The 144179-nt window shown below is 31.8% G+C and overlaps 5 protein-coding genes and 1 long non-coding RNA gene across 9 annotated transcripts; 3 read left to right on the forward strand and 3 right to left on the reverse strand.

Annotated features, from left to right (window-relative positions):
• Positions 1–11246: 11246 nt before the first annotated feature.
• On the reverse strand, positions 11247–28622 carry LOC139524858 (uncharacterized). The gene is made up of 14 exons (XM_071319969.1): positions 28440–28622; positions 27633–27782; positions 27089–27221; positions 25473–25624; positions 23900–23961; positions 22733–23002; positions 21276–21566; positions 20406–20521; positions 19311–19399; positions 18658–18840; positions 15660–15836; positions 14955–15125; positions 12923–13171; positions 11247–11429 (listed from the first exon to the last, which is right to left on the reverse strand). The coding sequence occupies exons 1-14, from the start codon at positions 28600–28602 to the stop codon at positions 11374–11376; spliced, it is 2262 nt and encodes a 753-aa protein (XP_071176070.1). The 5' UTR covers positions 28603–28622; the 3' UTR covers positions 11247–11373.
• A 376-nt stretch (positions 28623–28998) lies between these two features.
• On the reverse strand, positions 28999–55554 carry LOC139525322 (uncharacterized). Its single transcript, XM_071320526.1, has 15 exons — positions 55316–55554; positions 54776–54900; positions 54262–54474; positions 50888–51132; positions 49030–49196; positions 38922–39097; positions 38424–38553; positions 37793–37899; positions 35474–35689; positions 33921–34050; positions 33049–33248; positions 31973–32088; positions 30605–30807; positions 29874–30112; positions 28999–29046 (listed from the first exon to the last, which is right to left on the reverse strand). The coding sequence occupies exons 2-15, from the start codon at positions 54893–54895 to the stop codon at positions 28999–29001; spliced, it is 2310 nt and encodes a 769-aa protein (XP_071176627.1). The 5' UTR covers positions 54896–54900; positions 55316–55554.
• Positions 55263–72052, reverse strand: LOC139525323 (uncharacterized). The gene is made up of 13 exons (XM_071320527.1): positions 72034–72052; positions 69547–69578; positions 67122–69045; positions 66754–66855; positions 62631–62786; positions 61334–61671; positions 60335–60539; positions 59830–59965; positions 59053–59191; positions 58419–58584; positions 56502–56628; positions 56186–56263; positions 55263–55494 (listed from the first exon to the last, which is right to left on the reverse strand). The coding sequence occupies exons 1-13, from the start codon at positions 72050–72052 to the stop codon at positions 55263–55265; spliced, it is 3654 nt and encodes a 1217-aa protein (XP_071176628.1).
• Positions 72053–80218: 8166 nt separating this feature from the next.
• LOC139524859 (lipid scramblase CLPTM1L-like) lies at positions 80219–103883 on the forward strand. 4 transcript variants are annotated; one of them, XM_071319971.1, is made up of 19 exons: positions 80239–80364; positions 82622–82810; positions 83798–83898; positions 84262–84445; positions 85425–85546; positions 86165–86237; positions 87346–87463; positions 91570–91664; positions 92279–92325; positions 92436–92473; positions 93115–93218; positions 94143–94208; positions 94594–94644; positions 95093–95175; positions 95931–95965; positions 98607–98662; positions 99108–99152; positions 99554–99669; positions 100553–103883. In XM_071319971.1, the coding sequence occupies exons 1-19, from the start codon at positions 80356–80358 to the stop codon at positions 100635–100637; spliced, it is 1617 nt and encodes a 538-aa protein (XP_071176072.1). In that variant the 5' UTR covers positions 80239–80355; the 3' UTR covers positions 100638–103883. The 4 variants fall into 4 exon arrangements, with proteins under 4 accessions (XP_071176073.1, XP_071176071.1, XP_071176074.1 ...); XM_071319972.1 differs by lacking the exon at positions 92436–92473 and having other exon boundaries at positions 80219–80341; positions 92279–92363; XM_071319970.1 differs by lacking the exon at positions 92436–92473 and having other exon boundaries at positions 80222–80364; positions 92279–92363.
• Positions 103884–119345: 15462 nt separating this feature from the next.
• Positions 119346–123134, forward strand: LOC139524860 (uncharacterized). The gene is made up of 3 exons (XR_011664873.1): positions 119346–120158; positions 122235–122249; positions 123064–123134. It is a non-coding gene; the product is annotated as an uncharacterized lncRNA (long non-coding RNA).
• Positions 123135–123564: 430 nt separating this feature from the next.
• Positions 123565–137922, forward strand: LOC139525324 (uncharacterized). The gene is made up of 17 exons (XM_071320529.1): positions 123565–123649; positions 124107–124115; positions 124531–124563; positions 125609–125626; positions 127215–127292; positions 128359–128406; positions 128791–128814; positions 129431–129526; positions 129964–129981; positions 130601–130660; positions 131347–131631; positions 132364–132390; positions 133007–133033; positions 133634–133666; positions 136166–136207; positions 137361–137386; positions 137822–137922. Exons 1-17 carry the CDS (start codon positions 123565–123567, stop codon positions 137840–137842), a joined length of 930 nt encoding a protein of 309 aa, XP_071176630.1. The 3' UTR covers positions 137843–137922.
• The last annotated feature ends 6257 nt before the right edge of the window (positions 137923–144179 follow it).

Consider the following 144179-nt stretch of genomic DNA (forward strand, 5'->3'; position numbering starts at 1 on the left):
TTTTACTTTCGGGTAAAAAGATAGTACTCTGTACAGAAAGTTTGTACAATGTACTATCTTTTTGTTTTACTTCCGGCTAAAAGATAGTACTCTGTACAGACAAGTTTGTACAGTGTACTATCTTTTTATGGGATCAGGAAATAATAGGTACGGCAATTAGTTGGTGCAGTTCCTTCACCGGAAATCTGTGACATGTTCGAAATAATGAATCAAATTATTTAATATGCATTTCAATATAGAGAAAAAAATATTCTATCATGACAGATATAGAGGTGATGGATTTATGATATATAATGGAACATATCAGGGAACAATAGATTTTTTCGTCTAGCAAATAATTAAAACCCCTAATAAAAATCAAAAACGATAAAATGTCGTTCTTAGATGTTGATGTAATTAAAGGTCAAAGATTTACAACATATAGCATTCTTGACCTTGAAATTCAGTCATTTTTAAGACACAAATTCTTATCTGTTTCTGCACAGAAATGGCTGTCACTCACAGCATGTATTCAGAGGATTTATAAAGGTAAAGCAATACGGCAAACTATAAACACAAGTGACCATAACAAATTAATAACAAATCTTAACTAATTTCAAAGTGAAATTATTAGATAGGGGTTATGATAAGGGGACGACCATTTGATATTCCTTGCAATAGGATTTGTTTTTGATCGGTTATTCATTTTTGTAAACGTTCATTTTTTTTTTACATAAATAAGGCCGTTAGTTTTCTCGTTTGAATTGTTTTACATTGTCTTATCGGGGCCTTTTATAGCTCACTATGCGGTATGGGCTTTGCTCATTGTTGAAGGCCGTACGGTGACCTATAGTTGTTAATGTCTGTGTTATTTTGGTCTTTTGTGCATAGTTGTCTCATTGGCAATCATTCCACATCTTTTTTATAAGAGGACAGATTATTCATTTTCTGCACTATTGAAGCAAGATTTTTCATTTTCATTAAGCAAGGGACTGATTATTTATTTTCACAACTATATTTATGATATTTTTTTTTTTAAAGACTTTTTGAGCCACCAAAGGCCCAAGAAGCTATAGAATAAAAATGATACAAAATCATGCTTTCTGGGAGTTCCGAGTTCAATTAGACCTGCTGAGTTATTTATTTTCAATACATTGCAAGTCAGGTAATATATTTTCAGACTACCACAGAACAAACCATTTATTTTTGTGATTATCAAGGCTGAGTTATTTAATTTCAAAATCCTCCTACCCCCCATCCCCAGAATATCAAATGGTCGTCCCCTAACGTGGAGATAGATGATAGTATCACTGATGCTTTATCAATTGACCGTACTGATTTATTACAACAAAAGAAATCAGAAGAAAACAATATATTCTGTTAGTTTTTATAACTAAATATAATCCATATATACGTACAGTTTGACGAAGATCGTGTACAAGTATTCAATACAGCACCAATAGTTGCGTATAGCAAACATAAAAGTATTGGAGATATGCTTAGTAGATCAAAGTTAAAGACTTTATTATCAAATTGATAGTTGGACCCCTGATGATGGCAGATCTGCCATAACTTGTCTGTACAGAGTACCATCTTTTACCCGGAAGTAAAAAACAAGATAGTACATTGTACAAACTTTCTGTACAGAGTACTATCTTTTTACCCGGAAGTAAAAACCAAGATAGTACATTGTACAAACTTTCTGTACAGAGTACTATCTTCTTACCCGGAAGAAAAACAACAAGATAGTACATTGTACAAACTTTCTGTACAGAGTACTATCTTTCAATCAGGAAGTAAAACAACAAGAAAGTATTATGTACAAACTTTCTGTACAGTACTATACAAAGTTTAAATAGTATTTTTGTCGGCTCACTTCGGCCATCGTATGATTCGAACAAGATACCATGTCTTTTTGGCCAGGCAATATCCTTTTTCAGACTTTTGGTGAACAATTACCATTATGTTTTTTTGTGATTCCCTTTCCCTTTTAACCTTGTGGAATTGCTATGAGAATATAACACCAAAATGCCAGCTTCATCTAAAATTTTGTTCTAATTGTCAATTCTTGGTTTTTCTATATTTTTAGATGAATAATTTTAAGTTCCCTCTGTTTTAATTAATTGTTCATTTGAACAAAAACAAAAAACAGATGTTCCATAATCTTCTTCATCATGTACCACGAATAACATGCTCTGTGGATTTACAAATAAGAACATGAAGATCCATTTGACGCTGGCTTTTAACAAACAATACATGTAAAGGGAATCTTGATATTATTAATTTTAAAGTCTTCAACTTTATCTCGAAACACTGTGTTGGTTATATCTTTAAGATCATCCTCTGTGTTTTAAAGCAAAATTATTCATCTGGCAAGGAATATGAAAGAAAAAATGACGTCTATATTTTTTTTATCAAACAAAGTTATTAAAATATTCATAATCCCTGCAATTATATTAGGGAATTTGTAGAATAATTATTATAATGTTCAGTGATTATGTAAAATCACTGGTCATTTTCAGGGATTGTATATAATCACTAATGATTTTAGTGATTCTACATATTCCCTGAAAAATCAGGGATTCTACATAATCCCTGATTATACAAATGCACTGTAACATATATAAACAGAAATCAACGATTATTCACATATTGAATGTTGTTAAACTTTTATCAGTTTTAATTTACTTTTTGTATTTGATAAGACGCTGATTATTACTTTTGTAGAAACATTATGTAAAAATTGTCGTATTTGTATGCTGATTTTGTAAATGAATGCGATTTAATCTTCAACGGGGCTTGGTTATCACTACCTTTAAAGACATTGCTGTATATTTTTAGAAGAAATTCTATCCTATTCTGAACAATAAGTCTCATGGACTAAATGTTTTTAACTTTATAGTATATATGGGAATATATTAAACCTTTGATGAAATTAAGACTTCCAAACGATCTTCATGGAGATAATTGCAGAGGGTATCCGTCACTATCTTAATTTGGCACACGAAATTCCGATTGGAAGTGACCAATAGAACCTGGTTTTACGGTGCGCCAACCACACCCTTTGAAAGACAGTTAATTCCATTTCCTATTTACCTATTAATCTTATTGCCATAAAATAACAGAAAAAAGGACTAAAAAAGACCAGTTGTGAATTTGTATCCCATAGGCGGGTCCAGGGTGGAAAAGGGGGTGGGCGGGGGGGGGGGGGGTCCGGCCTCTATTCGTAGGAATAATTTGGTTGATTATATAGGGAATCACAGAAGCATGGATGGAGCCCCCCTTTTTATGAAAAGTTCTGGATCCGTCACTGCATGATCCCACAAAGATGAACGGACGTGCACGTGTAGTAAAAAGTAAAATACTGAACTCCGAGGAAAATTCAAAAAGGAAAGTCCAAAATCAAAAGGCAAAATCAAAAGTCCAAACACATCAAACGAATGGATAACAACTATCATATTCCTGACTTGGTACAGGCATTCTCTAATGTAGAAAATGGTAGATTGAACCTGGTTTTATAGCTAGCTAAACCTCTCACTTGTATGACAGTCGCATCAATTTCCATTACATTGTCAACGATGCGTGAACAAAACAAACATACTCAAAGAGTAAAAATGTCAAAAATAAGGGTACAGCAGTCAACATAGTGTTATCATCTTAATCACTATAAGAACACAAATGTAACGAAGAAGCACAGAAAGGCATACATCAAATTAAACATCCTCATTTTGCTTATCTTATACGATTTTATTTATCTATGTAAAGTCTACCAATAAAGGATGGAAGGTTTTCATTACTGGTGTAAATACATCACGCCAAGTCGACTCGATAGCCAAGAAATCTCAAATTAATTTATTGCATTCTTAAAATTTTAACGTCAATAAAATTGTTAGTATGATCTCCAATGAAATAGTTTCTAAATACCACCAATACACATCGAAGTAGTCAAATCAATACACAATATTTCAAATTCAGATTTTTTTCTGTCTGTTTACATTTTTTCTACTAAGTGTGTTCCTTTAAATTAAGAATTCCTCTACTGAGTAAAAATGAAATGAGATGTAATGTATAGGTGGATAACATTACACAAATATTCATCGATAGACGTGTTTATCTTCCTATACATGCATGAACTATTTGCCACTGGACGTTTAGAAACTAACAATCAATCAATCAATCAATAGACATGTTTCTAACATTAGACAACCATTGACACCAGGGCGATTAAACTATTTCTTTTAATTAAAACCATTTTAATCTAAATCGATCATACGTAAACTACTTGTTTCAGATCAATAAACATAACGTATTTTGAGTTTTTTTGGATTACCGCGATTTTTTGAAAAGATACAAAGCAAAACCGTATATAGCAAATTGATCGTTCGCAATTGTTACATGAAAATGTTGATTGATAACTTAATTTGACCATTCACATTATGGATATCATAATTCTATAGCACTGGCTAGATCCAAGAAAACAAAATGAAAATCGAGAAAACATTATTGGGTCGAATGACCAAAGGTAGAATAAAATATTCTAAATTTAGGATGTAATTGTAGATAATTTATTTTTTCTTTCAAAATTAATGGCATACATCATGCTTTAATCTCGTACATTTTTTGTAAGAGTATCAGTATAATTGTTACTGATAATTGGTCATTAGTCATTTTACCTGTTATAAAATGTTTTGATAGTTGTCACCCCATTTGTTTTTACGATTGAATGATCCACTTGTAAAGTAGTACCAAATACTACAGTGATACAATTTGAAGGATTATACAATTTAGAATGCTTCTATGTCACCATCTTTTATAAATAGTTCATATCAATTTCATCTGAACTAAGAGACTATTGCACTCGTCACTCATGTTTAACACCGAGACCGTTGATCTTATTTAAAAGGAGTCAGCCACCGACTTGCTTGTTCCAAACATCTATCCACTTCATTTCGATGATGAAATAAATGTGTCGATTATATACATTGTGCATTTAGATAGTGAACACAAAACGTATAATGTTGTAAAATAAGTGCATAAGACACCTGTTTCTAGAAGAACTTTCATCAGGTTAGGAAAGGAAAGACAACAATATGAAATATTTAAAAAGCATTAAATGGAAGGAACCTAATTAGAACACTAGTAACCGTCTAAGAACAAAGCAAAACCGATTTCCAACTTAGTTTTGGTTAACTTGCATAAAATTGAGAGATTCTATAAAACTATGGTAGTGTCGAAATATTCGCTGTTTTACAAATGATCGTCCAACAGCTGAGGTACTGACACAGTGGTAATAGAAAAATGTCAGTTCTGATTTCGTTTGTTTATAACAATTTTGGACCCTTAGTTTCAAAATAGAAGAGTATTGAAGTGTGAAACATCAAAACATCACTTTCCACTTAGAAAATAACTTAAAAAATAACATAAGATGTCTTTTTTGATATCATTGTGTCGTTGGATCGTTGTTTCTTTCACGCCATCTTGCATTCATATTATATCGACACGTATATTATTGCGACTTATTTTGCTAAAAAAAGAAATTTTCCACTTTTGATACTATGTCTCTTAATAATTAGTCTTGTCCAATTTTTTGAAAGATTATTAATTGATATTTCAGAAATACATAATTTAAGACTTGTTAGCGACCTCTCACTGACCAATCGAGATACTAATCAGCCATGTTAAGAACCCTCGAACACCTGTTTACGTCTGAGAAAATTAATTACCTGTCTTATGGTGCTAGCGTAGCACTGGTCAACGTATAAAATATCACACCAGAACAAATAATTGTTATCTTTAAACACCTGAGCTCTCGACACTTATCAGGTTAAAACTATCCGTTTCGGGCATCTCATTCGGTCATTTGCGTGTTCATGTTATATGCATATATTGTCTATCTTTGCACAAAATAACTAAAATTGAGAATGGAAATGGGGAATGTGTCAAAGAGATAACATTTATGAATCAGTACGCAGATTTTTATTATTATAAGCTAGTGTTAATTGTTTTTGCGTAGGAATTTGATAGAATTTACTTTATTTTTGGTGTATTTATTTAGAAACGACAACTTTAAACTTTTAATAAAAAAAAATGTTTTGAGTCTAGATTTACAGAAAAAAAAAACGTTTTTGATACAATCGAAACATGAGTGTTAGTATTGGAAACTAGTAAATAAAATAATAACAGCATTGATTTGTCCATGAAAGTATCATATTGCCAATATAATAACTCCATGATTTAACAATAGTCTTGAACATGTATGTTAAAGTTAAAAACAAAATTTGTCTCTAGAAAAACATAAATACTTGATATTAAATATGAGGGCCCACCACAACTTTGTTAAATTTATTCTAAGAAGTTCTATTATCTGTCAGACTAATGTCATGAGCCCAGAATCATACATTTTGCTTTTCGAATCCAAAATTCGCCAAGACGACGGGTATCACATGTAGAACAGGATCTGCTTACCCTTCTGGACACGAGATCACCCCTGGTCTTTACTGGACATCGTGTTGTGCGATCTTTAGTTTTTTATTTTGTGTTTTGTTCACGTTTGTTTTGTCGGTTTTGATTTTTTACCGTGACTGTTAGTTTGTTATCGTCTTGGATATCTTGGTCCGTTTCTGTGTGTGTTAGTTACATTGTAGTGTTGTGTCGTTGTTCTCCTCTTATATTTATGCGTTTCCCTCAGTTTTAGTTTGTTACCCCGATTTTGTTTTTTGTCCATGGATTTATGAGTTTGAACAGCGGTATACTACTGTTGCCTTTATTTATATCCCTTTGGTATCTTAAAACAGCTTCTGATCACAATGATCCATTGGATCTTTATCTATTTTCTTGAATTTCCAACTTAAACTCGTGTCTTCTGTTTTGTTATTCCTATATCAGCTTCATCAAGAAGTTGCATAAGCATACCCTCATTCGTAATTCAAGTCAAGGAAAACAGGACTAATCAGGAAATCTGTCGCATGTTACAGTTGATCACTGCCAAGCTGCTGATTAAAATATGAAGTCATTCTGACGAAATTATTGCATAATTGTCAAAAAATTTAAACATCACGTCAAACAGAAAATAGGTGTCTGACATTTACGAAAAGTGTTCACACATTATACAACTCATCATTGTCAAACTGCTGAACCCCCTATTTAGTTGTTCTTCAACACTTTTAAGTAGTTTCTTAGTAATTTCCAGGATAAACCCTAATCAGGTTCAAGATATCTCATTTGCTTGGTACCTTTTTTTGTGTGATTTCTTAATAAGTTTTCGAGATATCTTAAACGTTGGATAAGTATAAATACGATTTGCCATATCAGTTCCATATTACTCTTTTTCACTTTAGTATCAAGTGCATCTATTTATCAGAAAAAAAAAGTAATTAACTTTTGATACTCGGTATAAACCAAGACGGTATCAACAGGTTATCATACACATCAACTGATGAAAGGAAATTGAATAAATTTAAGAAGGTATCAGTGAAAATTATTACATCTACATTATCTTAAATTTATATGCAATGAGATTTTTGTTAATTAGATTTCTGTAAACATGACAGTTTAATGGTATAGTTATGTGCTGTTTATTAGATGTAAGCGAACGGTAGACAGGCAAGGGAGTCTGGTTTTCTCTAATTGATACCAATTCTGACCCGAGACCAATTAGCAGCGCACTTGTTACAAAATTGAACTATTTAGTTGTGATTTATGGACAGAAGAAAGGAATTTACATTAGTGATATGAATCGTGTCTTGATAATTACACACCCGGTATATTTTATGGTATTTAACCAGCACCCTCTACTTGTAAATGTTTTTTTCTTTCAAAAGTTTAGAATTATTATAGAAATGTGATAACGTGGTAAATTTAAAATACGATTTTCAAAATTCTGAAATTGAAACATCTATAATCTCAAATCAAGCTACCTCCTCCTTCAATATGAAATAAACAGTATGTATAGTAACTGTCAATAGTAACTGTCAATATATATAAAATCCTCTATTTTTGTAAATGTCTGCAGATATGAATAAGAAAATGTGCCTACACAATATGATGATTTGCGTGATAACGGTAGGAAATGTCAAGTTCTATAATACATCTGATTGAAAGTATTCATGTGATTACTTTCAGATGACATTTTGCTGGACGAGGAACTTTGAGATAGAAGGCCTCACTTTGGCGCTATCCTTAGAAGACAACATCGACTTGCATTGATTAGATTATGCATTTGTTTATTTCTCTGTCCTGAATATTCTTGCATTAATTTGTACTGTATTCATGTCATGAAATGTTGTCATTTTAGTGTTTTATTTAGCCTATTGCCATAAAAGTGCAATGTTTGGCTAGCCACAAAATTAGGTTCAACAATCATTATAGTTCGTTTCTGTATGTGTTGCATTGTGTTTTGTTTTTTGTTCATTTCAGTGTTTCGCTATTTTCCTCTTATAGTTGATGTGTTTCCCTCAGTTTTAGTTTGTAACCCGGATTTGTTTTCCCTCAATCGATTTTTGACTTTCGAACAGCGGTATACTACTGTTGCCTTTATTTAGAGGTTAATCCAGATGCAAGCTTAAAAGTTGACCGACATCATGTTGACAAACGATTGTTAGAAAAGTGTGGGACTGACCTGATATTTAAATCTTCCAAGATTTATCACTACCTTTTTGATACACAAAATATAGTGCATTGATCATAACATTCTGTACATCTTATCCATGAACATTAGCAGAAATTTATCGTTGTAATTTATGCTCAGATATTCAAGGCACAAAATGATGTTACACTTGTCAAGAAAGTTACATAACTTTTGCAAGGTGCAGGAATCTGATATATGTTCTAAAAATATAAATAATGTCATTGTTAAAGCCATCTTAAACAATTGGAGTTATCTTCCTTTGTCTAGAATTGCTGTTAAATCAACTATAACCAATGCAATATTAAATTTTATTTCCCACTGATAAATTGAAGCAATTTTAACCGTTCAGTGCTTACAAGCACTTTGATTAATAACAGTGTTGTCTTGTACACTTTTTTAGACATGTATTAACATCTGCATGCTTAGCATTTATGTACAGTATAACTACATCCTGACCTGAAAAAAGCTGCTATTTTTGTTTAACACTCAATAGACATACAGTGAAAGGTTACCAGGTGTGTCATTTTGTCTCCATTTAGCCTATTGGTATTTTCAAAGGAGTATTATAGTTTGACATTACACTTTGTCAGTTACAAAATGCAGCTTCTTTAAGTATAAAATTGGTCTTTAGTATCACAATGATAAGACGCCGTGTGTGTTTTCTAACATTTATATACGTAACAGAAGATAAAACAGTAACTATCTTAATTGCTAACAATTGGATTTACTACAGAGGTTGCTAAATACTACTTCAGAAGACATATGTATCAATTGTCATCAGTAGCAACACATGTTAATAGCATTAATGCTCCTTAAACTATGCAATTTAACTCAATTGCTTAATGCGAACCGTTTATAGAGGAATCGTTTTGTTAAATGATCGTCTTCTTAATGTTCGGGAAATTATATATAGGAACTTTACTAGGTAATATGTATTAAACATTCTATTATAAAACAAAACTTTCTAATGTTTAATAATTAAGGTTAGTAGTTTACCGATGATCGAATCTCAAAGTACACAAAAACTGAGTGATTAACTCGCGAGACTTGATGCTTCGAAATTGCACACATTTTCTGCTACGCATGTATCATCCGCCATTCTAGTTCATACTTAGCCAGAATGTCTAAATCGTCCAAACCTACCTAGAAAAATCCAATTGCGAGAGTTCACTTTCTATTTCTTTATGTTTTTATCGCTTATATGACCTTCGGAGTTTAACTCGATAGTCAATTAGATGGCGTCTAGGCTAAAATGCACACGAAACAATTATACATATTATCGAGCCCATACCTTGTAAATGGTTAATTTTGGACTTTTTATAATTCAATATACGTTTTTAATATGTCATAAATCAAATATGAGAATTTGAGTCAAATCGATGAAGATAAATTTGTCAGCCAAGACACCCCTTTAAATTTTTTATCTAAGCAGTCAAAGAGTAATTCCAACCATTAGAATATGCTTTGCTCAACGTACTAACACGGTTTTGTGACGCACCAATGACGTCAAATAACGTCACACAAAATCAAATACTATGTTGGAAAGATAACGAGTGGTGTCAAACGTATTTATGGTTCATTTACTGCCTTTGAACTAAATTAAAAAAAAGTCTAATCAATAATTTGATAAACACCTATTGAAAAATGTTAATAAAGTCAAAACAGATAAAACAACAGTATTTAATTTGTTAACTGTAAAGAAAACACATCTAATGTTAACAAGGGGATGATGATTAAAACTTACTGATGCGTTTAATCATTCTCCGAGGTTCAGCACAGGTTTAAACGAGCTTGTTCTTTTTCAAAAATATAATCTTGTAAACTTTTTCTGGCAATCCTATAGACGAATATATATGATGGTAGAGATGTGATGAATTAACTATGACGCTTTAGCCTAAAGTGTATGCATGGGAAAACTATTCTCGTGTGTAGTTTAGCTCTTTTTGCAGGACTTCCAAATGACATTTGCTGTATACCAACTTATTTTTTCTGATACTTTATTTCTAGCCCACTTGCAGGGATTTTTCTACACAATTTTATAACTGACTGGATGCAGAAAGATTAGAAAAGATCCAATTTTAAATTGTTGCGACAATTTATTTTGCGTTATATTTCAACTCGTGGAAGTCTCGAAAATGAGAAACGTATTTTAATGTTGATTAATCAAAGACTACTACTTAATTTTCCGAGAGGCGCTCTCAATAAAAATCAATTTAGTTTAACCATCTAATAGTGTAACATGAATACAACACATAACTTCAACTTCTTTTCGCTCTCCTGAAGACGACAAGTATAAAGTTAGTCTCATACAAACTAAAGAACAAATTAGAGAGAATCGTACACAGTTATTGCATGAATAACGTTTGAGTTGAATAAATATACTAACTTATCTATGAAATCACAGACAAAGTTGACAGAGACACGAATACACTGTGTTTTGCACCATTTTTATCTTAAAATGCCCTGTACCAAGTTAGGGAAATGGCCATTGTTATCTGTTGTGTCGTAGTTCTCTTATATTTGATGCGTTTCCCTCAGTTTTAGTTTGTAACTCGGATTTGTTTTTTCTCTATCAATTTATGAATTTCGAACAGCGGTATACTACTGTTGCCTTTATTTGTCAACAGGAAAGAACATGTTCTTTTCTGATAGAAGTTATATTTAATCTTTAAAATATTATATGGAGTCATCTAGACAAAATATAATAGTAGCTTTGATGTTGTCTAACGGTAATTCAAAGCCTCAATTCATAGCAGCTGATATGCCTACTAGCCTGTAATTGGAGGTAAATAGTTAGGCGGACCTGGTATGGAGGACGCCGAACCTGAAATTTATAAAAAGAAACTATTAACTGATTAGTAAAACATATTTGTACAACATGATTATTATTTATAAATATCCGCGTGCGGTACCATTATTTTTTGCACCAAATTTATTGCTCGTGTTCTCCTTGTCAATGTTTTTCAAGTGTTACATTTCTGCCTCTTATGACGTGGTGTAATTGCTTTTTATTTTGACGTTTCCTTGCATTGCACGTTATTGTTTTTAATAAAAGTCAATTATGTAAGATTTGTTTGATAAAAACAACTGACGTTTTAACGAAAGAAATCTCTGTATTACAGAAAAATATAACATCAGGGTTTTCGATCTCAAAAAGTTGTCTAAACATTTACCAAATATTATCATCGGTACAAGGACATCATTCGTAAATTCAAATCAATTTGAAGACATCTTATAAGTTCAGGAATTTCACATCCTATCTTTAGTGGTAATATTCTTCTCGTATAATGTATGATGCATGATACTAAACCCGAACAAAAGGCATTGTGCTTGATTTTCATGCGATGAAGAAATAATATATCTATCAATTTAGTTGAAGTCTGGAGCTGACATGTCATTAACTGAGAGAAGTCCTTTGTTGATTTATACTGACCGTTGTCATTTTGCTTAGTTTATATCTCAGTGTCTTTATATAGAGAGAAGAGTAGAGATCTCTCAAAACTTGTTTGATCCCGACACATTGTTGCCTTTTGGTCTTTATTAGTCTTATGTGTTTTTAAATTTTGGTAATTCATATAATTTAGAGTTAAGTGTGGCGTTCATTTCGCTAGACTTGAATACATTATTGATAAGTTGCCAGCCTTCTTGAACGCCCAAGACCCATTAGTTGCTTGGCATATGTTCTGCTCTTTGGTTGGGTTATTGTCTTTGTGACACATTATCCGTTTCCTTACTCAATGTTCTAAATGTGGTCCAATATAACAATTATCAGGGACATATATTGTCCACAAGGTTTAGTGGTGTTCTTTTTGCTCTCTTATAAGCGTTTTGTAGACAGTTGTTTGTTTTTCGTTGTTGGTAATGTGGTCATGTTAGTGTACGTCCTTAAATGTGTAATGTTCAATTTCCTCTTTGATATTTTGAAACTGTTAACAATGTCGCCAATATTTTATGGTGCACATAGCTTAATAGTTATCAAAGGTACCAGGATTAAAATTAAGTAAGCCAGACGTGCGCTTCGTCTACATATGACTCAAAATATGTCCCAATTTAAAAAAACATTGATAAATACTAAACAACTTACAAATACAGTCTTTTAAAAAAAGTTATAGCACAAACATATTGAACGCCGAGGAAAAGTTTCTAATTAAATGGCAATATCAAAAGCTCAAATACAACAAACGAATGAATAACAACTGTCATACTTCTGACTTGGTAGAGGTATTTTCTTATGTAGAAAATTGTGGATTAAACCTGGTTTTATAGCAAGTTAAAACAATCTTTTGGAACCATTGCCAGTTGTTACAAATATCGTACCTGGTCTACTGTTTGGTCGAATCTCTATTTCCGTCCACTTTTCTCCTGGTTGACCATACACTGCACATTGTATCCCAGCACCTTTTTCTATTGCAACAATATCCACATCTTTCATTGCAGATCCATGACCAGTGTCATACATTTTACCACATCCGTGCTTATCATTACTTTGTTTTATCTTTGAATTGGTCCGTTCTTGGACCAGAAGTTTCTTGCTTCCACTACTAACTGGCCTTGGAACATCAACACCTTTATAAACCAAAGGAGAATATGACATATTTTTCGCAATATTACAAAAACAGCTAATTTCAATCGGAAATATTATTGCTCTTATTTATCAGCGCTGTCAGCAAACGGCTTATATTGAAACTTTTTTTCTGAGACAAGTGCATCTTGCCACAATGGCACAACTGTACTGATAAAAAAAAATGCACCTTTAACCTTTCATTTTCCATACACAAAAAAAGTAATCTCCCCTTAATGAACTCTTGTGAAAAAAGTGTCCCTTTCCCCCTGCCAGTAATAAAAGATGTCCCTGTATTTATAATTTTCTACATAAGGAAATGGTGAACCAAGAATTTTAAAATTTTCATTTAATGTGTTCATGTTTTAGATTTTTCTTGTGCCATTTAGTAAATACATTTATGTGATTTATAAGTACATGTAGTCATTTCTAATCTCCTACTTTATGGTGACTTATCATTGGTTATGACTAATTAACGAATAAACAGATACAACACGTTTCGTTTCACTAGTGAGCAAGGAACACAACTGACCCTTCCGAAGCACTTACGCGCAGCCAAAGACTTTTGACGAGGATATAGTTGCTATATATTCAGAAGAATGACAACACTATGTCAAAAAAGACAGTTAAAAAAACACTACTGAGAGAACTAAACACTGAACTTATTGAACCTGACAATAATCGGCTGAACTCAGATGTAGTGGAGTGGTGAGCAGTTTCGGTTTAGATGATGTTCACAGTTCAGCAATAAAGAAAAAGTCCGTTGATAGTTTGTATTCGGTTATGAAATGATTGAAGACGGAATTGTGGCTATGGCAAATGAAAATATCCATCGTCATTCGTGTACCTGATTTTTAATTGTGGTCCACGAAATTATGATAGCATACGTAAATCATTCTACGATTCGACTAATTGTATTGAATCAGAAGCGCATTTTGACAATTAGTGTATATTCAGTGGTGCTCGAGGCTGATATGATTCACCGTTACGCAGCCTTGGTGCAAACATTTTTTTATACCCTTGGCTTAAAAAGATGTATATAGTAATTTCAGAAAAATTGAAATGCTTACATACGAAATGTTAAACGAAAGATAACAAAGTTATGAGAAGAAAAAAAAACCATTTAAAAGAAAAGCTAATAACGAGTGTTTTTTAAATATATTTCTGATATGAAATTAAAATAAACGATGAAACTACCAGTACCTTCAAATGAATTGAGAAAGTAGCAGTATTTATGGCAAACTAATTTTCTTAGATATAAAACGTAGGTACATTTGTAATCATCAACCTTTTTAAATTTTTGGGTAACCTTTGAGAATATGTATTGTAACACATACAACAGATTTTTTTTTACGACTTTAACAAGATAGTATACATTTTGTAGTCATTGATATCAACTGTATTCTGTGTAGTGAACATCAAACGTTTGATTTATCAAATGATAATTGCCCTTGTTATCACTGCGGTATATTAATATAAGCTTGAGTATTACACAAATGATTTATGTAAAAATGTTTAATATTGGTTTTTTTTATCATTTTAGTGAAAAACAAAATGTCGGAATAATTTCTATGCAACTGTATAATTTTGTTATTTTTTTATATCTGTGTCAAGAGTTTCAAACCATAAAAGATGAAGACAAGTTTATCTATAATCAGATGTTTATTAACGTGCAACAAGATCCTGATTCCGATATGTATGTAATTAATAACACTTTAAACAGGGCTATATGGACATGCTTGTTTAAGGAAAAACCAGCCTCTAGAAATTCTCATGTCAATTACTGACCATGCATCTGGGGACCATAAGGTGGTGGTGGTGAAGTGGACACCGCAGTGTGGTCTTTTTTCATCTTGTGAAGCAGTATAGCAATAACGACTACAGCGATGACCAGTAATGCTCCAACGCAACCGAGTATAATGTACAGAGTTGAAGGATTTTCTTCTTCTGGAACTGGGTCTAAAACAAAAATATAAATCAAATTATTTGTTATTCGCAAAACACCTAAAATGTCCTACACCAAATAGATAAAGTATGCGTATGAACATCGTCTCTGTTTCCCAAAGCACGTTTCCAATATGTGTCAAAGGCATTATTGAGAAAGTTTTCGAAAGCAAGTTTAAACTAAGATACTAAATTTTGCACTAAGTTACCATATTGATGGTTTTCTTCTACAAACTGTGACTTGAACGGAGAGTTGTGTCATTGACACTCATATCACATCTTCTAATATCTATGTTTCGTTGTCCCTGTCGCCTATGCAGGTCAACTATGTTTATGTCAAACGGTAACGTGTATTTACATATAATCAAATTGAATGTATAAATTTGTAATAAACATAAGAGGAGCTTCATTGATATGATGGTCGGTGGTTTTCTCCTTGTATTCCCGCTTCATCCACCAATAAAAACTGGCTGCTACGAAAAAGCCCAAAAGCGGTTCTTAAAAGTGGCCTTAATACATAAAAAAAATCTAATCATTGATATGACACACCTTTATCTACCACTTCATAAGTAAAGGAAGCTTTGATAATTTTCAGAGGTCCACCGTGATGATTTGTGATGGCCAAACTGTTAGACATGATTGCAGCCAGTAGTTTTTCAACGGCTACCTGGATAGTTGTCTCTGAAATGCTTCCATGTTCAACCTTAAACGTCACAATAATACTTCCTGAAAAAAAAAAAATATTCAACAAGGTTTTACAAATATGAGATAATGTCACATGTTGAATAAAAAACAGTACATAGTATATTTATACATTACTATTGCATTACAATTGAACTAAGCAATGTAAATTTAAGAAAATATTGCAAGGTTTCAAGCATTACGGATGATGTGAAAGTGTGAGTATGTCAATAATAAGAACTGGCGATTCAATATCAGACACACACATCTGTATTCGCGTTTTCTTGGAATCGTAATAAATAATCTCGCATTTAGTTGATTCTTGCAATAGTAAAGGACCAAAATGTCCTAATAGTTTTGCCAAATACAGTCTAAGGTAATCTATTACTGAAGTAGAAAAACCTTAGTAATTAAAACGATTATATATATATATGTTTATCATATTAATTTTCATTAAAGAGGGTCAAAAGATACAAGAGGGAGAGTCAATCTCATAGATACTAAATCTGTGATGCAAAATTAGGGACCGTTCAATATTTATCAGATGGATGGGCCGGTGCAAAATGGGGCGAGGCAAGCACTTTTTTTGTGGAAATATTTGGATGGGCGAGAACTTTTTTTAAAATATTTAGTGGATGGGCCAGAACATATTTTATAGGAATTTTTTTTATCCATTTTATCGTTGTGTAAGAAATTTCTTTTGGGGGCACTCAAAAACTGGTAGCTTGGTTCATTTCTGTCAACTTTAAGGATTTAAAAAGCTAAAATTTTCTGTTCATACTATCTTATAAATTATTTTGACCTTATGGAATACCAAGTTGTTTAATAGTTTGGTGTATTGCTGTTAAATTTATGGATTTAATTAATAGGTAAGAAAAAAAGCTCAAATTTTTAGTTAGGGATAAATTCAGATAGTCAACTTTTAGTTTTTTTGTAAATTTTTCAAATCAACATGGATTTTCAAAAACCTATACAGCTTATTCATTAATATATTGATCTTATAGGAAACCAGGTTGTTTGGTAGTTTTCAACTTTAATTTTTTTTATAGCTTTTTCAAATCAACTTGGATTTTCATAAAACTCAAGAGCTATCTCAATTATATATTGATCTTACAGAAAGCCAGTTTGTTTGGTACTTTGGTGTATTGCTGTCATTTTTATGGATTTTATAAATAGGTAAAAAAATCTAGAATTTTAAGTTTAGCCGGAATCTAGATAGTCATCTTTAATGTTTTTTTATAACTTTTTTAAATCAACCTAGATTTTCATAAAACTATACAGCCTTTTCATTTATATATTGAACTTACAGATTGCCACGTTGATTGGTAGTTTGGTGTATGTGTGTCATTCTTACGGATTTAATAACAAGGTTTAAGAAAAAGTTCAAATTTTCAGTTTATGCTAAATCCAGATAGTCATCTTTAATTTTTTTTATAACTTTTTCAAATCAACATGGATTTACATAAAACTTTACAGCTATTTCATTTATATATTGATCTAAAAGAATGCCAAGTTGTTTGGTAGTTTGGTGTGCTGCTGTCATTCTTGTGGATTTAAGAAAAAGCTTAATTTTCTGTTTTACGTTATTTCAAGATAGTCATCTTTAAATTTGTTCATAACTTTTTCAAATCAACTTGCATTTTCATAAAACTCTACTGCTAAATCATTTTTATATTGATCTTACTGAATACCAGGCTGTATAGTACTTTGTTTTTTTTGCTGTCATTTTTATGGATTTAGTTAATAGCTTAAAAAAAGCTGCAATTTTAAGTTTGGACCAAATTTGGATGGTGACTGGTCACCTTTAATTTTTTTTTTAACTTTTTCAAATCAACTTAGATTTTCGTATAACTGTACAGCTTTCTCATTTATATACCAATCTTACAGAATGCTAGGTTTTTTGATAGTTTGGTGTTTAGTTGTCAAATTTAGGGAATTAATTAATAGGCGAAAAAGGCTGCATCAAATTCAAAAACATGCCTGCCTATATTTGCTTAAAAGGACCATAATTTCTTTTTCCAAAAGTAGAACAGATAAAGGAATATTCATATTTGAACTAAATGTATACATATATATGGAATTAACTAGCACATTTTAAATTTTGTATTAACACCAAAGTTTATTCTTTGATTTCAAGACATAAAATTTTAAAAACCTTAAAATAGAAAAAGAAACTTAATCATTTTTGATTGTCTTATAGTTTTAGAGGGGCAAGGACTTTTTTTATAGATTTTTTTAGATGGGCAAGGACTTTTTTTTCAGAATTTAAAAGGATGGGCGTTAGCTTTTTTAATGAAACAATATTAAGAATGCACCGGCCCATCCATCTGATAAATATTGAACGGTCCCTTATGGTTTTCGTTCCACATATGCTGAAGTAAAATCCTCACCAGTTTTATGATGCATAGTAGTGTCAACCGGGTACCAGTTTTATGATGCATAGTAGTGTTAACCGGGTACCAGTTTTATGATGCATAGTAGTGTCAACCGGGTACCAGTTTTATGATGCAGAGTAGTGTTAACCGGGTACCAGTTTTATGATGCATAGTAGTGTTAACCGGGTACCAGTTTTATGATGCATAGTAGTGTTAACCGGGTACCAGTTGTATGATGCATAGTAGTGTTAACCGGGTACCAGTTTTATGATGCATAGTAGTGTTAACCGGGTACCAGTTGTATGATGCATAGTAGTGTTAACCGGGTACCAGTTTTATGATGCATAGTAGTGTTAACCGGGGTTTTCCTCGGAGTACAGTATTTTTATGATTTTTTGTTTTAAAGTCTTTCGAGTACGTGAGATATCAATCTTTGGTACTCAATATTCACACAGATAAAAGAAATGTAGCCAAACTAGTATAAAGAGTACCTGATTCTACACTTAGATATGTGATCCGTTTAACCTTTACGTGCATGGTGTCAGCAAGTTTTTGCTTGATTTCATTTCTAAATTGCACGTGATCAACAATAATGGCATAGTCTGTATCAATGGTGAAAGACACTTGAACTGCTTCTGCTGACGATGGAATCGATATAATCGTTTCTGTTGTTTCTGAAAGATATAATGAAAATAGAAACGGGTAATTGTTTTTCATATAACATATTTTTAACAATATAATTATTGAGAACATCAGTTCAACGTTAATAATAGTATATCTGTTAAATGTTAATTTTGTGTTTCTTGTCACGTTGTTAAACATTCAAAAAATTAAATAACAAAAATACTGAACTCTGAAGAAAATTAAAAACGGGAAGTTCTTATACAAACGCCAAAATCAAAGCTCAAAAACATCAAACAAATAGATAACAACTGTTATACTCCTGACTTAATACAGATATTTTCTTATGTAGAAAAATGGTGGATTAAACCTAGTTTTATAACTAGCAAAACCTCTCACTTGTTTGAAAACCTGGGATTTCTATACAATATATAATAGTACCAGCTTAAACAAATATATTTCAATAGACATTTTGAAAAAAACTGTAATCTAATGTTTAAACTCAAACATTTTGTTTCCGTACCTTCGTGCACAGGAACTGTCTCTGTTTCCAAAGAACTTTCAGTTGAGGTGGAGATGATGGTTTCAATTATGGGTGGTCCTTCAAATATACTGTAAAAAATCATCAAAAAGAACAATTTAACTTTATTATCTAGAAAATAATAAAATATACCAGAAGAAATGCAAACCATTCAAATATCATAAGTAATCATTAGAACTCATTAAAAAGATACAATTTTATTTCCACATCTACAAAATTTGCAATAGTATTCTCTGGTATTAGTTTACGAAACGTCAAATTGTTCGAAATACTTGTTATTTTCAACCACAGGAATAAATTATCTCAGCTGTATAAGCCTGGTATTTTTGACGAATTTATTTTAACAACCACCAGGTCGAGGCCGACGAATTTGGAATTTTTGGCCTTCAACACTCTTCAAATTCGAACTTTGTCATTCGCTTTTTTTGTTGAGAAATACTGATGAGTATTTTGTAAAAACGCGAGTCCAAAATGTAAGCCTGGTATCTTTATCGGGATTTCTGTACTGGATTTGCTGAGAGATGTCATTTTTTTTATCATAACAATTTCAAAGTCAGGGAAAATTGTTTGAAGTAGACATTTAAGGAATTTAGGAATGTTTCTCCTTAATGCTTAGCTTTGATTTTTTTTCTGTGGGCAATACTTTTGGTACTTTTCACCCGGATTAACTTGTTAGCGTTAGAGTTTACAATTTCAAACATGTTGGCCTCCAGTTTTACTGAGAAGACAATAATTGTCTAAATAAACATCTGTTATAATTATAAGTACCGCTTATATATTTTAAAGACTGAGATCATCATTTCTTTATCCAATATTACTTTATTCTGAATTCCAGAAATATTTGCTTGAAAGTAGAAAATATATATCTCTTAACATGACAAAAGAATAATTGTTTTTTTGTTGTTGTTTATAGTGAGGCAGTGCAGAAAGTAAAACCACAAAAATAATAATCTCCCTGGAATATTCAAATCCCTGATCAAATGGCAAAATCAAAAGTGAAGTTTATGTTGTTGTTGTTTGATTGGATTATTTATACTTTTAAATTGACTTTATTTAGTTGAATAGAAATGTTCTTACGCAATATAGCCCATAGTATCACATGAGCAGGTGACGGCTGTCATTAAATCTATCATTTGTGGAGAACTTGCTGTACAGGTATTGTTTGTCCAGCTATAATGGTTCCAAAATAAACACTAAAACGGCAAAAGAGTTTTACTTTAAATGTATAAAATACATATAATGCACATATAACTATCCCCCTTTCTATGACTTAACCAATTTTACCGTGGATTCAATATAATTCGTTTGATTCCAATTCCTGGTTTTGATTGGTGAACGAAGACCAAGAATTGATTGTTCAACGAACTATATATTTACGTTAGAATGTATGCATATTTCCGAAATATAAAAATTCAAAGATCAACAAAAGTAGAGACTACAAAAATGTGAATCTACAAAAATAAAAGAATTCACAGTAAGTGGGTTGTCGTATTAGAAAATGGAATTTACAACACAAAATGTTAACATGCAATTTACATTAACCGAATCAAAATCAAATTACACATCACTGCAAGCTCAAGACGGCTATCATTTTTTTTTAGTTTGAGCAGAACAGATTGTAAGATGTCTATCATGATCCATTTCTACTTATAAAAACACAGATTGGTAATACAATAATTTACAAACAATTGTTTGAAAGTGCATAGATGGTTTAAGAAGTTAACATACGATTAAGCAAATGCCAATCGTAGTGCCAAATACGGTAGAAAATTATCAATCATACATTATCGATTTCATTTTTAAATGCCTAAGGACAATATAAATTATTGACAACAAATTATATGAAAAAGTACGACAAACTGTACTATAGATCGAAGACAATGCAGTTTTTCAATGCAATACACACATTTTCGTCCTATCAACAAAACTCTATAGAAACTAGAATACCTGTAAACTATAAGCTGTAGTGTTTACATCACCGTCCACTCTGATAGTTATTGTTATCGGCGTTTCAAGGTTACCAACAGTCAATATAGAATTTTCAACTGGATTTATAACTTTTAGAATTATAATGTCGCTTCGGCGAACTCGATTGGTTAAACTCATTTCAGACGGGGATGTTGGTGTCACTAAATCCTTTGTTAATTGTGCAGAGACGAAGCATGCTCCATAACAACTCAAATAAGGGGAACAATCCCAGCTCGCGTATTTATTCTGAATTGATATCCCATATGTCACCTGCATAAAAATGAAATAACATTTGCATATCAAATTATAGACAGATTTTTCAAGTCTTCAAACAGTTTGAAATAAAATGAAGCATTTTGAAGGCACCATTAAGTTTTGTATATATATTTTCCATGACTCACATGTGTTCTTTTATATAGTTGACATAACTGTATTTATTGTGCATGTTTGAATAATTCATTATCTGAGGCGGGTTTATAACGCACAAATTTACTCCTACACAGGGTTATGAGAAAGATGGACTAAAATTCTTTATAATGAATTATTTCTATAACAACCATCACGAATTGTTTGATTCTATTTAATAGCATGTATAAAAATAAGAAATATGACATACAGATAATAATGTAAGATGAAAATTTCAATAGTAACTTCAGAAGAAGCTGAGACAAAAGAACGATCAACCAATTTATGATTGCTGCCATTAAGTCTGAAAGCAATATTTCAAATTTTCTTCCTGATAATGCATGTCAGTTTGTGAATTGAGAAATCTGTAATTCTGTATGAAAGTAAAATACTTGAAAGTAACAAAAACAGATATGAGGTCGCTCTTAAGTTTCCACTACAATTGTCTAAAGTGAATTTGTAAAATCTTTTGGCCATACCGTATTTCAAATGAACATCTCCTTGAATTGATCAAGCCCACGTGTACCCTAAAACAAATACAACAGAGGAGCTTCAGATGGCTGGGGCATGATTTCAGGATGCCTGTATCCAATATAACCAGGACAGCTCTTAGATGGACACCTCAAGGGAAGAGACCTAGAGGAAGACCCATAACCACCTGACGTCGAACAATTGAGGCAGAACTGAAGGAGCTTGTCATGACCTGGGGAGCAGCAGGAACAAAGGATAAAAACAGATCTGGATGGCGAAACCTTGTGGCGACCTTATGCTCCACCAGAAGCGAAGAAGATAGTTAGGTAGGCAGGTTTGTGAATTAATAAGCCTATTCGTGGTAATAAAATGTTATATGTATTTGTGTTTTTTCACAAATATGCTGTGTGTGAGAGTTTTTGCCTAGCTTTCCAAATAACCCAACAGCACAGCTAATAACACTATTACGTTTAAAGAAGTTTATCTAAGAACCTGCATCGATTCGTGCCCACGAAGATTGGTATCATACGAGTTAATAATACAAAAATAATAAGTCTCACGTGAGCAGGATGTGTAATAAAAGATGTGCAGTTCTTGCATGTAACATCATAAACTAAAGATTCAGTATTCTCTGTCACTCGTTTGTCGATATTGATAGTCGTTAATGTTGATGATATAACTACGGGGTCCTCGGCATATGACACCGTTGCACACAATCCTATGAAAATATTGTCTAAAGATTGATGATAATCTGTGGCAGAATTGGTCGATATACTGTCTTCTGACTGTTGTGCAAATGTGGCACTATACGTTGTTAATAGCACTGCAGCCTATAATACACGAAGGTAATAAAATTTACAATTTGGGTATGCGTGAATGTAATACATTCATTATGCTTAAAAAAAAACCTTCGATATCGTACATGTATGATTTCAGCATTGATGTTTTTTTTCTCAATATGCTAAAGTAAAGATCAATTTGTTGGGTTTTTTGGCTATCTTAAGAAGAAATTTTATAATTTGAGAGATAACTGACATCACCAAGGCAAATATGAGTTTATTTACTATCATAATGGACATATATCAAAACAACGAGTACAATTTAGATTTACATTGATTTTTGAGATTGATATTTGGTGATTTATGTTCGAACAAAACATGGTTGTTGCAGAAACAAATATTCTCTTATAGTTATTAAGATGATAACACAATGTTGACTGCTGTACCCCTATTTTTTGACATTTTTACCTATTGTGTCTGTTTGTTTTGTTCACGCATCGGTGACAGTATAATGGAATTTGATGCGACTGTCATACAAGTGAGATGTTTAGCTAGCTATAAAACCAGGTTCAATCCACTATTTTCTACATTTGAAAATGCCTGTACCAAGTCAGGAATAAGACAATTCTTGTCCATTTGTTTTTGATGCGTTTTGTTATTTGATTTTGCCATGTGATTATGGACTTTCCGAATTGATCTTTCTCTGAGTTCAGTATTTTTGTGATTTTACGTTTTATTGATTGATACTGACATTTTGTCAGCGTTCATGTATTCAGCTATAAAACCAGTTTCAATCTATCAAAATTTACATAAGAAAAATGCCTGTCCCAAGTCAAGAATATGACAGTTATTATCCATTCGTTTGAAGTGTTTGAGCTTTTGGTTAGGGACTTTCCTCGGAGTTTTACATTTTTGTTCTTTCACTTTTGTTTTGGTATAGTAACTTACATTATTTATTGGTAACGGAGTAATGTCCACCGTAGTGGTCCTTTTCTTTCGTCTTCTAGATTCTAAAAAAGATAAAAATATAAGCACACTTAAATGAGTCCTTAGCTTACTTTGGATGGCTTCGTTTCTGTGTGTGTAACATTTTTACGTTGTGTTTCTGTTGTGTCGTTTGTTTTCTCCTATATTTGAGTGTGAATTCACATTACTATAAGACATGTCACGGTACTTTTCTATCCCAAATTCATGTATTTGGTTTTCATGTTGTATTGGTTATTCTCATCGGATTTTGTCTAATGCTTAGTCTGTTGCTGTGTGTGTTACATTTTAATGTTGTGTCGTTGTTCTCCTCTAATATTTAATGCGTTTCCCTCAGTTTTAGTTTGTTACCCCGACTTTGTTTTTTGTCCATAGATTTATGAGTTTTGAACAGCGGTATACTACTGTTGCCTTTATTTTGCTCTTGATTGGTTGTTGGTTTATAAATTTAATGCATACGCTTTTCAGGAGAAAAAATAGTACTAAAGCAGCAAAATGGCTTCATACAAATTTATTTCCTAAGTTATTCATCCTAAATATTAATTTCCACAATATTTGATGTTAAATAATAGTCCTGCTGTCTAGTTATCATTTGCTTCTCCTTCAACTAACCTGGCCACTTAACAAGTTGTTGTCAAGTTTAGTCATACAGAGTATCCGAACAATATTGCAGCTGTTTGTCATAATAACCAACAATAACATATTTTGACATAAAGAAATATTTATCAACTAAATTGTCTGCTTATAGATCTACTAGTCAAGAAAAAAAAAAACGATACACATGTTTGAACTCCAATGTATCATAAAATATAATAGATATGAAAAACTGTTCAATTACCTAATAAAAAAACATTCATTTACAAAGCAAATGCATATGATTAAAAGAATGTGACCAAATTGCAAATAGTTATCGAAGGTACCAGGATTATAATTTAGTACGCCAGACGTGCGTTTCGTCTACATAAGACTCATCAGTGACGTTCATATATTTAGAAAATACCGAGTTATTGAACACAGGGGTCAAATTCATTTTGCGTAAAATGATGACAAAAGTCGGCACTTAATTTCGAAGATGAGAATTAAGTATTCAAACATCTGCAAAGGCATTCAAAATTTTAAGTAAATCATGTTTAAAATTTTAATTTTAAGTAAACCATGTTTAAAATATTCTAATTTTAAGTAAACCATGTTTAAATTTTAATTGAATTGTTTGGCAAAAAGTATGATTTTTCAAATAATAAAAAATAAAAAATAAAACAAATCCCGTTTTTACTTTCAATCAAAGGTTTTGATGAGAAAATAACACTCTGTAAAAATTTGATTAATTGGGCAATTACTTACTTTGGTCCAGTGTATCCAATTTCATTATGTATGAAAAATGCATTGACTTGTATCGTTTCGTTTGTTGACTAGTATATATTGGTAGTAATGGAATTTTTCCTTGTTTGCATCATATAATCAATTATAAAAAATAACATTTATTCTAATGTAGGTTATTTTGAAACATGTTTTTGAGAATTAGTATCGAAATACTTACGACCTGTTCCTGTTGTGACATATGAAGCTAAATCAGAAGCTAATGACTGACTCTCGGTGATCACTGTCTGTGCCAACCCACCACTATCAGCCAAACGCTGTAGCATGTTATTAGCAGAATCTAAAACGGATGTAGCGTCAGCTGGATCAACGCTGAAAAGTACAGGTATGCCATAATGATCTCATTTTCAGAAAATACTAGAACACACCCGTGATATCACGGGTCCGTGACTGAATTAAAGTATACAACTATGCGCAGGCCTTATTTTAGTATTAGTATTGTCATCTGATAAAGTCATGTCGATTATAAGATACACAGTTTTTCTCTTCTTTCAAGTCTTTCTGTTTGAACCCGTTGAACTGGAACTTATAAGTTATTGGTAATATTAATTATTTTGAAAACAAAAGGTCCTGGAATGGAGTATTTTTTAATCAACAGCATTGTCCTATATAAGTTATAAATTAAGTTGAATTCTTTGCTTTGCTGTTTTACGTCATGCCCACTAACAAATTGAAAACTGTACCTATACCGGCTATACGCCTTATTTTTAGTCAAGATTTTTAGTATTCGTATTGTTATCTTAGAAAGTCTTACTGATTAAAATACTACAATAGGTAACAATTTGACAATTTAGTAATGTCAACCCTGTGGTTATGACCCGTGTATATAGCATATTAGTCCTGAATACAACGTTTGGTGGTGCGCCTGTCAGATGCGGAACGTACAGATAAGGTAATAGGTAACAGGAGAATATACTTTTGGTATCGATAGCGGACTCGACCCGGAACTTCTTAATTATTGGCAATATTAATTACGTTGAAAACAAAAGGGCCTGGAGTGGTGTAATTTTTAATCTACACCTTTGTACTATATTAGTTATATATAAAGTTGAATTCTGTGATTCGTCGTTTTTACGTGATGACGGCTGACAAATTGGACTTCGTAATTTTAGTATTATAGATATGTTTATGAAAGAGAAAAAGAAATGGTTGCCAGCCAGACACAAACTAATCTCAAATTGGAGTTTCTAATCATAGAACCCCTCAAAATTATAACTTTTCAATGCACTATGAAATAATTAAAAACTGTGACCTAAGAATGAACTAAAAGAATGAATGTGCTTTTCCGCTAGTTGTGTTTTGTTGCAGTAAGCCATTGCGTGTAAAATAAAAAAGATGTGTTATGATTGCCAATGAGACAACTATCCACAAAAGACCAAAATGACCAAAATGACACAGACATTAACAACTATAGGTCTCCGTACGGCCTTCACCAATGAACAGAACCCATACCTAATGCATTCTTTTCATTTGCGTATTAAAGTAATATGAAAGTATAAGATAATCTGCAATTTCCTTAAATGGAATTGTCCTGCTAGGTAAATGAGACTGATCTAATTAGGTTCTTTAAGTTTCAATGCTCTTTAACTTAAGTTTTTCGCTTTCCAAATGTTAGCCTCGATCGTACTCGATGATAGTAATGTGTCATGTTTAGTGAAACAAGTTTTTTGCATGCATTATACTGTTATATATCTGTTCCCAATTCCCTTAATTTGTTTTAAATGTAAAAGTTCACTAGACCTACATGCGCATTATTACGCCATTTATTATACGTACGCTGCAACAACAGAAATCAAAAGACTGGTAGCTACTTCGTTGATGACAAGAGAAACAGAATCAGTGCTGTTCTGGTTATCAGTTACAAGGAGACTGGACATTGTCATAGCCATTCCAATAGCTGCATTCATATCTGTAAAGTTTGCATTTTTTTTTTACTTACAGGAATACACATGTTTTTTGTTTTCTTAGTAATAAAAATATAGACTATTTCTTAGCCTTTGACATACAAGGACGACATTAGACAGATAGTATCGATGATACAGAATCAGTCAAATAGAACATTTAAGTCTTACAAGAAAAATCATCTTGTTGATGGTTTTATGGAATCCTTGATAGAATCATTCATGAATATTCTTTCATTTATATTTTAGACCCGGTAAATATCTCAACAATAGAACAATGCGGAAACTTTTTTGAGAAGCGTTATTTTTATTGATGAATCTAAGCAAATAATTTAATAATACATATCTATTTTTCTAGGAAACAGAGAAGAATATAAGTCTTCTCTTATTTATCTTTTCATGTTTTAAATTGGTTTTACCTGTTTTAAGAGTTGCTGTTATTGACGCAGCAGCTTGATCAAGTTCTGCTTCAGTAAAAGTCTTGCCCAACACAGTAATAGCGGCCTTCAAATTCACATTTGAACAAGCTCCATATGTATCACATAGTTCAACTATGACGTCATAAACACCTAGAAAATAACTCAACCTAATAGTTGCCGATTTTAACCACTAACAAACACAAAGAAACCCATTTATGTAATTATATAAGGGAGAAAACTCTGATTTTTAAAGTTCCTAATCAGATGCTTTTTTTGTTTGTTATAAGATATAAAAAAAAATATACCTTTATATACTGTTTTGTTATGTCCTTTTTTAATGTTCTCAATAAGAGGTGTGTGATTTCATTAACAGAGTCATATATGATCTACGCATTATGGTTATATGCTGTTTTACATTATTGTTGTAAAACAAAAGATAAGTCATTTGTCTTGTTCTCTTTCAAAGTGTACTTGAACGTCTTTGCAATGACGTCTCTGTTATCAACAAAAGCCCTTATATTTTAAAATACTAATGGATTTTCATCCATAATCTCTATCAAGTTGGGTACAATATGTTTGTATTTCCAATTTCAGTCAGAGTCTAACTATTTTTCTAAAAGATTCGCAAATAAACCAGACGGAGACTTCAAATATTAAAATTAATATATATGTAAAAGCTACATAAATAGCACGGTTTCCTCAGCAATCCAGTATTAAATTATTCTAATTTTGGTTTCTATTTACTAAACTGAACTAAGAAATAAAAGAACAACTTTAATAACTGTAGTCCTATACGAATAAAAGTACCTTCTGTCAGTTTAAACATGTAGCTGTAAACATCAGATAGACCCCTTGCATTCAGACGTATTCTGTCTAGGTAAGCTTCCTTTACAGAAAAAAAGAACAAGGTACTATCTCCGTCAATATCTGTCCAACCATCGCCTATATCTATAGTGAAATCTGTGGTCATTGATGTTCCATTTGACGGGCTTATCTGCCAATATTAAAGAAAACAACTGAAACTTTTCCAAAAGGTATGATGTGCTTCGTGGGAATATCCGTTGCCATAAGTTAAACAGATATATTTTAACGGTCAACCAATTGTGATGGTGCCCATAAAATAATTGGAGGGATGATTTTACTTTCACCTTTTAGAAAGGAGGTGGACATCTAAGTTTGATACATTAACTTCCAACAACTTCGTAGCAGTAACATATATGTGATATACATTTCCAAATTAATTTGGTATTCAAGAGTTTACAGCTGCCACTCAAGGCTCTCTTATTTAATTGCATCATGTATTATCTGTTAAGTTGATAAAATATATTAACGTTGTCTTGATACCTTCTGTTGATTTTTTTTTATTTTAAAAAGGACAAGACGTTCTTTGACATAGTCCTGGTTCGTCATCTATCTGTTGAGACAGTTGTGACGTTTTAAAAAAGTCTTGAGTGGTTTAAGTAGCAGCAGCAAAAAGTAAAATAACAAAAAATACTGAACTCAGAGGAAAATCCAATCGGAATGTCCATAATCACATGTTAAAATCAAATGACAAAACAAATCAAAAGCGAATGGACAAGAACTGTCATATTCCTGACTTGGTACAGGCATTTTCAAATGTAGAAAATGGTGGATTAAACCTTGTTAAGCCCTTGCATGCCGAATTAATTTGGAAATGTATATCCCTTATGTGTTACAACCATGAAGTTATGTATTAAATCCTAGAGACTGGAGTTAATTATCTTCCTTATTACATGAAACAGTATAGTGTTATTTTCCTTTGTATATTTTCAACCTTTACTTATTAGTCCATTGTTGATGATATCTTCATTGCGTGGCTCAGTTTTTATACATCCCGTAATTGTGTCATTGTGCTATCGACATGTTTATATTCCTGTCTTTCATTTGTCTTAATTGCTTTGTAGAGTTTTTGCATGTCATTTTTTCTTTGTTGACATAGTTGTTTTATAGTGATTAAGATTATAACACATTGTTGACTACTGTACCCCAATTTTTGACATATTTACCTATCATGTCTATTTGTTTTGCACACACAATGTTGCCAATTTAATTGAATTGTACGCAACTTTCATACAAGTGAGAGGTTAAGCTGGTTTAAAACCAGGTTTAACCTATCATATCTACATACAGATGTAAATATATGTGTCTAGGTTAGTTCCCTTGTATTTTAAATCTCGTGTGTATACTTTTGATCTAAATATTACAAAACATTCAACTTACCTGGACATCGCCAGTTGTTGGTGGGGAATTAACTGTCACATGAACCCTCTTTTCACTACTCTGCTCATTATCTAGAGCGAATGCTGTCACAACAAATACAAATGAAGCTCCTGCTGGTAGCGTGGCAATGCCAGACAAGTCAAGGAACAAGGAAAAATCCTTGTTTGTCACCGATACTGTTGATTCTTGAAGTATTGACTCAGAGGGAAGTATGGTTGAAAGATCGATTGAATCAAAACCTTAAAAAATGACACACAACGTATTATTCCAGTGACATTGTTTACATACTGAGTGAATTTAATTGTGCACTAATTGTTGTAATTGAAAAACCTTTATTAAGTAGTCTTTTTGTGTTTTATAATAATTGGGGTAGCGGTGCCTTTGTGTAGCAACCTTTAGGTTAAGAAAGTTAATTTAAAATCTTTCGAAATTGTTAACCTCTCTCTCTTTTTTTTCAGTATGAAACATAAAATTGCAGAAAAAAATAAGAATTGTAGCGTGCCAAATATTATACAATACTGTTGTTATATTAAACATAAAAAGAAAAACATACATAAAATAATTGTATACATAAAGGCAAACAAATCTACTGTTTCAATAAGTGGTAACGAAAATAGTCTGACACAAGAACTGGAAAAGTCGATACTAGTGAAAATCCTAAATAATACACACTTAAAACTTAGCACTTTGAAGCTCTTGGAATATGGGGAAAATAAGGGAAATTGTCTTACCATTATCGGACGAGGAAGACCACATCATCATAACTGGACCATGAGACGTAACTGTACATGGAATTCTAAGTTTATCTCCAGGGTTTACTATAATATTTGTGAGTTGTAAAACTAGAAATGGCGGCAAGACATTGACAATTTCTACAGTTGTCGTGTAATTACCCGTACGTTGACCGACCGTCATCGTTGCTGTCCACATCATCCTGAAAAGATTTAAATAAAGGAATCATTACTATACAGCTGTTCAAATGTTATAAATCGACTGAGAGAAAACAAATCCAGGTTACAAACTTAAACTGAGGAAAACGCATCAAATATAAGAGGAAAACAACTGAACAACAGAACACTGAAGTGTATAAACGTTCGTATTTTTCCATTCTTGTGTTTATTCTTAAAGCATCATGAGCTGTCAAATTCATGTTCATCGATTTGACCTAAGTTTTCACATTAACAAAAACCTAAAAAAAACCAAATTTTTTTTATAATGCACAGGTTCCATATAATGTATCAGCAATCCGGACTTGTTTTAAGCCATATGTTGTCTTAAAATCCATGATATGACCTCCGAAGATCAGACGGTCATATTACCCGATATAAATAAAAATATGAATATTAATAGATAATGAACACATGCGATCGCTTTTTGTTTTCATGTCTGTTTGATTTGATTTTATACGTTGAAAATAAATATAAATCATCTTTCAACTTTAATTAATTATGTTTTCTGTTTAGTCAATGAAATGTGTATTCAGCATTGCTGCCTTGTTTAGTTCATTATATGTATGTAGGCGTTAGGTTTTGTAGCAGTCAAGTGTTTCTTTTTACCCCTTGTTTCCTCTCATAATTGATTGTTTTCTCTTGGTTTTGGTTTGTTATGCGTTGTTTTTTTCTCTCGTTTAATTGATGTGGGAATTTTTAAAAACGGGATACTTTTATTGCCTTTATGTACATTCAAATTTTTTGAATAAATGAACCAGACGATGAAGATATGCTCATTCATCTCTTCTTCATGTCTAATAGAAAAAATTTGCTTAAATACGTATCCAAATGAGTTAAATTAAAAACTTTCAAGTCAACAATAATTATGGGATTATCTTATTTAGCTTATTTCACGAAACTGAACCAAACAGAATCCTAAAAACAAAGTAATATTTTTTTCATATTTTCCCGCTTTAATAACAGTTTGAAAAAAAAATCAAATTTAATTATGTTTTCGTATTCGGACCTAATGTGAAGAAAAAGAAATTAAAGTATTAATCATCGGTTCGTTTTCTCCCGATATCTTATAATTTATAATACCATTTTATTTCTTACAACAGTTTTGATATTTTACTGACAATTTCATAATAAACAGTTATATTCGCTTACTTGTCACCAACAGCTAAGGTATTGACTGGGATAACAATCCTCTCATTGAAGGTAAATACTGAGGACAAATGAACAGTATCATTTCCATGTGCTATTAAACATGGAAAGCCATTTTCCTACAATTACCAAATTGACAATAACAAATGTTCTTAAGGTCATATGAAACCTCAAATTAAAAAAAAAAATGTGTTTTTATAACAAAATGGATAGTTTTCATCATTTAACTTATGAACATATACTTTTTTCTGAAGAAAATTCTTTAATTTTTCCACATTTAGAAAAAGATCACTTTTTTTAATTGCTTGCTTCCAGGAAGCAATTCGCCGACATATTTTCCGTATGCAAAGTGACCTTAGCGTAACCCTCCTCGTAACAATCCGGTTATCGCAATACGCATGGATCTGTCACTGAAATAATTTATTATCTTTTTGTACATGTTATACACGTGCTCAATATCCATGTTTATTTTGTTAATTGTTTACTATAAGGTGACAATAGGTAAACTACGGCTTCAAAACACGACAATTAATGAGCCGCCATATTTTCACTTCATAACAGAACAAAAATTGACGATTACACGATATGTTTGCGTTAAAAAGTGATAAAATCTTGCACAGAAGACTAAAGTTTATGATATATACATGCATAGGTTCTAGGATTGGATAAACATTATTTTTCACCCGTCACTAGTTTCATATGACTTTAATATATGACAAAACTAATTCGCTAAAATTTACTTCGTTAAATTGTAACTTTTTCTTTTGTTATTTTGATTTGTAGCTTCTTGATTAATTCATGACATTATAACATCGGTGCACACCTGTTGCATAAAATATACACAATTGACACATAAATTATTTTTATTTCATAAAACTATTATGGACATCTGACACATGGTATTTCGTATATTAATATGATACTCTTTAGTTTCGAATTTTTGAAATAAAAAAGCATCGTTGTCATATTTTTTTTCTTTGTATTTATTTGTATTTAGCAAACAAAGATGTTTATTCAATGTCTCTTTAATAATATTAGATTAATAAATATAGATATGGTATTTAATAAGCTAAACTTGCATATTTGCATGTCCAAGAAAAGAACTTGGGTAAGTTCTGTCTATCAGGATCCTGTGAAACACCAGCATCAAGTACAACTTCTTGGTGAGGTGCGAATACCATGAAATCACCGCCATCGATGATAACATCCAATGGTTTACTTATTGTATGGAACGTTACTAAATCAACAGCTTCCGCTGCAGGAACGTCTTCAAAGAATGCTGAAGGAGCAAAATGTTATTATTTTGTTAATATCCCTCTGATGTTCCAGTTGTTTTGGTCTTGGAATATGTGAAAATGGTTTCTTAACGTCCTTTTGGATAACTTGAAGGAGAGTGAATTGTTGCAAAAATGTATATTTTTAAAATCCTTTTATAATGGCCAGAAAGATATTTGGATTGGGTTTTTTTCGAATTAATTACTTATAGAACTTGTTTTCCTACAATGAAAAGTCTCATTGAACTTTATAGATAATACAATCTTATATTATATCTGGTTACTAGATAGATTTATGCATTGTACTGATGTTCTTGTCATTTGACATCTATAACAATCAAATTTACTTTATCTTATCTCGGTTGAAAGTTAATATTTCAAAAAGAAATTTAAATTACGGCGTCAAAACCGTGGATGCTAAATGATATATATTTTGATGCATTTTTATCTGAAGTATTTGCACTATCTCTCAAAACCTGTATATAAATATCAGGATGAAAACAAGTCATGAATATGTTGTGTCCTGGCTTACGATTTTGCCATCTAATAAAGGTCTTTCCGTATAAAATTTTCCATGGAGTTCGTTATTTTTGTTATTTTACTTTATATATAAAAAATATAACAGTCTATAAAAGTTAATAAATGATCAATTGTTTATTAAAGTGATAAAACTCTACCAATAATTGTAACTGTATACATGCTGCCACCTCGCAATGTGTTCGGTCTGACGGCTGCTATTGGCTTGTCATTAAATACTGACAAACTAAAATCTGAGGTTCCACTTTGCCAACTCAATTTAACGATTTCCTTCAAATAAATAAAATGGTATAAGAGCAACAGTGGGAATACGCACTGCATTTATGAGTGGATATCTTCCTAATTTTCATAATAAAAACAAGGCATTCGTTTTTCAGAAGGTTACAGCCGATTATATAGTATATATACGAGGTATAGTTAATATATTTGGTTAGCTTGCTTGCTAGCTGAACCTTAAAGTCGTTATTAGGTAAGGTAAACAATCTTTCTTTCGAAGGAGTTTAGTCCTACAGACCGATAAATTGGTTATCTGTCAGACTAGTCTACTCTTAAAGGAGGGAAGTTAAACTTACCTTATAATGACTTAACAGTTCAGCTAGCAAACAAGCTAACCAAATATGTTATCTTTCCCTACACACTCATTGGAATCGGCAGTAATTAATTAAATGATCTGGGATTGGTTAATTATTTGAGTTTGTTTAACGTCCAGTATCAAATAATATGTGGATATGCAGGTACTCACAAATAAAACAATTAAATTCGGACGAAAAACAAGGACTATCACTGAAAATAAGCGGATATGTAGTGCAATTAACGAAATTCTTCTTTGCATTTGATTTACTATTTCTTACTGTACGTTTTGCTGTGTGTTTGGTTTTTTCTACATTGGCTAGCGGTATAGAGGAAGTGTTGAGATATCACAAAACGTTTTTTTTGCGTCTGTCTTGAGTCAGGAGCCTTTGACCTTTGTAAGTCTTGTATGAATTTTAATTTTAGTTTATTTATATATTTTAAAGTTCATTATGACGTCCAGTATCACTGAACTAGTGTAAAGTTTTGTTAAAACGTCAGCTGAAGCATGCCTTCGGATGAGGGATATTTTTGCTGTGTCAAAGACCAATTGGTGACCTTCGGCTGTTTTCTGCTCTTTGGTCTGGTTGTTGTCTCTTTGACACATTCACTATGTTTTTCTCAACTTAATTTAGTTTATACATCCGGCAATATCAAGAGGACGATACATTAGCACGAATCTAACTGAAGAACAAAATATCGTAGTTAAGTTAAGTGATAAGAATGTTCACCAATTTTTGATTAACTACGTATAAAATCCTAGATCTACTTTACACGACATTTGGAATCAAAAGATTGAATTAAAACTTATCCATGTGACTTATTTTATTTCTTTACATCAGTTTCAAATGTAAATAAATTATCATAAAATAGCCGTAATTGTTATTAAAAAATGAATACAACACGTTATATATTTCCTGCAGCTTTTTTTATTTACCTTCATCAGGATCTTTGAACCAAATCAGTTGAAGAGCTTTTTGACGAAAATGGACCTAAAAATATCAAATCATCTACGACCAACAGCCAACGGAGTTGAAACCTTAGTTTCTTTATAATTTTAATGTTTATATACGGATAATCATGTTGTGACCGAAGTATTGACGTGATGATCATTTATATTTACCTCTGTCAAGTTATAACATTCTGGTACTTTGGCTGTGGCATAGAAACGTATTATATTGGCTGGATCAACATGCGCTGTATCGCCTAGTAACATTAAAGATACAGATAGAGGATTCATGGTCATTTCTCGGGAAACATTGTGCCTTGCAACGTATGATAACCCATTTAAATCATCCTGAACAGTTACACTGAATTCAACATGTTCCCCAGGTTGTATCTGCAAATGCACAACATGTATACATTTTAATATATAACAATACATTGAGGTTCATTCGATAATTATATTTCGACAACAAATACAATGCTCAAAATTAAATATTGTAATACCATATATTATATATTATATATTGTAATAACATATTTCATATATCATAATCATGGTACCTTTGATAAAAATTTAAATCACTGGGTCGATGCCACTGTTGGTGGACGTTTCGTCCCCGTCGTTATCACCAGACCAGTAATCAGCACTCCGCTGTTGGCATGACTATCAATTATATGGTCATTTTTATAAATTTCCTCGAAATTTATCGAAAAACTAAGGATTTTGTTATCCCAGGAATAGATTACCTTAACCGTTTTTGGCACAACTTTTTGTAATTTTGGGTCCTCAATGCTCTTCAACTTTGTATTTGCTTGGCTTTATAATTGTTTGATCTGAGCGTCACTGATGAGTCTTCCGAAGACGAAACGCGCGTCTGGTGTACTAAATTATAATTCTGGTACCTTTGATAACTAGTTAAGACATGTAACAGCTATAGAGAAAAGTCAACAACAAAATGACACTAAATTATTCGTATAAAAAATCCACGTTTCGGTGTCATGGCAATAGAGTTTTAAAAAAATTATGAAGATGCCACGCTTTTAACTATGCATGCGTAAACTTCCAACACAGATGCAAAATTCATGTAGTTAAGACTTGTTTGTGATTATAAGCATTGTGTACAAGATGCATACAATTTGTTTGAAGCACACTAAAGTTAAAGAACGGACACGACAGATTCAACAAGTTGTCCATTCATGACGGAGCATAACTTAAGAACGGTAAAAGTGACGCTTTGAAATTGATCTGTGTGTTGTCGTAAGAAGCAATTCGTATAAGTTTAATGATATTTGGTTAAAGCAAACTAAAGTTAGAGAAAGGAAACGAAAAATTCAACATTTTTTTTATATTTTTAGAGGTGCATATTTTGTAAAGAGATTAAAGTGACGTCACGCAATTTCGAACTTGATTTGTGTTGTGTGACTTGTATATCAGCTTTATAATATTTGGTTGAGCCAAACTAAAGTACGAGATCGAAATTATTTTTGGGGACGCTCAGGTCAGACGGGACGGACAGATATGGGTAACACTTAGCACTTAAGGTATAGCAAATTTTATAACATTTCTTAAGTACATTTATCAGTTACAATAATATTATGCCAATACATAATACTGACAAACATGATATTAATACTCTCGTGTGTTTTTCTAGTAGTCAAGACCGACTATTCGTTATATAAGAATGAAAGATACTCGTTTGATACGCATACTTATTTGATACTGACTATACCAAGTCAGGAATATGACACTAGTTATCCGTTCATTTGGTGCTTGTGTTTGAGCTCTTGATTTTTCCATTTGATTAGGAACTTTCCGTTTTGAATTTTTTTGTAGTTTAGTATTTTTGTGACTTTACTTTTTTCATTAAATAAACCATAGAAGCATAGCACATTGAATGTTCAGAAAACATTACCATGTTGCGAATAAATAACCCAATTTGATTCAGGGATTTAAGGATACGAGATAATAGTTATGATGTTAGATGGAATAAGTTTACTCATAACAATCATAGATGATTCTGAATATTGTGTTTTATAGAAACGTTATGTGATGAACAGAATTCATTTGGGATAAGGTAACTTTCGTTTAAAAAAAGAAGGATTCGAGGTCCATTTGAAAATATGTATACATGGATATGTATTAACGGTTCACAAATATGTGTGAGAAAGTATATGTTGTTAATTTTGTTCTATAACTTTTTATGAGCGACTGCATATTTATTTTCTATGGTCATATCGTCAAACAGTCCATTCGTAATTCAGTTATATAATACATCAAATATCATACATTAACATAATTTCCAGATAGGTATATTCCCTATCATTAGCTTTCTATTTTGATGTTAGTATCTTATTTTCGTTTGACAAGTTCATATTCTTACATCAATTATATCAGTTTTTTATTGATTGATTGTGAATTCAATCAACAAACCTCGGTCGATTCCGCTACCATACATTGATAGATCGATCAGCAGAATAGTTGCAAGATGAAATTTACCTCATCATGGTATACGGCTAACATCCTAGGACTATTTTTCATATCATGAATTTTGTTCATAAAGGAGGTAAACGAGGTAGAGTTGACCCAAGATGTATTACCAGATGCTAAAAATGAAACAAGACGTTCAAATTAATAATTATCATTTGACATACACAATTTCAGTCTTTTGAAAATATTTGAGACTCATCGGATTGAAATCGACCTTTTGCAAATGAATATTAATCGATAGATTTGCATTTTTTTTTAGTTGTAATCTCTGTCCTGCCTTTTTATTTTTCACTCTATTCGGTCCTTCCTTTCTTTTATTAGTTTATCCTGACTTTTTTTTACCTAAATTGTCATCCTGCCTTTTTTTTTTGCAAAGTGTCTCATCCTGCCCTTTTTTTTACTCAAAACTCCTGTCCTGCCTATTTTTTTCAAATTTCATCCTAGCCCACCTTCCACCCCCCCCCCCCCCCCCCATAAAAATCAAATGATAGCTCCTTTACTTATTTTGAGTTGACAAATTTTGATAACTTAGTTTCTTTAAAACAAAAAGATCCAAGTACATATGTTTATTATCCCTTAGCGATATAAAATGTGATTTGAAACTCTATTTGCTAGGTAAAGTATCACTTCAGTTTCCTACCTGGATTTGCCTGTATGGACCAATGAGATCTGAATTTTATACAGCCACTGTTTGTCTGTTTGAGTACCACATTAAATGCATCGCAACTTCCAACTACTGATGGTCCGGTCAGGGAAAACTGCGGCTGCATCTTAATAATTTATTTTTAAACTTAAATAACTATGCATTTCACTTTTTCTATAATTCTATTATATACATTTAGTGACAAACGAACGTTTTTTTCGATGAAATACAGGAAAAAACGAATTATACTTTGAGCTCTGATTTATTTAAAATTATACTTCAAGAAGATGTAAGTAGTGTTATCAAAATTTTTTAGAGCAACAATTGATTTCTGTTTGAAAATGTAGTAGCACTTTTAAAAACTCACTTTATTCTCAAAACATGTATATGATCATCGCCATTTCCAATTCGTTGTTTAAAATTGTAATACTTTTCTAAAAAAGAATCAAAGGTAACAAGGAACTATTTCTAAATCTTTTATTTTTAATCATTTACCGCATTAACTGGTATGCTTATGTTTGTACTTCCTGTAGCGAACTCTGCATACTGTTGCATGGCTCCAATGCGGTATATTGCTGATGATTTAAGTGTTATGGTATGACCTGGTTGTAGAGTATTATCTCTGCCAAGATCTACAAGTACTCTCTTACCAACAGTTATACAATATGGATCTGTAGAGAAAGGGAAAGAGTTAAATTCACGTGAGAAAATATACAAACAAAACAAAAACAAAAACACGATACAAAGGTATAAAGTTATCGTATTATATATACTAGTCAACAAAAGAAACGATACACGACTTTGAAATAAAATTTATCAAAAAGTATTAAATATAAAACAAAATGAGATATACTATTTTAAAAAGCTTTCATTTGCAATGTATGCACATGTGATAATGAAATCAAAACTTGTCGGAAAGTATCTAAATTCCGTGTAAACGAGCATAGGGTGCGAATTAGTTTTGCGGAAAGTTTAATAAAAAATCGACAGATAATTTTCTAAGTACTAAATAAAATTTCAAGTTTGTTTAAAAATATTCAATATGCTTTTATTAATGGGTTGAAATATTGTTTTTTTCAAATTTTTGGGAAAAAAGTGTTTTTTGAAATCTCAAAAAATGCAAAAAAATGTTTTTTTTATTTTCTTCTCAAATCAATGCTTTAGATATGAAAACAACACACAGTAAATTTGGAACCTTTTCGGATAAGTTTTAAGATTTTTACCGCTTTTTGAATATTACTTTACACATACTGTCTATGATAAATCAGTTGATAATGTATGCATTTTAACGATTTCTCGTGGGGCCGAACTTTGCTTAACAAATAAACAAAGAAACTGTATGATTTTTAAAAACAAATTGATGGCAAACATTGTCTTTACTTTTAAATGAGAGGTTGACATCATTAATTGGAACTTCTGTTTTTAAAATTGTCGTTTTATGTAAATTTTGTAAAAAAAAAAATCGCGAAAAAATGTCACGAAAGCAAAAAAATATTTTTTTTAAATGGATTTAAATTTCCATAATGATTATAAGTATTACTATGTTCAATATTGGTCCAATGAACGGAAAACTTTATCTTTAATTTGAAAAAAAGTCTTGTATCGTTTCTTTTGTTGACTAGTATATATTGAGGAGATATTTCCCATCATACTATAACTGAAAACGTCTTACACACATCATTTTTTACTTCTGCATTGCTACTTCAAAAACATTTCAGCAGTTACTTTAAATAGCAAATGGACTACCATTGTGAAAATAATTGTAATTATTTGATATTTGATGAGTTTCCCTTAGTTTTAGTTTGTAAATCGAATTTTCTTTTCTCTCAATCGATTTATGAATTTCGAACAGCGGTATACTACTGTTGCCTTTATTGAATCTCGTTTCATTTACTTGTATGAATTTCAAGATTATATATAAGTAAAAAAAAACAAGTTTGGGGTTTGCTGTGCTGTTGTTAATGAAAGATGTCCTTGGTTATTCTGCATTTTACATGTTAAAAAATCTGCTTTGACATTATTTATTTATGCGTTTCGTTGTGTTGAGTGTTCTTTTGTTTTTCGGTGTTGTATGCCTGTATTATCATATTAGCGATATCTTTTGACTTTGAACTATAAGTAAGTTTAGCTATCCATAAATCCAGGTTCAGCCAACATCTTTTTCTTAAAATGTCCTGTACCAAGTCAGGAAAATGGCAGTTGTTAACAAAAAGTAAGTTGCTATGTATGTTGGCTTTTGTTTGTTATTGCCCATCAGTGTTTCTGTTGTTCCGTTGTTTTCCTCTTATAGTTGATGTGTCCCTCGATTTTTGTTTGTAACTCGGATTTGATGCGCCACGAGCGTATGATACGCCCGTCGTCTTGTGAAAATACCCATATTAATCGTTTTTAGTATAACACGGGGGTTGTACTAGAAGTCATGCTAGGTAATCTGAAGCATTCCTTATTACTGCTCAACAGGAAGTTTATATAAGAGACAGACAAAAAATGCACACAACATATTTTTTACAAAAAAAAAAAAAACATCACAAAAAAGAATACAGATCTTCATATAAATAAAACTAAGAAGTGTGTGAAGTTTTATGCAATAATTATAAATCGTTTCTGAGATACATGTAGCGCGACATGAGTATGAAAGGCCGTTCATGTCAAAAATCCGATAAAGTAACGCGTTAACATTTAATGCGATAACATCACGTGTAACGCGATAAATACTGTTTTAACTATACTGTTTAAATAATTTTTAACGCGTTATTTAATTATTTAACGCGTTAATCACAAAACTACAAAAAATGACCGAAAATACTTTTTTCTTCACTATAACAACGATTTAAGGTGTCAGATTTTACTCGAAACTTACTAAATGAAATGGCCACATGTGTCATAACTTTTTTTAATATCATCGTCATTATTACTTATCGCGTTAAAATAAGAATTAACGCGTTAAATGCAAGTTCAACACGTAAAATGCAACTTTAATTGCGGTAAAAGCAACTCAAACGCGTTAAATGCAACTTTAACGCGTAAAATGCCATTTTAATGCGTTAAATGCAACTTTAACACGTAAAATGCAACTTTAATTGCGGTAAAAGCAACCCAAACGCGTTAAATGCAACTTTAACGCGTAAAATGCCCTTTTAATGCGTTAAATGCAACTTTAACGCGTAAAATGCAACTTTAATGCATTAAATGCATTTTTAACGCGTTAAATGCACTTTTAACATGTTAAATGCTACATTAACGCGTTAAATGTTATTTTAACGCGTTTAAAACAATGTTGACGCGTGAAATGCAACTTTAAAGCGTAAAATGCACTTTTAAGGCGTTAACTGCAACTTTAACACCTTAAATGCACTTTTAAGGCGTTAAATGCAACTGTAACGCGTTAAATGGATCTTTTACGCGTTAAATGAATCTTTTACGCGTTAAATGAATCTTTAACACGTTAACTACAATTGTTACTGTAACGTGTTTAAAGTAATGTTTAATTTAATTTAAGCTTACTTTTCATATATATATATATATATATATATGTTACAATTACACGTAATTACTAAACATTTCAGTAAATACCTGTAATTACTAGCCAATTTAGTAATTACATGTATTTACTAGTTGTTTCAGTGATTACTGGTATTCACTGATTTTCTTTGTCATTTTTACAGCTATTTACTAACTTTATATTTTTGTTTTAAAATTAAAGATATAATGCAAGATACAAAATAAGAAAGTAAAAGGGTATGTATTTTATGGATTAATGAATACAAGGCACACTTTTAGTGGTTGTGAATTGAAACTGAAAAATGGTTGTTTTAAAAGTATTGAAACTCCCTTAGTATTAAAGTTTTTTTTAAACATTTATTAGATTTCATAAACCATTCTGGATTTTAATCAAATTTGGACAGAAGCTTCTACAGCACTAGTCAAAAGATTTGATATTTTTCCCCCATTTTTGTTGAGCCTGCGACTAACAGCTAAAGTAGGCGAGATACTGGGTTCTGCGAAACCCTTACAATTTTAAATCTGAATACATCGGTAACCTATCTCCAGCTAGGTGTTAAATTGAAGGTCACATGAATACGTATTCAATGAGGTCAAATTATTCACTTGCAAGTGCAAAAATCATCAACCATGTTTCTCTGCTTATTTTAGTAAAATAGAACCAGATTGACTGCTAAAAGTGAATTATAATTTCACTATATAATTTTCATTAATAATTTAACAAACAAAAAATTCAAATTTAATTAATTTAATATCTCGTAGCTAATGCTCTTATAACAAAAAAGGTACATTTTAGGCTGTTCACTTTTTAAGAGTACTCACTGATCTTCTATAGCTTGAATTACCATAACTTTTGATCAGCTTACCATATTACAACATTGTTTTAACAGTTAGTAAATAGGTGTAAAAATTCATTTTAAAATTAGTAATTACTGGTAATAACTGGGCCGTTTCAGGAATTACTTGTATTTACTAAGTACATCGGGGATTACATGTTATTCCTAATTTCACCTATTTACTGTAACATTTATATATATAAAATGGACTGATCATCATGTTAATTAAAAGGCCATCTAAATTTACATTTGTCAACCTGTCTTTACGCTTCGTCTTGAATAAGTTTGGTGTATACTTACACAAGTCTCTATAGGCGAGTGTAATATTTGAAAAAGACGTCTAGTTAAGGACTTTAATGCACCCACCTAACACACGGCTAATTTTTTTTTTAAATGAAAGAATAATGATTAAACTTTGATTTTTGCCCGGTCGTCACAAAATCGTACGGTGCAGTTTTTGTAAAATTGACGTTTATTTCAGAAATTAGTTGAAAATTATATAATTACGACATGTTTTTCAAGCAAAGGAAATTAGTCGTATCTCTTCTTTTAGACAGAATAATTACGTGAATTAGATTCTTAAAATAATGAAAAACAATATTTACAACTGTAAGTCCGCATGCTTTTGCATTCCTTCTAAATATTTGACATTTTGTACGAAAATTTTCATAATCCCGACCTTTTCGGATCTACAATTAAATTTTTATTAAATGTTTTTGCAATCTACCCGTTTTAGATCACACCAAATTACTCATCAGTTATCGTTTTTTCATTCAAGATCAAGACTTAATCTCAACATTTCTTAAAATCACGAATTTCTGTAATTTTATGATGTTGGGTAAAATCACTATAATTTCCGGAATCCCTTATCTATTTCGTTATCGTTTTTTACTGAATATATTAGTCGATTTCCGTGTACTTAATAGTGCTATTAGAGTACGATAAATCATATTTAAACAGTTATATTTCTATCTTTAACTTCAGTGTAGCTTAAATAGATATAAAATCGTCCAAAATAAAGATCAAATCAAAGTAAAACAAAGTTTTTGAGTTCTGTAGAATTCACCCCTTTCTAAATAAGGAATCGTATCGGAAAATTGTAGAAAATCTTCCGAGTCGTGTCAAATTTTCAGTCCAGTTCACAATGAAACCCTTCCTTTGCTAAAAAGCAAAAAAACTATCCATTTATTGACACAGATGCATAGTCTGTCATATATTTATTACATAGAAACTATGTAGTAAACACTTAAATGAAGATACAGTTGTATTGCCGCAGTGGGAAAACGAAAAGATGAAGTTTACAGAAGACTGGTCGATGAATATGAAAAAAATGAAAACATCCCATTTGAAAATACAAAATATCATAAGAGTTGCTATAAATATTTCAAAAGTAAGCACAACCTATCAACTTCTGTTTTGTCTGTACAAAGACTTTGTACTACATGTACCAATTCTACCGACCAGTAGATCTTCTCATATATCAACGAGGACAGTAGATCTACAACTCATTCTGATTTGTCTGTTTGTATATTTTGCAAATGTATAAAGCCTATAAGCAAGTTACACAACTTCATAAGGTATCCTCTGAGGAGCAAACGCAAGCTGTATTGAGTGTTACTACATATATCTCCTACAATGATCTGATTTACAAAATAACTCATGATAATTTTACTATTAAATCTTTATACCATCGAGCTTGCATCGCTAAATATTTGCTACAAAATTTGAAATCAGAAATTAAAGAGCTATTTAGTTCTTAACATAAAACAGCTTTTACTAACATTTCGACGATTAAAGATGACGTGCCTGTACACAAGGAAGAATTCTGGTTAACAACTTTAATTACTTGATCAGTTAACCGGGCTTAATTTCTGCCCGAGGATCGCCGCCGAGAAAACTACACAACATATTATCAGCTTCAACAAAAACTAAAAAACCATGGTCAATTTATAGTTACATGTATACAGCTTCAACAAGGTCAAGGTACATCCAATATTGTATACAGTAGCTCTATAATTTTGTCTTATGACGGAAAATTACCCGTTTAAAATGACTGTGATATTCGGTCTGTAAAATTTAAAGATCTGAGCAGTGACTGCGAAACTGGTTGCAAGCACTTAGTGCAGCTACTTTACGGAAGCAGATATAGGGTAAAGTTGTAATCCAATCAGATGAATATCCATTATCTAAAAACATTTCACTGGATTATTCAATTGAAATTATGCCACCTGCTTTAAAAACATTTCTGTGTTGTCTTTTGGATGATGGCACATCTGCGGCAGTTAATAAAGCGTACGATATTCCTATTGACAAAGTTCTTAGATGTATGGCTTTAGTAGAATGTATATTATCTATAAATATCTTTTTTACTCTTTTTCATTTAGGTTTATCACTACCAATGCACCGTATTTATGGACACACCTTTGATAACTATTAACAAGTTTGACTGATCAGGAGATTAGAAACAATGAAAATGGGTCATACATTCTACATGGCATTATTTTTTTTTCTGGGGGTTAAAATTTTATCCAAGACAATGTCGACCCAACTACAGAAACAATAAAAGATCTCCGTATGACTTTGGTTGGCTAAAAGGTAACATCGGTCCGGTATGATGTCATCCAACTTTCTACAAGATTTGATCTGTTCACGCATTGGTATAGGTATAGGGGGAGGGTTGAGATTTCCAAAAACATGTTTAACACCGCCGCAATTTTGCGCCTGTCCCAAGTCAGGAGCATCGTGCCTTTCTTACTTTTGTATGATTTTTTATTGTAACTTCTTGAGTATATTTCGAAGCTTAGTATGACGTCCATTATCATTTCAAAGTAGTACATTTTTGTTTAGGGGCCAGCTGAAGAACGCCTCCGGGTTTGGGAGTTTCTTGCTGCATTGACGACCCATTGGTGGTTTTTGGCCGTTGCCTGCTTTTTAGCGGGTTGTTGTCTCTTTGACAAATACCTCATGTCTATTCCAAATTTTTGATTCAATCTGTATATAGTAGATCTTGTGTCCGCTTTGAGCAAAACCTCTGCTGTACTGATGTATGCCCATGCCAAGGAAGTTGTCTTTGTATGGATATGTTGACCGATAAGAATGATGAGATTACAAGTTAAAATGAAGCTATAATATTCCGATATTGCAATATTCTGACACCTAAATGGTCCAACATCCCATTGGTCCGACGTTTCGATCACGGGATTTTAACATTAGAAAGCCAAATAAAAGGTTCAATATTAGGATAGCCTTGTCCTCCGTTTGAAGCGGTGAAACGAGATAAAAAAAAACGTAATACTTAGTGTCAAAGTAGCCGAACGTCATCACTAGTGTAATATTTAAAAAGAGTACAAACTACTTTGTCAAGTGTTGTTTGATTAATTATATATCTCAAGATACACGGCGGCCGACTGAAGTAAAATCAAACACATTTTGACGTACAATGAGTGATCATATTTTCCTGATGTTATATATTATAATTGTCAATTTGTTGATATAAATATACCAGTAGCACTTTACTCATTTTAGTTATGTTTGTAAGTACTCTTATCATATCTGATTTAGTGATGTATGAGTTGTTATAGATGTCTGTGTCATTTTGGTCTTTTGTGGATAGTTGTCTCATTGGCAATCATACCACATCTTTTTTTTTATATATCAACATATTGCAACATATTGCAACATATATAAAAGAAAATCTGCTCTATGGTTGTCAGGCTTTCAAACTAACAGGAGACCATACGCTTCCTCAATTTTAATAAACAGCTCATCATGGGACTTTTCTAAACAATTAAAAATACGTCATATGTTATATTTTCCCCTTGCTTCAAATATTTTGTTTCGGATTATTTACATAAAATTTGCAGATATATATGTTTGTAAATACGTGCAATCAAATGATATGGAGGTATTATATGATTTAGATAATGCAAGGGCGACTACAGATACATTTGTGTGACTTAAATGTTGATTTTCAAAGACTCCGAGAGAAAACGTTATGTAACATGCGTTACCGTTAAAATCAATCAAAATTAATTAATATTATGATAGAAATATATTTTCCCAACAGTAATACAGCATTCCTATAAAATTGTTTCGTTTTTGCATTTGTTTTGACTCGATTTTACAACTGGAAGTATCCGTGAATTGAAATTGCACCCATGACCTTTGACCTCGATTTAAAAAAAAATGCACCATAATTTCTTTTGACGACCGGGATATTTAGAAAGTACACATTCTTAGCTTTCTAGTGATATATGATTTAGCCGTGTGTTAGGTAGGTGCATTAAAAATGTAAATTTGGCTCTCATATCACTCGCCTACTACAAGTGAAGTTTTTCTGCAGATGGTGAAAACATGACATATCTTTACTATATCTATCAACCAGACATCAGTTAAACATTACGATCGGATATTGTTACACGCCTGTCACTCAGATAACTGAGGCTTTTTTTTTTTAGACAAAACGCTCGGGTGGCGCAAGTACAAAATTTCAATCCTGGTATCTATTACGGATTTATCATCTAGCAATCTTGTGTAAATTTTGAACATGTTTAAAACAAGAGGCTCTTAAGAGCATGCATAGAGCATCTAGTAAACCAAGCCAAATAATATAATTAACTGTGCCAAAAGTAAGAGGATGACTATTTGGTATCCATTGGGGAAGGAGGATGTTATTCTTTATTCTTACTACTTACTAAGTTGGGTTTTTTTTTTCGCCGAGCAATCATTCATTTCTTACCTCTAAATACTGCGTTGTTCTGTAATATGGCATGTACAGAGAACACATTATTTATCCCCCTCCTCCTAAAATGGGCGCTATTATTAGTGCCCTACCTGTAAACAGAAATAGACTGTCTCTCGGTCCGTCCTGAAAAGTTTATCAGTCCTGAATTTTGTTCAAGGTTATGATTCTCTTTTTGATATTGTTTGACTCTAACCCCATTTTTTTTTTGCATTTACGTTGGAGGCTGTAATTCATTCCCGAGTGTGCTAAAATGTTAGAGTCTTCATTGGTGTCATCTTCTTGTGTTTGTGGTGGTTTTCATTTGCAGCACTTGTTTTTTATATTAAATCGCATAAAGCGATGCATTCAAAAAGTCCATGTTGTTCAAGATACCTGCTTCATATAGGACATTAGAACTTGTATGGTTTTCAGTTAACAAACCGTGTTTGCTATTTTGAAATCTGGGCCGTTAAATAGAATTGTTATCCTCCCCGTCTGTAATGTCCAGGACACCCCGATATTCCATCCAATGATGTTTTAACGCGTTAACTGATGTTTTAACGCATTAAACGATAAATATGAGAAATTATTATAAATTAAGGAATGTATCTCCCTCATGCAAAGCTCTGATTCCTTTCACGAATTTGACTTTATTTTTTTGACCTTTTGGATTATAGCTCTTCATCTTTTATATAAGCTTTGGATTTCAAATATTTTGGCCACGAGCATCACTGAAGAGACATGTTTTGTCGAAATGCGCATCTGGTGCAACAAAGTTAGTACCGTTGATTTTATTAACGCGTTAAACGATGTTTTAACGCGTTAAAGTAATGTATCGTAGCAACGTAATTGTTTTGAATTTTTTTTTTTTTTTTTTTTTTTTTACCTTTTTTGGATTCGAGCGTCACTGATGAGTCTTTTGTAGACGAAACGCGCGTCTGGTGTATATATAAAATTCAGTCCTGGTATTTATGATTGGTTTATTTACAACCACTGGCTCGATGCCACTACTAGTGAGATTTATTTCCCCGAGGGTATAACCAGCCCAGTAGTCAGCACTTTTTGTGCTGACATGAATTATCATTGATATTGTTATTCTAAGGCTTTTTTTTTTTTTTTACCTCAGGCATATATTACCTTAGCTGTATTTGGCAACACTTTTAGGAATTTTGGATCTCAATGCTCTTCAACTTCGTTCTTTATTTGGCTTTTTTTTTCTTTCTTTTTTTTTAAACTTTTTTGGATTCGAGCGTCACTGATGAGTCTTTTGTAGACGAAACGCGCTTCTGGTGTATATATGAAATTTAGTCCTGGTATCTATGATGGGTTTATTGACCATCATAAGGAACAACCATGTTCAGTTTCGTGAAACTTGGGTAAGTTGTTCTCAAGCTTCGGTGCGACATGTTTACGCCGGACAAACAAACAGACACCGGTCATGGGTATACCGTAATACGTCCCGTCAAAATTTTGACGGACGCGTAAAAAGCAGAACCATTTGAGTCCCTACAATTTTTATATATCTAGTTATTCAACTTTATACCTGTTCCTAATAAATTATAAGTATCCGAATGGAATATATCGCTGCATTCATTTGGTCCAGTTATATCTCTATTGAATACAACACTGAAGTAACAAAAACTTCTATCAAATATGGCAGCTTGTATAACAGGAGCCTCGGCTCTGATGATAAAGTCTGTGGATTGTAACCTAAAAATAATATTTGTGCATGCCTGTTAATATTCACTTATACCAAACATAAAACGATAATTAATCTCCAATGTTCTAATCCGTTTTAAAAGGTTGTTTTACAGTTCTACTTATAAATGAAGAAACGACTGTTATGATTTTAAATAAATTTTTGTAATGAAAATATTTACAAAAATGTTACCAAAAAAAAAAAAAAAATCCAAGGCCACACCAATTTGATTCCTTGTTCGACGGACCCGCCCGCACCTATTTTTTTCAAAACAGAACTTTTTTATTTTTTTTATATTCCCGCTTCCCGCATCCGGAAATGTAATCATGTCCATTTCCCGCACCGTTTTTTTGTTGTAAATATTATAAAAAGATATCAACATTTGTTTTTAAAATCACAGTCTAACCTGTATATAACGATTTTAAACATAAAAGCACCCCCACCACACTATGTAAATATCTGTGAGAATATTTGTTTCAGCATGAAACCTATGAATCCAAAGCGGGAGTGCTCCGATATAAATTATATCAGCGGAAATACCTGTAAAGAACAAAAAGTTGGTTTCTTCCCCCCTTACTTATATTCCCTATCAAAAAATGTTCGTTGTTAGTATAAAGTGCAAAGAACTTCTGAAGGATTTGCCTTCAACTGCAGTTATATTGTATGCTGGCGAAACAAAACTATCCATAGCCACTGCATGTTTATGCACCTGTCCTGATTGATTGAGGGGCCTGTCGTTCAGCAGTTGTTGTTCATAGGTATTTTCCCGTTTGGATATACATGATATATAAATTAGATCGTTGGTTTTCCTGTTAGAATTGTGTACTCTAATAATCTTGGGGTCCTTTATAGCCTGCTGTTTGGTCTGTATCAAAGCCCTGTGTAAAAGGCCGTACTTTGACCTGTGTTTGTTAATATCAGGTTGAGAACAACCCTCCCTCAGACAAGGGGTCATTTTACTGATGTAGAAAAGAAAATAGAAATACCAAGGATTTGTATAGTTCTTCTATACAAAACCTTTGAAAACTTAGAATTTTGTACTCAAAAAAAGAGGAGAGTTGCATCACATTGTAAACAACTTTTTCTTAAAGAGGGTTCCACTTATTTTGAATAATATTAAACTGTTAAAGTAAATGTGTTAACATGGTTCAAGTCCAGGAATATTACAAAATTCTTGGACATGTTTTGACCATTTAATACCAGATAGATATATAGTTCTTTGAGAAAATATGAGCCCAAACAAATATATTATAACTTATATTGATCCCTCATAAAACATGTAAAAGGGATATTTATAACATTAAGGGTTTGTCCCAAAACTAATTATGACTTGGATAGAGAATTGTCTCATTGTCAGTCACACATACATAGACCAGATTTAATTATTTCTTGGTGAACAGGGAAAAAATACTTCAGAAATTAAAGAAATGTCAAAGTACAAGTGAGAAATTAAGCTTTAATATTGTCAAAACTACTATTTTATGTTTACAAAAAAAAACATTATAATCGCTCGCCTTTACTTTTCAAGCTTCGCCTCAAAAATTTGCAAATTAAATATGTTTTTATTAAAATTTTCAAATCGCTCGCTCGCCCCAAATTTTGGAGTCCAAAAATCCGTAGAACAAGAAATTAAATTGGTGTGGCCCAAGGTAAACAAAATGGGAAGCTTGTAAAACATGACAAAACCAAAACCTGTCTTTACCTTGTTAGATCCAAAATCTCTTTTTGTTCTACTGCCACTAATATTTTGTAGGCTTTAGCACGATTAAAATACCGCAACTGACTTAAATCGCACTGGACTATTTTTGAGTTCAGCAAAACGATAGGGATATGGACTTTTGAAAATCCTGATGCTGTGTAACAACCAATTTCCGGACTTCTGAACGGACATAATAATATACACTGTGTATACCCTGTATCTACCACACCGTCTGTTGTTATATTCACCTAAAAAAAATAAGCAGAAGTTAAGATTTGTAAACCCTGTATCTACCACACCGTCTGTTGTTATATTCACCTGGAAAAAATAAACAGAAGTTAAGATTTGTAAACCCTGTATCTACCACACCGTCCGTTGTTATATTCACCTAGAAAAAATAAACAGAAGTTAAGATTTGTAAACACTGTATCTACAACACCGTCCGTTGTTATATTCACCTAGAAAAAATAAACAGAAATCAGGATTGTAAACCCTGTATCTACCACACTGTCCATTGTTATATTCACCTAGAAAAAATAAACAGAAGTTAAGATTTGTAAACACTGTATCTACCACACCGTCCGTTGTTATATTCACCTAGAAAAATAAACAGAAATCAGAATTGTAAACCCTGTATCTAACACACCGTATGTTGTTATATTCACCTAGAAAAAATAAACAGAAATCAGGATTTTTAAACATTTAGAAAAGAATGTATTAACCCTGAAACGACAATTATTTTTCCTCTTTTTCACCTCAAGGAATACCATTTTCTAAAAGCGAACACAAGAAGACCCATGGCCTGTTTTAATTTAATAAACGATTATTAAAGATGCTATGTCTCTTTAGAGAAACAACACGCCGTAGAAATTAGGGAAATTAATTAACGGTTTATAAAAAAAATTAAAAAAAAAATGATAAGATAATTAAAAAAGCAAATGAAATTTAAATATTCAACAATTAACATATGTATATAAAATTTCATTGCAAACAAACTGCCATGCATTCGATTTTCGTTAAAACATGTACACTGGATTTTTAAGCATGCTGCTTTAGTTTGTATGTCACAATATTGAAGAGCTTGCTTTCGAGCGGATTCCTTAGTGTAAGATAGCGATAAAAATAATGATACAAATACAAATACAAATATTTTTATTGGCACAAACTCATTAACAATAAATGGTTAAGACCTATGGCATTACATACAACTATAATAATTGACATGGTAGAATGAAAGGTTCCATGATAACATAGCATGCTTAATTATGAAAAGTTACAAAAATTATGTATCATATAAGTTCACTATTTCTTATATTTATACACTCTGATATGAAAGAGGAAGACAGTCTAAGTAATAATGCTGATCTATTATTGACCAATAGAGATATTTATTCATCAACGGTAATGTTACGCTGTATTTGAAATATAACATTTATTTTTATTTTCTAATATTTCTCGCTTTGAGGTATATCTATTACATTTTAATAAGAAATGTTGTTCATCCTCAATTTCCCAACAAAACCAACAGAAAACCAACAGAAAACCCTGGCCGCTTTTGGCACAACTTTTTAAATCTTTTGGTCCTCGATGCTGTTCAACTTTGTGCTTGTTTCGGCTTTCAAACTTTTGTATCTGAGCGTCACTAGTAGATCTTGTGTGGACAAACTGCACTTCTGGCGTATTGAAATTTTAAACTTGTTGCCTTTTGTTGGCTGTTGTTCGTGTGTTTCTTTGTCAATTGTGTTCTCCAATTTGTTTATATTGTAGTCCTGTGGTGTTAAGTTGTCATAAAAAGAGGGAGGTTTGGCATGCCACAAAACCAGGTTCAACCCACCATTTTTTCCTTAAAAGATGTCCTGTACCAAGTCGGGAATATGGCCATTGTTATATTATAGTTCGTTTCTGTGTGTGACATTTTGACGTTTAGTCGTTTGTTTTCTCTTATTTTTGAGTGTAAAATCACATTGCGATAAGACGTGTCACGGTACTTGTCTATCCCAAATTCATGTATTTGGTTTTGATGTTATATTTGTTATTCTCGTGGGATTTTGTCTGATGCTTGGTCCGTTTCTGTGTGTGTTACATTGTAGTGTTGTGTCGAGAATCTCCTCTTATATTTAAAGCGTTTTCCTCAGTTTTAGTTTTTTACCCCGATTTTGTTTTTTTCCATGGATTTTATGAGTTTGAACAGCGGTATACTCCTGTTGCCTTTATTCCCCATTTTTATAGACAGGACAGTATCTTTCCTCTTTAGGAATGTAAAGATGTCTTCTCCTTTCAATCATTAAAGGATGTGCAGTTATGCGTATTTTGCATATTGCTGCTCTATCATTTAAATTGTTTAAAAGTGAATCAACATATGATGGTCTTTAACCCATTTTGTAGACTTGACGCAAGAAACTGAGCTTAGAAGACTCCTGTATGTTTGCATTTTGATTTTGCAAGCACTGACCATAAATTCTCTGTTTTACTTGTCCCAAGTGCTGCTTTGTTAGACAACTTTTTTCAACAAGATATGAATATCCTAAATTTTTTTTAAATGCACTGAGTTTTTAGGATCCAGGGGTTTGAAAATCTTGTTGCACAGAAAATTTGATTTACAAGTGTATGTTATCCTTCCGAAAGTTTTACTAACTTCATCACGTATTTGACGTATTTATAACATATCCGTGTCACAGAGGACAATCGAACTGGCGTTTCCTATAATTATTTCCGAAATAGTAGATTAGAGCTTACAAGCAATCTATTGAAAGAAGAAAACAATAATTTATCTTTTCATCATTTGTCTTTTTTATCATAATTGTATAATTCTATTTTGCATGAATCATAATGTATTTATACCTATTCATTTATAACCTCTAATCGCTGTGAATAATTTGAATAGGGTCACATATACATAAGTGTCAGTTATTTAGAGACATTTCAACTTACGCGTCAAACGTTAACACTACTTTTAACGACGTTTTCATTTACTTTGTTAACGTCACCATATACTTTATTGACGTTGTTGCATAGTTATGTATCATGTATTACGGATCTTTTTGATTACCCTTCCGGAGCACCTGAGATCACCCCTAGTTTTTGGTGGGGTTTGTGTTGTTTATTTTTTATTTTTCTATGTTGTGTCATGTGAACTATTGTTTTTCTGTTTGTCTTTTTCATTTTTAGCCATGGCGTTGTCAGTTTGTTTTAGATTTATGAGTTTGACTGTCCCTTTGGTATCTTTCGTCCCTCTTTTACAATATTGAGTTGAGATTACAAAGGCAAACGAAATCGATGTTGTTTACTGTCTGTCCATACATTAAGTTAACCAATCCGCTACAGTACGAAAAGAGTGCTCATTATCAATTATTATTTTTCCATTAATAAAAACATACCTTGATCATATCTCCAATTACCATAGAGTCAGGATTGATAGATGTGATATGTGGATATTGGTAAATTGTAAGCTCATTCTCCAGTACCAAAGTGGTATTGCTATCAAACAAGCATGATATATTGTATTCTCCTCTGGTTCCTAACAGATCTGGTGTCTGTAGTTCAATTGTACTTGTTGTGTTGTCAAAGCTAAGTACGCTCAAATATATGTCCTACAAATATAAACAAATCTATCACAAATTGTAAATGGTATGTTAATCTTCTTATTTATTTATGTGTATGCTTAATGAAAAGTTTACGAACATTTGTCTTTATTTGCAGTTGCAAAAACGAGTACTTTTTAGTTTAAAACAGTTCCAAGAGATCTTTATAGGCCGAAGTAAATTGAAAATAAAAGACAAACCAGTGTAACAGTGCAGAATCCATTGGAAATGGTATTCGACAATAGTATATCACAACCAATTGAGACAAACTTTTTGCCGACAATCAATACAAAAATGCCAATATACTTACGTTATGTTTGTGTAGGGAACATTCTACAGTCGAAAACATGTCCAACTTTACACCAACAACATGCAACGTATGATTATCAAAGTTGCGAAGGTAATTCGGGGATACTGATCCTAACTTCATGCAGCCTGGATTTAAAAGAAAATATTTGTAGATAACGAAAATATATTTTTCATATTTTACTCTTTTTCCGATTGTAAGGCTTGCATCTTTGATGAGTCTTTACAGCTAAACATTGCCTTCTTGTTAATATTCGTTATTCGCCCCACAATTTCAATTATCTGTGTGTTTCATTTCTTTTTGATGATTTTTCTTAACTTAAAAGAATGCTGTTCCAAAATTTAGTATTTGACAGACAAAGCAATAAGCACAATACCATTTAGATCAAATATAGTGTTCAACAAAACAATATATCTGTTTAACAATAACCAGTAAATGAAAATGGAGTGCATACGTTGCAAGTTTCTTTATTGGTCCTCCTTATGCAAAATTAATAACCAATCATTTGTCTGCTAGACCATATCAATCTACAAGTATTCCTACCTTTATTGTAATTACTGTCTGATGGATGCAAACACTGTCCGCAAAAGTCTTCCTTTTTGCTGCCATTGACAACACTATCACAATCCAAACAGGATGTGCCGTCACCGTTACAGACTCCACAAACATCTTCGCCATGATTACTAGGTAATGAAGTATTACCAAATACACAATGTCCACATCTATGATAAAAAGTTCAACTTAGGATAACCTAATTGTAATTTATTTAAATTCAAAAACCATCAAGCATTTTTTTCTCTTGTAACAAATACCTTAACCAAAACAGGAATGTTGTTCTATACATCAATCTGTTATATAAAATTTTATATATACATTGTCTTGGTAATGATAAAATTTAATGGTGCAATTTCAGTAGTAATTTTGCTTTCCCTCAGTCTATATTGCATACAAATTTCTAAACATGTTGATCTCGTCACCTCGGTATGTTTTTCTCATATTTTACGGTTGATTATGAACGTGCTGTAATTATCCATGAGGACGTCATTCAAAACGGTGAATGGACAACTTTCATATTCCTGACTTGGTACAGACATTTTCCTATGCAGAAAATGGTTAATTAGACCTGTTTTTATTTTATTTTTTTCTAATTATAAACCTTGTTTTATAGCTAGCTATACCTCTAACTTGTATGACAGTCGTATACAATTTTATTATATTGACAACTAAGTGTGAACAAAACAAACAGACATAATAGGTAAAAATATCAAAAATAGGGGTAAAGCAGTCAAGAGACTAAAACATTGAAATGCGTAAGATACACAATTTCTCCCCTCTCGCCTGTGTAAAAAAATATTGAATACATCTTAACGCTTAGGGGACACCATATTGTTTAGATATGATTGAGATACTTGCTTGTTTATGTAAGCCCCGCTGTTTAACATACTGTCACAGGACATTAAAGTCAACAGTCCTTGGACATCTGTACCATTTCTGAATGATAAAAAAATCAGTTAATTCAATTTTTACTCAATTAACAAACTCCATAAAAATTTGAAGAACTATAATACGTCACATTGAAATGAGTTGACACACCATATTACACATGCTTTGCTTAAACCAAAACATAATAAGAATAATTTTTTATCACATTTTTGGAATTGAATATTTTATCATATAAAGAGTTACTGAATTGAATAAAACTCATCCCTTTTTTGTTAATCTTACTCACCTGACACACATTTGTAAACGTTGTTCGTAATAATTATTGCCGCATTCATGGTTGCAGTCAAGATGGTGTCCGTATGGTATACTGCTACTTCCACCTGTACAATCTCTGCACATATCATATGATGCACCTTTAATGACAAAGTATATCTAAAATATCGACTATAGAGCCCTGAACATTCTGCTGTAGGCACCAATAAAGAGAAGATATTACCAGAGAGGCAATTCTAAAACTATAAATCAAACCGAATTGCTGGCTACTGGACTGGTGATAACCTCGGGGACTAACAGTCCACCAGCAGAGGCATCGACCGATAGGTAGTAATAACATTAACGGTATCAATTTTCCTGCACCAGATGCGCATTTCGACAATACATGTCTCTTCAGGATGCTCGTGGCCAAAATATTTGAAATCCAAAGCTTATTTAAAAGATGAAGAGCTATAATCCAAAAGGTCCAAAAATTATAACAAAATCCGTGAAAGGAATCAGAGATTTGCATGAGAGAGATACATTCCTTAATTTATAATAATTTCTAACATTTCGTAACAGCAAATTTTAATAACACAAAAAATCCGTATGTTCATGCCAGTACCGAAGCACTGGCTACTGTGCTGGTGATAACCTAGGGGACCAGCAGAGGCATCGACCCAGTCGTAGTAATAACATTAACTGTGCCAATTTTCCTGCATCAGATGCGCATTTCGACAATACATGTCTCAGTCTACATAACAGTAAACACATATCTAAAGATTAAGTAACACTGAATGCTAAACTGGAGTGTTAAAGCATGTTGATCAGTTCCTGCTCCATATTCCGTAAAGCGGGTTATTTTCGCGGAGTGTAAATTTTCGCTTATTTTCGCGGATTGAACAAAATCGACAACTTAAATTCCGCCAATCTGAAAATGCCGATGCCCATGCAATTGTACTGATAAAAGTTTTTTAATCCGTCAAAATAATAACCGCCGAAATATTTCGTACACCTTATTCAATGAAAATTGCGAAATTTTACACCCGCGAAAATAACCCGCTGTACGGTATATGCTTGTGAGTGAGTTAATATTGGGTTACAAAGTTAGTTGATATTGCCCATACCTTTATAGAGTACTAAGTATTTTGTGCAATGTGTTATACACATTGTACTTAAAGATATTGTTTATATATTTTTGCGGAGGGGTTCATAAAAAGTATTGCTCAAGGATTTTTGATAATCTATCTTTTTTTAGAAATACTAAAAAATTTCAGGAAGAAATTACCTTATCTGTATATGACAAAACATTTTGCTTTTTGATTCCAAACTAATCTTCAACTTCTGACCTTTTTTTGACTGTTTATTTTTTAATTCGTGGGTCACTTCACTGTTTACAAGGAAGCTATTGAAACAAGAGTTCCAAATGGTGAAGTTGAAATCATCCCTTCGTAAATTTTACGGACGCCATCACGAGTTGGTTGACCGTTATGGAATAACCGTTTCACAAATGATATTGGATATGTTCCTTACGTCCTAACTACAATCCCCTTCCCTTTCATGAATGTGACCTACCGAATTAGACTATTTACCGGATTTGTTATCACATAAGCAACACGACGGGTGCCGCATGTGGAGCAGGATCTGCTTACCCTTCCGGAGCACCTGAGATCACCCCTAGTTTTTTGGTGGGGTTCGTGTTGTTTATTCTTTAGTTATCTATGTTGTGTCGTGTGTGCTGTTGTTTGTTTGTCTTTTTCATTTTTAGCCATGGCGTTGTCAGTTTGTTTTAGATTTATGAGTTTGACTGTCCCTCTTTTTTTTAATCCCTGTATTAACGCGAGTTTATTTATAACCTTTGTATATTGAATGTCTTTATTCATACAGTAAGGTATCTGTTATCTTTTTTAAATGAAGTCGTGAAACGAAAAACTAAAAATATTGATTTTACCTCCATGAGGTGTTCCTGTACAATCAATGCAGTCGTCATGTCCTCCACAAATTCCACAACTGTCTGCAGACATCAATGATGACGCCATACCATCACACCCAACTCTGTTTATGTAGAGAGCGATAACATCTCTTCCAAATGCTGATTTCCCGCCAGGTCCACATATCTTAACATAAAGATATTGAAAACAACAAAAAGTAATGGAATCGAAACGGCAGTTGTTATCTAAAAGTTCGTTTCTATTTATGTTGCGTTGTCTTTTGTTTTTTGTTGCACTTCAGTGTTGTTTCGTTGTTTTCCTCTTTAGTTGATGTGTTTTCCTGGGTTTCAGTTTGTTACCCGGATTTGTTTTCTCTTAATTTATGACTTTAGAATAGCGATATACATGATATACATATGTTGCCTTTATTTACTATTATCTGACTTTTGTAGATGTAGGAAGATGTGGTGTGAGTGCCAATTTTGTGTTTTTTTACAATTTTGTTTCGGCTTTCAAAATCACATTTATTTTTGAGATAATTAAAGAAATAATCCACAAAACTTATAGTACGTTGAAGATACAGATGTTTTTCAAAAAAACCATATGAAGGTAAAATGTGAATTTCTGTGTACTTTCGGTTTGATTGAAGATTACCTTATTATGGATACCATGACACTTATGAATGTCCACAATATCTGTTAATTGTGTTTCGTTATTTGAATTACTCATGTCCCAGCCAAGAAGGTAAATTCTGGTATACGCTATTGCCTCGTGTCTGGTCCAAAGATATGAACTACAACATACAAAAATTCCAAAAGAAAGTATTGATAAAGATGGAAATAAAAACTATAAAACAAACTGATTCAGTTCAAATATATTTCTTATTGCTCAACGGGTGCTATACGTTGTGCACGATATGCTCAATCTTTCGGAGCACATACTTTCATTCCCGGGTTTTGATGAGGTTTGTTTTGCTTGGTCTTAGGTTTTCAATGTTGTGTTTTGTATACTATATTTTTAGGGTTTTTTTTTTTTATGACGTTGTCAGTTTATTTTCGACTAATGAGTTTTAATGTTCCTTTTATATTTTTTGCCATTTTTTTGTTTGTTTATAAATGACAAATTTTAGTTTTTTACTATTTGAACTATTTTATCACGGCAATTTCTTTCAAACCATTACGATATCACTTTATTTATTATTTCATTTACAATTGATTGATTATTTTAGGAAAACAATTATGACAGTTGTTATCCATTCGTTTGATGTGTAAGTGTTTCTGATTTTGCCATTTGATTAGGGACTTTCCTTTTTGAATTTTCCTCAGAGTTCATTATTTTTGTGATTTTACTTTTTATCAACAAGCAGGATATGTTGATTGTTTTTTATTATATGGTCAACTGTTTTACCAGAATCCTGTCTACTAGCATTACCTGTTATTAGGGACAAATCTTATAATATCATCCGGACCAAGAAGATGAACATTTATGTTTGATCTGCCGAGTAAATCTGATTTGTCTATATATGGAAATGAAGTCCATGAGCTGTTGTGCGAAAACATCCATTTTCCTGCAAAAATAAAAATCGAAATTCTATTGTAACACCATTTTGACTAGAACCGAACTCTTCAGTGTTTAACTCAATTGTTGATACACCCCCACGTAAACTTTAGAAAATCTGAATCTTCTGAATTTGTTTTGTTTGGTTCTGATTATTTTGAGGTTAAATGTATTTGACGTCCTACATATTTTTTAAGGTCTCAAGCGAGACTGAATTATCCTTTTCTTTGCCATTGTGCTTTCTTTATCGATTAGCCTTGCACTTCTTCTGATTATACATAAAATATTTCAAAGAGGACGTTCACATGTTACAATCAATTAATCCTGACTTTCACGTTACGTCTTTTGGTTTAAAAACATTATCTCATAAATATCTAACCTATTTTGTCGGATATCTGTCCTATAACAGCAGCACCTATAATACTATGCTCATCTTCATCGGAATAGAATTGTGGAACTATATCTGAAATCCTAAAGTCTGTATCTTCGTGTACATACGGGTATAAAAGATAAGTCTCGACTAATTCATTGTATCTCAATATTGCTCTATCTGTAAGTACTGGGGCGTCGTTTACAGCCATGACCTGTTACGTATGAAAATAAATCATGTGTTTAAGTAATGGACCTGTTTTACGTGATTTGCATAAATATAAGTTGTTGATGTTCAGGAGATTTTTCATTTAAGTTCGGACCATTCTATTCTTGAATGTGCATACTTATGACTCCAACTCATCTTTGTCAATGTGTGAATACGAACATATTTCGAATTCGAATCAGGATATATTAACCCCATCTGAAGCACTTAATATCACTTCTTAAAGTCATAAGAAACGAGTGACTGGTGAAAAATAATGTTCATCCAATTCTTGAACCAATGCATGTATATATCATAAACTTAGTCCTCTGTGTACGATTTTATCATTTTTACGCAAATATATCGTAAAATCGTCAATTTTTTTTCTATCTGTTTGTTATGATTTAACAAATACGGCTACTCATTAAATGTCGTGTTTTGAAGCCGAAGTTTACCGATTGTCACCTTGAAGTAAATAATCAACAAAAAACATGGGTATTTAGCACGTGTTTAACATATACAATCCGGTAATTGTTTATTTTAATGACAGATTCATGCGTATTTCTATCACCGGATTGTTACGAGGAGGGTCACGCTTAGGTCACTATGCATACGGAAAATATGTCCGCGAATTGCTTCCTACCAGCAAGCAATTAAAAATAAGTAACCTTCTTCTAAATGTGGACAAATTAAAGAATTTTCCTCAGAAAAAAGTATATGTACATAAGTTGTATAATAAAAACTATCCATTTAGTTTTAAAAAAGTTGATTAAATCAAATAATAAAACTTAACTTTTACCATACCTTGATAACCATCAGATCATTGTTAGATTTAGCTCCTGGGTGTAACAATTCTACATTAAACTGGCAATTGCATGACTCTGTAAATTTTATTCTATAATTGTGTTTTACTATATCCACATTCGTATATTTCATTACGTGTGGAGTCCATTTAGACCCATCATGAACTTCCAAGATTGCGACAGGAACGCCGTATTCATTCAAAGGCACTTGTTGAAGCTTAAGATGACTGTTGATACCATGCAAGATGTGATGTTGAAAAAGTTTTCCCTTATATGTATCAACGAACTCTTTTCGTGATTCATTTGTCAGTGCAAACGTTGAGATGTCTACAGCATCGTCTGCCAAGGAAATAATATGTTTATTAGTGACGTATTTTTTTAATCGAGAGGATCGTGTTTCAAATAAACATTATACATGATAGATGTTAACTTCAGCTTATTTTCTTTCATTATGTTCAACTGTAATGTCAATTCACAAATTGTTGTACTTGTTGAGATTTGATAACAGGTTTTATTTTACAATCTCTCCGATCATGTTTGTGATAGTGAACGTTATTAATTCCGTTCTGCTAAAATTTATATTGAAAATGACAAAAGAACCAAATTTTACGCCAACAATGCATTCACTTCTTATTTGTTCAAAACTGCCATTATCTCCATATAACAAAAACCAATAATCAGTCATATATTATATATAGATATAGGAAGATGTGGTGTGAGTGCCAATGAGACAACTCTCCATCCAAATAACAATTTATGAAAGTAAACCATTATAGGTCAATGTACGGCCTTCAACACGGAGCCTTGGCTCACACCGAACATAAAGCTATAATTAAGGCCCTAAAATTACAAGTGTAAGACCATTCAAACGGGAAAACCAACGGCCTAATCTATATAAAAAACGAGAAACGCGAAACACGTATAAATTACATAATTTTTAATCATCGACAACTACTGTACATCAGATTTCTGACTTAGGACAGGTGCAAACATTTGCAGCGGAATTAAACGTTTTAATGGTACCAAACCTTCTCCCTTTTTCTGAAACAATAGCATAACATCACAACATAGAAAACCACACGATAAAATATCAATTGGAAGGCTTAACTCAATCAAAAAACGTAAATTAACACAGTATGAACGAATAAATTTGATGCACAGTTTTAGATCAAAATATACTTGGTTATTGCATGCATGACATAACCGATTGTAATGCAGTAAAGCAGCATGTTTTAAGAAAACAGCAAATTAAATGTTATATATTTCTTACGAAGTGTGTTTTTATAATATAAGTATACCGTTAATAGTGATATTGTACCACATTTTCCAATCTGTGAAATAAAGAAAATGTGTGTCCTCTTCTATCTCCGCTTCCGTCATAGCAAACTCAACGTCTGCTTTATATGGTTCCTCGATCATTTTTATATACATAAAGTAAACTGATCTCGGTTTGTCTGTAAATATAAAGAAGAGACTCAAACGAATGATTCATTGTTATTTTAAAAAAACCAAAACTATATTTAAAAGTATTTTCAGTCAGTTAAAACATGTGTAACAATAGTGGTTTTAACGATAAGTGATGCCTGCAAAGTGGAAGATGCTTATAGTGTTCACTAACATATTTCTTTGTATATGCTTGTTCTTGTGATATTTTTGTGTACATTTGAATGTCACCTTTTTACCTTCATATTTAATTTTAGATTTTCGGATTTTTTTTGTTGTGTCATGTTTTCCTCATTGATTTGAGGGTAATGGGATCAATTGATTATATATAATTTAGAACATAAAAGCCGTTGAAGCTTTGAAATATTCTAACTAGAGGCTCTCAAGAGCCTGTGTCGCTCACCTTGGTGCATATTAAACAATGGACACAGATAAATTCATGACGAAATTGTGTTTTTGGTGATCGTGATGTGTTTGTAGATCTTACTTTACTGTACATTCTTGTTGCTACAATTATCTCTATCTATAATGAAATTGGCCCAGTAATTACAGTGGAAAATATATTCTAACAAGAATGTGTCCAAAGTACACGGATGCCCCACTCGCACTATTATTTTCCATGTTCAATGGACCATGAAATTGGATAAAAAATATAATTAGGCATTAAAATAAGAAAGATAATATCATAGAGAACATGTGTACTAAGTTTCAAGTTGATTGGACTTCAACTTCATCAAAAACTACCTTGACCAAAAACTTTAACCTGAAACATGCACTGTCATTTTCTATGTTCAGTGAACCAAGAAATTGGGGTCAAAAGTTTAATTTGGCTTTAAAATTAGAAAGATCATATAATAAGGAACATGTGAACTAAGTTTCAAGTTGATTGGACTTCAACTTCATCAAAAACTACCTTGACCAAAAACTTTAACCTGAAGCGGGACAGACGGACGAACAGACAGACAGACAGACAGACAGACAGACAGACAGACAGACAGACGGACGAATGGACGCACAGACCAGAAAACATAATGCCCCTCTACTATCGTAGGTGGGGCATAAAAATTTACAAAAATTTATGAAAATTGTTAAAAAATGACTATAAAGGACAATACCTCCTTAAGGGGTAAACTGACCATTTTGGTCATTTGACTTATTTGTAGATCTTACTTTGATGAACATTATTGCTGTTTACAGTTTATCTCTATCTATTATAATATTCAAGATAATAACCAAAAACAGTAAAATTTCCTTAAAATTACCAATTTAGGGGCAGCAACCCAACAACGGGTTGTCCGATTCATCTGAAAATTTCAGGGCAGATAGATCTTGACATGATAAACAATTTTACCCAGTCAGATTTGCTCTAAATGCTTTGGTTTTTGAGTTATAAGCCAAAAACTGCATTTTACCCCTATGTTCTATTTTTAGCCATGGCGGCCATCTTGGTTGGTTGGCCGGGTCAGGCCACACATTTTTTAAACTAGATACCCCAATGATGAGTGTGGCAAAGTTTGGTTAAATTTGGCCTAGTAGTTTCAGAGGAGAGGATTTTTGTAAAAGTTAACGACGCAGGACGACGCAGGACGACGACGGACGCCGGACGCCGGACGCAAAGTGATGGGAAAAGCAGCTAAAAATGTAGGTATGAAATTACAAAAAAAAACCGAGTCTTTGAATATGCTAACTTTTTATGTCTGTTTTAGTGCCACTTAAGTAAACTATGTGTGACCGATAAACGCCCAAAACACTTCATTATTTTTAAAAGATACTAGAACACACCCGCGAAATCGCGGGCATTCAGAGCGTAGTTTAAAGTATGTGAAGTTTTGTTGGAAGAATTTTGCAAAATACTGAATGACTGGAGAATTTCAGCAAAAGTATCATAAGTCATAGGTTATTGGGGACAGGAAAATGTTTTTTTATCCCTTCTCTTTTATTTCTAAAGTTCCTAATTTTTGCTTTTCTATCAATTTTAATATGAACATACATTTAGTATATTACGAACATTTAAGTAAGGAGCCTGTAATTCAGTGGTTGTCGTTTGTTCATGTGTTACATATTTGTTTCTCGTTCATTTTTTGTACATAAATAAGGCCGCTAGTTTTCTCGTTTGCATTGTTTAACATTGTCATTTCGGGGGCTTTTGAAGCTGAGTATGCGGTATGGGCTTTGGTCTTTGTTGAAGGCCGTACGGTGACCTATACATGTAGTTGTTAATTTCTGTGTCATTTTGGTCTCTTGTGGAGAGTTGTCTCAACATGGCAATCATACCACATCTTCTTTTTTTTTTGTAATCAATGAATTTTGTAAAAGATTTATTGACTGGAGAATTTCAGAAAAGGTATCAAAAGTTCACATGAATAATTTTAGCGCTTATCTGTATATTATGAACATTCATTACTATATAAATAGGGTGTATTTACTTTCAATTCTAAGTTTACTAATCGATCCATGGCGGTCATTGATATAGTATACACACCCTCTCTATTTAATAAACTATCTGACCGCCGTGCATAGTTAACTTGAAAATGACAGATAAAATTCCGAAAATACACTTTATTCGTAGTATATGTATGTTCAAAGTATACAGAAAAACGCAAACCGGAAGTCTAATCTGACTTAAAATTTCGTCCAATGACGGGACAACATCCGGATGCCTTTTTTCTCGTTTTTCTCCCAAAATAACTCAATCTGAATAATCATATGAATGCATGACAAATGCGACTATGCACTGTACCTATAGGACACAGAGGTGTGTTGATTAATTTATTATGGAAAGAAGAGAAGCGACACCAAAAATGAGGTCTTCTCGTTTAATAGTATAGATGTACTCGTTTGAATTTTAGTCTAGTTAAACTAAGATTCAACCTCAAACTAATTGCAACATAAAATGTTTGAGTTCTAATCTATAGCATTATGCCCTTAATATACACAGAAAAAAATCTATGAAATTAACATTGGAAGGGGAGATAACTCCGCAAAAAAGAGTCTTTTTTGTCAGTTTTTGGTTGATTTTCTTGAAATTTATGTAAAGTATTATACTTTGATGGGGTTATAAGTTGATATTTGACTAAATTATATAATATTCTGCTCATGAAATGTACAAAACCGAAGTGTTATAAGTAGTTGGGTTTTTTTTTGTGCAGTTTTCATTAAAGAAATTGCTTTGTGACCATTTTGAAAAAATAATGTGAAAATTTGGTATTGTTTATATCTGTATATTATATTTTTCAGCATCTAACATGTCTAAAGAAACTTTAAACCACAAAAAGAATAATACATGCTAAATTATTTTTTTTTATTAAATTTGAGATTCTTTACCTTGACATATTGAAAAAATCGATAAATGGTCAACTAATGAATTACGAAATCTAGATTATAGCTCGATAAAAGATATGAAAACACCTTTGGAGTTGTTTGTTATACCCTAAAGACCGCTAAAAAATCAAGAATCAATACATTCTGATGAATAGAAGCGGTAAAGCTATAATTTTGTATCAATTTTTATTGATATTTCTGCCTTTTTTGCAAGGGTTTTCTCCCTTTTCAATGCGAATCTCCATAGGAATTTTAAATGGTGATCTTTTTAGTCTTCCTCAAATAAGATTTTATGGGACTTTTTTCTGTGTATATTTGGAGTATAATGCTAAAGATTAAAACTTTAAAATCTTCTGTTGCAATTACTTTCAGGTTAGGGTCAAATTTATGCTAGATTGACAGGACTATTTATTTATATTTGTCATTTCGCTGCCTTTCATAGCTTATATACTATACGGTGTGGGATTTGATCACTATTGAATACCTGTATAAAAAAGAAGATGTGGTATGATTGCCAATGAGACAACCTACATCAAGAGACCAAAAGACACAGAAATTAAAAAAAATCCGTACGTTGATCTATAGTTGTTCTCTTATATGCCGTTTGGTCTCTGGTTGAGTGGTGTCTTATTGGCAATCAAATAACATCTTCAATACCTTGTGAATGTATCCTACACAAGCCGTCTCCTCCTGATATCAAAGTCAGTATTACGTAGCTTTGAGTGGTAACTGGCGTACCTGCGGTTATCAATGAAGCACCTTCAAAATAATGGTTATCCGTAGTAATTGATTTATATATGCACAATACAACGATGTAAAAAAGCTTTATGGTACAGAAAAACGATATTTTCGGTTTAAACATACCTTATGTCATATCTTTTCCTAACACTGAGCGATTTTTTTTATTTATTCATTTTTATTTTTTGTTTTTGCTGATATATTCAAATTTAGAGAAAACGACAAAACATTTTTTTAATTTTTAGAAGCGTTGCCATTTGAGTTGGGAAGTTACGTTTTGAACATACCTGTAGAATTTTGTAATTTCACATTGTCTGAACAGTTGATTTTCATTTCAGACTCAATGCCATATTCTCCTAGAGTATCATTAACTATAAAGAGGTAATCCTCGTATAGGAACAAAGGCTCTGGTAGCAGTTTATGATACACATCAGTAATTGGAAGAACTGAATCAGTGGTTGCCATTGTCCAAGTTGTTGTCTCCAAAGATGTTATTTCAGAATGTGTTGCGTTCCATCCACTCATTGAAGAGTTGTTTTCTTGTGTAACAGACACCTCATAATTTGTTGGTTGTGTATCTCCTGTAGCTGTAAAGTCTGAGCTTTCCGTTGTTGAAAGTCTGCTGTGTTCTGATGTTGACGTTTTTTCATCTTCTATTGCATCTTTACATCCACTTGTTGCTGAAACACATTTTCCACTTTGTAAACACATAATGTCGCCGTCATGACATTTATTCGACACGATGCTATTTGCATTGGTATCACATATTTCGGGAGTCGGAACACATTTTCCAGTTTCAAGGCACATTATTTGGTCATGTGGACAACTCCTGGTACTCGTATTTATATCCTCACAGATACTAGGCTGTTCCGTAAGCTTAACGCACTCTCCTGTTAACAAACATTTGACATGATCATAAGGACACGGTCCTGCGTTCGACGAATCGATTAAATCATCATGACAAAGGCTAACGCATTTACCAGATTGTAAACATTTGATTTTTCCAATAGGACATATTGCGACTTGGTCATCATCCAATTCTTGATTACATTCTGGTAGCTTAGGAACACACTGTTCCCTTTGTAAACAAAACATTTCATCTTCTTTACACTGATGGCTTGAATGATCACCTATAGACTGAGAGTCACAGACATTTTCTTTTGATACACATTTTCCTTCATTTAGGCAAAGTAATTCGCCTTCGTTACATTGATCGCTTGTGGTTGTGCCAGAATTGTGCTCACATGTCTTTTCCGTTGTTACACATACACCTCTCTGTAGACAAAATAATTCGCCCTCAATACAATGGTGATTAGTTTCCTCGCCAGGCTGAAAGTCACAGGTCATATCTTTTGGTACACAATGGCCTGAATGAATACAGAAAATTTCGTTAGTTTTGCATTGATAGAAAAACTTGTCATTGCTCTCACTAGGATGAGAGTCGCAAAGTGCGTCCTTCTCTATACAATAACCCATTTCAAGACAGAATATTTCGTTCTCCGAACACTGTTTACTGTGATCGTTACAATTTTTGTGTAAATGAATACACATTCCAGAAAGGAGACAATATACAGTGCCCTCTGGACATGACGTCCCCACATTGTTTGTTTCACATGCGTCTTCTTTTGATCTGCACTGTCCAGAGTTGAGACAAAGCACTTCTTTATCATTGCACATGAGAGTCGAAGGTGACTGATCATTGTTGCAGTTGCTGTTCATAGCAATACACTCACCCGATTGAAGACATCTTGTTGTACCTTCTGGGCATATTTGGTTTTCATCTGCATCTTTATCGTTTTCGCAAGAAATATCCGTATTAGATACACATTGACCTTTCTGCAAACAAAATACTTCATGATCTAAACACATAATACTCTTGGAACTTTTGTCTTGATCACAAAATGTATGCTCTATTACATTACACTCACCAGTTTGTAGACATTTTGTGGTACCAAATGGACATATATCTGATGTCGCTGGGAAACAATTAACGTCCCTTTTTACGCATTCACCAGAAAATAGACAGAATTGTTCGTCGTCAGCACACTGGTGAATTTTCTTGCCATCAGAACACGATCTTTCAACTTTGACGCACTTGCCAGTTTCCAGGCAAAATACTTCATCCCGTTGGCAACCACCAATTATTTCCTCGTTTTGTATGAGACAATCTGAATTCTGTTTTATGCACTGCCCAGTACTTATACAAAATATCTGTTCGAGAAAAAAAGAGAAATATATTTAATAGGTATCGTTGATATGGAAATATGTGTTCAGTATTTGAAGAAGAAAAAATGAAATTATTTCTTTTGTGTTGTGTCTCAATTTACTTTCATCTGGTACTTTTGAGTCCATAATTAAGAAACTTAATGTTTGAAAACCGATGAATATTTTAATCTGTTATATATTAATAAATTACAGTCCTGGTTAATAGTTTTAATAGTTTCTCCAAATAATAGAAGAACATATAAACTTAAAACAAGACAAGCATTACTTCTACAATAAGCGTTACGTAAATCATGGAATGTTTTTGGTGTTAAAAGAAACATACAAAATCAAACATTGGCTACAGGCAAATAAAAATACCCCTCCCAATTCCCAAAATTAAACAAAAACCAAGTCCCAACAACAAAAACAAACAAATACCCATTTCATAAACGATATTAAAAAAAATATAGTCACCTCATCATTCCCGCATAGCATGAAACAACTGACCATTGCTGGACATACCAGTATAACTAGGACAACTGAAAGATAAAACCATGAAATATAAAACTGGAATAACAACATTTAGGACATACTTTTCCCGGTTGTTCAATGCTACCTTTAAACTCGTTTATAGTTATCAAAAGTACCAGGCATATAATTTGATACGCCAGATTCGCGTTTCGTCTACATAAGACTCGTCAGTGACGCTCAGATCAAAATAGTTAGAAAGGCAAACAAGGATAAAATTGAAGAGCATTGAGGACCCGATTTCCAAAAGGTTGTGCCAAATACGGCTAATGTAATCAATGCTGGGGTAGGAAAATCCTTAGTATATCGAAAAATTCATACTTTTGCAAACAGTAGTTTACAAAAATGACCATATAATTGATATGCATGTCAACACCGAAGTGCAGACTTCTGGGCTGGTTATACCCTCGGGGACGAAACGTCCACCAGCAGTGGTATCGACCCAGTGATGTATATAGTTATCAAAGGTACCAGGCTCATAATGTGATTCGCCAATTTAATCTTGTCGATACTGCGACGATAATTGAAACCCTTTTTTGTATTGCATCGAACCTTAAATCAAATGGTACCATATTTGATAATGTTAAAGTTTTCAATATTGTTGCATTTTGATTTTTTTAATGAATATTAAAACATAATGTTGACTAAAATCTTATAACTATTCAAACATCAGTTAAATGAAGGCAAATAAAGGCAACAGGAGTATACCGCTGTTCCAAATTCACAAATCGATTGAGAAAAAAATTAATCCGGGTTACAAACTAAAAACTGATGGAACCACATCAAATATAAGAGGAGAACTACGACACAACAGAAACGCAACATTAAAATGTAACACACAGAGAAACGAACAATTATATAACAATGGCCATTTTACTGACTTGGTACAGGACATTTTAATAATAAAAAAAAAATGTGGGTTGAACCTGGTTTTGTGGCATGCCAAACCTCCCGTTTTAATGGCAATGTTAAATATAACATTAAAATGACAACATTACATGATAGGACTACAATAAAGGCAACAGTAGTATACCGCTGTTCAAAATTCATAAATCGATAGAGTAAAAAACAAATCCGGGTTACAAACTAAAACTGAGGGAAACATATCAAATATAAGAGAACTACGACACAACAGAGACACAACACCGAAACGTAACACGCAGAGACACAACACCGAAACGTAACACACAGAAAAACGAACTATAATGTAACAATGGCCATTTTCCTGACTTGGTACGGTCGACCACTTGGTACAGGGCATTTTATGAAAAAATGGTGGGTTGAACCTGGTTTTGTGGCATGCCAAACCTCCCGCTTTAATGGCAGTGTTAATTATAACATTAAAATTACAACATAACACGACAGGGTTACAAAAATAAACAGATAAATGGGAGAAAATATAGGACAGAGAAACAAATGAATAATAGCCATCCAAAGGTAGCAGGTTAAAAAATATTTTTATCACCAGACGCGATCTACGTCCACACAAAACTATGCTCAGAAGTAAAAAGTTTGAAAGCCATAACAACTACAAAACATATACAAATAAATGGTAGAACATATAGGACAGAGAAACACGCGAATAATAGCTAACAAAAGGCGCCAGGTTTAAAATTAAATACGCCAGATGCGCGTTTCGTCCACACAAGACTAACCAGTGACGCTCTGATGAAAAAAGTTCGAAAGCCAACAAAAAAATGTTTGTTGTTTGTTGTTAGAATATCTATGATATTGCGTTGATTATAAGTACAGTGACACTTGTCCAAACCATTGCATACACCGAAAACCTGTATAAACCAAATATGTTCTTAAGTCCAGTCATATCAAACTTTATGATATGTTAACCTGATTAAACCGAACATCTGCCAAAACCGAATAAAATCTTTGGCTCCGAAGATGTTCGGTTTAAACAGGTTTCATTGCACATCAAAGATACCAATAATACAGCACCAGCTCCACATTTTCATAATTAATTTCTCTTCTGTGATGTACGGTTCCAAAAATTTTGAAAATGCAAGTACTATTAAATATCTTACTTGCTGTGTCGTAATTTGTCATTTTCGAAAGATTCTTCTTCTCATTTATAGGAACACACACCATAATACATAACTGTTTGTGGTTTTTATTTTTATTTTAACACAATAAGCCGTTATCGCTAGAAATACTCAGATGTTTCACAGCATTTATATAAGTTTTGCTACAGTAAAACATTGGATATCTGACATGAATGTGAAATTGCTAAAAATGAAAAATTGAATATCTGGCTCTTGCATACAAATGAGTCCAAAGATTTTATTTTTTGCTAAGAAATGTATTGCTACTTCTGTTTAAATTTCTGTGGGGAACCTTCATACGAAAATTTGAAAATAATACATCAAAATACAAATGAAAAACAAAACACAAATAAGTTATTTATAGGAATACATCAATTTGACATCAAATATGTAAGACATTACTTAATCTTACCTAAGCCTTTTCTAGCCATGTTACATCAAAAACAATTACAGGTGTCTTTGGAATCAATATATGTTACTTGTAGTTATTGTCATAGTAACCAGGTGTAAATCGATTTGCTATATTTCCCCTTATATGTGTATATCTAAAAATAATATGACTGTGATACTATATAATTAATTGATATATTGATGACCATGATATGTTGATGACCATTTAAGTTTAAAGTTCACCATTCCAATTGGGCTGGTGTTTGCTTTTTAAAAGATCTACCATTTTGGCAATTGAAATCAACTTTCATTCCGAAAACTCTTTAAGGAATAAACATATGAAAATAAGGATATACGGTATGATTGCCAAATGAGGCGAATGAATATCCAACAAATTTCGAAAGGACCATCGCCGCTATATAGCCTTGTTGTGCTAATGCGGCGTAAAGCAACCAACAATCAATCAATCGAAAGGACCAAGATGTAAAGAAGAATATAAGTCATCGTACTGCCTTCAACAATGAACAAAATCCACAACGTATAACGAACTGTATAAAAAGCCATGGTATGACAAAATGTATTCAACAATTCAAACGAGAAAATCAACGGTTTAATCATGTTAATTGGTGTCTGCTTAAAATAATAAACGAAACAAACAAATATGACAGACAACAACCAACGGGAACATCGGAATGACAAGCTCTTGGTCTTTGCGTCTCAACTTCACAGTTTACAGAAAGTCATAACAACGATGAAAGAGGGGACTCATATAACAATGATACTAGTATATGAGTTCAAATTCTTCTTTATGAAATACAAGTGAGCAAGAAAAGTGTAAATCCTTATAAAAAGTAAATAGAAGCCAGGAATGTATTAATAAAATCACAATTTCAAATGGGATGTGAGTTATTGATCAGCTAGTGATCAAGGCTCGTCTTAAAGGGAAACTTCGCAAAAAAATCAAAAATTGATATTATGTTCATTCTGTATAAAAATACTGAAATTCATAGATATTAAAGTTTTATTCCGCTAGATGAGCGATCACCATCGATTTTAAATTTAGAGTATTAATTCTCTGCGTTCCGCCATTTTGTCCTTCTTTCCCGATTAATGAAACGATATGTCTATAAACCACAAAGAAACAAAACTACAGTAACCGATGTAGTCGTAATTGCGTGTCGATATCTTGTCAATCGTACGGTTGTTTTATCCGACTAACTAACCATGGTCTGTTGTTTTTAAACTTGTTATTGGAATTAGGTGAAAAGTCAAAGTTGAAATCATAAATAAGTGTTCCGTGAAAATTGTTTTCGAAAATCTAATTTGTTCATAATTCTTAAAGTAATAAACTGTTTTCAAATAAATTTTGATCTTCCCTCTTCTGATCACCAGCATGGCTAAAGGTATTACTTCCAAAGGTATTGTGAGGGGTGTGAGGTGACACGTCCAAGTATTCAAGCGATTTCCTGTCGGGCTTGCAAGTTCACGCATCGTTTCACTTCTGCAGGTATTGATCAGTGTACACGGCTGATAACATTTAACTTTCCATTTTGAACTATCAGATGTATAATATACAACTCTGTCTTACTTGTCATTACCAAAACGCTTGTTTATAAATAACATTTCTGGTGTAAATAATTTTATTCATAAAAATATAAATAATACCCAAAAAATAAGATTTGATGAAATTAAAATCTATTTAAATATTTTTTCCAAGGGTGAATTTGGGAAAATGTAATATATGCTCATTGTCAAAAGTGAAGGACAGATTGGAACATACCAGAAATATTGATTTAAAAAAATGTACGAACTTGCCGACGATTCGTTTATACGACTGGATAGAAAGTTACGGAACTATAGCGCAATTTTAAATATATACATGTTTACATTGAACATAAGAAAAAAACATATATTTTGAATAAATAGGGGTAAAAGTGTTGTAAATAGACTAGTCCACGTATGCCAACAGTATGTAATCATCGAATGTCGATAGACTATTGTTTATCTTACCTCCTATACATTTCCAGGAATATGATTGGTTAAAAGCGTCCGCGTGCAAACCGTGTATATTTGATATTAGGTTAGTAGGGAGGCGGGGCTTATCTCATACACGGTTAGTAGTGGAGTTACGTCCCTTTATATTCCTTATTAGGTAAGAAGGGGGCGGGGCTTATTTCATACACGGTTAGTAATGGTGTTATGTCCCTTTGTAAAAACAAAACGGTACTGAGAAAAATTCTTAAAAGTTCCAACAGACGAAGAAATTGATGATTAAGATTGAAACAAATTCATAAAACACATTTAAACCTTACAAGTCGTTATTGTTGGCATCTGTTTTTGTAGGATAAATGGAAGTATTTTCTTAGCGCTAACAGTATTGAAGACTTGCTCATTTTGAGAATCACTAGTCTTAACATCACACGTTAAGATAGTCGGTAAGATAAATTCGTTACATAGTGTGCTAGTGACGTAATACGGTATATATGGGGTCAGTAAATTCCATATGGGGATTCGAGCTTCGCTCTCACCCCATATGGAATTTACTGACCCCATATATACCGTATTAGGTCACTAGCACACTATGTAACTAATATTACCAGAAGAAGAAGAGAACCAATTTGATTTAAATACAGGTCGATGTATAACTTTTGCTTTGGTTCATTGAAGTTGTGGACATAGTAAAATCACAGATTTATATTTCAATAAGATTGTTCTCGAACAAAGGAAGGAATTCGTCATCACAATTGTTATATATGCCACTGGACGAACACTAATTATCCCGAAGGGATGTGAATATTTTGCTGGGAAACTTTTGAGTATCAAAGTTTCAAATTAATTTCGGGATTTTTTTCTTTCTTGGTATTCAATAACAGAAAAAAGAATAAATTACTTGTCCGCTAAATAGGGGTATTCTTGTCAGATGAAAGACTTTTAGTTATATTTAAAAAAAACAGGGAAATATGACATTAAATTGGTTCTGTCTTTTTTTTAAACATCGTTAAAAAGATGTGTGTCTAAGGTGAACGCCACAAGAACCCTGTAATACTAGTACGAGACTATAGCATGTAAACATTCCTTCTCAATAATATGGTTGTATTGGAAATCTTTTCATACAGATTGACAACTCATTGTCCGATATGCATGTAATATTTGCCACATGACGCCCATAGTTCTTTCTACCATCATCATCTTATTCTTTGATATTGCTGTCAACATCGATGGTTCACACCCAAACAAAATGGGAGTAATGGACCTTCAGAGCTTCTCCGTGTTATACACTTGTGAAATATATAGACGAAATTTCTGTATTGAAATGAATATACATCTCACAAACAGGATTTTCAAATAACGATTTTGAGTAATCACCTTACAAACCAATATAAACGTATGGCAAGATATAACCATGAAGGAATTTAGTTTTTGTCAGACACAAGAACTCATCACTATCATAAACGTATACGTATATATGCATACAATTTCAAATATTAAGAACAAGCGGTCGATGTCGATAGTCCGTTTTCTAACTGTTCGAGTTAGACATGTCACTTGTTCATTCTTGAAAGCCTTCATATTCCCCGTCTAACGATGGGAACTGTTTCTGATTGTGTTGACTATAAATGCTTGTATGGTAATTCTGTTGTTTATCTGTACAAGCGGTTGCATTTCCTCTCCTTTCCCAACAAACAAACGAACGAAACGCTACTAGTCTGCTTTCTCTGGAGCTCATCCTCAATGGCTCTTATACGTCAGGAAACTTACATGTTAATTCTATGATAATAGTTGTGCATATAGTATAATATATATTATGTATATTTTAACTTTAATAATGATTGTTTCAAGACCAACGATGTATGGACGAACTATTCTAAATGAATGTAGGACAGAAAGTCACAGGACAAAAAGTCACAGACAAAAAGTCACGGACAAAAAGTCACGGACAAAAAGTCACAGGACAAAAAGTCAAAATTCATTTTTTCTTATTATTTTCTTTGAATAAAAAACGCTTATTTCTACAAAAATATTTTTGTATTTTTCTTAAACTATTGTATATAAACCAACTTTTTAAACAAAATATATCAAAAAAATATCAAAGATTATCAAATAATTGTTAAAAAAACAAAATGTCAAAGTGGCTTCATGGTGCCAAGAAAAACATCTTATGCATGATTAAAATTGAATAAATCTTCATTTTTCAAGTATACTGACACATTTCCTAAACTTTAATATGAATATATGTATTGAAACGTAAATATTTCAAGATTTATTCTTATATATTAAAATAATGGTCAATAAATTATTTGTGACTTTTTGTCCTATCAAATTTGTGACTTTATGTCCTGTGACTTTTTGTCCGTTTACTTATCAACCTATCAACCTTCTAAATTCGTCAATATCAGTTATGCATGACTAAAATATAACTTTTATTACAACTACTGTATTACTTATTTGGATCAATGACGGCTATCATTTTCAACATTGCACAACTATTATCATAGAATTAAAAAAAAATCCTCAAAAATCCTTAAAAAAAAATAATGACTTAGCTTAGATAATTGGTATTTTTTCACAAAAAATTCGTGTAAATGATTGTCAAATGAATTTAATTATGTAAGAATAAAATGTTAAAAAGAAACTAAAAAAAAAATCATGTATGTTGTATTTTTTTGTCAATTAAAAACTTTAAAATTGCAATAGTTTTATTAGCATTTAAACACAGCCAGATTTGAATACAAGTTAAGAAATTCCGGTAAAGTCAATGATATCAAACAGATGTACAATGGTATATCAAATTGGGTAATATTGCATTTAGTTTTTAATAAAGATTAAAACTACTATTTTTTACTTCATATTTGAATCTTTACGACAATTGCCGCTAAGAAAGTAATCAAAAATTGTTTCCTTTTATTTTTATACATTTTCGGATTTACGAATCTGAATTTTATTTTCAATTAATTTACACAATTTAATTATTGAATCTTTATTCTCATCGTGTATTAAATCTTAGTGTATTAACATCGTGACATCCTACTCTTTCTAATCCTTTCTGTATATCCTTTCCAAATAACAACATTTATACCTGTGTACGCTTGAACTCACACCTGCGGCTAAACAGCTACAAGGTAAACGAATTGACCTCAAGCCGAGAAATAGTGACCTTTACAAAATAATATACACACTCTGCTCACACATTAGTTGCATTGAAATGGTTATCAAAACAATAACGGTAAATAGACAAGTAAATAGTAAAAATGTTCAATAAATATTTTATGAATAAAATCTCAACAATAATTAATTAAATTTATTAAAAAACATTTACTAGAGACAGAGACATATAATTTTATAGGAGTTTAATTCAATGAATACAAAACGGTATATGCATATTCATTTTCGTTCATTATTATATTGTGGTTAATAACTACGACCATTCGTCAGCTGTGCGCTTTTAATTACGTATATTGTCGATAAGCTATAAGAGTTAAACAGATTTTATTTTTTCCCAGAATTCAATAAATCGGGCTAATACGTCACGACCCACTCGAGAATTCAACCAAAAAAGTTACAAATACTTGATTTTCTCCGTTATTAGAAGGAATATAAATTTAAAACTTTGCAAATGTGTTTTTTATGTTAAGATGAACATAATTAGATGATAAGTAAAAAATCGCGGAATTTCTTTGGAAACTCCATGCATTCGTAACTTAATAGTGGTATGTTATTAGCACGTGTACTAATCTTTGTCAAAGTCACATACTACTTCAAATTTAAAAAAAAATGAATATTTTTCATAAATTTGAATGGTTAAGTTTTACTATTGAATATGTGTACATGCACTTTTTTAAAACCAGGTTCTATCCACCATTTTCTACATTTTGAAAATGCCTGTATCAAGTCAGGAATATGACAGTTGTTGTCCATTCGTTTGATGTGTTTTGTCATTTGATTTTCGGCCATTTGATTAGGGACTTTACGATTGAATAGTATTTTTGTGTTTTACCTTTTTGTCTTTTAAAAGAAAATTCTTTATCTTATTATAATCTTGAGAAATATTCTGCTGTTGAATTATTCTCTTCCCATATTTCGCAATGTGCCGTGGCATTTTGATAGAACTTTGACAACCGCACAGCAAAGTGCGATGGAAAACTGTGATTCATACGTGAGAGTTAATAGGAAGTGTAAATTGATTCTCACATAAATAATTGAACAACATTTATGATAAAGTTTAGTTAACACATACAAGGCCACAGAGAATTTATATATAGAAAAAAATGTTTTTCAAGGTAAACTTCGTCACCAAAACTAAAAAAAAAAAAATTAGCTGCCAAAATTTTTCATCAACATTCACCGAGTGAAATATTTTTGTCGATTATATGTTATGTGTTCATAATAAATATTAAAAAAAAAGAAACGTAAATAAAATTGAGAATGGAAATGGGGAATGTGTCAAAGGGAAAACAACCCGACCATAGAGCAGTCAGACAACAGCCGAAGGCCATTAAACGGGTCTTCAATGCAGCGAGTAACTCCCACACCAAGAGGAGTCCATCAGCTGGCCCTTAAACAAATACATATATACTAGTTCAGTGATAATGGACGTCATACTAAACTCGGACGTGCACACATGACTTAGCTTAGTATATATGCATACTTAGGTTTACTAACTTCTATATATAAATACCAGAAACTATATGCTGTATTGCTTATGAGCTTGTACCTGTCATGCATGTTCTTGAAGATTCGTGGTCTTTGTCGGAAATATCATCACAAGAACTTTTTACATTAACAAAAAAATTGTCGCTATGGTTCATTTATTTCATTTCATTATCTTTTAACTGAATATGGACATAAACCTGTCATGATTCAAAAGGAAAAATTATGAGTGTTTTTTTTGTTTTTGTTTTTTTGTTGTTTTTTTTTTTATATATAGTACATAAATCTGAATTTACAAATAGCCTATTATAGCTGACTATGCGGTATGGGCTTTTTTCATTGTTGAAGGTCGTACGGTGGTGACCTATAGTTGTTAATTTGTGTCATTTTGGTATCTTGTGGAGAGTTGTCTCATCGGCAATCATACCACATCTTCTTTTTTATACATAAAGACGGAGATAATACAAAAAGAATGTTACGAAAGAAGACCTATCTCAAATATGTAAATAAAGGGTTTCGAGAATATGTAATAATCACAGATTCCAAAGTTAGGAAATTTGGGAAGACTTGAAGTCCTCGATTCACCAATGATTCACATTCTACAAAGTATCTTTCTAAAATCATTAAATTCGAAAGTTCCAGAGTTATATAGTGTAAACACGTCCAGTGTGTAGACATGGTAGAGGTGCGGATTTAGTGAGAAGGATATCCTTGTTGTCCTTCTTCTTTCGATGCACAATATAGAAAGAAGATGGATGTACACAAACAAATTACTCAACCACCGTTACGCTTGCGACAATCATTTTCAGACGCTGATTTCTGAAAATATAACCAACTGTAACACGCTGTTTTAAATAATTTGCTTTCCAAAAGATTAATAGATGAGGTGGAGATTTAGTAGGATTTATATCATGAGTTTATATAGGAAAGGCAACCAAAAGATTTGGACATTTCCATTAATATTTCTGCTAAATATTTAATTTGATTTAAGGTTATTTTCTAATCTTATATCATTTATCATGATAAAGCTGTTGGGCATCCATTTTTTTCAAAACAATGACAGAAAAAATGTGAAAACATAGATAAAATATTCAACCGTTGAAGTTGAGTTTTTATAGACCTCTAGCTCAACCATTAAAGAGGGGGGTAGGAGGGGTCCTGATCCCGAAATCCCGGGCTTAAAAACACGTTTTCCCGAGGTCCCAATTTAAAAAAATCTAAATCCCGAAGTCCCGAAATTAAAAAAAAAAGAATTCCCGGATCCCGAAAGGGTCAATCCCGAAATCCCGAGCTTAAAAACACCCGATCCCGGAGTCCCGATAAAGGTCCTATCCCCCTTCATTAAATTTTTGGAAACTGTCAAATTTCCATAAGCTGAATATCTAACGTTTCTTTTTTCGTATCAGTAAATTTCAATTTGTCAAAATGTATCCTGATAAAAAAAAAGCTTGAAACATTTTATAATTTATAAAAGGGATAACCTGTTCTCGAAACATACACTCATTGTTTTAGCACTATAGTATCGGATCCGAAGAATCAATTTAGCTAATAATTTAATTTCTGAATTTACTTCCGGGACTGAGTGGCCAATGATTTGTTTACACATTTTACAGTTTTGAATGTCAAAGTTTACATTTGCATCTTAGACAGCCTTTATGTAGATCATTTATGAAATCTGAAAAGTAAAACATTTGAAATGATACACGTAAAAAATGCACTAATCACTTATTTATTTCTTTATGAGGCCATGTCTGATCCCTCATTTACAGATGGTGCCTCGCTCTGCATCTTAATACCCTTGCAACAACCCTTTAAGGATTTGAAGGTGGCCTGTTTCAAGTCAAAATTTCTATTCCTATCCGATATAACTTCATACCAGATGAACGAAGATTAAATTGGTACCCCCCCCCCCTTTTTTTATTTTGCTTTATTCATTATTTATTCTTTTTCTATCATACTTTATACATTTTACTTGCTTGTATATTTTTGGTTTATCTTACACAATTACTCTATTTTTTGCGAACCGGAAGCGTTGAGCATTGGTACAGTTTGACAGCTCAATGTACATGTAGCTGCGGAACCGTAACTCTTAGATCCTTACATTGTATGTTATTTTTTGACATAAATAGTAAAAAAATAACATAAGGACTTAAGAGCTACAGTTCTGCAGCTAATGTACATGTATCTTCAAACTGGGTGAAGGGCCTCAGTGTCTAAGTAGCTAAGTACTTATACTGTTGTAATCACTAGCAGCTAGTCAACACTAAGGTTGTGAGTTCCAAGCTCATGCAGGTACAATCTTGTCCAATCTTTATTGACTAGGATTGTCAGATTTCCTATCTAAGGCCTGTGGCTTTCTCTGCTCACTCAGTCTTCTTCCACCCTTAAAAACTGACGGCCACAAAGTAGCCCAAAAGTGGTGTTAAAATACCAACAATTAATCAATCAATCATACTGGGTGGCCCTCTATTACAAGACCTACCTATTGTATATATTGCTATCTTGTTTTAGTCCTAAACAGACATGAAATATTTGCCACTGGATGTTAAGGATGTACTCGGGTTATGTTTATGATTTTTGTCAGATGTTGGGACTTCTTGTTTTTTTTCATACAATTAGTTTTGGAGTATATATGTAGGACTCAAATCTATGGCGGATTCCAAATCTATGGCAGATTCCTAATCTATTGTAAATGTGACGTTACAAACGTCAAACAAATCAAATCTATGGCAGATTTTTGTTTTCTCCAAATATATGGCAGATCTAACATATAACGTCACAATTGAATAACGCCATATTACATGGTCGCTGCCGCAAACGATGGCGGAACCCATAGATTTGAACACCATTCTAGATTAAGTTATTTCCCTAAACAACAATTTCAATTGATGGTTTAAATAAAGATGTGACCTATTATCGCGAAGAGGGACACAATGTGCTATATGGGTCGAAGTCCTCGATGAACAAGGACACCGCTTTTTTTTCAGTAACGGATATTTCAGAAAAGGAGTTATTATAGAAAACATTTAGATTACTGTCTACGGTTGGCAAAGCTTATAAAGTGAAACATGAAATTAACGGATACCAATTTTATTTACATCGTCATCAAATAGAAAAGATGTCATAACAACATGAACAATGAATTACATATTATTTGAACTGTTCATTTTTTTATCCCTTTTTTTTAAATTAAAAATCTACCTTCTTTTTTGTTACGGGACTTCACGTTAATTACTAGTTGGTTAAATGAATGCCCACATTTGAAAATGTTTATTTTTACGGGCCACATCATTTCAATCTTGAAGTCTGTATTTATGTTATGAATTCATCATTTACGGTTTTTTTTTGCCGCATGATTTTGTTGACTAGTATTGACTGTTTATTTCACAAATGTTTATAGACATGCTTCCTTTGTCGTACATGTTCACTTGTTTAAATAATTCAAGTCAATGGTCGTATTTGTACTGCACTATTTTCCATTTGCAATTCATTTTCCATAGATTTAGACACAACAAAAATCCGCCAAAGATTAGGAAATTACAAAACTTGCCATAGATTAGGATTGTAAAAAATCTGCCATAGATTTGGGATGGCATGACGTCACATTTGCCATAGATTAGTAATCTGCCATAGATTTGGAACTCACCATAGATTTGAGTCCTACATATATATGATGATCTTCCCCAACCTGTAATAGATCTTTTTACTATTTGTTGTTGCTGATGCTATATAATGTTAAAAAAAACCACATGTTTGATAGCCTTTTTTTTTCATTTTTACCAGTAGTTATAAAATTTAATTTTTATGCAGGTTTATGATGGAAATGACCAAGATTATTTTCTTTGCTTTTATCTGAAACTTAATTGCTTATGAAAACTTAAAAGCATTGCTTAAAGTCCCACTGAGTATTTCTTTGATATACATGTAGTACTTGTAACCTGTATATATATATTTTATTTCAGAAACCACCATTTAACTCACAGAAATCCAAGATGAAGCCATCATTTACTGCAATAGTTTCAGTCATATTTCTAGCTTACATAGCTCATTCCATGTGGGTTATAGTTGGTATATTCTTCCCAACACCATGTAAAGATTCAAAATCTTGTATAGCATCATACTTAGATAGGAAACCAGCACCAAAATTAGAAGTAAGTAACTTACTTAATCCACAATTTTCTACAAAAGAAAATGGCCAAACCAGCAAATGACCAGGTCAGGAATATGAGTGTAATTTATATGACAGTTGTTATTTATTCGTTTGATGGGTTTCAGTCTGCTGCTTTTGATTTGGCCATTTGATTAGGACTTTCCATTTTGAATTTTCCTCAGAGTTTAGTATTTTTGTTACATGTATGTACTTTACTTTTTATTCTTTTGTAACCACTGTTAAAGTATATAGCATCATTTAAAGATGAGCAATCTGAACCAAAGATATAGGTAACATATCAAAACAATACAATTCAACTTTTTATTAAAGAGAATTGATATCTGTTTATATCTGTCAGAACTTGTGTTTTATCAATTCCCACATGTACCATGTAGATATTTAAAAGAAGAAAAGGAATGAAATCATCTTACTTTTAACATTAGCCTGAAGTCTTTGTCTAGTCAGGTTTAGTTTTATGAATAAAAAAAGTACTGGTAATCAGTGAAAAAAATCTTACTTAGAATTTTAGCACCCGGTTTACCCAGGTCTATTTACAGATTTAGCCCCTTACATATATCCATTGTAAGTACCAGATTTTAGCTCCTTATTTATCCATATTTACCATGTTCACATAGAATTGTAGCCATTGTATACCCATGTTTATGTAGAATATTAGCCCCCCAATCTCAATGAAATGACTGAAATTTATTTCTGTAAAAAAAAGAAGACCAAATCCCAATAAATCCTTTAGGACTTTTCAGTTTTCAAATTAGTCTAGCAAATATGACTGTTTCCGGACCCTTGCTTGTTTATACATGTTTATTAAGAGATTCAGCCCTTTATTTATCCATAATGTAGAATTGTTGACCCTTATTTATCAATGCGGATGTGGAATATATAACCCTTATTTATACATGTTTTTAAAAACGTGAAATTTTAGCATCTGATTTAATCATGTTTATGGAGAATTATTCATCCACTTTTATAGATCAAAGTTTATACATCTACAAGAGGAATGGGAGCTAAGGAATCTGATTTAAAACTTGTGTGGATAAATACTACATTTGATGTCCATGACACTGTAGAAAAGTAAGTACCTAATTGTAAGTGTACCATCAAAAAGTGTAGGGGGCCTAGGTGGCCAAGTTGTTTAAGAAGTTTTACTTCTGTAATCACTTGGCAGTCAACACTGAGGTTGTGAGTTGGAACCCCGATCATGTGGATGCACTTGACTCCGATGAAAATACTCATACATCAAAAGCTTGACTCCACAGGTAAAAGGAAAATTTGAATTGAACTGATCGGAAATGTACATTTGTATCTCAAATTGAGATCAATTTTATCACAAGACTCCTATATCAGGATGAGACTTTGTATTGATTTATTTCTTAATATTTTTATTGTAAAGCAATATATGACTGTATGCATGATGTTTTAATTTGTATATTTCAGGACAGTTAATATATCTTTACCATACAAAGTGAGAAACAATGGAACAATGTATCTACATGCCTTTGTAGTACCTAAGGGACAGGATCCATTTCAAACTTTGTATGGATCATACAAATACACACCTATAACTACATACTCACTTCCACAGTCTGAGTTCTTCAGTTTGGTGACTGACACAGCCAAGGTATAGGGATAATACAGTATGCATACACTCACAAAAATCAATTATACAGACCTAAAACTCAAATTCATTTCACAAGTAATTATACCCATCTCAACAAAGTTTCAAAGGGTAGAATGTTTTTGACCCGTCCATCTGTCTGTCCAACAGTCCTGTTCTTGTCATCATAACTCCTCTGAAACCACACAACAAATTTTATGAAACTTTTTAGATAATAAGGACACAATATGTAGATGTGTATATCAACAGGAATGTACTATTCAAATTTTTTCTAGGAGTTGTGCCCCTTTAACTTAGAATTTTGGCTAAAATATACTACTGCAACAGTTTGTCATCTCAATTCCTCTTAAACCACACAACCAAATTTCATGAAACTGTAGATAATAAGGAAATTATGATATATTTTTTTTCTAGGAATACTGCTCCTTTGAACTTAGAATTTTGGCCTCATTATACTATTGCAACCGTTTGTCATAGCAACTTCTCTGAAACCACACAACATATTTTCATGCAACTTTGTAGTTAATGAGGACATAATATGTAAATACGCATATACACAAGAAAGATTTTATCAGTTGACTTTTGTAGAGTTAAGAGTCTTGAACTTAGGAATCTGGTGAGATTTTGTTTGTCCAGTGACAAAGTGGGGCTTCGGGTTTGTGAGTGTTCCCGCAAGGGTTCTTTAATTATTGTTTGTTGACATATCAATATTAGAGAGCAAAAAGAAATCATTTAAACTTTTTGTATCAAATTTCTCCATAATGAAATTTCCAACTTGATTATGTTTCTATTTCACTTACTTATAAGGTTCGCATTTTACAAATTGTTTGGTGTTCATTAGTCTGTTTCATGTACCATACTAGGAATTCTTTGATAAATCATAAACTGCTTAAAGAAGTAAAAAGAAATCTTTTTTACCATCAAGTTGAAAAAAAATATTAAATTTCAACATTTCTGTAATTTTTTTTGTTTTCTATTTCAGAATAAAACTAGTCCTGATATACCTATCACACATCTTAGACAGAGAGTCATTATATCTGTGATGGCTGATTCTATTCAGTTTGACAGGAGAGCCATGCCAATGGAGATTCATAGACTAATAAAGTAAGTGTATCTTTTACATGTCTATCTGAAAACTTTGCAAAATTTGTGAAAATTGATTTTATGTTTATTCCATTGAATAATACAGTTAATTATCTTCAATTCGGTTGACTCAACTGTATATAACTCAAAGATCCATTGGAAATAACTCTCTTAAAACCACAGTGAAAAATTGTAACTTTACAAAGAAATAAATGAGAGAAGAAAATGTTATTATAATAATAAAAGACTGGAACATACAAATACATCGTCCTGAGACCAGAATATCAATCCCCAACCCATTCTGATCTATTAAAGCTTCACGAAGCTAAGCTAGAGTTGCGTCCCTTGGTCTGTCAAACTTTCAGTTTACGTTTGAGTTGAACTACAGGTATTTCACAATATTTTGGGTCCGGCTGGCTTCAAGATAATGAGAGTCAACTGTATGCATACATATATTCTCCTTAAAAAGGGATCATAATATATTTTTGATAAGACCATTAATTTGGTCACAGGGTCAGTCAGGACCCTCAAACATTGAAAGGTATAGAATTTCAGTCAGAAAATTTCTGATATCTTTTTTCTCTGTAAAAAACAAGAAGCTAAATGCAGTTAATACGTATAATTTTACTTTGTTTACAGACCATCACCAGATGGGGATTATTTACCAATGTTATACATTGATCAGTTGGCCTTCCGAACAAAAGATTTAGTGGTAAGTTAGTTGTCAACCATTTATAGGTATTGCACATTCACCATAGGAATAAATCTACTGAGTAGTCTGGTAGTGTGCTCCTCCGGAGCACTGGAGGTTACAGGTTGGATCTCTTGCTGGCTCCAATATGTTTGAATTTTTATTTATTGTTTCTTCACCATTGACATCCAACATACAGCGCTCTTATGCTTTGATATACTTTGCCGGTTTGAGGGTTGTTCTAATTGTTTTCACATGTCATCCATTATATGATTGTTGATCAGTCTTTGGAAGTTAATCAATTATTTGATTTTCAGGTAAAGTCTACAATGTAAAAATGGCTATTGCATAATCAGAATTGATTGTACAAACAACACTGAACCCATAGTTATAAAAATCATTGTTTATCTATTATTATTATATATTACAATTAAAGGAGAAATTAGGTTCCAACAGCAACAAAGTAACGCAATGTAAACAAACTTTATATCAATCCCTTCATTGAACAGTTCAACATTTGGTAAAGTATTCAGAGGCATAACAAGCTCAAAACAGCCATTAGATTTGAAAAAATGTAAATAAAATCAATACCAATAACTGAAAATAAATGGCTGATACTGGAGATGAACAACTACTTGGAACTGGTACATGAACATGTGGAGGAATTTAAACTGATACCAAGTCCTCCCAGATAATATTATTCAGTAGAAGAGGTAACAAACTCAAGAACAAATGTATAGATTATTTTTATTTTTTAGGGGCCTCAGTGTCTGAGTGATCTAAGTAGTTACTTCTGAAATTACTAGAAAGTATACACTGAGGTTGTGAGTTCGAACCCTGCTTGTGTGGTTACACTTGACTCCAATCTTAATTGACTAGGATTGTCAATTTTCTTATCAAAGATTGGTGGTTTTCTTCGGCCACTCCGGCTTCCTCCACCAATAAAAACTGGTCGCCAAAAGCAGTGCTCAAAAGTGGCATTAAAAACACAAAAATCAATCAATATAGATTTTTTTTTAATTTCATCTTTTTCAGCCATTTAACAGATCTAGTTATACATTACCTCTGACAAAAGTATATTCACCTATATTTGATGGTCTGTAACTATGTATATTTTTTTTGTTTTCAGCCAATCAACAAATCTAGTCACACTTTACCTCTGACAGTAGTGTATTCACCTATATCTGTTGGAAAATTGAGATTTTGGGAACACATGCAGCAAGCAATAGACCAGTTACATAGTTATGGTAATTATCATACAGTGTAACCTGTCTAATCTGACACCTGAGTATTCCAACATCCTGCTTTAACAGACACATGCTGATGGTCCCAAAATATGTGTATCCTTGCAGAAAAAAACCTGAGTATTCTGACACCTTGTATAATCCAACATCTTTTCAGGTTCCCCAGTGTGTCGGTTTACACATGTAACACTGTTGTAATGTTTTAAAAACAAAATAGTTCAGAAGCATGAAGCTTCTCTATGCAAAATTGAATCTGATTGACTACTTAATGTTCACTGTCTAATATTACATGTATATTAAGAAATTACATGTATATTCGGAATGCGAAAATTGAATGTAATATGCACAGTTAAGGATTGAAATGCTTATAGTACTGCAACTGACATCGAAAAAGACGCTTAGTTAACGAGTTTAATGGTCCGGAATAACACACGGCTGCAAATTGTTTTAAATGATAGAATAATATCTATATTTTAATTTTCGTCGGGTCGTAAAAAGTTTCTATGGTCACATTTTTGTATTTTATCCCTTTAATGGGGGTACCCCTCAATTTACGGTTTTGGGTAGTTACCTTAAAATCCAAAAATATATTTTTTGGTTAAATTTCCCGCTATTTTCGTAAATATTTTCTATGCACATATCATCAAGGATCATCGGAATGATGAAGACATAAATATAATACCATCTCCAAGTAAAACTTTCTAACTTAAAGTTAGCTGTTTTTTTAGATAGAAATTTAACGCGTTTTTCTTTGAAAACGAGAAAACATATGATTCAAAAATAGTATTTGACATTTCAGAGGACAAAACATATTATTGCGATACTGCATGCAAATTTTGTTGGGCAAATTCTAAACAATTTTGTTAAAAACTCAAAAATAAAAACATCATTTGTACCTTTTTTAATTACGGAAATTTCCTATCCGTCAATCAGCTCCACCATTTATTTTTTCCTTCACCATCAATTTGATAGTTTCGATGTGATTATGTAGATTTTGTAGGAGAAGTTAATTTATTTTTGATTGATTTGAATATATATAGTAGTTCTTTCGTGTATTTTCTGTAAATAAGTTATATTTTTGTTAACAAAATTTTGACTTTATATAAAAGTTAACCAAATCCTTCGGATAAGAGGTTTTTCCGGATAATGACTAGTTGACTGTGTGAAAATACATTGTATGTCAATGTTTAACCTCAGAGCAATTAATATGCATGCAAGTGGGGGGGGGGGAGTACTATTAAAGATTCGCAGAGATTTGGTGTGTGACAAGGTGATGCTAAAACCAACTTCTCTTAATATTTTGCTTTCCGTGTGCGAATCATCAGTGATGTTATGAGACTTGCACCAGAAGGCAAAATTGTTGCGTCTTTAAATTAGATTGATTGATTGATTGTTGGTTGCTTAACGTCCAGTGACAAATATTACATGCATGTTCAGGACGAGAACAAGTTAACAATAAAAACAATAGGTAAGTTTTGTCATAATAGAGGCCATTCGGGATGATGATCGGGAAAATTTAGACTGCCACTGGAAAATGATGGTATATTGGATTGGGACAGAAATTTTCCATTGCAACATGCCACCTTCGGACTCCTCAAAGAGTTGATGCAAGGGTTTTTAACATGCAAAGAACGTGACACTCCCTTTACACGAGGCATCGGACTTAACGTCCCCATTCTGACCGGACGTGACTGCGAACTTGATACATCCCACACAGCCAAAACGCCCCACTTCGTTTTACTGCCGGTCGGGAGAAGACCAAGTGACCATATTTCGTTTCCCCAGTCACCCTTGGGGAACTTTAAATTAGAAACAACAGAAATCCATACATGTGATCAAACTGATCGACATGTATCATCACAACCTGACACTTTTATACGATCTCGCGCAGTCTTTTAAGTTGTGCTTATTAATGTGAGTAATCATTTATCCATGCATAACCAAGTACTTATTGAAGTCAACACCTGTGCAATTAAGTAAAACAGTTACTGAAAAATTAGAATTTGAACTTGCTGTCAGTTCATTAATAACGATTGTTAGTGATGTGATTTGTTCTTCCATAAAAAAAAAAGCCTTTCTCATGTAGCACATCCTCTATATATACCGATCAATTTTACCCAAGATTGTCTCTGATGCTTAACAAACTGCCAAACTCCAGAACTAACTAGATATTGTGACACCTTAAAATTCAGACACAGTGGGGCCAAGGGGTATGAAATATAGAGTTTAGCTCTGAACTCAATTTAGGGGATGCCATATCTGCTGCAGGAAAATTGAAGTCTATGCTAAGACTGTCAGAATTACACCAAGGTGTGTCTGAAAATATTAAAGATACATTAAAAGAAGAACAATTACTTCACCCTGCCACCAGTGCTCTTATGAGCTATGTCCTCGTTTTGGTATTTCTATGGAAACGCATAGCTTGTTAATAGATATAGGAAGATGTGGTATGAGTGCCAATGATACAACACAATTTATAAAAGTAAACCATTATAGGTCACGGTCTGGTCTTCAACACGGACCCTAGGCTCAAAAGTTCACTTGTTAGTTAATTGATAAAAATAACCCAAAGACGCTTCTGAACCGTATATTGTCCCTAAAGATAACTAAAATTCGTAAATGTATGGCTATTACAAAATCAATCGTTTCTGTAGCAACATTCGCCCCATTACATTTTGGATTGGCAGTGCAGATACATCATGCATATGCATATGGGACTATGGGTCACGAACATTGATCGAAACTTTGTACTCACATTTCTTTTGTGTTTCCTATGCAAAGGTAAGACTATATCTGACGAGTTTGACCGAATCATGACGGTATTTACGCTCCAGATATCATTTGTACTCAAAAACGGTGTTTGCTTTGTACAAACTCTGTCCTACGCCGAAATTGTTCTTATAAAAAAGGGAAGTGTCTTGTAATGCTAATACGCGTACTGAATCTGCATATGATGACTAAGAGATTGATTCATGTCACTATTTTATGAATACTTGAGCTATTGTGTGTCGCTTTTAAAAGTTATATAAGGATCATGACTGATTTTGAATTACAATATTAGAAAATTGGCATTGCATTGTATAATTTTTCATCCTTCCCTTAAAAAATTAATGAGTTAACTTTTTTACTAGGATTATCCCACTAAAAAATGTTCATGCACCAAACTGACTTTGTTTTACACTCAATTTTTTTAAACCTCGCATTCGCCTCGGGTGACTATAGTATATTTTGTGTTATAACTGCTGTCTAGACTTTGCAAATACACAATATATATTTATCTATAACTAGATACTAATTTTCACAAAATACACAACCTTTAAGATGCAAAATTAAAAACACTGTTTCAGCACTTGAATTTTGTTTTTTTCAAAGATAGAAAAAATATTGAAATAATTTGATAAACTGTTGTTTTATACTTTAGAAAATAATTCTGTAATATACTATAGTGAAATACTATACACAATATGAAAGTTTATGGATGTGAAAAGGTCAAGGCCACTTCTTCTTTTGCTATGTCTTAAATGGAAAAAAATCAGAAGGTTCCAAATCAACGCCATTTTGTAATGGCCGCTTTTCATATAAGTAGTCAAATTTGTCGTTTTAACATCGTTTATACCATATGCTTATGATTGAATCGTTTTTGTAGCATTCTATTGAATAAATATCAGAATATTTCTCCTTTTTGTCCTTGTGGTTGAAATGTTGATATTTTTAAGTCTGACCTTTGACCTCAATTTCACAAAATTGTGACCACTCTGGATTTTTACGACCCAACTTTTCTTATTGTACACGTTTTCCTCTTTCCATCGATATATAATTTAGGTGTGTGTTCTTCCGGACCATTAAAGTTTTAAAAAATGAACTCTGGTTGCAGTACTATTAGGTCCAATTTATTTTACAGATGATTTACACGAAAAGCTTGATAGATATTTCAAAAATCATAAATGAGCTGATTTTAAGTTAAACTCTCTATAAATATTACTGAACCTCTAGGTTTCAGTATTAAAGAATGACTGTCATAAAATAGAATTTCACATGATATAAGAGATCAAAATAGACCATATAATGTTTTAAAGTAATGTAATTTTTTGTGTATTATATAATTCCAGGATTTTCAGAGAAAGATTCTGATGAACTGAAGGGTATATTTGTTGACACAAATTTTTATTTTCTGATGTTAACATTTGCTGTATCTGCGTTTCATGTAAGTTTGTTTTTGTATAAAAATGAAAAAAAAATGTTTTTCTTGTCTGACTAGATAGTTATTATTTTTTTAGACATTGAACTCATTATTATATGCATCCTATCAGGGACATTTAAAGACATTTATACTCAGATATTCAAGTTACAGAATGATGTGTATATGTATACCCATACTTGTCAGGAAAACTACTTTATTTGTCATTGATGTATTATCTGTTCTAAATTGATATCAATGATGTTATTGTTATATTGATAGTTAAATTTGTAGTTATCTCCCTTTATCCATGATTGAAGTAAAACCAAATCATAATACAGCCTCCCAATGCTTAATATACTGAAAATATGGCACTTTGATTTTTTTTTTTAAGATATATTTTCATTTTCCCTCTACTAATTCTTGTATAAACTGCCTAAAGAAATCAGACATTTTATAAAGTTCCTGTATACATGTTAGAAAGAAATGGAGTTTCCATGAGTTATGACCCTGTAAAAGAGATATCGTGGTTAATGTTCCTTCACTTAAATATAAATATGTTGTATGTTGTCATGCAGTCTTATGTGATAGTCTTTTAACAGTGCATCTGTTTACTTATATTTTTATTTTACTCATTTCAGTTATTATTTGATTTTCTGGCCTTTAAAAATGACATCAGTTACTGGAGGCAAAGAAAAACTATGGTTGGTTTGTCTACAAGGGCAGGTAAGTAGCTACTGGAGGCAAAGAAAAACTATGGTTGGTTTGTCTACAAGGGCAGGTAAGTATCTACTGGAGACAGAGAAAAACTATGGTTGGTTTGTCTACAAGGGCAGGTAAGTAGCTACTGGAGGCAAAGAAAAACTATGGTTGGTTTGTCTACAAGGGCAGGTAAGTAGCTACTGGAGGCAAAGAAAAACTATGGTTGGTTTGTCTACAAGGGCAGGTAAGTAGCTACTGGAGGCAAAGAAAAACTATGGTTGGTTTGTCTACAAGGGCAGGTAAGTAGCTACTGGAGGCAAAGAAAAACTATGGTTGGTTTGTCTACAAGGGCAGGTATGTAGATTTTCATAAAGAGACTGAGATATATTTCCTTGTTTAACAGAAATGAGGGGGAGGGGGAAACTAGGTATATTGAGATTTGGCATTGTGTATCTGCAGGAAAGGAGTGAAGATCTTTTTCGCTTCCATGTGCAAGATGATCAGGTGATGCTTTTATTACCTGTGTTGCAAAATGTCAAAAGCAGATCAAAAGTTTTCAGGTACAATGAAATCAGTTATATGTATTGTACTGATATTGATCTTGTTTTGTTATCTTTTTTTGTTGAGATTAATGGTACCAATTCATCCTCACTCATTCTTTACTATTCTAATGTTACTTGAAATAATTGAGTACTTTGACCATTATACTAATTTCTCTTATTACCAACGTATTATTTTTGAGACTTATTACATTTTTATCTTTTGTATATTTCAGTTGTATGGAGATGTGTGTCAACTGTTATTATATTTTTCTACCTTTGTGATCAGGAAACCAGTTTATTGGTACTAATACCAACTGGAATTGGAGCTTTCATAGAGGTAGGTGTTAATGTGATCAGGAAACCAGTTTATTATACCCCTACTCTTGTCTTTGCAACTCCTCCGAAACCCCACAACAGAATTTGATGAAACTATAGATAATCAGGACATACTATGTAGATTATGCATATTATCAACATGAACAAATGATTCAAATTTTTTTCTAGGAGTTATGCCCCCTTGAACTTTGAATTTTGGCCTAAATATACTACTGCAACAGTTTGTAACTACAGATGCATTAGCATTTACATGTCTAATTCTTTGAGATCATTTGGCCCAGCATCCTCAGTCATGGTCTATATATAGTTTTGCCATTTGATTGCAACATTTGCATTACGCCTCAAACACAGGAACACATTTGACTGCGTCCAAACAGCATAGTAGAAGAAGTCTGTTCATGAATTGTTCACCTGTCACTTTTTGACATTTTAATTTATTTTAGAAAGGTATTTTAAGGAATAACTGTATACTATTTGTTGGCAAGTGTCAGTTATTGATTTTACTGTTGCAAATGAGTGTTCCAGCAGTGCCCCAGCATAGCCATGATAGCCAGACCAATGATATTTGTGCTTGTAAAATCTACATTTTGAGCTGCAACGGATAGAAACTGACCTTATGCAATTGCACATATACATGTACTGATTGTTCATGTATTAGGCTTTGATTGGTTTTTGCACCTTGAAAGGCATAATGAATAAAGAAATTTGTTGAATTTTGTATGCTTCTTATAACAACTTGATTTTCAAACAGTTACACACTTTCCATAGCGATTATTTCAAGTTGAAATAGGCTAACAGATGTACTGATATTCATTTGCATTTGGTTAATTTCTATCCAACGCAACTCATTTGATGTTATCAAGAATAAGTATACATTATGGTTCTATCTGTTTATGAAATTATAAAATTCTTGTTTCTTTTGTAGGGCTGGAAAGTAAAGAAAGCTTTCAAAGTTTCATTTAGATTTGAAAATGGAAAACCAAAGCTTGATGTGAGTTATTTTATAACTGTAAAGAAGTGATATGGTGTATTCATTAATGACAAAAATATCCAAACATTCTAGTTGGTAACTCATCATGTTTGTATTTTATATGACTCTCCAGAAGTGTTAAGATATGCAATGATAAATAAAAAAAAAATTGAAATTATATGTCAAAGATTGCAATTTAGAAAAAGTAAGCTTTTTAAATACACTTGTTCTTAAAGGAAGATTAAGTAAATCATATGATTTTTTATGTATATTGAAAAGATGGAGAGAGAAAAAAGAGAAAGAACAAATCCGTGAAATTACATTTATAAATACTCAGGTTTTTTTAATCTGAAATAGATATCAATCTTTGTAGCTTTGATTAAAGAGTTTAAATGTTATATTTTAGATTGGTTCAACATCAGACAAAGAAAAAGAAACAGAAGCATTTGATTCTCTAGTAAGACATGGTACAATAACAGAACAATAACGCTTAATTGACAACAACAGTATTTAGCAATATTCGATTTTTTGAACAAAAATCTAGCGAATACTACTAAAATGAGACAAATCTTTAATTATACAGACAAATAAAGACATATTATGAAGTTCAATACTTTATTAAAACTGCTCCAGGCATTTGAAAACATTTTTATTGTCAACACAATGTGTATCCAGGTTTTATATGATGACATAAATTACCTTATAATCTGATGTTCTGTTTAAAAACACATGGTATCTCTTTGTTATTATTTACAGCGCTACTCTTTTAGAGTATTGGTTACATACTTTAATTTTAAAAGACGACAGTACTTGAGTTGGTCTTGAAACAGATGTGAGATGCAAAATTTTAGCATCTATGAAATTTGTACAGAAAAACATGCATGTATCTTCATTTTGTTTTACAGGCAATGAAGTATTTATCCTTTGTATTGTTGCCATTAGTGATAGGTGGCGCCATCTACTCTTTATTTTATGTTCCACATAAAAGGTAAATAATAACTACTTAGTTAACAATGAGTAACTTTTCTTGACATGAATTCTATCTTAGAAACTTCCAAAGGGAGATAATCTTACATAAAATATATGAAGATGTGGTATGAGTGCCAATTAGATAACACTCTATCCTAGTCACAATATGTAAAATGTTATAGGTCAAGGTATGGTCTTGAACACGGAGCCTTGGCTCACACCAAACAGCAAGCTAAAAGGGCCCCAAAAATTACTAGGGTTAAAACAAGTCTAAATTATATGTAATGAAAAACAAGAAACACGCAAAACAATAAAATGCATCATTGAAAAAATTCATGTACACACCCTGCATATACTTAAAAAGGAATAAAAGTTTTAAGTCAAAATAACTTTTTTATACTTTCTATTTTCTGTTTTCATAATGTCACCCAGCTTCCAGTAAACACAATGTCCTTCTACCTTCACTGTTTGATGTCCTAAAAAAAACAGTTTTCACATTCACCATGTTTTCCAGTTCAGCAAACATTTTGTGAAAACAATATTTTTTTCATTCAACTAGCTACTCCAATGGAAAGTTGGATTGTTAAATCAAGCACATTTGAATTAAAGCTTTACTGAAAAGATATACATGTATATATTAGTTTTGTAAAGGAGATTTTATTTTGACTGTACTTATGCATTTCATTTTATCACTAGTTCACTAGTAAGAAAATGTAAGATTAGATAAATTTTTAATTATGATTGGATTTTAATTGGTTTTGGTGTGTTTTTCAGTTGGTATTCCTGGTGTATACAAAGTCTGGTTAATGGTAGGTATATAGTGAAGGGGGTGGGAGGGGTCCTGATCCCGAAATCCCGGCCTTAAAAAAAAACAGATCCTGGAGTCTTGATAAAGGTGCTTTACCCTCTCTATAGTGGTATTGTCAACTGTGAATGTCAAAGAGACAACAACCCAACCAAATAGCAAGAAATATACATTGGTATTTCAAGGATGTACTTTATATGTGAAAATGAATAAATCAAGATTTTGAAATTGATGCTATAAGTGGAAAGAGCATTACGTTAGTTAAGAAACAAAATAAGCTAAAAATATTGATAGGTTATAGAGGTCCTTTTTGAGATATTTGAGTTTTAAAACAAGCGAGAAAAGGCTGACTCTTACTTTTACCTTATATTTGCATTGGTATTATTTGTGTCTTGAATCAAATGACAAAAAAATCTAGAATCTGCTTAAATTTTGGTAAATGACCTTTATGATCTATTGAAGTCTTCTATGAAAAGATAAATGAGTTGTTATGGGGCAAAATTTTATAGAGGTCCTTTTTGAGATATTTGAGTTTTAAAAACAGCGAGAAAAGGCTGACTCTTACTTTTACCTTATATTTGCATTGGTATTATTTGTGTCTTAAATCAAATGACAAAAAAAATCTAGAATCTGCGTAAATTTTGGTAAATGACCTTTATGATCTAATGAAGTCTTCTATGAAAAGACAAATGGGTGTTATGGGGCAAAATTTTTACCATGTAAAAACTAAGGAGTCTGAAAATCTAACACAATTTCCAAAACCTCACATAAGGACATCCTTAATATGATATACATGTAGTCATAAAGGATTCCAAAGGAGACTGAATAAAAACTTTCAATAAACATTATATAATCAGAAACATTTACCTTTTAATTGAAGAAGATTTGCAAGAAAAGATGATTGAAGACTTCAATTTTTTGTTTGGTTGAAAACATTAAATATCAACTATCTTTTCATACTTTTTTTAAAAAATGCTTTTTCTTTTTAGTTTTCTTGTGAATTTTTTTACATGATTGTGTTTTTCAATATGCAATCCTAATAGAATAATGTACAGTATTAATTCATTTTCATGGGTACCAATTATTGTTGATTGAGGAAATCTTGCAGCTTTGTGGATATATGATTTCATGGTTTTGTCAAACTTTGATACAAGAGCAAATTTGTACATCACTGAACAGTTAAATTTCACTAAGCCTGTATCAATGAAATCCCCAAAATTTGGTATCAGAGGAAGAAAACTGAATTCACAGTATGGGGATTTTTTACATTCTGTAGTTTTTAAGACATATATTCTAATAAAAAAAATTAAAATGCATAACATATGTACGTGTACTTATATTGCCATTGGGCGTTAAGCTAGAAACAGTTAATCAATCATAACTATAATCTGACAAAGACACAAATATATCTCTAAATTACGTTTTTTTTTTAATATCAAAGCAAAATTACATTTAATTGCCACTGTTTTTTAAGAAATCAACAATCAATCAGTGATAATTTCATTTTGACAAAGTTTGTAAATATTCTAATGTATGAATGAATTTTATGACTGCCTTAATACTTGACTAAAATTTTTTAAAACCAATGATTATACTTTTATATTCCTTGAAGATATTATGGTTTATGTTAAATAATATCTGTTAAAATAAAGTAATATATAGAATAAATAGAGAATATCATATGGGTTTTTCAATATCACATCTGTGTAGACCCTTTAACCAATATAACCCTTCTTGCAGGTCTCTTGGGATTATATATGTTAAGGGTTGGTACGGTGAGGGATATTGAAAAGCCATATCATATGCACTTTATTAATTGATCAAGTACAAATATTGATATTTTGTACATTGTAAAATATTATACAGATTAGGGTTTTGAATTAGCCTTGCAACTATGACTTAGAGGAGACATCGAGGAGAGGAGATCCAAACATAGACTCTGGCTGTTGACAATCCTTTTATTTAAATGAATAAATAATTAAAATAAACTGTGACTTTTATCTATGATGTGATGTCATACTGTACTGATTAGGGGTTTTATAAATCCTTTGCAATTACGACTAATATCGAAATTCTCACGGCTGACTGATACAGCACAATTGCGATTGAATGTATTACACATACAATTTACTTGTAGTTATTACTATATACATAATATGGGGACGAAGTCCCCTATTACAGTAGAAAATTCAATAAAAAAAAAAAAAAAAAAAAAATCGGGAAAATTTCCCGAATTTTTCATTATACTAATCAACTTAAAATTGTTCAATTTTTTTTTGTCGTGTTTTTGAATTTCCAGATCGGCGCAGAAATCTACTTCCGTTTCCGGTCTTGTTTGCATGAGACTTTGAATAAAATGTATTTTTATCAGTCTAAGAAAGGAACTAATACTAATTCAATTAAAAAAAAAATGTTTGTTATTAAAAAAACGTTACCTGATGACAGCTTTTCTTTGTTTACATTGAATATGACGTCATAACTTAAATAATGTCACAACTAAAATCTCTAACAACAGAACCAAAATCGGAAACGTTACGGTATTTCCGTCTCTTTTTAACATTGTTGATTTAAAAAAAAAATCATAGACTTCGTCCCCATTCACAGGTAATTCCTGCCTCATATTAAACTATACTATTGTTTTTTAGGTGTATATGCCTTTGGATTTTTGTTTATGTTACCACAATTGTTTGTTAATTATAAAGTAAGTATGTATATTTGAATATAATTAACACAGTAACATGAATACCTTTACGTTTAAAAAAAAAACTACAATACCTTATATACACATTCAAAGTATATTTAAGTTTTGTTAATATACCGATACACACACATTTTGTATTAGGTCTAATTAGTAATGTCTGTATATGAAATATTGGTAAGACTACTAAGCATGGTCTTGTTACTAAAGAATGATTCAGCTGCCTCTAAGTTTTCATCAGAGTTATAAGTAGTACAAAATTTATTGATATATAAATGCAGCCTCTCAGTCACAAACTTTACATAGTCAATCTCACTGTATTCATTTGTTAGTGAGTTGGCCAAGTTTATACATCAATAAACCCAATCAAACTATACTTACATGCAAGACAACATACCTGTGCTAACAGATTTATTGTTACTTATGATAAGTAATGTTTCCATTTCAGTTGAAGTCAGTAGCACATCTACCATGGAGAGCCTTCATGTATAAGGTAATTGAAAATTAGTTAGTCAGATATTCTTTGATATTTTACATGATATCACAACATTTTTTGTCTTTGATAATGTTCCTGAATGTGAAACATTAATTGTAATCGTTAAAACTTTTGACATGTACATGATGCATTCTAAAATTAATAAAAAAAAATAAAAATATTTGGAAACAATTAGATTTTCATGAATTCTTATTTGTTTATTTAAATGTATATTCAATGTTAAATGTTTTTACATTATAAGAAAAAGTTATAGTCATTTTGTCTGAGTGAAAACATTAATAAATCAGAACCATCAAAGATTTGAGCTGTTATAAATATTTTACCATAAAGAATTTAACATTGTATATCTTTGTCTCCTGAAAAAACTTCGAAATAAATTAAAAAACTTATTATTTCAGGCTTTCAACACATTTATAGATGACATATTTGCATTTATAATCACCATGCCAACAGCTCATAGACTTGCCTGTTTTAGAGATGATCTCGTTTTTGTTGTTTATTTATACCAAAGATGGTAAGTTTGACTCAGGAAGATTTGTAAATTTAACTAGACAAAATAGAAAAATTAAAGGGGTTCGATTAGAATCTGTATGAAATATTTCATGTATGGCAATAGTTAGAAGATAAGGATATTGAGTGTAGGCCCATCCTCTTAGAATATGGTCCCATTATGAATGATGGGACCAGAGACACAAAAAGGCAACAAATGGGCAAATTGTGAGTCACAAAATAGAAAAACATGTTGACTGTTTCAGAAAATTGATGAATATGTGGCAAGGGATTGAAAATTAAGCAAAAGCTTTCCCAAAAAGGCCACTTCTTAAGATACCATTCACAAGTGTTTATAGTCATGCTTGCAGTCTAGCTTTTTTATGCCCTATTTATGGGCATTATGTTTTCTGGTCTGTGCGTCCGTTCATCAGTCTGTCCCGCTCCAGGTTAAAGTTTTTGGTCAATTTAGTTTTTGCTGAAGTTGAAGTCCTATCAACTTGAAAGATTGTATACATGTTCCTTATGATAAATTAGAGTTTTGGCCACAATTGCACGGTCCACTGAACATAGAAAGTGATTGTGAGATTGGGGCATCCATGTACTATGGACACATTCTTGTTTCAGTTGTAATCAGACTTTTCGGTATTTGATGCATCCTGTACAACCACATTCACTTCATGTGTGAATAGTCAGGTCACCATGGTGGGTGTCTTAACGCTCTGTGGGAGAAAGTAGGCTCAATTTCTATACCCCAAAGTTCAATTCTGATGAACTGTCTACTGATATTTAGCATAGTAATCTCTAGAAAGCATCTGTTAAAAATACATTATTTCAAAATAGTCAATAGTCAACAACCCGGTAAAAGTATTTATTATTTACCTAATATTTACATAATTCTATTTCAGGTTATACCCTGTTGATATGAAGAGAGTCAATGAATTTGGTGTGTCTTATGATGATGAAGAGGGAGAAACAAAAAAGACCAAATAATTTTTAAACCTAAGACTTAACAATTAGCAACTCTTAAACCAAAGATCTTAGACCTCATAACAATGAAAGAACATAATTTCTGTAAAGGTTAAAGAATAATCCCCATGATTTAGTCAATGTTGCAGAGAACAATTATGATCATTTCATCTAGAAAGTATTGCAATGTAGAGGAGAACATTATATAGAATTGGGCAATTGTATACATGTAGTTTAATATTTCCTCCAACAAAAAGTTGTTGACTTGGACTAGAATATCAAACTATTTGTCAGTAAAATGATACTGATATATAAATGCAACTCATTGTACCAAAAATAAGGGTAATATTCTCATCTATTGGTGTACTTTGTTTGACAACACTGCAGAGATTTATTTAAAGTGCATATTTCCTAAATAAATTAACATAGATGTAGGGTGTTATGCTTTTTAAAAATGACCAAAATTGTCTGAAGAAACTCGAGACTTGTTATGCAAGTACTTGGCCTGCCTCATTACACATGGATTGCCACAAATTTCCAAATAAGGCAGAATTGTAAAGTTGGATTGATCTATGCAGATAGATAAGGATCAATGAGGTAAATGACTTTGAGACTGAGGCACATTTGGAAGAAAACTGATAAATCATTGTTTATAAAAGCACAAATCTTTCTGTTTACTGTAAACCCACTTATTTTTCGCGAGCGATTTATTTTCGTGACATTCACAGGTAGAAAAATAAGAGGAATATAAATCATCGCGAATATGTATAACTTGGATCTTTACTTATCAAGTCAATAAGAAAATTGCGAAATTAAAAAGCTGGGAAGTGGACTAGAAATCGTAAAACGTGAAATAAAGTATCCACGAAAATAAGTTGGTTTACAGTATTTTAAAACTGAATGAGCGCAAGTTTTTAAATTAAATCTGTAACCTAAATGTGTTGTTAAAATATAAAGTGCGTGTTGTTGTATTATGGTTATTGTTTTATAAGGTTTAATTGGTTTTATACATGCTTTTAAGTGGTTAGTGTGTATATACATGTTATAAAAATAACCTTATTTGGTATCAAAAATAGTTTCAATGCTTTGTTACAATATTCCAGGTTACATCAAATCAGCTATATCATGTATATCATCTTCAATATAATTATGATTTATAAAAAAAAACTTGTCTTAATCAGGTCCTGAATTTTCACCTTTTGTTATCCTTTGTATGGGTTTTGCTCAAGGTTGAAGGCCATACAGTACACTGTAAACAAGTTACTTCCCCATTCTTGGAACTTTTGTGGATAATTGTTTCGTTGGCAATCAAACTATATCACTTTAATTCTTAATTATGTGTCTTATACTTAAATAATATCTCATATGTAATATCTTCTACATGTAATTCAAAAATTTAGAGAAGGAAAAATATATGCATTTTTGAAGGTGCATGTGTTGTGTTTATTAAATTTTAATTGGTATTGCTGCAATGTTCCATGGACCAAAATGGTAAAAATCAGATTTTTAGTCCTTTTTTCTATTGTTCACAAAATGGAATATCCATAATAGCCCTAAAAATCTAAGTGCTTTAAATAGCAGTTATGATCTATGTAATGCATAACAACTGTATGTTGTCCTTGAGAAATCTTTGGGTTTTGTGAGTTGTTGAGTTGACTTTTCATTGACATATCCAACCTGTTATTCATAATCCTAAGATACTTTCTAAATGAAATGACAAATTTAGTGAGAGAGAAATTTTCCCATAATAATCAATTTTATGCATATGAATCTATTTTTAGCAGTTTTTTAGTCTATAAATTTCTGGACACACTCTCTGATCAAGCCAAGGGAAGGAATTAATAAGGCCATTCTCTTGCCCTTTGATGTTTTATAAACCTATTAATTTACATTCTTCAAATGTTCATTGTACGTTAGTGTGTCAGTTATAAGTGTATAAATGATTGAATTTCGTCAAACATATCTGCTTTAGGGCTTCAAACATTTAAAATAAACCAGACGTCCTTGTCCTGTAAATGATATTATGTTGATGTATCATCTTGTTATATTTGTGTACTTGTACTTTAATTTTTAGCATCTTATTCTTTAGTGCTATTCATCTTCATCTGTTTTCTAGCATCTATTTCTTAATTGGTTTACAAATTCATCAGTAAATGATATTATGTTAATTTATTATTAAGTGTTTTATTTGACAAACATATTATGCTGCATTGAGTATTGCAGGACATTCTTACCATTTTGTTTCATTTTCATGATATTCCAATACTGTAAATTCAGAAATTAATGTATGCATTTAGAGTAGGATCTAATTAATGCAAATGCAATATTTTATGAAGAAAAATCACTACTGAAATTATGAATACCAAAATGAGCTGAATAGTTAAACTTAAGTTTCTACATTTTTCCTCAATTATGTGCATTTTATTCATTTATATATTGAAAAACTGTTTCCACCATTTTTTTCCTCATTTATATAGGAAAACTTATTTTTAATTTAAATTTAAGTTTTGTAGTGATTTTAAAAAGATTTCCTTCTATAATATGTTCAATAAATATATTTTTAGCTGTAGAAATACAAACGGTTAGACTTAATACTTTTGGTACCAATACTGTTCATTCAAAATTATTGCCTGCATTTATTATTGCGATTTTGTCATTTTGGGCTAAAGTGCGATTTTGATTTTTGCAATATTGAGAAAAATCCTGTTTTATTCATATAAAAAATTATTGCGGTTATAACCCTGTCACATTTTTCGCAATAATTTCTGAATTTGCAGTAGCTTGTTCCAGATGTCTTCTAGATCTGAGATTAATCTCAGGTGTCCTTTAATGTTTGAAGGAAAACTAATGACCGAACGTCCATGATTTAAGTTAATTTGTTATTAGGTTGTAATCCCTAAAATAAATTTGTGTGAGTGATGTCATTGTCTACAAAGTATATGTTATTTATGACAATATTGTTGTATTATCCAATAATATTAATCAATAATTGTTTATGGAAATAATATGTCATAATTATTATTACAGTTATGTCTCTTTACTTTTAATTAGTGACCATGATGTATTAACCTGATGTATTATTGATAAACACTTTGTCCAACAAAATGGAATTTCAGTTTTTACCTGAGCTGTAGAAAGTGAAAGAAAAAAGAAAGAAATCAGAAATGAATGATTTTTGTTCTTAAAATTAAAATAATTTAAAACAGTTAAATATGCATTTATTTTCATGAGTGTTGAAATGATTACATTTTAAATAAAGCTTTTATGACTGGCTCCTTGAATATTAATTAAATATTTAATAACAAATATACGTTGTCTATTGGAAGTTAGGCATTAAAAATAATATATTTTAATTGATGAAGACAAAATATGATATAGCTTTATGTAAAAGGCCAATTTTAGGTCAGTTGTGTCAGTTTTGACAAATTCATATTGTCACACTGACATAGAGATATTATATGTGTATTAAAATAACCACCCTAAATCATTCTAACTAATTATCCATAGAACTAATACATAAAAATAAGAAGATGTGGTATGATTACCAATGAGATAACTCTCCACAAGACAGATATTTTATGTAATTTGAAAAATTATGTTGTTGATGTACTTGGAAAATAATGGCATTTTGAAACCAACCATATGAGGTCTATATAGTTTGTCAAGATCGTTAAAACCTCATGTTGTTGATGAGCTTGGAAAATAATACCATTTCGGACCCTGACTGTGGGAGGGCTATATAGCCAGTCAAGGTCGTCAAAACCTCCCATCATCATTTTGAAACAACGTAATGGCTAAGCTACTTTAATAGACAGAAAAAAATCAAAGCATAACAACATGTAAAAAAAACTAAGTTTTAATTCAACATGGATTGTGTTGTTTAAAATCCAGATTTAATGAAAGAAGAACAATTACATCAGAAACAAGGCAGGTGTCACATATGGAGCAGGATCGTTTTACCTTCCTAAGGATTGGAAGGATTTTTTTAATTCATAAGTGACAATACCAGTTCCTTGTGACCCTTAAATTGGGGTCAAACTCCACACAGTAGCCACATGCTTTTCATTCCAATAGGTGGATTAAAAGATTAAGCCTATGGTGTAAAACCCAAGTTTTGGTAACCCTTAGTTCAAGAATATTTGCAAACATTTGTACTATTATATAAAATTGAGAATGGAAATGGGGAATGTGCCAAAGAGACAACAACCCGACCATAGAAAAAAAACAACAGCAGAAGGTCACCAACAGGTCTTCAATGTAGTGAGAAATTCCCGCACCCCGAGGCGTCCTTCAGCTGGCCCCTAAACAAATATATACTAGTTCAGTGATAATGAACGCCATACTAATTTCCAAATTGTACACAAGAAACTAAAATTAAAATAATACAAGACTAACAGAGGCCAACTATATGTTTGTTTGTCTTTTTATTTTTTAGCCATGGCGTTGTCAGTTTATTTTTGATCTATTAGTTTGACTGTCACTCTGGTTCTTTCACCCCTCTTTTTCTTTGCCAAATGGAAGTCCCACCTCGCAACATCAAGTGTGCACAAGATAGTGATCACGTAGGCAACTACAATTCTACAGTTGACAAATCAAGTGAATAAATATTTCCTTTAAATATACTTTTAATCAAGGTTAAATCTATTTCAGAATGCATTGAAAAACAAAAATGCTGGCTCATTATGGTTAAAAATATCCATTAACCTTCTAAAAAAGGAAGTCAATCCAGTCATTGTTAAATTTGTCATTGAATTTCCCTGTCTTTTTGTAATGCTACTTTTGGTATAATGAAAAGTATGATACAAAATATATTAAATTTGACATACTTTCAAATAGGAAATATATACATATAATGTTTTTCTAACAGGAAATCTTACCATGCCAATATAGAATCACTTTCTGGATTTATATTTCCTCTGTTATATCAGTTTTGTAAACTCAGTCAATGTAAAAAAATAATATATGAAATAAAGACTTTTTTTTTTTTTACATAAATAAGGCTGTTAGTTTTCTCGTTTGAATTGTTTTACATTGTCTTATCGGGGCCTTTTATAGCTGACTATGCAGTATTGGCTTTGCTCATTGTTGAAGGCCGTACGGTGACCTATAGTTGTTAATGTCTGTGTCATTTTGGTCTTTTGTGGATAGTTGTTTCATTGGCAATCATACCACATCTGCTTTTTTATATGGTAATTATGAAAAACAGTTCACCTCCCTTATTGTGATTTTGAATAAAATATGTCATAAAGACTTGTCTGCTGTTGGAAGCAGTTTAGTGACCTTTTTTATGGAATAAAGACTTGTCTACATTAATGTAAAAAAGTTTGTTGACCTTTTTGTTTAATTGTGTTGAAAAAAAATAGAATAAATTTGTTGACGTCTTTTTTTTTATTTCTTTGAACAACAAATATTGAATAAAGACTTGTCTTTCATGGAAGACAGCTGCTAACCTCCCTTTTTATTTCTTTGAGAGAAAAATATGGGATAAAGACTTGCCTATTGTTGAAGACATCTTGTGACCTCCATTTTTAGCTCACCTGGCCAAAAAGACCAAGTGAACTTTTCTCATCTGGCATCTTTGACTCTTACAAAAACCTTCTCTGAAACTAGTGGGCAAAATTTAACCACACTTGACCACAGTCATCAGGTGTCTGATGACCCTGACTGCCGATCAAAATGGTTGACATGGCTTAAATACAACAATGGTGTAAAATACAAATTTTGTCTATTATTTTCCAAACCTTTATACAAAGAGGAAAATCTGACAGGTGCAAAAAATGTCCAATATGTTGAGCTCTACCAATTTTCCATTTATGTCAATACTTCACATCTTCTTATAGGAGTAATTGCCCTTTAATGACAAATTTTACCATTTTTTTGTGTCTTGACTTGTATAATAAAAATAATAAAAGATAAATAGACAACTAAAGTTACGAAAATGATAATAAGGCAAGATCAACTATCAGTAAAATTTTACCGATATAGTTTTTACAGAGATTTTTTTCATGAATTCTAATGCTGTCTACAATGTTAGAGAGTGTCCTTTTTGAATATGCACATAGACCAAGATGAGCACACAAACTCTTCTGAGACTCTTCTATTTTTTTTGAGAGAAAAATATGGAATAAAGACTTCTCTATTATTAATAGTTTTTGTTGACCTCCCTGTTAAAGTCTTTGTTTTTCTGTCTCATTGACCTTAACTCCCATCTCCTTAGAACATACTCATAAACTCACATCTCCTTAGAACATACTCATAAACTCACATCTCCTTAGACCATACCAGTGGCGGATCCAGAAATTTTCATAAGTGGGGGCCCACTGACTGACCTAAGAGGGGGCCCGCTCCAGTCACGCTTCAGTGATTCCCTATATAAGCAACCAAATTTTTTCCCAAAAAGGGGGGCCTGGGCCCCCTGGCCCCCCCCCCCCCCCCTAACTCCGCCTACGCATACTCATAAACCTCATACTGACAAACTCACATCTCCTTAGACCATACTCATAAACTCACATCTCCTTAGACCATACTTATAAACAACTCACATCTCCTTAGAACATACTCATAAACTCACATCTCCTTAGAACATACTCATAAACCTCATAATGTCAACCTTAACTCACATCTCCTTAGAACATACTCATAAACCTTATAATGTCAACCTAAACTCACATCTCCTTAGAACATACTCATAAACCTCATAATGTCAACCTAAACTCACATCTCCTTAGAACATACTCATAAACCTCATAATGTCAACCTCTGGAAATGGAATTGCATGACCTTCACTGGGTGAAATGTTTCAGGTCATGTGAATTTATGCTGAGTTTTACATATGTTTTGATATTATTTTAAACGTAATTTATCATTGTTAATCAATGCCATATTTGGTATTCACATCATTTCGACAATCTATTATGAATGTTGTTATAAATCCTTTTATTCACAGTACAATTATTATTTCTTGAACTGTTAAATTTAATGTTTATTTTACATCAGAAATTTTAAGGTACTAGCAAGGAATTGTATACAAATCCTTGGTACTAGTAAATAAAATGTGCTGAAATATCTTGATGACATTAGTTGAGTTGAATTCCTTGAATTTTGATATTAGTGATCATTAGTTACTATGGTAACTAATATAATATATGGAATTTACTGACCCCACATATATCGTATTAGGTCACTAACACACCATGTAACTAATAATATACGGTACAAGTTTCATGTTGCAGTTATAATCTCATAGGACCCATTCGATCTAATTCCTTTCAGCACTGTTGCGTCCGTCATCTCTTTTACGTGTTCTTTTATATAACAATTTCCATTTCTGAAACTACACTGTTGCAACGTAAAAATGGAAAGTTCAGAATGAAAAAAATTGAATCAAAATTTCCTCGTATCAACAAAGGAAGAAAAAAGCAAAACAATCAGCTGCATATTTTAATATTTTCCTTGAAATAACTGCTGGCAGACAACTGAAAACTGTAACAGTTAGTGTTTATGGGAAACACAATAACTTCGGTTTTCTTATTGTCAATGTCCCCTTCTTAATTCGTAACCGAAAATGTTAAAACAAAAGAAATTGTATGTTTGTGGTTTTTTTGTGTGGAAATTAAACGAGTTATTATATTTGACCTACTAATTGAAGAACATTAATACTTTATAAGAAGTTAACCGTGGTCTGATCATGATTTATTCTCACAAATTTAGTTAGAAAAATCAAACAAATTAATATCTTGGCTATTTATTTTACGTTATAATGTTCCTTTTTATACGCCCGCAAAAATTTTGACGGGACGTATTATGGAATACAAATGTCCGGCGTCAATATGTCGCACCGTTATGGCACGCCGTTTTTATATTTATTCAAATTTGAAAATATCTTATTTATTTAACAATAATAATAATATATGCTTTTATTTTAAAAAAACACTCCGTCACATTGACATGTGAAACAAGAGGTAAATTACAAAAAATACAAAATACAATCACATACAATTAAAGAAATAAACAAAACAACTTAGAAGATATCTTATTAAGTATTAAGATATCTTTAATTTTTATAAGATATCTTATTTAATTTGAAAGTAAATAAGATATCTCTATTCGTTTATAAGATATCTCTATTAGTTTATAAGATATCTCTATAAGTTAATAAGATATCTATATTTAATTAATAAGATATCTTATAAAGTGTTATAAGATATCTTACTTCTTTATAAAGATATCTTTTAAATACATACTTTATAAGATATCTTATTAATTAATAGAGATATCCTATAAACTAATAAAGATATCTTATTAACTTATGGAGATATCTTATATATTAAATAAGTTATCTTTATAACCAATTAAATAAGATATCTCTATAAGTTAATAAGATATCGCTAAAAGTTTATAAGATATCTCTATAAATTAATAAGATATCTCTATAAGTTTATAAGATATCTCTACTAGTTTATAAGATATCTGAATAAGTTAATAAGATATCTCTATTAATTAATAAGATATCTTATAAAGTATATAAGATATCTTACTTCTTTATAAAGATATCTTATACATTAATAGAGATATCTTATATTTTAAATAAGATATCTTATATATTTTATAAGATATCTTTATAAACATTTTAATAAGATATCTTATTTAATATATAAGATATCTTATTTAATAAATCAAATATCTCAATTAATACATAAGATACCTCATTTTGTTATTAAGATATCTCAATTAATTTATAATATATCTTATTTAAGTAAATAAGATACCTCGAAATTGAATAAATATAATAACGGCGTGCCATACACCGTAATCTGAGAACCGCTTATCCAAATTTCATGAAACTTAAAATTGAGAAAGGAAATGGGGAATGTGTCAAAGCGACAACAACCCGACCATAGAGCAGACAACAAACATAGTTGTTTCTTATGATGATCAAACGATCTGTATACTTTTTGGTGAAAATAAGATTTAAACTTTCTGAGTTACGGGACTTTATAACAAAAACAGGGGTGTGTATTTTCACATGTCGTGTATTTCAAAAACAGTTTCTGATTATTGCTTAAAACTGAGTTTTGTAAAAAAAAAAAGGGGGAAGGTTGGGGGGGGGGGGGGGGGTCACATATTGCATCGTATCTTAAAAACCATTAATGAATATTGCTTAAAACTTTACACATTTCTTAGTTATATTAATCTAAAGATCTGTATATTTTTTGGTGATGATTCATTTAATCTTAGAGTTATTGATTTTTGGTAAAAAAAAAAATCACATGTCGCGCCGTACCTCAGAAACTATTTATGATTATTGCATAAAACTTCTCACACAAGAAGAAGGCCGTATCATGCGCTCATGGCGCAGCTGTTTATTGGTCTTTTGCTAGATCAAATACCTAGTATGTCTGTGTGTTCATTTGTACCTAGCACCAACTATGACATTCTTGCTTTCACATCTCTGCCAAAATCGTTCATTCGCAAAGTTATAAGTACTTGTGTTATATATGTACCTACTATCAAGGATTCATTATAAAATCTTTTTTAATTATAAAACAACTTATATTGATTCACCATCAATTATCATGCAAAATAGACTTCAAAATAAATACCATAAATTCTATATGCAATGTGTTTTAGAATATGAAAAATCTTTTGTAAAAACAAACAATGTATCAATTGTTTAACTTCCTTCCTAATAAAATCACTGAATAGACATAAACAAGTTAATTATCTATTGAATTATTACTTATATAATGTTTTTTATTATTATGATTGTATGGGAAACCCCGAGGATGTGCTTTTACATTGTCATAATTAATTGTAATTTTGAACTTAATTGTTTCCTTGGTTAAGTATGAATGATGAATGACCGGCTCCTTTGTTTCTATCAGCATATTTGTATACAATATTTGTTTGATATTTCCTCTTTTATGAGAAGTAGTTCCTCTCCACCCCCACTTTTACAGCAATCGTAATTTTTCCTCTTTTATGAGAAGTAGTTCCTCTCCACCCCCACTTTTACAGCAATCGTAATTTTTCCTCTTTTATGAGAAGTAGTTCCTCTCCACCCCCACTTTTACAGCAATCGTAATTTTTCCTCTTTTATGAGAAGTAGTTCCTCTCCACCCCCACTTTTACAGCAATAGTAATTTTTCCTCTTTTATGAGAAGAAGTTCCTCTCCACCCCCACTTTTACAGCAATCGTAATTTTTCCTCTTTTATGAGAAGTAGTTCCTCTCCACCCCCACTTTTACAGCAATAGTAATTTTTCCTCTTTTATGAGAAGAAGTTCCTCTCCACCCCCACTTTTACAGCAATAGTAATTTTTCCTCTTTTATGAGAAGTAGTTCCTCTCCACCCCCACTTTTACAGCAATAGTAATTTTTCTGCAAGTGAAAATATCATAACAGATAAAATTGAGAAAGGAAATGGTGAATATGTCAAAGCGACAACCACCCGACCATAGAGCAAACAACAGCCGAAGGCAACCAATGGGTCTTCAATGTAGCGAGAATTCCCGCACCCGTAGGTGTCCTTCAGCTGGCCCCTAAAATATGCATAATAGTACAGTGATAATGGACGTCATACTAAACTCCGAATTATACACAAGAAACCAAAATTTAAAATCATACAAGACTAACAAAGGCCAGAGGCTCCTGACTTGGGACAGGCGCAAAATTGCGAATGTTTTTTTTTTTTTGCTGCACAACTTGTACACTTTTGTGGTATTATTTGTTTAATTATTTGATATGCTAGTGGTAGCAGCGAGCTTGCACCTCACGTGGGAAACGTATCGGTTCGTTTCTTCCAACTGTAACTGGAGGATCCGAAGCTTATATAAGGAAACATATTCTCCTTTCAAATGTCCTCAAATTTTTACCTCTTTTTAAAGCATACAAGGATGTCAATGATATGCTAGTAAAAAAAATGTGAATTATGATAATAGTTATAGCTGCTCGTGACAATGGTTATTCAAATTATGTTACTAGTGGCAAATAGAAACAAAATCCAAAACCTTCTGCACCAACAACTCCAACTATTTAACGTGCTTTATCCAGTCATAGACAAGATTGCATTTGCTCGAACTTTTGGTTCGCTCATAATTCTGACCTTAATATGACAAATATCAAAATTCTGAAACCTGCGTACGACACAATTTACTTGTAATGAAAACGATGAAGACAAAAAAGGGGAACATCAAGGGGTTATACGAAAGATGTTGAAAAGCATTGGGTGGATTTCAAAAGTTATCCCTCGGGATAACTAACCCCTGTGTTTGTAGATAATCCCAGGGTTGTACGTTTTTTGGGATATAACCGGCATATTCACAGAATATTTTTGGAAAATATTTTCGACTCATATTCTTATTAAGCGAATTTTGGTGTTAGAAAAACACAGAATGTGCATATAATTTATTATTTTTAGGTGTTGGCCGTCGAGCGTCTGGCAAACTTGAGTCATACCATTTCACAATAATAGTAATCTAAGCTTCAACTGAGGTCTTGGAAATCAGAACAAGATGAAAGAACAAAATTGCAGAGCTTAAAAGGGGATTTGCCATGATTGAAAGTTTACTTTACGTCAAGTTGCAAATAGTTCATGCATGTTCATAACGAGAGATACATATATAATGAATACAATAAGTAGATCATGTAAAAGGTAATCGACCTGTTTAAAGGATTGGGAATATTGGACTGCCACTAGAAAATAAGCCCGGCATTTTATTGGTGAGAGACAGGATTTTGACAGAACGTTGCTTCGTATTGTTATTTCCCACACATCCAAATTTAGTGCTGTATGAGAATGTACCTCCCCTCCCCGTAAACAACATTAAAAGACAAACTTATGATTTAATTGTTTAAATGATAATCTGTAAAATTCGGATTTTTCGGAATGAATGAAGGTTGGACGTTCAGCAACATATGCACGGCATCACCGATGCCCTGGGATTTACCTAAATTGTCTGAGACGGCTGAGAGGGTAAACTTTTTATTCGTCATGTCACATTCGTTTTAGTGGCATATGGAAATTTGAATTTGTCCCAGAAATAATCCCCCTCCCCCACCCCCTTTCCACAATAAAACAAAAGTACTAGACTTAATCCAAAGCAATGCGAATTGAATTTCCAGAGATTGTTTGAGCCAGTTTGTCAAATATGCCGTTAAAAATTTGGTTATTTAAGATAGAAGAAAAAACAAGAGATATACAAATAACTCGACGTGACCGAAATCGTTAATTTCTTCCTGGTGAGAGATATTGCCTTCAGGGTAGATGCTATTTCAAATTGTCAATTAGCACAACATAATCTGTCTTTATCTATAATTTTTTTTTACAAATATTGAGAGAGGACAGTAATTTATATGTAATATGCATCTTAATGAAGAAAATTATGTAGTTAATCATATTAAAACGACTATTTGCTTTTAAATACACAACGTTTTTCGCATAGTAATTTTTTCCCAGCGATTTGTAAATATATGACAACTGGCGCTTTCCATATTTGGGAGCATCCATTTAACTTCAAGGGTGGGTTATTGATTTTTTTTTTGAGTCAGCCAAAAATAGATTTCGTTTTCCGACGCTATCAATTAAATATATTTTTCTCTCCAAATTTAACAGTATAAGGTATGAGGGTATCTGCATTTAGAATATTTTTTCTTTTCATCTGCTTGATCAGAATATTAAATTGTCGTTCCCTTACTCGATTAAGTATGTGATGCAACAGCTAGTGTTTGAGAAAAAGTCCCAATAAAACAATAATAAGATGCTTGTTTTTGATAAATCAGGGAGTCATATCAAGCATTTCATCTTAATGAAATAATTATTGATTGTGCTCAACATTGTTTTATCCAGGGGAACATTTAGTGCATCTCTATCTCTTACCTTCATGGTTTGTATAATAAGGCATTAAACTTTACAAGGACTTATTGCCACGGAATCAAAATACAAAACAGTATATAGCTTCTTGTGTCTAATTATACAATTCTTTTCGAAATAGACACAGTTTAGAAATTAAGTCTTTCAAAAGAAAATGTCAATCTCAGACTACAAAGGACAACACATCTTTGCACCCCTTTCAGAACGAGGGAAGTTCCTCCCTCATTTTAGCATAACAAAGACTATATCGTGACGTAGGCTTTTAAAAGATCTGGGTCCATCTATTCATTAAATAAAGGAAGAATATTTGGAGTCAGCATTGCTACACGAGTTAAAATTCCCTCAAGTTATTGATATTTAAATTTCTAACAAAAGAACATAAAATTTTGGCAGTTTAGCCTCTATAGGTAATTATCGGCATACATTTTTTATATAAAATTCTAATATGACGTCCTTCTTTGGCTTTGTAAACAAAACCATATTCTAATTTCAATAAAATATGGGCAGCACGTGATTGGCGTTACAATGGAAAGTGCAACGTCAGTTGCATTTTGATCAACGATAGCGATCAAAATGTACATTTGTGTTGGTGTTTAACGTTAGTAAATTAAATAAATAAATCATTGTACTGGTAAGTTCATATGTATCTGTTAATTTTTTATCGTTAAACTGATGACGTTTTAGATTCATTAATTCAAAATAGGTGCCTTCCGAGCGTGTATTAGGTCCGCTTCGAAGTACAGAATTTTAAAATTTTAAAATCGAATAAAAATCTTGAATGCCATGCTTTATGCTAATTTTAACATAGGTAGGCATTATATTTGTCAACGTTTAAAACACCTCGCTAACGCTTGGTATTAAGATATTAACAAATACAATGCCTACCCATGTTAAAATTAGCAGAGAGCATGGCATTCAAGAATTATTTCTTAAAAATTTTGTATCAGTACTAAAACATATCAATAGAGTCCCGAGACTGAAAAGGCAACATCTGTGTTGATAGAAAGCTTTGTATCTACATGTAGTGTCAATAAAAACTTGTCTGGTTAACCTATACGTTTCTTTTCATAATTATATTGCATATAGTTTTTAAAGGCCATTTTTGAAAACCTTAAGTTCTTGGGGTTTTTCTTCCAGTTTTTGAAAGGAAAAAGGTGCCAATGTTAAATGTATGAAAAGTCAAAAGAGAAGCAATTTTCGCCTCAATTGACTATGTCTCAGAAAAAAAGGACACAGACCTATAATGTTTCTGTTTTCTAGTAGATAGATATAGGAAGATGTGGTGTGAGTGCCAATGAGACAACTCTCCATACAAGTAACAATTTAAAAAGTAAACCATTATAGGTTAAAGTACGGCCTTCTTTTGCATATCAAAATATAATACATTTGTACTATCAATTGATAATAGTCTTTTATTTTTTGGTATTTTGAAACAGAGGAGCGACCATCATCATAAACAGAGACATAATCGAGTCCGTTAGCTAACGGATGATTCGTGAATAAGCTCCCGGATGCTGGGTTGCTAGATCAATTAAAAGGTTTTTTTGTTCTCTAAGAAACGTCTTTTTGTGTGTTGCTGTCTGCTTTGTCTTCTTTTAGAATCCTCAACAAAAAAGTACCTCTCCGTGTTTCTGAGCGTTCATTCACTTAAAAAAATGGATTTTTAACGATTATTTATTTTCGTGAAGAAAAAAACTGGGTTTTTTTTTCACAGAATAAAAACATGGATTTCAGCAAACAGTGGCCGCAGCTTTCTATAATCAAATTACTGGAATAGTAAGATATTTGTAGATTTTGGTCGGCGTATTTTCTAACAAACTCGATTTTTTTCTACGCAATAATGAATAAAATCGTTTTGATTTGTGATTTATCTAAATAGTTTTATATATTCTGTTCACATGTAATTATAGCAATTATATTTGTAATGGATTGTATTAATTCATATCTATTATATCCCTGAGATAAAACAGAAGCTATTTTAATATGAGATAAAAATAAAATGTTAACTAGGTTATGCTAATTCTTAGCTAACTTGTATAACCCTTGGAATATTGGCAGTGGTTAAGAAGTGCATCTCTAATAAACTGAACCAGAGTCTGTCCAACCATATAATTGAACATACATCGAGTGGATATGACAATTTGACACATAATTAAACTTGACCACCATTTGACCTGACTACAGGACAATAAATAGTGTCGAATACGTTAGAGTATAGGTTAACCTTCCGCAACTTTCAATGTAATTCATGGTCTAACTTGATACTAACGCTCGCAAGCGCCGTATATAATTATAAATGACATCTTTTAAACAAACATATTTATTACCATGTCACAGCGACGTGATTTATTTAGATACGGAGGGTGGTGATGGATGAAAGCGCAACGTCAAATAAACGGCCAGAGTAACCGTCGATGCGAAGCTTTAAGGGCATATCCAACAGTTTATTTCTGGCGGTGTGATTATTTTTTTTTTCTTCCGCCAAATTTTGTTCTTGCGATAAATGTTTGTTTCGCAATATGTCGCTTAGATATTTCTCATATGGTATCGTATAGTTAATGCGCTTTTAAATTTCACCCTTCTAAGGCAAACCATTTTCTTTGTAAGATAATCTCCCTATTCACTGTTTATCATGTGTGTTCATCTCCTTCGTAAGAAAAAAAGACAGTGACAAAATTCCTTTTACAAATTGTTCGTTACATCCTCAGGAATTTTTGGTTAATTTGGATCGAAGCGATTCGATGATATTTTATAGGAGTTATCTACCCCTACACAATAAATTTGTCGATATGTGTTTTCAACTCATCAACCGTTAACCGTATAAGCCTGGGATATTTTTATTTGAGGCCCCTATGTCCTAACTTAGAAAATGAGGTCAAGGTCAAAGGTCAAGGTCAAGTTCTCAATTGTGACTTTTGCTTGTTTTTGCATTTTCTCAGACACTTTGAAAGATACATATAAAAGAACAAGTGCAAAATGTCTGCTTTATTGTAATGAAGATATGTTATATTTAGTCTGATACAATTTAATGGCATCTTATAGGAGTTGGTGCCCCTGAAATGTCTTGATATGAGGTTATTTGATTATAACTTCAACTAAGTTCATTATGAAGGCATTTGACCGTGTACAAAAGATTAGGTGACAAATGACCTTGAAAAATGACTACCGGAAGTGACCTTGAGAAAACCGGAAGTAGCCTTTTTTGCAACTTTTTCATTTAAAAGTACTCAGAATCCATATATTTTGCTATATAGATACATAAACTTATTACTGAAGACTAAAAATGACTTCCAACAAACCGGAAGTGGGCAATCTCCTATTCCACATACAAAAGTATATAGAAACTATATCAAACCGAGTGTCATTTTAAAAAAGAGGGGTCCATGAACTCGTTAAAAAGTTAAATCAGTTTGAATGATAAAAATCAGTCGAAAAATGCATCTTTTCCCGATATGTCACAATAATAAAAATCAGTCGAAAACTGCATCTCTTCCCGACAAGTCAGCATAGTTTGACGTCGCGAAAATAACAATCTATGTTAGTTTAAACAATATTTATTCAGATAAATCAACATTAAACATATTATACAATGAAATAATCTTAAGGATTCAGAAACAAGCAATTTGCTTTTACAAATCTGTCTCCTTTTACAAAAATAATACACTTATTGAACAATACATAAATATAAATACTGGCATGCTCTGTAATAAATATATGAATATGAAAAAGGTGACGTCATTACCTCCCCTGTAACTGTATCGTATGCCCTTATACTGATCTATAGTCTGATTCAAACTTGTGCTGAGTTCACACGTAATTCGAATTCGATTCGCATTAACTACAATGGCGGATCCACGGGGGGGGGGGGTAGAGGGGGGGGGAACCCCCCTTTTTTTGGCCGCTCAATGCATTTGAAAGGGGACATATAGTTGGAACCCCCCTTTTTAAAATGGCTGGATCCGTCCCTGTAATTCGAATTAGTTTAGTTCGCATTCGATTGCAAATTCGCGTCAAATTCGCTTTACTGACCAAACGACGTTTACTTTTAATTCGTATTTACAAAAGCGTATTTCTAATGCAAATTTGATAATTCGAATTAGCATATTCGAATGAATTCGAATAAAAAATGAAAAGTGTTTGAACGCGGTTAGCGAATTCGATTCGCATTCTATTCGAATTCAATTCGAATTAAATGTTCGTGTGAACAAGGCATTATTTAACTTGAAAACGAGTTCATGTCATTTGGTTTGATTACCGTAAGATTATGCATGCCATTGATAAATATACAGCAAAAAAAAAAAAGTATGAGTTCTTTGAAAAAATATAATGCCCAAATTTAAAGGACATTAATATAAAATAGAATTTACAAATATTATAAAATATTATAAAATAAAAAAACCAGCTTGTGTTTATCTTTGAAAACCAAAAAGTTATGTATTTCTGTCGAAAGGAAAATACGTCCAAAAATCCGAATTTTAAGCAAATATATGAAATTTGGACCTCATTTTACTAAAAAAAAATAGCACCTGAAGGTTTTTTTTTTTTTATTACATATTTGATTTAATCGGGAAAAAATAGTCATTTTGTCAGCAAAATTTCAATATGGGATCAAAGCTGTATCGTATGCCCATAAACCAAGGTAGCTTAAAAGGGAACTAGAGAGTGAGCAAGGGGAGTGCGGAAATTTGATGGAAACCAGAAAGTGATTTTCAACCTACGTTTTAAACTAGACGTAACTTGTGACTGTATACATCAAAATTCTCAATGCCTGATTCAGTGGATTTAAAAAAAATTGTTTACTTGCAACTTAGTTCGAATAAAGTATTGGAACGTTATACATATTACTGTAAAATTACACTTTTACTCATTGATATTGTCTGCATGTATGATTTTCTTCAAATACCGAAACAACTGTCATATTTCTTTGCAAAGTGGCAATTGATGTATGTCTTCATTTAACAAGTTACCAAATGAATCTTATGATATTTAAATGTGTCATTTTTATAAATTTACTGTATGGAATTGTATGAATTACTCGAAATACTAAGGATTTTCTTATTCCAGGCATAGATTACATTAGCCGTATTTGGCACAACTTTTTGAAATTTTGGGTCATCAATGCTTTTAAACTTTGTATTTGTTTGGCTTTCTGACTATTTTGATCTGAGCGTCACTAATGAGTCTCGTGTAGACGAATCGCACGTTTGACGTATTACATTATACTAGTAAGCCTGGTATCTTTTCGTTGGTTTCATCAGCAACAAATATGGAATTATTGTTTTCTTAATAACCATTCATTTGAAATTAGCCTTTCTCAAAGACTACGCATTTACAGTAAATTAATTGGATATTCTGTAAAAGTGTTCTTCTACAGAAAGAAAACATGTTGTTATAAACTTAACTGCCAATGTCGGTCATCAAGCTAAGAATTCTTTCGATGACCTTGAACCATCGGTCATATACTTTAAAATTGTGAAAATCCAATTCAGATTACGGTAGTCGTAAAGCGCCGATCTTGCGAGAGCTGTATAGCCAGTGAATGACGTTGAAAACTCCGATCATCAGCAGCAGTTGTAATTAAGGGGAATACCAAATATAAAAGAAGAAGATGTGGTATGATTGCCAATGAGACAACTCTCCACATTTTTTGGGACTTCGCTTTCACCCGGAATGCTCAAACCTAACTGATTGAAAGCTATAGTAGGATTATGCGAATTTAGCTTTAAATAAAGGCAATAGTAGTATACCGCTGTTCGAAAGTCATAAATCGATAAGGGGAAACTTATCCGGGTTACAAACTAAAACTGAGGGAAACATGTCAACAATAAGAGGAAAACAACGAAACAACAGAAACGCTGAAGTGAAACAAAAAACCAAACGACAATGTAACACATAGCTTATCATGCATATATTCTGCTTATTACCACCATGCTTTTTAGTGCTTCATGTTTGTGCTGTGTAATTTATTGCATGTGCTTTATGTGTTGTATTGTTACACATGTCTTGTATGTCGGTTAAAAGCCTATTAGATATTATGTTGTTTCTGTTTGTAAACTTTTCCGACTCTAAATAAATTATTGTTATCATTTTAATAAGTTCATGGCTACATAACATTTTATCAAGTGAATAACATTATGTTAAAATCAAGTTTGAAACTGACACTTAAAGATCAGTTGTCAGTCAGATATTGTTGAAGAAAAGTCCTTTCTTTACATACTTATATATAGTTAGGAACATATATATGTATTAGATATACTGTTCCAAGATATAGATGAATGTCAATTATTCGTAATAAGATTTGAATCTGGACACGTGAGAATTAAAAACCGTTACCATTTCCGGTGCCAAATACCATAACAGGTTAACGATATCAGGTGCCCGCAACATTAGAAATACATGTATTGTCTTTTTTGTCAGATTTATGACAACTAAATAATTTAATAACTTTGTTCGGTTTAGTACATGACGATTTAAGACAGATCATTCATAATAAATACATAAAAGGAAAGCTGTCAAGGGTTATGATTTTCCTACGACCGGTCATAAAATATTGCTGTAATTAATGGACCGTTCCCATATAAAGTAAATTTGGGTTTACAAAAATTGTACATTTCGTCATTGGACTGGGACTAATCATGATTTCTAAAGTTTTACTTTTGGCAGTTTTTGCCATTGGTGAGTGCTATTTTTTACTTTTTTTATTTAAAAAAATATGGAATTATATTTAATAATTTTAATTGTGATAATGTAAAACATTATGTTGTGGTTTTTTCCGAATTTATTTTATTATGATGTTCTATTGTTATACCTATTTTAAAATGGAATACATAAATTCCTTTTAACATTTTTTTAATAATTACTTCCATCAATACGCTATTTATTCTATGATAAAGATTTAAAAAAAAAAATCATGATTATTTTCTATTTTGACCTCATTAGCATCATACTATTACAATTTTATCTCGAGAGAAGAAAGATTCTAACCCGCATACTAGTAATCTTATTTAAACACGCCAAATACGATCTCTTAACAGCGCCGGAGATAAAAGTTTCGGGAAATGATTTTGTTACTTACATTAACGCTTGTGTTACCTTATGCGTCAACATACTCGCCGTATTGATAACTTCAAGATTTCAAATAGATATATAATACAGTTTTATTTAATTTAATAATTGGGTTAATAAATTAACACTACAATTAGTTATACTCGCTGACATCTAGTTTTTGCAATATTGAGGAAGAAAATAAGGGGACCCTTTATATTACTACGGTATTCAAAGGAAGCGGCAAACAATATACTATGCTTATGTATATTTTGAAAGTTTATTTTACTTCGAAATTGAACAAATTACAACGAGACACAAGATATGGATTGTTTTAATTTAACAATTATTATCAAATTACTATTATTCCATGGAATAAAATAGAAAATTTTCTATGTAATTTACTACAAGATTTGTTGCGTAGCTGCAATAAGTTTTATTTTTTTTTTGCAATTTTGAAGAAAGTACTCAGTAACATAGCTACTACAGTACTAACTTAATTTGTTCCAGCTTTACATTTCAACTCATAATTTCACTATCATGATGTTATAAGGGAGACTATTTTAGACGTCGGAAAAAAAACTAACATAAGAGCTCAAACAACGATAAAGACAAATAACAAGCTAATCTTGAAATAGGAACAATTAATAAAATCAATTTTGTCTCACAAGCATTCTTGCGCATATTGTTTACTAGTTATGGCAGTTGGAAGGTTCTAAGCTCACGGGTCTATTGATTACTTCAGGAACTATACAAAGCATGTCGCTTATGTAATAGTTTCACATACACGTTTCATTTGCCCTATTAACATAGTAATAAAAAATCAAATTTAACGCGTCCATTATGACAAAGATACTAAGAAACGATGCGAGACTTATGATCTTACTCTTAATGATTTGAAAGTAATTGTGATTTTAAAAAAAATATTTTTTATACTTTTTCAATCAAATTTCAAAATTTCCTCGTTTCATTTTGATAGAAAGAACACATATCGTGTGGATTCATAGGTATCAGAGTTTTAAGTCGGATGGGGGATGATGCATCCTTAGCCTATCGACGAACCCGTCTTGAAGCTTTAACAGTTCATGCAATTCCATCAGTTTCTGTCTGTAACCTTGAAGTGTCCTCTAATCGATTTAGGAGATCTGAACATCGGTAAACTGTACTATCGCCTTAATTCGTCGGTAAACTATACTATCGCCTTAATTCGTCGGTAAACTGTACTATCGCCTTAATTCGTCGGTAAACTGTACTATCGCCTTAATTCGTCGGTAAACTCCACGATCGTCTTAATTCATCGGTAAACTATACTATCGCCTTAAATCATTGGTAAACTATACTATCGCCTTAAATCATTGGTAAACTGTACTATCGCTTTAATTCATTGGTAACTATACTATCGCCCGAAATCATTGGTAAACTGTACTATCGCCTTAATTCATCGGTTAACTGTATTATCGCCTTAATTCGTCGGTAAACTGTACTATCGCCTTAAATCATTGGTAAACTCCACGATCGTCTTAATTCATCGGTAAACTATACTATCGCATTAAATCATCAGTAAACTATACTTTCGCCTTATTCATCGGTAAACTAAGCTTTCGCCTTATTCATCGGTAAACTATACTTTCGCAACTATACGTTCGCCTTAATTCAGTAGTTTGTATCTTAAAATTAACTATAATGTCTTCTTTTCTTCTTTTTCAGTTGCTACAGAAGCAAGTGAGTATATATCAAAAGTCCATTGTATCAGTGTTTTTATTCATTTTCTTTTTAAACAAATAGTGATTCTATTTCTTTTTTACATGCGCATAATGACCTTGTTGACGGATCAAATGTGTCAAATGTAAAAGTATACGATCTCCTGGTAATTTGCATATCTGATTACCAAAAGAATCTTGAAAGTAATACGAACTTCGTCACATTTCACAGGTAACACCTGTATAATAATGTTCATTAAGTACGCTCTGAATCGAAAATTAAAAAAGAAAATAGAGAAGACGAGAATCAATCATCAAACATTTTACACTCTTTTTCATAAAATGATTGTGTTATATGTATTTTTACTACAAATTCTAAATATTTATATATTTTAAAGACTCGTAAATCTATTAGTTTGCTTGTCTTCTTTCAGTAGGAAGTTAGGTTATTTGGTATTTCTTTTCTGGAAAAAAATAAGATGGTCCAGCAAAATTGAGCTCGTTTAGGTGTACTAGATGAAATAACCTTAAGATAATTAAGCATTGTAGATGTTGCGGTCAGTGTTTGAACATAATATATGCAAGGTTTTATATTCATATCATGTGATGATGGACAATGACAGAGTTTATGATGACATTGATGTAGTATCAGTGACCTCTTCGGTTTTATCTCTGTATAATTTTTCCATTACTTGTTCAAGTTCACAGAAAGACAAACAATGTACTTTGCCCAGCTTTAACAGTCCTTTACTCAGCTAGGCAATAAAATACGATCGTTATCATAAAGTAATATACATATAAGACTGATTTTACCTTTTCTTTATTTCTATTTTCAGGAGGTCCATGGTTTGGTCATGGTGGATATCATGGCCCAAAGTTTGGACACACAACATTTTTTAAGAAAGGTGAGAAAGTATAAATGATGTACAGTGAGATCTGGCTAAACAGAATCCTGCTTAAACCGAAAACCTGTATAAACCAAACATTTTTTCTAAATCACCGTCATATCAAATTATATGAGTTATGAACCTGATAAAACCGAAAATCGGCCAAAACCGAACAAAATCTTAAGTCCCGAAGAGGTTCGGTTTAAACATGTTTCACTGTACTAGTATTTCTGCTGTTATGAGGAATACTCACAGATAAAACAATCTTTTACTCACTATATTATATATGACCAACAATAAGAATTTGGGTCGCTCTAACAAAAACTTTATTTTTATTAATACCAAACAAAAAATATGTGGTAGTATTAATTTACACTCAAATATAAAAAAAAGGTAACGATAAAACAGAAGTATGCATAGTCTACTTTGATAATCGAATAGAAATTAGAAATGGATAAAATATTCGCTTTGCGTGTGTGTGTGTTTAGCAATAGAGAACTACATAAAACATTTACGAACGCCTGGCTAGAAAGGTGTAAACGAAACAATTACTTTACTGAAATTTAACTCTGTATTTAGGAATAGAGAATAAAATACTTCAGGTATAAAAGAGAAACGGAAGATACCAAAGGGAAATCCAAACATATAAGTCGGAAACAAACTGACAATGCAATGGCAAAAAACACACAAAAGATAAACAACAGAACACAAAAAAAATATCAGAAAAAAACTAACGATTGGACAGCACGAACCTCGCCAAAAGCCGGGGATGATACCAGGTGCTCCGCAAGGGTAAGCAGATCCTACTACACATGTGACATCCGTCGTGTTGCTCATATACAAGTGCAAACACAGTAATTTACCATCAGCTGTTACATTTATGAGAAAAATTTAAGATGTATAAAAGACGATCTTTAATTTGTATGGCTTGAGATAAAATCAGTAAAGTGAATTTATGAATTTATATTTAATGAATTATTTTTCTATTGTAGTTCCAGTTCGTAAGTATTTTTATTTTCAATCTGCGCATGACTTTTAGTTCAACATTCAACAATGAACCTGAATTTGATATGTTGTTGACTGTCTAAGAGAATATAAAACATAATGCGTGTAATTATTAAGCTTAAAACTGCTTTTGATCATGCATTTCTTTTATTATGTGTTTCTATACATTTGAAATTAAGGATAACTAACGATATATGTGAATATTGTTTTTCATTTCTTTATTTTACTGACAATTTTCCTCTTCATTTTTTTTCTGCAAATTAGATTTTTTCAACGAATACTGACTTCAAATTCTGATGTAAAGTTTTTAAAGTAGAACAGATGATATTCTATACCTTCGGAATATGCAGAGCTGTAGGTATCACTGGGAAAAGGTTCTATTCTCATCATTTTCTTCTTATTTCTTTACAGCACACTTCATTCCAAAATTTATCCCAAAACCTTGTAAGTATAGTGTTATTGTAATAGTTATAATATAAGTGTCTTGATACACACTTTTTATGTATATGTTTTATATTGTGACTATGGGTCTCGTTAACCAAACCTTAAAAAATAGTCTTTTAACTTTCATTTACAAAAATTGATGAATTTAACGTTATAGTGTTAATCAAGCAAACTTTAAATTATTTATCAAAAGTAAAATCACAAAAATACTGAACTCAGAGTAAAATTCAAAACGGAAAGTCCAAAATCAAATGGCTAAATCAAAAGCTCAAACACATTAACCGAATGCACATGGTACAGTCATTTTCTGAAGTAGAACATGGTAGAAAGTAAAATCACAAAAATACTGAACTCCGAGGAAATTCAAAAAAGGAAAGTCCCCAATCAAATGGCAAAATCAAAAGTTCAAACACATCAAACGAATGGATAACAACTGTCATACTCCTGACTTGGTACAGGCATTTTCTTATGTAGAAAATGGTGGATTGAACCTGGTTTTATAGCTAGCTAAACCTCTCACTTGTATGACAATCGTTTAAAATTCCATTATATTGGCAACGATGTGTGAACAAAATACCAGACATAATGGGTAAAAATGTTAAAAATAGGGGTACATCAGTCAACATAATGTTATTATCTTAATCATTATAAAACAAACAGATATATAAACAAACAAGAGACGATGCAGAACCAATTGCTTAAAACATATCGTAAGAGTTAAATGATATATTCAGACACACACACACACACTCACCAAGACACAAAGGCAGGTTTGAGGCAGTAGACGACAAAAGACTGCAAAGAAAAATATTTAAAAACTATTTTACTTTGTAATACGAACTCAAATAAGCCGAAAAAGCTAAAAAAAAAAAAAAACAAACATCAGAAAACCAATAAAATATTTCCGAACACAACTATCATACAAGATTTTGCCCCACGTCGTTTAGATACTAAGTATAGTTGTAATGAGGTTACAATTCAGCTAGTACTTCATTTAAAATAACATTGTCATTTTAATTTTAATTTTCATCTTTGTTATTTTCAGTCCCTGTTTACAAGAAATGTAAGTATCTTTTAGATTAATATAACTTAAGCTTCACGTGTATTCAAACTTAAACAAACGATTTCTTAAACATGTCAGGACCTTTTTGATTAAAAAAACAATTGTTGTAGAATACTGACAAAGCAGTCGTTTTCTATATTTTTGTCAGGTTCACACAATGAAGGATTACCGAAATAAGGTCAATCAAATTATAAGAATAACTTACGTTCAATATTTTTGTCAGGTATACACAATGAAGGATTACAGATATGTAAATCATATTACAAGTTATTAGGAGATACCTGTATTGTATTTTAAGCTCCGACGGCATCAATTGGGGATTTGATGGTCGCAAATTAAGTTTACTGGCGACGCGTTAGCGGAGACAGTAAACGGGTATTTGCGACCATCAAATCCCAAATTGATGCCGTCGGAGCTTAATATACAATATTGTTATCTCCATTCTAATGAAACTGACAGAAAACAACGTTAAAACATGTATTTAAAATCTGTCATATGCCGTCTGCGTAAGTCGCAAATCTTTCAAAATATTCAGGACGATTATATTACGACATAACATAACCATAGATATTTTATTATTTGCAACGTTTGTATTGATAATTTCATGCGAAAACAATAATAAGATCTAAGGCTCAATCTTAACAATGACAATTTGTTGTGGAAAACTTCATCAGATCTAAGGCTCAATTTTAGCAAGTTTTAGTTTTAATATTCACGGAAATTTCTGTTTTCACGTATATTTTTTTCTTATTCAAAATATTTATTCAGCAATATTCAATACCATTTGCATATTCATATACGACTCTTTAGTAACAGTTCGTATGTAATAAAGCTGTTGACCAACTCCACAAACCATGTCCTGAGATAAATACGTTTCAAATTTACGACAAAAATTAGTTAAAACTGGATTATACTATTTAAAAAAAACAATACAGGGCATGGCTTTTGAATAAATCATTATTTTATAATATATACGTAAGCAGGAACAATGTGTCAAATTATTAGACAAGTAAGGCATGAAAAACGGTGTATATCATTATTTCATATACCAATTAGACATATTCAAATCTATTTACAGTATAATTGCTGAGCTATAACCAATAAAAACAAAATAAAATATCCATAATTATTTGTACTTTGAATGGATATACCAAGATTTATTGTGAAATTAACATATCGTATCCCTTGGGCTGTGTTTAAATTATATGTTCCCATATGATGAAAATCGTGTTTTATCGTAACCATCTTACTACTCCGGATTGCATAGAAAAATTTAAAATAACAAGTCAATGGCTATAAAAATACCAATTCCTCTCCCAATGTCAAATTTAGAAATATATTTCTATCTAGGAATTTATAACTTTAACATCATTAAATGTTATTACAGATCGAGTTCTCGTTTCGGTCCGTTTGACCGAACCGACCTTTTGCAGTCTTATGAACCTTGGACCCAGGAAAAACATTCTAGTCTCGACTTTCATTGTTATGCCTAAATTGCATTATTTTTCCATCATGAAGTATTTTGAACATTTTCAATTCATCTCCTTGAAATTCTTACAACCGATGATAATATAAATGTTTTTTACAGGGCCAGTACCAATTGTAAAAAAGGTTCCTATGTTTAAAACTATTATTGTGAAAGAAAAAGTGCCAGTACCAAAACCATGTAAGTATTAAGCCTTCATAAATAAGAAATGTCTATTTACAATAGACTTCTCAAAATAGTGTGTGATGCAAGAAAACAATCTTTTATCTTGTATTTGGCAAAACTTTAAGAAATTTTGGTCTTCAATGCTCTTCAACTTCGTACTTTATTTGGCATTTTTAACTTTTTGGGATTCGAGCGTCACCGATGAGTCTTTTGTAGACAAAACGCCCGTCTGGCGTATATACTAAATTTAGTCCTGGTATCTATGATGAGTTTATTATTAATTTCATGATTTACACAAGATAGAAAAAGTACAGAAAATGAAGTAAGACACTTTTATTGTAAAAAGTAAAATCATTGTATTCTTAGTTCTTTTCTTTCCGATTTCCGATTACAGTTCAATGGAATTTGAAAAAATGTGACGATATCATGAGAGCAACAAAAAATAAAAGTTGAAGAAGAACAGATTTTGCTGACTGACATAAAACACCCCGGAAAAACATACATCAGTTTTGTACACAAAAATACTACACAGAATACAAAAGTTAAATCGACACGAATTCAATCAAAATATGGTTGAACTCATCTGTTCAGAATGATAAGCAGGATTACATCAATAATGGTAACCATGTAGCTGCTCACAACAGGTTAAAACCGATTGTAAAGTCGCATATCAAATATACTCTACACAAGTAAGGTTATCAGGCAGAACACGAATAACTATACCTTCGCTTTGTAATGGTGTGTACATTTTCTAAACATTATTTGGACATGTTATTTTACAATCAATATCAGAGCCTAAATATAATACCGTTAACCTTCATATCGCTTAACGACATTTACATTTCACTTAGATATCGATTAATAAAGGCAACAGTAGTATACCGTGTTTAAAAGTCGTGAATCGATTGAGAAAAAAAAACCAAATCCGGGTTACAAACATACCTTTATATTTAACTGTGATATTGGTAAACCAACTTTATATACTTTACTTTGATATCAGTTAATCAATCTTATATTCTTTACTTTGATATCGATAAACGACCTTGATATATTTTTTAATTGTGATACTTTTCTCTTTCAGTCCCAGTATATGTACCAAAAGAAGTCATCCGATATGTAACAAAGGAAGGTAAACTAAAATAGTAATATAACGTATAGATTTTGTTTTGTAAAGAGTTTTTATAACAGCTTCAGATAGGATAGCTAAATTGAGTTTGAAAATAGTAAAGAAATAGTTCAAGGTAGCCGTAAAGTTATTTTCATTTACTAAAATAACCATGTTTGGGTATGTTTATGCAAATAATTTATCCCGAGCAATAGCAAGGGATAAAACAAGAATATAAAAGCATCATTCCGAATTCTGAATTCATGATTTTTAAAATGGAAATAGTATGCGTTAGCCATAAGGGGGATACTAATCATTAATCTGAATGTGCAAGATGCATTTTATCGTTAATAACATGTACCAACTACATACATGACATTTATTTTTATTTGTATCATTTTATTTCAGTTGAAGTACCAAGACCACATTTCGGTAAGTTAATAAAACTAATTTATTTTAATTAATATGAAAAATCAATTATGACAAGTTTATAATATAACGTGAAGAAATATAATTTATGCAATTGCTACATCATTTAACATCTTAGCTTCATAAGTAAAACAGTATTTGATACTTTGAGAGAAATAAAATAAATATCCACGTCATTTTTGCAATTTTGCATATCTAACATTTTTGGCTAAATTTCATCCCTTGCGAAAAAAACAACATGTACTTCAGATTGACTATGCTTCACCATCAGGAAAAATACAACTCTATATATTTCTGAAACGGTACTGATAACAGAAAAATCAAAAAGTAAAATCACAGAAATACTGAACTCCAAGGAAAATTCAAAATCTCACAAAAGACAAATATTTCGTCAGTGTTAATCTTTTCTTTTTTTCAAAATAGTTCTTAGTAAAATGTATTTATATACTCACACAGATAATAGACCATTTTGTGTTGATTTTTGTATTTAATAGTCCCTAGTAAAATGTATATACATACGCATACACCTAATAGACCATTTTGTGTTCATTTGTGTATTTAATAGTCCCAAGTAAAATATGTGTATCATATTACAATGGAATATTCACCAATCTTTCAGTTAAAGTACCACAACCCTTCCCAGTTGTCCAAACCAAAGTTGTAGAAAAAATTGTACCAAAGAAAGTTAATGTACCTTTCGGAGTACCAGTTCAAGGTATGTATAACATTAACGGTACCAATTTCCCTGCACCAGATGCGCATTTCGACAATACATGTCTCTTAAGTGATCCTCGTGGCCAAAATATTATTCTCTGTGAAAATTATCTTATGTTTATCAATTTAATAAAATCTCAAAATTTGATAAATATATTGACATTTTCAACGAATTTTATATGATTAATTTAGAACAAGTCTTACCAAACCAGAAATACAAGTTAATTGATATGCCATTACATTTGTGCTATAATTATATTAAAGTCAGAAAAATATGGAATTTAAGATGGGATGCTAATAATATTGAAATATCAATGTTTTACGATAACTTTATTCGACTACACATTTTACTTTTTACTCATTAAATGCATAATTTATTTCTCTTAGTATGAAAACGTTTCAAATGAGAAATATAATGTTTGATTGTTATCGTTTCAGTTCCTGTTCCAGACCCAGGTGAGAATCTTCTATCTAAAGACATCATTATTTTTATTTTGTCCATTTTTTCTCAATTTTTATTTTTTATTTCCATTATCTATAAGATATGCAAATTCCATCCCGATCTTTTTTCATATTCTACTGTAGGACTAATGTAAGCTATGAGAAAATACAAATCGTGTAGGATCGTACCAAAACATCACAATAATATAATTATCGTACCTTTAACAACAAAAAATGATTTCTTTTTTATGCTAGCTGTTTTCTCTTAAAACAGGTTTTACTGCATACAAATATATATTATAACTATATATCATTTAGCAAACGTTTGATCGGAAATTGATGATAAAACCGTGTATCTCTTTAAATCATAACACTTGCTTGTAGATCTTTAAAAGAGGAACGAAAGATACCAAAGGGACAGTCAAACTCATAAATCTAAAACAAACTGACAACGTTATTATCTTTAACATATTACCTTATTGTTTTGGACAGGAGTCCATCAATGCCACTTGCCTGATCCTGTCAATAAATTTTGTTATGCGAATCACACTCACAAAAACCAGAAAGACAAGAACAAAATACTTTAAACAAATATTTAAAACCATACACTACCTTTGTGATAATTTAATTTCAGTACCAGTCTTTCCCAAGCAAGTAAACACTGCTCCAGTCGATTTGGGAACACAAGTTATTGGTAAGATTTTCGCTATTACTTATTCATAATTTTATGGACGCCATCACGAGTTGGTTGACCGTTACGAAATAATCGGATCCCAAATATCGGATATGTTCCTTATGTCGTAACTACAATCCCATTTCCTATTCACGAATATGACCTACTGAATTAGACTATTTACAATAGTTTATAATAATATGATCAACACGACGGGTGCCAGATGTGGACCAAACTCAACCTTTCCAGAGCACCTGAGAACACCCAATGTTTTTGGTGAAGTTCGTGTTGCTTGGGCTTGAGTTTTCTTTGTTGTCTCTTATGTACTGTTATTTGTCTGTTAGTCTTTTATTTTCTTAACAATATGAGTAGATAGTGAATTCAGCTTACTCATCTGTCAGTTTGGAGCAATAGTTTCTGAAGAATTCGTTTTGTACATGCCATGTAAAAGGATTAAAATGTTGTTCTTCTTTATTTTTGATATCCAAGTAACCAAAAAAATTAAATAAAAAAATTGTTGATATTCGCTTGACGATCTTTAAAGTCCGTCCGTATGGTCTTAACGTTCGTTTTTAAGCTACAATGTTTTTGACTGTCATACACTTAAAATATGGTTTTAAACTATCAGTATTAAAATGAAATATGATTTTGAAATAACTTTTCAGTTAAATAACTCTGTTAATCTTCTGTTCACTTGAAAATCGCAGATAATGGATTTGGTGGTCACCAAGGCGGAGGTGGTGGTGGAAACGGCGGAGGTCATGGAGGTAATATACTCCCAGTCCCATTAAACGGCGGTGGCGGTGGACAATGGGACCAAGGAGTAGGAGGTGGAGCCGGTGGAGCATGGGATCAAGGATTCGGAGGCGGAGCTGGAGGACAATGGGACCAAGGATTAGGAGGCGGAGCTGGAGGACAATGGGACCAAGGATTAGGAGGCGGAGCTGGAGGACAATGGGACCAAGGATTAGGAGGTGGTCAGAATTTTGGACGTAAGTCAAAAATATCGTATTCAAAAACTGAATTGCGCGAATCTTTTTTGAGTACTCAAAGATCATAATTATTCTCAGAACCTCGAAGAACACACGTGAAACACTAATATCTTTTAATTAAGTCAAGACGAAAATCGCCTTATTTTGAAATAAGTTTTAAGGACTTTACCCCTTTTCATAGATGATAATTTTATGTGTTTTGTAATCTTACAATTATTTAGTTTTATATACACTAAGGCGAAATCTAATACAATAATAATTCATTCCGTTTAATTTCTATTTTCAATTGCCTAAATGAAGTTGGAACAGAAGAAAAAAAGTTTGAAAGATATTTTCAAGTTTATCAAAAAATCTAGAACTATAAAAAAAAAGTTCTATGAACACAAGCATGGGCAATCACGTTTATGAAGTAAAAAAACTCACTTTGTCTTGGTAATTTATGAAGTAACTGAATATTTTCTGAAGAGAAAAAATAAAAATAAAATTTGAAATATCTTTTTTTATTTAAACATGTTAACGTGATACAAATCTTATAAAAGTTCACACTTTGAAAATAAATTGAAAAGAAAATAGACATATTTGTCCACAATACAAACGAACGTTCGTATCATTATAACAATTAAATGCTAATGTACTAGAGTCAGCAATAAACGTCTCTCCCCTATCACATTCGATAGCAAATCATCAGTGAATGAATAAAGTAAATTCATATTGGTTTTATTTTAATAACAGCAACTAGGGGTGATATGTCAGTTAATTGTGAGTAAAGATACATCAAAAGTATTCATGCATGCAAATTAAAACCAATATTTAGAGCATCACAGGGTAGCTAGCATGTACGTCACACAGATAGACATGTATGAATTCCCATGTGAAACATTTTAAACCTATTGCACTGATTATTTTCTAGCATGTAATTATACATCCATAAAAATGTCTCAATTTGTTTCCACTACCAAATAATTTTCAAGTTCTATTTATAATTGTGCAAACTAAGTTTTAACGATATTTTGTTTAAATCAGTTTAGATATTTTGTTTTCCCTGCCTTATGTATACGCTATTTGTTAATAAAGTATCTTGCTTGGTAGTCATTTATGGAAATCTTATAAATTTCTTGCTATTTTTTCATAGTGTTTAAAAGAAAATGGATCCGATTTTAAATGTATGACAAATCTAGAGAGAACAATTTCCCGTCAAATTCCTGCTGTATACATCTTTCAAAAAAATAGGACATAGATCTTGATTTTTTTTCTGCTTTTTAAGTTCCACCAACTAAATGCTATCAATTTATACAGAATTTGTTACTTTTTTAGCATTGTTATTTAGAAAAAAAGTATCGAAAATCCTCAAATAATATAAATTACTTTATTTCAGTCGGATCTGATCCATTTGCACAAGGAGGTAAGTCGAAATCTTGATATATTGAAGTGATGAACATGCCATTTATAATTCATAAAGTTATTGCAAAGATATTAGTTTGTATATTTTAAAATCAATATCACATTGAACACGTACGATGGTCAAATTGATATTCAGTGAAGCGTTTACAATCAACATTTTAGTCAAGGAATTAACTAGAAGTTAACATTGGCCGCCGATAATTTTAAAAAGAATATCAGTTTACTAGTATATATTTTATAATTTATTTTATTATTCATCGAGCCGGTTTAGAAATTGGCAAATTATAAAGCACTTTTAAACATCGTATTTATGTCGACTTCAATAACCTATTATATGTAATCTCAATGAAAACTTGAAAATCAAACTTTCATTTCGTGCGTCCAAAAAGCTCCTCTGTAGTTATCTTCATCGAGAACTCTCAAACCGAATAACTTGACAGACAATGGTTTATTAATACGTAGCAACATAAGGGGCTTTATGACCATAATGGACATTAAATAATAACCAGATCTATTTAGTGTCATCTTTTTAGGGAATCGATTGACATGCACCCAACATCTCTTTTATTTATTTTTATTTATTGAACTTTTTATTTTTAAGGTGCTGACTTTTTAGGAGGAGGAGGAGGAGGAGGTAGGTCACGTGACGATGTTACATTCATATAATCTATCAATTATCCATTTTTACCATTGCGTCACATCTATAATATAATCTATCAATTATCCATTTCTACCATTGCAAATTTCTTGTTTCTATAAACTGAATTTAATGTTCATGTATTTATTTACCACGGCTTTCATCGACTTATACATGAAATAGCAGTTTGTAACTAAATGAATATAAAAACGACGAAAAATGTATTATAGAAACAAGAAAATTTGCAAATTGATTGAGTGCGATGGTATTAACACGAACTTATTTTTTCACGAGCTTATTTATGAGCTTTTTTTCACCTGCTTATTTTTTTCACTCGCATGCTAGTATAATAATTTCGAACTGAAACGGTCATTTTGATCTAAACATATCTTACAAGACTGAACAATAAAGCAAAAAGTGATTGTCAAGCTTTCAGTTAATTTTCACTGCGGTAAATTTAGACACAATTTACATCTGTTCAATCTATTTTTATATTGTTCAATTGTTTATTTAACTTTACATATCAACAAAATGCTGAATAGTCCCAAAAGTTTCTGAACATTATTAGATTAGCTACAAACAAGAAGCCTGTTGATTTACCAAAAAAATTGAAACATAACCTTATCTCTTAACAAAAGTATATGTTTAGGTTCAGAAGAATAAAATGACCTTTTTCGGTATTAGAATTATTTACCAGTTGCATGTTTGAAGGAAGAGGTATGACATTAAAGAAAAAGTAAACATTCAAATCCTTGCATATGTGTATGTTTTTTTTAAATCTACAACTGATATCGTCTAGTCCCTGGTGTTCAGAAATTGTATTTGTAATTTGTAATGTTTCTGTCAAATCTAAATATATTTCAATTAATTGGGATTTTTAACCTTGGTTCATCAAACATGCTAAACAGTCATATCTGAAAAGGATATTTTACCTAAATTAACGTATATTTAGATTCCTTTTTTGCTGATAAACAAAAGTACATTGACTTAAAATTGAATGATATTTTCTATGTCGGATAGCAATAAGACCAATGTCTTTAAAACAATAGAAGTATATATTAACTAAAATGTTGATAATAATGCTTTTCGAATTTAAACCCCATGTAGAATGTTGATTAGTTCTTACAATATGTTCTAGAATTAAAAACCAAAAACAAAATAACAACGCAAAAATGGATTGATGAACGTTTAAATAAAATATATTGAATTTGATTATATCGTCTGAAAATGAAATAAACAAAATCAAAAGTAATATTCAAAAGCTCTAGGCAGAAACCGTTTGCCAAAGTATGTAATGAAATTAACATATTGATTTTTTTAACAACTTGAAAAATAATAACAAATTGTTTTTTTTTTTAACAAATTAAAAAAAAATTAACAAATTGGTTTTAAAAACAAACTGTTGAAAAATTAACAAAATGAAAAAACAAAATAACAAATAAGTAAGTTTGAGTTATTTATTTATTTTAGCTGGTGGAATAGTTCCACAATGGGGAGTTTGAGCAGGAGGTAATATATCAAGAAGGCCAGCATATTCATTGAAGAAATGAATAGAAATTATCTAAATTATAATTTTTGGGGTGGTGATCAAAAATATTTGTTTCCTAACTGTTTATTCAGGCCACCTATTTTAATTTACGTGAAGTGTATATACTATGAATTTGATATGTATTTAGGCCAATTTAATGACTGTCTTCTGGTCTGAAAATTTAGGGGCTATTTCCTTTTCCTAACGACATTTTGAGTGAGTCAGGATTCGAAAGGTTGGAACTTATGATAGCTGGCTTCTGTTGGAGATCATGCGATTTGTTTTCATTTGCCTTGTTCATTTAAAATGAATTTGGGGAATTTGAGCATCGGTATTAATGTTGTCTCAAACATTTGCACTTAAAACTGTCAAATATCAAATTTTCTTATCGCGACAGGCCTTCAGTTAATATTCAAAAAGTTGCATATTTAATTGTAATTTTAGATTTAAAATCAGTCCATGCGTGCGAAAGAATAAAGCTATGATTTAGTTGTTGTCAATCACAATAAAATTTGATCTAGATATCCTGAATCTAAAATTAAACGTTTTGCAATAATTCTTTGTTAAAACTATGTGTGTACTAGTTTTCGTATTGTTCCATGGTTTTTTAATTACAATCTGTAACTATTCAATATTCTTGACGTTCTTCTGACATTACGTTTATAGTTGATATATTTACCTCAGTTTTCTTTTGTAACTCGGATTTGTTTTCTCTCAGTCGATTTATGACTTTCGAGCAGCGGTGTGCTTCTGTTGCCTTTATCTATCCCAATTGCGCCCAAAAGTTTTTTTTTAAGGTAAACAAACAATCAACATTTTAAGTGATGATGGGAGTAGGGGGATGCAAATATCTCTACCTTACTTCTCCATCCATTCTATTGCTTATGCTTTTTATAACTAACAACTAACAGCGTTGCTTTTAAGTAACTTAACAACTAACCCCTTAATTCCGCCTTTATTTATTTTAGTTGGTGGAACAATTAACCAAGATTTATGGGGACTTAACCCAGGTAAATGAATATGAAACAAGAATGTTCTGTGAAATCTTCGTATACTAATATACGAATTAAAATGGAGTATAACATTTTCAGAAATTATAACCGTTGTGAATGCTCATAGATATTTTCTTAAATTATTACGGTAAATTATGTTGGTAGGAGAACATTAAGATATCATTAGATGCCACATTCTGTTATCAAAATTCAGATTAACAGGTATATCAAACATTTAAGGAAAATAAGATTACAATAGTAACTACGAGATTTGGAATAATAATATTTCAAAAGGGTGGAATAAGAACAGCAGTATGGTAAATGAAAGATTAGTGAGCAATAAATATAAAGCTTTAAATTGATAAAACAAAAGCAATTATAATATATTTTATACTCCTTCGGTTTGAAAATAAAACCAGAACAACTTATTATTACTGATCTTTTGTCGATTGATACTACAAAAATATACTCCTTATACATAGGGCAAGTAGTAGAAGGACGAAAATTAATTCCCAACAATAAATTTCAAGATGAAAGTATAATATCAAGTATCTATGAATGTTAAATGAAAACATCAATATTAACTCACAACAAGAGAGTACTACAATTTCTTAAATAGATATGTAATAGTTTTCAATAAAAAGTGCTGAACCATTGATTTTTTTTGGGTATATGTCTATAAAATTAATAACTAAAAAAGAACTAATTCGCAAGCAATAATTTGGATAAGATAAAAGCATATACGCGTTCATTAATGGTATGTGCATTGCAGTGTTGTATGTCCATACGTAATGGTTTTTTATCCTGATTAATACATGTTAAATATGGCCAACTATTCCATGCTTTTCTAGGTGGCCAATAGATGTAAAATTAAACGTTTAGATGAATAACCTTTGACAATAAACCAAGTGAAGTAGACAAAATGACTTTTCATGTCCCATTCTGAAGCGAAATCTTCATTAATTTTTTTTTTTTGGTCATAAAATAATGAATCTGAAACCGTATTGGCATGTCTTTACTCTTAACTCTAACATCATTGTTGGTTTTATTGAAATGTACAATCCATGTAGTGCCAACAGTAAAATACACCTCATAACTGCAAAGTGGCGGGATGATGACAAATACTTCGAAAGAATGTTCTATAATATATGTATATATATTTATTTTTCAGTTCTTGATGGTGGACAAAATTCTCATGTAAGTATTTTATGATGCTAATCCTATCGTGTTAAGGAACTCAGGGAGGGTATTAAAATACATGAGCACTAAGTTGAAGCATAAGAACAAGGAACAAATTTTGAAGCCATCGACAGAAAACCTATCTTAAAATTGCATTTTTCCTAATATGACAAATGCAAGTCGTTATTCTTATCATATTTGGCCCTCCTATAAATGCCAAGGGAACGAAAATTGGCAAAACCTTTTCTACAGACAGTTGATTTAATTTTCTAGCTCAAGCGGGACGAAATTTGCAGTGAAACATTGCTAAAGACCAAAACACCATGATCACTATATGAAAATTTTAACTTCGGCATAAATTCATGAAATTACATTTTTGAAAATGAAATTTACATATTTGCTGAATACAGTTACGTGTGCATTGTCTTTATGATATTTTATTTATTTTCATAGGCTGGTGGTAAAAAGTTGTAAGATGCAGATGAAGAATTTCCTCTCAAGACCTTTACAAAGTCAAGTTCATTGTTTTATTTTAATAAATTGGTTAAACATTATTACGTTGTAGTTGTTGTTTTATTTCATATGCGAAAGCAACAAGATAGAAAGGAAAGGGCGAAGGGTGATCCCAAAGGTTTATAATGACACGAAATGCAATGATCAAAGGCAAACATAAAGTAACGTGACTTTGTCGATGCAGCTGCTAGTGAACTGTTTGTCAGCTGAGTTGTTAGTCGGACTGCGATTACGTGATTGGTAGCGTCCTTTTTTAAGATTTTCGGAGTTGAGAACATTTAAATAATTCAGATGCTATAAGGTTCGAACTCCCTAGTCATTAACATAAATGAAATTGGTAAATCTTATTATATACCTTGTGGTCATACAGCAAACAATTTATACATAGCTATACATCCATGACTTTCGAATGTTTAGGAGGTGACTGTTTCTGGTGAAGATTAATCCAGAATAAGTATTCTCGGTTGTGATTCGGCACATAAACCGTATGTATGCGTCGGGGATATTAATATAATCCTTATGTTTAGAAATTTTAAAAAATGAAATAAAAGGTACCATGCAGTAACTATAAATCTTTAAAACGATTTTCAAGGACGATTTATGCAGAGAAATACATGCATAAAAAATTCTTGGTTTTTTTTCACTCAAATAAATCAACATTCACAAAATAATGCACTTATATTAAATATCGTGTATCATTTGGTTGATTTCGCAGTTGTCATGGTTGTTTGCTCTCCATCATAGTATCAAGTGATTTCCAAGTTATACAAAAGAGAAGAAAGACGCCAGAGGGACAATCAATGTTATGTACAGTTCATGTTATGTACAATGTTCAATGGAAAATCGGATTTCTGAAAAACTCTGCTTCGATGTGCATTCAATATACTAGTATTCTAGGACTAACATGTTTAACCCCGCCACATTATTTACGTATGTGCCTGTACCAAGTCAGGAGCCTGTAATTCAATGGTTGTCGTTTGTTTATGTGTTACATATTTGTTTTTCGTTCATTTTTTGTACATAAATAAGGCCGTTAGTTTTCTCGTTTGAATTGTTTTACATTGTCTTATCGGGGCCTTTTATAGCTGACTATGCGATATGGGCTTTGCTCATTGTTGAAGGCCGTACGATGACCTATAGTTGTTAATTTCTGTGTCATTTTGGTCTTTTGTGGATAGTTGTCTTATTGGCAATCATACCACATCTTCTTTTTTATATAGGCCTCACATTATGCGTAGGAAACGTATATACCAAATTTAGAAAAGTGTATCTATGTTTTGAACTGACTTCGGAGTAAATTCCTCGGAGATTTGTAAAGATTTACAAAGATTCGTCTTAAAAGTGGAATGGAAACAAAGAGAATAACTTATGTGATTTGGTAGTCTTTCTATGCAACACCATTTTTTTACATTTTTGTAATGTGTTAATTGGCAAATTTTTAACATACTGCTTTTGTTTAATAAAGGCAACAGTAGTATAACGCTGTTCGAAATTCATAAAACAAATCCAGGTTACAAACTGAAACTAAGGGAAACACATCAAATATAAGAGAAGAACAACAACACAACAGAAACACAACACTAAAATGCAACATACACAGAAATGAATTATAATATAACAATAGATATAAGAAGATGTGGTGTGATACCAATGAAACAACTCTCCATCCAAATAACAATTTATAAAAAGGAAACCATTATAGGTCAATGTACGGCCTTCAACACGGAGCCTTGGCTGACACCGAACAACAAGATATAAATGGCCTCAAAATTACTAGTGTAAAACCATTCAAACAGGAAAACCAGCGGTCTATCTATATAAAAACGAGAAACGAGAAACACGTATAAATTACATAAACAAAAGACAACAACTGTACACCAGATTCCTGACTTAAGACAGGTGCAAACATTTGCAGCGGGATTAAACGTTCTAATGGTACCAAACCTTCTCCCTTTTTCTGAAACAATAGCATTACATCACAACATAGAAAAACACACGATAAAATATCAATTGGCAGGCTTACCTCAATCAAAAAATGGCCATTTTCCTTACTTGGTACAGGACATTTTTTTGAAAAAAATGGTGGGTTGAACATAGTTTAGTGGCTAACCAAACCTCGCACTTTTATGGCAATGTTAAATATAACACTTAAAGGACACCACTGCATGACAGGAATACAGTACAAATAACATTCAGGACAGAGAATTACGCAAATTAGCAATACAATAAAGTACATTTCGACAAAAGAAACACTGAAGTGAACGAAAATGAAAGACAATACAACATACACAGAAACAAACTATACGATAACAGTAGCCATTTTCCTGACTTGGTACAGGACATTTTTTAGAATTTTTTTTTGGGTTGAACCCGATGTTGAGGCTAGCCAGTTTATGGCAATATACAATATGTCTAATGATAATCCGATCGGAAAATTCTGTACAAGATCATTATGCAACAAACAATGTAACATTTCTAGTTTAAACAAATGGAAGAAAAATGATAATTCTGAAGTCTGCTTTTGCTTGCTGGTACAATAAATGTTTAAAATGAGGAACGCTGTTGATCGCCATAAGATCGGAACGTTGTTTGTTCCTATGTAATTTTTGTATCCATTACACAGAGTGAAGGAAATTTTCGTTCTTTACATTCATGCTTTTGATAAAATGACAAATTGCTGATGCATTTTAAAGAGGTGCGCAAGATACCAGAGGGACAGTCAAACTTATAGATCGAAAATAAACTGAAAACGCCATGGCTAAATAAGAAAAAGACAAACAGACAACTAAAAGTACACAAGACACAACATAGAAAGCTAAAGACTAAGCAACACGAACCCCACAAAAATTTGGGAGTGATCTCAGATGCTCTGGAAGGGTTAGCAGATCCTGCTCAACATGTGGCACCCGTCATGTTGCTCATGTTATTACAAAATAGTCTAATTCGGTAGGTAACATTCGTGAAAAGGGAAATGGATTGTAGTAACGACATACGGAACATATCCGATATCATCTGTGAAACGGTTAAAGGATACATAAAAAAAAATAAAAGGTATTTTACTAGTTATTTTTAGTCATTTTTTATAATGCCAAAGCATTCAGTGCTTAACAAAATGCCTAAATATAGAAAACGTAATATGTATCACTTGTATCAGAGATATTTACCACCTGCATGTGAGTTCAAACAAACTATGATTCTTGACAACGACAGTCGTTTATGATTTGTTGTCAACTGTTACGTCAATATTAAATAGTGTCCATTTGTTTTATGAGTTTGAGCTTTTGATTTTGCCATTTGACTATGGACTTTCCTTTTTGAATTTTCATTTGAGTTTGGTATTTTTTTCACTTTTCATTAGTAATTAGTAATAGAAGCTTAACAACCCCCTCATAGTGTTATTGCACTATGGTATTTTTTTGTATTCTTGTCTTTGTTTTTGTTTCTGTGCTTTGCCGATTTGCTTTTTTGTTTTTCTTTGTTGACATATTTTTTTTTATAGTGATTAAGATCATAACGCATTGTTGACTGCTGTGTCTCTTATTGACATTTTTACCTATTATGATTTAGAATAGATGAACATAGGATATGGACTATTCATCCATGACACAAAATCAGTTAATGCACATGTTTGGATTTTTTCACATATCGCTGTCAATATAAAGGAATTTTATGTGAAGTGCATACAAGTGAGAGGTTTAGCTAGCTTTAAAATCAGATTTAAACCACTATTTTGTAGATAAGAAAATGTCTGTACCAAGTCAAATACATTTGTTATCCATTCGTTTTATGTGTTTGTGCTTTGGTTTTGCCATTTGATTAGTGACTTTCCGTTTTGAATTTTCTTCGTATTTTTGTTCGTTTACTTTTTCTATGAACATGACAAATAGAATTTACATTTTTAACGAGTTTTACCTTGGAGGTCCGATCTCATCCAAGCGTTTACACTTCATTCCAATGTATTTACCACGTTAGTTTGTCTATGAAAAACTATGATAACATACACCATTTTTCCCTGATGTAAATATACATCACAGATATACAACATAACTGACATCAAAAATTCAAATCAAACATACAAATGTATTTGACTAAGACGCCAAGAAAAAACTTATTGTAGTTGAAAGTATATACAGTTAATAATATACACTTTCTCGATTGCACACAAATTAGATATAATACAAATACAAGGGGAACAAATTAAAAACAAAACCTTTAAAACCCCTGTTGTCCGATTCGTACTGCTGGGCCCATCTGCTACAGGAACGCCTCCAAACAAAATTCCCATAGCTGGAAGCGTTATTATCGAGTCACATCAAGAATCAAACAACCAAAAAGAACGTAATAGCATGAAAACAAATACATAAGAATACTGAACTTAGAATAAATTACTCAAGACCATTTTGCATTATTTGTGCAGTAGACAATGCATTATCTATTTATTAAGGTCTCGTTATTTTCCTACAGTGGCGTAGCTGGGTCATTTTTACGTGTACGCCCGAACCTTGGCGAGGGATATGAGGGGTGCCAACCGCTCAATGCCAAAACACCTGTTGGTAGTGGGTTCGAAAGGGACGATCCGACACCCCCGAGAGTTATCGAGAATGAGATACCATAATGATTCCTGTCAGTAAAAAATCTTTGATAACAACATACTTTTGAATCTAAATGGTTTATTTTTTTTTGGTTAAATTTTGTAATATATGTTAACTTATTCATCGTGTTAAACTGGAAGCTAGCCTAATGGTCATTGGTTTTAGAGAAAACGTCCAAACCAATATTACTTTTAAATAAGTTTAAAGGGTGCCGTGAGTGAGCATTCAATCAACAAAAGCACCTTTTAATGAACACGAAAAAAAAAATATTTCTAAGAGGTGCAATACAAAAAAAATCTGGAACACCTAGGATTTCTTCCCACAAAAAGTGAATCAATTTATCATTCCTTTAAAGGGATTTAAAAAAAATCTAAAATTTTCTTTTGATATTTTTTTCTTGATCTGGTTTATTTCACGACAATCTATGAAGGTTTATAAATTGAGCCTGTAAAACAATTAATTGCGTAAAGAAGAGTCCGGTTATCTGTCTATCAGAAAAGAACCGAAAAATGAACGAAAACAAATGCTTTCAAAATTTTAGCTTTAGACATTAGTCTTCGGCATTTTCATAAATTTCGATGAAGGTTCGACTAGTAGTTAATGTAATTGAGAAATAACAAAATGTAAGCCCAAACTGCGACCACTTATTAATTGCAGAAAGAAATACATTTTGTCCTTAAAATGCGGGAAAATTAAAGATATAATTGCATTATTATATTGCTCTGAATACTCTTTTGATCATAAACAGTTTCTGTACAACTTTCGTAAAATTTCACGAAGAGTCATTCAAAAGACTTTATCCACATTCGGAACCTAAATATTGACGCCGCTTTGTCTCGCTTTTGGGACATAAATCACAAGCTCGACAAAAATACAAACAGCATATCGAATCTGAGCAGATAGTGAATTGCTTTAAATATAAGAAAAGTACGTAGAATTCATAGTGGATTCCGACTTTTACAAAAGATTCGAACAAATATATTAAATGATCTATTTGAGTAAATTTAGTCCCTATTTATTCAAAATTACAATTCATTAAAAAAAAGAAGCACAAGGCTGATGTGCATTTGACCAGTTTTTCTTATTCTATGTCGATTATTTGTTTTATTTTCAAAATTCGAGTGTACGCCCGGGAGTTTTGACGTAAACGTAGCTACGAGCATGTCCTATGGAGGAAAAGGACGAGATGTTCTTCGACAAAACACTGGACTTTTACTTTTTATGTATTTTTTAAAATTAATTCAATTCAAATTGCAAATCTTCATTATTGTAAGCACATTTTGCTTATGTGTACAAGAATAAATACAAATACATTTATAACAAAAGATAGCATAATATACCAGTGAAGCAAATACACATCAAGTATTGCCTACTAACATTCTGCTTTAAATGTAAATTACCAGAATTACGCAAATCTTGAACATTTTCAGTGCTGGGACGTCATAGTGAATTAAACGATGATAGATGCATATAATGATAAGGTTTAAATTGATAAACTATCACTTATAATCTCTTTGACATTCGCATTGTTATAAATAATTGAAATCATCTTCGATTGTATTCAAAGTACAAAGAGACCCATTTCTGGCTAACAATTTTACTCCATGATAATGTCCAACTTCAGCAAACAAATCATGCGAAAATAGTCGCAGACGAGTTTTAAAATAAGACTCTAAAATACATATGTTACGTGAAATAATTCTGTA

Source organism: Mytilus edulis, chromosome 5 (assembly GCF_963676685.1).
Source record: "Mytilus edulis chromosome 5, xbMytEdul2.2, whole genome shotgun sequence".
Classification (NCBI taxonomy): Eukaryota; Metazoa; Mollusca; class Bivalvia; order Mytilida; family Mytilidae; genus Mytilus; species Mytilus edulis.

What these genes read in the sequence shown, in the direction of transcription:
- LOC139524858 (XM_071319969.1), bottom strand. Translation starts at nt 28,602, where the DNA reads ATGACCACAGATTTCACTATAGATATAGGCGATGGTTGGACAGATATT. An exon ending in CTCCGTTACCAATAAATAAT is followed by an intron (nt 23,003 to 23,899) that starts GTAAGTTACTAT and finishes CGTGTATTATAG; the next exon opens with GCTGCAGTGCTATTAACAAC. An exon ending in GATACTATGGGCTATATTGC is followed by an intron (nt 19,400 to 20,405) that starts GTAAGAACATTT and finishes GATTTTTTACAG; the next exon opens with TATATTTGAAGGACCACCCA.
- LOC139525322 (XM_071320526.1), bottom strand. Translation starts at nt 54,895, where the DNA reads ATGAAGTTAGGATCAGTATCCCCGAATTACCTTCGCAACTTTGATAAT. An exon ending in AATGTTATAACTTGACAGAG is followed by an intron (nt 34,051 to 35,473) that starts GTAAATATAAAT and finishes ATTTATTTGAAG; the next exon opens with GAAATCGTTAAATTGAGTTG. An exon ending in TTTCTTGGACATGCAAATAT is followed by an intron (nt 32,089 to 33,048) that starts GCAAGTTTAGCT and finishes TGGTAATTGTAG; the next exon opens with GAAAATGGCTTTCCATGTTT.
- LOC139525323 (XM_071320527.1), bottom strand. An exon ending in GTACAATATCACTATTAACG is followed by an intron (nt 61,672 to 62,630) that starts GTATACTTATAT and finishes TTTCCTTGGCAG; the next exon opens with ACGATGCTGTAGACATCTCA. An exon ending in ACAGATATCCGACAAAATAG is followed by an intron (nt 59,966 to 60,334) that starts GTTAGATATTTA and finishes TTATTTTTGCAG; the next exon opens with GAAAATGGATGTTTTCGCAC.
- LOC139524859 (XM_071319970.1), top strand. An exon ending in GAATTGGAGCTTTCATAGAG is followed by an intron (nt 93,219 to 94,142) that starts GTAGGTGTTAAT and finishes TTTCTTTTGTAG; the next exon opens with GGCTGGAAAGTAAAGAAAGC. An exon ending in TATACAAAGTCTGGTTAATG is followed by an intron (nt 95,966 to 98,606) that starts GTAGGTATATAG and finishes ATTGTTTTTTAG; the next exon opens with GTGTATATGCCTTTGGATTT.
- LOC139525324 (XM_071320529.1), top strand. Translation starts at nt 123,565, where the DNA reads ATGGATAAAATATTCGCTTTGCGTGTGTGTGTGTTTAGCAATAGAGAA. An exon ending in CCGATATGTAACAAAGGAAG is followed by an intron (nt 128,407 to 128,790) that starts GTAAACTAAAAT and finishes ATTTTATTTCAG; the next exon opens with TTGAAGTACCAAGACCACAT. An exon ending in TGATCCATTTGCACAAGGAG is followed by an intron (nt 133,034 to 133,633) that starts GTAAGTCGAAAT and finishes TTTATTTTTAAG; the next exon opens with GTGCTGACTTTTTAGGAGGA.